A 144,179-nucleotide genomic window follows, 5' to 3' on the forward strand; every position below is an offset into this window, starting at 1 on the left:
AAGGGAGGAAGAAGAGGGCTGTGGAGGTTGGAGATTCTGGAAACACATTTTCTAACAGAGGGTGGGTGGAGAGCAGACGCAGCACAGCAGAATGGAAGTGACATCATAGAATCACATGACAGGCATGTGCTCAGGGGCAGAGCGCTTGCTTAGCATGCAGAAGGCAGTGGGTTCAATTCCTAGCAACATATACCTATGAGAATAACGAAATATAACAAATAGGTATTTTTCCTTAGGTGTTTATTTAAAATAAATTAGTTTCTTTAAGTTGAGCACAGTAGCTACAATTATTGTTGACTCAACATTTTGGTTATTCAAGCAGAAAACAACGCAACTGTGAGGTGACTTCCCTTGTTTTTGCTGAATCTGAAGTGGCTTTTTCACACTTTTACTTCTTCATTTACACATTTCCCCTAAGAAACCATCACAGCCTTCTCCCAGGTCCCAGCTAGACAGAATTCTCTCTCTCTCTCTCTCTCTCTCTCTCTCTCTCTCTCTCTCTCTCTCTCTCTCTCTCTCTCTCTCTCCTCTGCTCTCCTCCCCTCCTCTCCTCTTCTCCCTCCTCTCTCCCCATCTCTCGAAGTCTATTTAGTGGAAGCTAAAGTGTGCTGCTTAAGAAGAATCTCAGTGCCCTGTAAACAAAGGAATTCCAAGTGCAGACGCTTCAGGAAGCAGCACAAAATTATGGAATGCTGAAAGTGAGAGATACCGCAGAGATCCTTTGTAGTGACTGGAGTTAAAAACAGGTCAGACCGGAATAGCCCGAATGAGCTCTTAAGGCTGTTCTTAGCATTTCTTTCCCAACCCAAATCTTTATATAGAGCAGCTGGCAACTTTTCGGCAATCCCTGTGAACCTATCTGACAGAAGCCCATGCAGTCACCGCATACACGTTGGGGTCCTTCAGCTGTGCCTATCCTTCTCTATTCCATGAACAGTTTCTAAGGGTCGGTCAGTTGCTGGGCTCTTAATTCCCGCACTGCTCACAGTACTGGGGAGAGGGAAATCATGACTCCCCCACACACACACACACACACATACATGTGGACCATTTTAGACCTTCCACATGCGAGAAGTGGGATTGCCAAGGGCGACGGTCACTTTGGGCTAACCGATGGCTCCTCTTTCTCCGTGCACTTGGACAAACATTTGCTATGCGCACAGTAGATCCCGGAGGCAAAGGAGATGATCTCATCCTTGCGCTGGCAGGTGTGGACACCGGGGAGGGAGGGAGACGCGGCAGCCAGGCCGGGCCCGACCGCACCTGCGCGCCCGCCCGCCGCGGGAGCCAGGTGCCCGCGCCCTGTCGCCCGGTCGCCCGGTCGCCCGGCAGGAAGTGGCTGCGGCTGCGGGGGAGCGGCGGGGCGGGGAGCGCGGAGCCGGTCCTCATGGCGGCGCGGGTGCCCGCGGGCCCCGCGGACGACGCCGGGGCCGTCCTGGACGAGCTGTCTCGGAACTTCACGTACTGGGCGCCGGGCCCGGGCAACGGCTCGCTGTCGAGCGCCTGGTACCGCAGAAACCAGGTAAGGCCGCCGCCCGCGCGCGCACCAGGGCGCGGCGCCCGCCAGCTCGGCGCAGGCCCCGCGGAGGCGCCAGGCCTGGGCGCCCTCCTGCCAGCTCTCCGCGCGCGCGACCGCGGCCGTGCGAGTGGGCAGAGCCGGTGAGTGAGTGACGCCGCCACACGTTCACCTCCCTCCCCTCCCCACTCCGCGGAGCCCCAGATCCCCAGGCTGCTCCGGGCCTCACTCGTGGGCCTCTGGGCCCCCAGAAACCTCGCCTGCCTCCCCTTCGGCAAGGATCTGAGTGGATTTCTACTTATTTTCACCCCAGGTTCCTTTCACGGTTTTAAAAAAAGTGACACCTTTCTCAGAAGCAGACACTCATTACGGGCCTCCCAATGTCAACTCTGTGCAGAGTTGTGTCTCCAAGGTCTCGGCGTTGCCCTTCGTGCGAAAAACATTGATATTCTCAGGCTGCAGTTCTTCATCGCTTGCCCCTTGGGAAAACAACATCGTCAGCCTAAACAACACGGGTTTACGCTGGAGATTTTATATATAAATACATATTTATATTTATATATGAGCATCAAAGGGGATTCAGGTGCCCATTTATTTTTGGATGGCCCCAAGATCAGGGAGAGGAAAGACGCTGTCCTCAGCCCTGCCCCTAGCAATCTTTATATTCAAGTGGGCCAAGTGAGCTATCAGAGGGTAGGCTTCAGGCTTCCAGTTTTCCTAAGCCTGTTACTCTGTTCTTGTGCATTAGCAAAGCCATGGATCTTTTTCTTTTACAAGAATACATCCATAAAATTTTGTTACTATTTTCCTAAGTGGGAGATTTTAATCACTAATCAAAGGGTTAGTTTCCTTTTATGCTAGAAAAGTATCTTGAATGTTAGTTTCTGATTTGTATAAAAAAATAAGCTTAGTCCACCTTATTAATTTTGCTTTAAGTCTGTTTCATCATAAAAAAGATAATAAAATGGGGAAGGAGGCTTGCTCGGAGACCGATCCCATTTTTCCTTGCTTCCACCCACAGAATTACAAAGAACAGACTTTCTTCTCATGGAGACTCCTCAGTATCTGTTATGCTTGCAATAGACACAGTTCCAATGAAAGTTTAAGGACGAATGATCTGCTCTTGGTAAAATATTAGAGCGTAGATGTAACCAACCATGGCATCTTCAAAACAGGAAAGCCATGTTTTCACAGAGAGAACTTATGCGGTCATTAGTTTTCTTTAACATTTCCTGGAATTCTTGATTGTCTTGGCTCTCCCAGGCACAGATTATCATGTGACATAAATGTTTGCAGGGTATAACTTGCCCTTGATAGTACACAGTTGTACAAGTCAGGAAGGGTGTATCCAGAGTATGCTAATTGAACTGCTAAACTGACGTCTCCACTCTTGTTGGATTGAGAGAAGACTACGCCATCTTTTCCCTTGAGTGTGCAGAGTTGGGCCATCTTACAAGCCATAATATTTTATCTTTTTGCTTGCTGCTGAAAGGATAATTACTTTTGTTTCAAGGAAAGTGAAAATTGAATTTTAAAATTTACTCAACAAACATTTTATCGAGTGCCACTAGTGCTGTCTAGGACAAAGTAAATGGAATCTAGCCTTTCCTTTTTGACACTAACCGAATAAAGAGATGGCTGAATTGGGAGTGAGCTCCAAAAAACACACACACACACACACAGAGAGAGAGAGAGAGAGAGAGAGAGAGAGAGAGAGAGAGAGAGAGAGAGAGAGAGAGAGAGAGAGGTGAGATCTGGCTAGAACTGGCTGCTTGAGGTTTCCCTCGGTTTTGCCACATCTGAAATACTTGCAGTTTCTGTTTGTTGGTTGCCCAGCTAGCCCTCTGGTTACAGTGATTGCCATCAGGTGTTGCCAATTAGCCTTCCTGTACTGAGAAGTACTGATGCCCTGAAGTGCTTTCCTGTGACAGTGCCCACTTAGAAGGGGTGGTGTCTGAGACAGATGTAAGAATGCCTGGAGCAGAAAGTCTGGGAAGTGTCCTGAGACGTCACTGCTGTTAGGAGATTGAGAGCCTGCCCCACTGGAAAAAAAAAAAAAAAGTGCCCTGTTACTGAAGTTCAGAAGTGGTGAGTTGTGTCAGCTGGTCTATGTTGTGTTCACACATTTTCAGCACAAAAGGCTAATGTTCCTGAGATGTTTAGAGGGCTCACTGTGTGTACAAAGCACTGTGGGGATATTCGTTGTGCTCCAAGACCCAAACATTTCTTTCAGGAATGTTATTAGGTGGCTAGGAAGGTGTATGTAACTCCCAAACAGGGATATGTGGTATCGTGTGAGTGCTATAAAAGCCTGTGGAAGTCTAGAGCCAGGTAGCCAGGTCAGGGATGCGGTGGTGGAGAATGATGTCTCAGTTGGACACTTAGAATGGGTGGGACTTTGTGGTAGGAATGTACAGGTGTGGGACATTTCAGAAAGGGAAGCCCTGGGAACAAGGAACAGCTGTGCTTTTTAGAACTTTTGAGGCCTAGAGTCTGGTCCAATGGATGTGGTAGTTGTGGGAAATGGAGACTGTAAGGTGGGAATAGGGTTTAGGACCTTGGATCTGGTCCTGGATTGCCTTAAAGGAGGAGTAAGGAAGTTAAGGTTTTATCTAGCAGAGAGTCAGGAGCCACTGAAGTCTTTTGAGCAAACACTGCAAAAGTCAAAGCAAATTCAAATTTAAAACATCTAAATTAGGCTAACAGGAGGTAGAGGCCTCAGACTGGCCAGATGTGGACTAAATCTGGTGATGTGTCATGTTTGACCTTCAGAGAAGTTTTAAAATGTTTAATACATTGCCAACATTTAAAGATGAGATTAGCTGGGGCTGGAGAGATGGCTCAGCAGTTAAAAGCATTCACTGCTCTTAGAGAGGACATACTGGGTCCAGTTCCCAGCAGCTGCAGAATGGCTCCCAACCTCCTGCCTGTAACTTTAGTTCCAAAGATTGGAGAGTTTAAAAAATGAGACTAAAATGGTTCTTAAGGTTAAAACTATACCTTAGTTTGATGTCTACTATTTAAAAGTCATATTTAAAATACCCATTTTCTCATACATGTAAACATTCTTCCTTTTACTTATACAAATAAAAGCCAAAGGTTTATCAAAGGTCAAAGCTGAGAACCTTTAAGAAGCCCATTTATCAAAATATAAGGATATAATTCAGATTTTTTTTTAAGTTTAAAGGAGAATTCATCTTCCATAATAGAAAGCACCTGGTTTTTTGGTCTTTTTAGTTAAGTTTTTTAATTAATTTACTTTTATGTGCACCAGTGTTTTGCATGGTTGTTGGGCCCCCTGGGATAGCAGCCAGCCTCCCTTTCTGTTACAATTTGAAGATATTAAATTGTCTGGACTATTACATTCCTATGAAGTTATTGATGCATAATAAATTGCATTTAAATGGTGACATGTTGTTATTTAAATTGGGAATTAAGGTTGTGTTTTAAGGAATAAATTTTTAAAATAAAATTGCTATAAAATTTCAAGTTTCCGCCATCTCCTTAAGCATTAGAAGTTTACACTCGGTCCTGAGGACATAGGCATGGGCAAAGCACTGCTCATGCAAACAGAGGAGTTAGGGTCCCAGAACCCATGCCAGTGCTTGGTGGTCCTGATGGTCCTGCAATTCCAGCACTCTGAAGGTTCTGATGGCCTCCTGCAATTCCAGCACTCTGGGTTCTGATGGTCCTGCAATTCCAGCACTCTGGAGGTCCTGATGGTCCTGCAATTCCAGCACTCTGGAGGTCCTGATGGTCCTGTAGTTCCAGCACTCTGGAGGTGCTGATGGTCCTGTAATTTCAGCACTCTGGAGGTGCTCGTGGTCCTGTAATTCCAGCACTCTGGAGGTCCTGATGGTCCTGCAATTCCAGCACTGTGTAGTCTGAGAGTCCTTAGAGCAAGTGAGATGAGACTAGCTAAACCAGCAAGTTCTAAGCTTGAGCAAGACACCCTGAATCCATATATAAGGTGGAAAGTAGTCAAGAAAGGCATGCAGCATCAACTTCTGGCCCCTACACGAACAACACACACACACACACACACACACACACACACACACACACACACACTCACGTTCCCACCCTGGCCGGCTCTTTGCTCTCTGCTTCTTTCAGGGGCTGACAATGTAACCAGTGCTGACATCTGGTTTCCAGCCAGTGTTAAAGCCAGCTGCTTTGATGGTGTTAACCAGTTGATTGCACTTGAGTGAACCTTCATCTCCCAGACCTGTTTCCTTGTTTGGGGTCTTCAGATCCCAGTCCTACTGTGTGTTAAATAAAGAACAGCCTGGGAAGATGGAGTGGACAGGAGAGGAGGAAGGTGGGAAGAGCAGCAAAGGAGGGCGTGGATTTTAGGTCCTCACATTCATAGATTGCTAAAATTCACAAGGACACAGTTAAAAGGGTATACGATGAATAGGATGAAAATTCAGAATTTCTAATGTCCTAAAGTTATTTGAACTTTAGAGTCCCAATGACTTGAATTTTTGAAGTCAACATATTTCAACTTGTCAAGGAAGAGGCAAAGTTGGAGAGACAGGCATTTGTTACGTATATTTATGGTGTGACACTTTATTTACTGTGCGACACTTTGTGGCTGTTACGCCTTTGAGCCCCACAGCAAACCTGTGAGGTGCACGTTATCCTCACTGCTCACGTAAAGTGAACTTGTGTTGAACAACTTGCTCAAAGATTGTACAGTGAGCAGGCAGGCGCAGCAGCGAGCAGGCGGGCTCAGCAGCGAGCAGGCAGGCTCAGCAGCAAAGCTGTTTTCAGCAGGCGCCTAGAGGCCATTGCTAGAGATGAAGCTTGGGAAGACTGTGGTGTGAAGAGTAAACGTGAAGGGAGAGAGAGCATGGCTTGTGGCTGTCCTCAGAAGCCGTGGTGAGCTGAGCATTGCCCTCGCTGGCTCAGCTTCGCTGTCACCATCTCTTTCCTGCCAGTGGCTGCATAACTCTCCCGGGAAAGGAAAGCAGTAAGGTTTCAAACACTCGAAGGCCTGGGCAGAGACAGCTGGTCATTTCCATATCCTTCCTAAGGGAAAATTTTTTTTAATTTTGTTTGGTTTATACTTACTGATTTTTTTAAAACCTTTTTTATATATCTAATATGGCATTTTCCCTTTTTGAAGCTTTTGTTTAGGAAAAAGGAAAAAGAAAAGGAAGGACTTTTTGTTAGTCTTAATGCTCTTGTGAACTTGGCAGACCAGATGTTTGCATTTAAATCCACCTGACACCTCCCATGCCTCAGCTCATACTAATTATAATATTTTCATTGCCCAACTGCCAAATCTAGACTGTGGCAAACTTTGCCAAGTTACAGATTTACATGGCCTCCTTTCTCCAGAAATTACCTTTACAAGAGGAAGAGGGAGGGAGAAAATGTTGATTAAAATAGGATTAAAAGATATAATTCAAATGCTGAAGATACATGCCTACCTTATAGAAAGAGCCAAAAAGTGATTACCACGAAGTCAGACCAGTAGGGTTTTGTTTTGTTTGTTTGTTTGTTTGTTTGTTTGTTTGTTTTTAGCAGAGTTCGGTTACTTCTCATTTCTTTCTGAAACGTTGATGGTTGTTCACACTGGCCTCTGAGTGGGCATCCTTGTAGGGGTGGTGTTCCTAAGCTGTTCTGCCGTGGCTGTATAGGGCAAGGGTTGTTTGTTTTTAGAGCACAGCCTCTTTACTGGATGTGGTGTTGGGCTTCTTCATTTCCCTGTTTCTCGGTGTTCTCTACTGAGATGATGATGATGTGCATACCTTACAGGAGTGTTGTAAGAATAAAATAATGTGTAATTTAAAACATTAGATTTTATGCTTGGGATTTTCAATTTTTTTGTTTGTGTATGTGTTCATGTGTGTGCATATGTGTGTGCATGCATGTAGAGGCCAGAGGTTGATGTTGAGAGTCTTCCCTAGTCGATCTCAGCAGCAGCAGCAGCATTAGAAACAGGCTCTCTCACTGAATCTGGGGCTGGCCAGCGACTTCCAGGGACCCATTTGTCCCAACATTGAGTTACAGACACCTGCCACATGCTTGGCTTTCTGTGTTCCTACCCAGATCCTCCTGTTAACATGGCAAGCACTTTACCTAGGGAGCCACACGCCCTCCATCCCCCAGCTCTAGGGAGCCACACCCCCTCCATCCCCCAGCTCAGTTTTTACCTAGGGAGCCACACCCCCTCCATCCCCCAGCTCTAGGGAGCCACACCCCCTCCATCCCCCAGCTCTAGGGAGCCACACCCCCTCCATCCCCCAGCTCAGTTTTTACCTAGGGAGCCACACCCCCTCCATCCCCCAGCTCTAGGGAGCCACACCCCCTCCATCCCCCAGCTTGGGTTTTGTTAGTTTGTATTTTGTTTTCTCCTAAAGAGTGAATGTCCCTCTATTCCATTTATACCTTTAATTAACTACCTTACTTAGTTCCTTGTTCTAACTGACTTACGTTTTATGCAGAGTCAAGGTTCTTTATTGTCTGTCAGAACCACCAGAGTGTTATAATTGCCCTGGGGAGGAGGCAGGTTACCCTCCATAAGCCTTCCACTTGTTTAGGATGTTCACACCTGTACTCTGGGCCAACCTTGTCACTCTGAGCATGGCCTCCTGTCATCATTGGCACACACACACCAGGAGGTGCTGAACAATGGTCTCTAATGTAAATATATGTGTTGCTAGTCATGTACTTCATTTAGGGTTGTATTTAGTCTTGATTCCTCCAAAGACCCTGAGTGTGCTGAGTTATACCAGGCCTCTGTAAAACGAATGCCCATCAGCCTGCTGAGGCCTTGACTGATTTCCTGATCCTCCAGAACTTATGTTCTTTGCAACTCTCAATCTATTTTCTTATTTTAAGAACCTGGACCACTGGCCTAACTTCTTTAACTTTTAATAAGAGTCAGTCTCTCTTCTGGCTTTAGAACTTGCCTTCTCTACCAAGAATGCTTTGAGAGGTAAAAGGTTCAGGCAGCAAGTCATGCAAATGTAATTGGATTAAATAATAAAAGAAGTGAATCCATTTGGATGAAGTAAAAAGCTAGATAATAATTCTGAATTCCCATATGCTTTGATGCAGGATCTCTAACAATATGGTGAGCATCGAGGTTCTCACTGATTCCCACTTGTGTTCCTTAGCTGTTGGTCCCACTGCAGCAGACTCTCCTCCCTAGGCTAGACTTCTGCACTCCAGGGAAGAAAGAGTTAATGAGACAACCAGGGCTCTCATCTGCCAAGATGAGGTTCCTGCCTTATCCTGTGTCAGTCAGCAAAGCCAGAGGAGCTGGGCCTGATGTTCCTGAAGAACATGGCTCTCCTTGGGAAGGCTAGGTTCTCCATGAAACAAGGGTCCTGTGACTAAGAAAAGATATTGATTGGTTCAAGTAGAAGTTCCCACCAGGTAGGCACAAGGCCCCTGTGAACTGTCTACCTGGGCAGCCCTTGGCCCACACATTTCAGCTCATTCATATCTCCTTTCCTACACCCTAGCTCACCACAAGTTTTCCTTCCCAGGTGGTGTTCTTGTCTGTGTGGCTAGGACCTGAGAAGTAATTTCTGTAAAAAGCTTAGGCCATAAGATTCGTTTTTTTGAATTATTTTTACTAGACTGTCTCTAGGCTGACTTATTTCTAAGTTCTAGACTTATCCCCTGCCTGCCAAATACATCTAGAAAAGCCTTGTATTTTTCCTGTTGATGGAAAAATTAACGTGAGAAGCCATGTAAGCCAATGAACAATGAGGACCCAAATTAAACGATTAGTCTAGGGTGCTGAGAGCCCTCTCAGTAGGATGGCGTAGGACAGGAACAGCAACATCAGAAAACATGCGGTGTGTTCTTAAAATGTAGCTGTACTTTTGTGACATGTTTAAACTTGTATGTGGGAGAGGGAAGGAAGGGAGATAGAATGATAGATAAAATACAAGTGCTTTAGGTATACTTAAAATCACAACAACAACAACAACAACAAAACCTCTAAAAATAGCATTGCCATGTGATCCCAAAATCCCGCTTCTTGGTATTTACTCCAAAGGTTGAAATCAGGACGTTGAAGAGATGGATACCTGCACTGCCCCTCAAGTCCATGGCAACATTATTCACAATAGCCAAGTCAGGGAGCCAATGTAAGTGTCCACTGACAGATGACCAGGTGAAGAAAATGTGGTACTTATACACAGTGGACTAGTATTAAACCTTAAAAGGGAAAGAAATTCTGTCACTTTCAACAACATGGAATTAGAGAACATTATGCTCAGTGGAATAAGACAGCCACAGAAAGACAAATCCCACATGCTCTCACTTATTGTGGAATCTAAAACAATTGAACCCCTAAAGCAGAACGGTGACTGTGAAAGCTGGAGGTGGAAAGCTGGTGTCGGGGTGGCCAAAGAATACAGTCTCAGGAGGAGGAGGATTGTGAGCTCTGCTGCACAGGGGTGAATATTAACAATGTATTGCACACTTAAAATAGCAAAGAGTAAATTTCAAATTTCCTCACTATAAGAATGATTGATAAGCATGTGAAGTGATAGGTGTTAACCTTCCTTATTTAATTATTCCACTTTCCATCCAAAAATCATAACTCACTTTGGACAAATTGTAAATTCATAATAAAAATGTTAAAAGTGCTTGAACAACATTTGAAGGAGTGATCTTTGTTTATATTATCTAACTGACTACCTACAGGAAACTTCCAGAACTAATATGGTACTGTATGTGACTATGAATATGTGAGTGGGAATAGAAAGAAAATATTATTAGACACCTTTGGCTATGGCTGCCTGAGTCATAGCGGTGGGGAAATGAATAGTCCTTTGTGGTTAAGGTTCAAGCAGATACCGTGTTTTGAGCAGCTGCCCCATTCATTAAGAGAATATCTGTGATTTACGTGGAGAGCCGTTTACAAGTCTTTTGAGCCAAGTAGCAGTTACCATTAATAAGCATGGGTGTCCTCTGCATGTTGACTGTGAGGCTTGTTGAAGAATTTTGCTAGAATAGGAGCTGAAGTGGGGAAATTAATCTAGCTTTGAGGACCGGCCTTTTAGAGGCAGCAAAGAGTCTATATCAGAATGTACATGGCCTATAGAAAAGTTAAACTGCCTTAGCTTCAGAAAGATTTGGTCTGATGGATGCAAGGGTCTTAGGAGGCTTTGGCAGAGATTGGACAGTGTGAGGCAACATCATCCCTCCGCCCCCAAATTCAGGCAGAAACTCATCCAGTGGCTAGCATCTGATAGGATCAGTAGAGTTCTGTCTTCAGGGGAAGTGTGGCACTCTACTGCTGGAGTTGAAGGCAGGCATTGTTGAAACCCAGGCAGGTGTACAGGAAGGCTCTGCAGCCCAGAAGGCTCACAGCATCCAGCTTTAGGGTGGTTGTTACATTCCACCCCCTAGGCTGGGCCCGCAAAAGACAGCCTGTAGTCCTGATTCTTTACAAAGAATTACAGGGTTTGAAATCATGATTATGGATCTGGGGTGAACAGTAACAGCCTTTGTATTCAATGTGACTGTCAGGGGTTTCAGAGATCCCCTCCCCAATATCAGACAGGCTAAGTTGTTTTGTAATAGAACCCAGTTTAAGACTCCGTGAACCAGAGTCTCGCCTTTCCTCTCCTCTCTCCCGTTAGAAACATGTCAAAAGCCTCTCACAGCTGAGTACTGAATGTACTCCTTTTCCCATGAGCTGCTGGAACTTCAGTTTCTCAAAAGTGAAAACATGATGGCGTCTTAGTAAAACTAAAGCTAATCCTTAATCAAGTTCACTGTTGTTTCATGAGGAATGTACAATCGTGGAATAAATGTGTTGGCTAGTAAAAGACAAAGTATAATAGTTCTTAATTGTATGGGAAGGCAATATGTTGGGACTGTCTACCGAGGTTTTAAGGTTGATTAGAAATTGGCATGGAACTGTGTGTAGAGTAGTGATGATACACAGTGTTATGTAACCCTGACCTTTTCTGATGGTTTTTATAATCACCAGATGGATCTAACATTGTGAGACTTATTCAGAATAGGAATGTGATAACCCTATAGCATATAGCAAATGGTTATAGCATACCATTGTTAAGATAACAAATCAAAAGTCTCTTCTTCACTGGAGTTTTCTCTTTCTTCTTTTTCACATACGAGGTTATATTTTTATCCCCATTTTGGATCACTAATACTGACAATACTCCATTGTCTACAAGAGTCGAAGAGGTTAATAGTAAGAACAGTCTAACCCATCCCATAATCTAAAATGGATCACAGATTTCAGGTTGTCCTGGTATTTACTGCTGTGGATATTATTTCTGCATGACCCTGTTGCAGTTTATCTCCTTGTCGTTCCTGTTTCTGGCTTAACCCCCTGAACACCATCTCCTAATTAGTCTTCTGTTCCCCGGTCACCTGCTCACTGTCTGCCCTCTAGCTTGTCATAGTTTGAATTTCAAACGTGCCGGAAGGCTCCTGTCTGAAGGTTTGGTCCCTCTCCTGTGGCCCAATGGGGAACTGCTGGAGGAGGGTCCCAGTGCAAAAAAGTTGGGTTGTTGGGGTGTGCCCTTGATTGGGATACTGGGACCCACGCTGCTCTCCTTTCGCTTCAGGGCAGCTAGGAAGTAAACAGGTCTCTTCCAGAACATGCTCCTGGCATGTTTAAACAAGCCCCAAAACAAGGTATCATGTGACCATGGACTGAGACCTCTGAAACTATGAGGAAAATAAACTTTTCCTCCTTTGAAGTCAGTTTTCTGGAAGTTTCCACAGAGATGGAGAGAGGAGTGAGTCCTCCACCTGGCATGTTCCTGTCTGAAGTCCTTCATGTCCTTGCCTAACCTGTAGGTCAGTGGGACAGACTCCTGCCTGCCCCTCCAGTCAGCTGTGCTGGGGTTCTCTGTGGCAAGGCCCTTGGTACAGTTTGTGACACTGTGCCTGCTCTGCTCAGAATAATAACCCCTTAAAAGGAACCCATCCCCTAACCCCTGAGTCAACTGTGAATGCTGCCTCCTTTTATAGCATAAAGACTTTGCAAATGCAAAGGGAAAAAGCCCTCGAAATGGGGAGACTATCCTACATCAGTCAGTTCGTCCCCAAATGTCACTGCTCATGTCTTTAAAACAGGAAGGCACAGGGAGATTGACACAGGAGGAGAAAACAGTGTGAACACAGAGCCAGAGCCTTGGTGAGTAGCCACAGCCTAGGACTCCAGCAGCCTTAACTAGCCAGAAGGGACAATGAATGGATTCTCCTCTAGAGCCTCCAGAGGGAGCAGAACCCTCCCAACTCCTTGGTTTCATCTCAACAAAACTGATTTTGGCTTCTGGACTCTAGAACTGTGAAAGGGTAAATGTGATTGTTTTTAGTCACCCATTGGAGCAGCCTCGACCCTGACTACATGTGCAACTTAGGCGTAACCACACTGTGCTCTCTGTTCCTGTGGGCTGTAAAGAACACACGCTGTACACGCGTCACAGGTGTGCTTGTCTGTAATTGTTGCTTTCTCTGCTTCCTCCGAACATCTTGAGGGACTTTACATCCTTGAGTCCTGACATAGGGCCTAATATTTAGCAGTTGCTGGATAAATCCCAAGTAGATGTATGACTGAATGAGTTACGTCTGATGGGGCTTTCCTGAGCCTTCTGTCTCCCGTGTCTCTGATCTCTGTCGGGTCCTTTCATTTCACATCCTTTCCCTCCACATCATGTGTTTTCCTCAAGCTGTGTCTACATGTGGTTTGAAGTTGGGCAATGGTTTTATTTTTCTCCTTCACATCTTTTCTTGGTTCTACCAGCTCCCTTTTTATTTCTTTTCCTGTTATCTCCCCTTCAAACTCATAGTTTAAGTGAACCCATATTCTTAACTTCATTGAGCCTGCAAAGCAATTTTTTATTTCAGTTTGAAATATTTCAAATGCATAAAACAGTAAAAAGAAATAGTGCAATAAACACTATGTGTCCCCCACCTAGAGATTGTTTCCAGGATGAAGTATCTAATTAGTTCCTCTCTGTGTGCATAGACACAGACAACAATCGGAAACTCAGTGCACGTACAATTGTGAGTCTTTGTCTCTGTCTGCTCACAGGTGTGGGGATCTATCTCTGAGAATCCAGATGCTCTCCTGTCCTTTCCAGTTGTTTTGGAGCTGAGCTAGGTGCCTACCTATTTACCAGGCAAAATCCAAATCCACTCCAGCTCATTTCTAAGTGTTGACTGTGGGCAGGGGAGAGCAGAAAGTCATTTCTCAGACAGACCCCTTACTGCACAGACCTTTACGTCATCCCTGCAGTGATTTGTTGACCTAAATCACTTCATGTGGCTTATCATTGATATCAAAAGTACATCACATGTCCAGGTCAGGCATGTTTTACTGCTTAGAGTGGGAGACAGCATTATTACAATCAGGAGTTGACTATAATTCTTACTGTGTTCAAAATCAGCTCTGGATCTGTGGTCCTTTTCAGTCACACACTGGCTCCATATTGGTCTGATTCTGAGTAGGTTTTGAAGGCAGAGCCAAGAATATTGCTGAGTTCAAAGTCAGGGCTGGGACAGACTTTAATTCTACACATTCCTGTGTTATCACATCCCATCTCCATCTGGACAGACTGGCCCACTTAGGGAGTACAGGTCAGTAACACGAGAATACAGGTCACTGTGAAATATTTAAAGAACATTCTGGCACCAAAAAAAAAAAAAAAAAAAAAAAGAGTAGGTAATAGGATTGTTATTTCAAATAAAATTAAAACATAGTAATAGTTATCAGTGCTGATATTTTGAACTTCATTCTTGATGAATTGTTTGCTATGGCTGCCACCATCTGTTTGCCAAGACATCCTGGAAATGCCAGAAATGAATCCACAATGGCAAAAGAGCAGCACTATTAGCAGTAGGGCCTCCTCCTGTGTGCTGGCCTGACTTACAACTCCATCATTAGTGACCTTTCCTCCTAACGTTGTCTTTGCTTTATTTCCTTTTCCCTGAGATAAAGAAACAAAAATTCTGCTAATTTAAAAGAAAACGTGGAGTGCTGATTTCACTAGCCAAAAGGTTGCCTCTGGCAGTCCACTGGAAGTGACTCAGACTTAACCTGGGCTCCTTAGGCCAGAGGGAATTAGGCTGTGTGACTTTGCATAAACCACTTTTCTTTGCTGATTCTCTGATGTCTTTATAACTAGTTTCAGTAAACCAGTGAGGGCAAAGTGGGGGGGAATGGGGGGAGCCTTGGCCATCACTATTTCTCATATTAGGAAGTAGATGACATCTCAAATAAATAATGATGTAGACATATTAATAACTGGATAAAATTTTATCAGGGCCCATTTACTATAAGAAAATGAAGTTTCTGGATGCAGTTGAGGATTTCATAGTCATTAAATCACATTTCTCAGAATTAAACAGTGTCTACAGGTAGGTATTGTAAGTGACCTCTTGGCCTTGATGCTCACTAAACCAGGTTCTTCTAAATCATTGTAAGTGTGAATCCCCTCTCTCCCAAACAACTAAGCATGAGTGTTGGGGAGCCTTTAATGCTTAACAAAATACCCTAGGTCATCAACTTATGGAAGAAAAAATTGATTCTTGCTCATAGTCCTAAAAGAGCTAGTCTGGGTCGGGCAGGCCCCCTGCCTCTCGGGCGTTGTCAGGGTGATATGACAATGGTCGGTGCACATGGTGCTGCCAGCTGACCACTGCATGACTAGAAAGTAGGAGGGAGGATTGGAGGGACCAGGGCCCTACAGTCTGTTTTCAGAGTGTGCCCTCAATGACCTAAGGCCTTCCCACAAGGCCCCTCCTTCCAAAGGTCCACAGAACCCCCAAAGCTTTAGTGTGTGTCCTTTGGGAGACATTCAGCATCAAACCATGGGAGCCATTAGTGGGAAGTTCTTCTGCACTATGGTTCGAAGGTGAAATTCTCTCCACAGGCTCAGTGTCCCTAGCTAGAGCACTGTTTGGAGAGGTTGTAGGACCTTTGGTTTGCGGAGTCTGGCTGGAAGATAAAGGCCATGGGGGTAATGCTTAGACTGTCCTCTCTGCCTCCACTCCATCTGGGTCTCTGTTTCCTGCTTTGCTTGTGATTCTTGTAAGGGACTTTACCACACACTCTCAGCACAACAGGGTCACTCCCCATGCCTTCCCCCACATGATGAGCTGACTCTCTAACCTGAAGCTGTGAGGCAAAGTAAATCCACCCTCAAGTTGCTCCTGTCAGGTGTTTTGTGTATACACACACACACATACACATACACACACACACACACACACACACACACACACACACATACATACACATATACACACACATACATACATATACACACATACACACATATACACATACATACACATACACACATACATACATACACATACACACACATACACACATATGCACACATACGCACACATAAATACATACACACATACACATACATACATATGCACACATACATATATACACATACACACACATACATACGTACACACACAAAAATAAATACACTCTTACCACACATCTAGCATCACATTGTTTGGTATCTACTCAAAGGAGATGAAAACATATCTGTACAAAAACCTGTACGATGGCATTTATAGCAGCTTTTGTTCATAGCTGCTTAAAACTTGTAAGCAACAAAGATGCCCTTCAGTGGGTGCATGGATAAATAAACTTGGTACATCCAGACAGTGGGAAAGTATTCAGTACTGTAAAGCATGACCTAGTTGAGCACTGAAGGATGTGGAAGAACCGTCATTGCTATTACAGAGAGAAAAAAAGCCAATCTGAGGAGACCCACTCTGTGTCTCCATTTATATGACATTCAGGGAGGTGCAATAAGACAGTAAGAAGATGGATGTTTTCCAAGGGTTGGAATGAAATGAGCAAGCACAGCTCAAAGGAGTTTGGTATTTTGTTTTATTTTTACATTCACAACACCTTTATTACAGTTATATTGATGGTTATCTATTTTATGTTTAACTTTGTTGATCCCTCATTGGGCTTAACTTACCAATTAAACTTTGTTATAATATGTTTTCATAAGAACAGTCAGCCCTTTGAATGAATAGTTTCTGCATCCACAGGTTCAACCAACCATAAGTCAAAAATATTTTTTAAAAACCAAGTCTATACTAAATATGTATGGATTTTTTCCCTGTCATTATTCCTTAAATGTTATTGTACAACGGCTATGTGTATGCCATTTCCATTGTATTAGATATTATTGTGTTAATTTTTCCTGGCGAGAGATAAACAAAGATCCCTTCACCCCAATAGGTACCTACAGAAGATCAAAGTAACAATTCACCAAGTTCAGTTCTTGGGCTTTCTTCCAGGGACATGGATAAGAGGTTACTTATAGCCTGTGGATGATCCAAAAACAACTACATCAGTACAAAGTCCCACCACAGGAGACATCCCGTGGAAGCTGAGTCTTGGAATCCCACTTTTAATTAACACTTTGCTTCATATAGACTCTAGCGTCTATCTCTAAATATGGGGAAAGAAGGCAGAATGGAGCGGGAGCAATGGCTGGACCCAGGGGAGGTCCTGGACGCCCCGGAGTGGTGGTAACTCGATTGCTGCTCACTATTAGCACTAACTATCTCTGTTGCTCGGCTTGCTGTGTTGCCATGACTACTGAGCCACAGTCATTGCTACTCCAAGATGGCATCCTGAAGGAAAAAGCCACACTAGAACAATATCATAAGTAAACTAGACATTGTTTAAAGTTAACAGGAGGATTATGTATTATACATACATTTGGCACCCACAGAGGCCTTGGAACTAATTGCCCACAGATACAGAATTAGTTACTTTTCTTGTCACTGTGACAAAATCCCTGACATGTATCAGAGAAGAGAAAGTTTATTTAGCTTTCAGATCAGGGGATATAGTCCATCCTCCCGGGAGGCGTTACAGTGAGGTCAGCTACTGCCCTTGGTGGCAGGAGGCTGCTTGCTTATAGCTCAGCAGACCAAGAAGTAAAGAAAAGCGAATGCCAGTGCTCAGCTGGCTTGTTCCTGTTTTCCTTTTTATTCAGTTCAGGTCTCCATCCCATGGGATGGTAGCATACATGGTCAACACAGGTCTTTCCCCTCAGTTTTCTCTGGAAATATCCTCACAGACACTCAGATGTATGTCTCACTAATGCCCTAGGACTGCCTGTCTGCTTTCCTTCCTTCTGTCCTTCCTTCCTCTCTCTTAATATGTATGAATGTTTTGCATATCTATATCTATATCTATCTATCTATCTATCTATCTATCTATCTATCTATATCTATATCGATATAGATAGATATATAGATATCCATGCACATTACATGCATGCATGTCTGGTGCCCACAGAGGCCCTCTTGGATCACCTGTAAGTGGAGTTACAGATAGCTATGAGCTGCCATGTTGGTGGTGGAAATCAAACCCAGATCCTCTGGAAGAGTAGCAAGTGTTTTTAACCCCTGAGCCATTTCTTCAATCTCCTTAGGTTTGTCTTAATATAATTCAGTTGTCAATCAAAATTAACCATCACAAACCCATCTCTTGCCAATTTAACACCAATCACATCACTTTAAACTATAATATTTCACTTCTGGTCCCTAAAGTCTTATGTTCATCCCATAATGCAAAAGCATTTAGTTCACTTCTAGAAGTTTCCCAAGTCTTAACAGTTGTAACATTGTTCAAAAGCTCAAATTAAGGTCCGCTCCAAGACTCAAGGCAATCTGTGGACTGTGAGCCCCTGTGAAAGTGAAAATGCAGATTACAGACTTCCAATATACAGTGACACCGGGTAAACATTTCCCTTCCGAGAGAGGAGTGGGGCATAGAAAGGATGGGTCCGACCAGAGCAAGACTGAAGCCCAGCAAGCAGAGAGGGTTTAGATTAGTGAAACTACCCAGTAGATTCTATAATGGTGGACATGTAGTGTTATGTAAAGTGGCGTGGCTGTTGATTCTGAAAGGAGCCAACACATAATTGTCATTCTGGAAGTAGCTTTGTCAGGAGGAAGGGTCCAGACTATGATCAGGCCCAGAGTCAGACGAGCATTACAGAAGGGAAGAGTACGATACATCAGAAACAGCATAATGGATGGACCTTAAGGTGGAGAAGCCCCCTTTAAAAATGAAGGGAGCTTCCCTAAAGGAAAAGCTTAAAGAGTGAGACCCACCAGGGGCAGGATGATGGGGGAGGGCAGAGAAAAGAGCCATTTGGGCCATCTCTTGTGTAAGTTGGTAGAGAGAACTGGCAGGATGCTTTATACCACACAGTTAGGTTTGAGATAACCTATCTGACAAGAAGGATGGAGGAGCTGGGTACTGGTTAAGGTCATAAATTATGAGCATAAAATCTACAGCGCAGAAGAACTCTTAATGTCTCAGAGAGAGAGTTGAGTATGGGAGCCTAATTTCTTCAGGCTGTGATATCTGGCCTCTTAGGGTGACTTTTGCTGAAACCCAAAGAAGGTTAGCAACAACAAAAAACAACCACAACAAAAAAAAACATAAACTGTGACTTTGAATGATAATGTGTTATATTCATGAAATGTAACAGATGTACCATTTGGTTTTGTGGAGAGTGTTGATGATGGGGGAAATATACACGTTACTGAAGTAGGGGGCACATAGGAGAGCTTGGTGGCTTCTGCTCTTTGTGAACCTAAAACTTCTAAAAATAAATTTTATTTAAAAAGTAATTGCAATGACTAATTAAAGGATACACAAGCCAAGCAGAACTAGACAATGTCCTATCATAGTAACCAGCAGCACATAAAATAGCAGAGAACAGATTGCAGTTAAAATAAGTACAAGCTTCAATAATGCTACAGAGGAGAGAATATTGATGAAGTTTAGAATGTGTGTCAAGAGCACATGATGACTTTGTGGAGAAACCGGATTACTCAGACATTGCCACTCTGGAAAGCAGTCTGGCAGTTCCTGGCCAAGCTAAAAATGGACTCACCACACAACCCAGCAATTACATTTTTGGGCATTTATCCCAGAAAAATTAAGACTTATTTTCATGAAGAATTTATACACGAACATTCATAGCAGCTTTATTTATAACAGCTCTAAACTGGAAACTATACAAACGTCATTCAACAAGTGAATGGTTAAACACACTGATGCGCACTCAACAATTAAAAGGAGTGAGCTATTGATACAACGTCCTTGGGCAAAACTTGACATTATGTTCAATGAACAAAAGTCAATTTCAAAAGTAGACATACTTCATGATTCCTCTTGTATAACATTTGTGAAATATGTTAAAATGGGGAATGGATTCGTGGTTGCTGTGGGGGAGGCAGAGGCAGGAGAAAGGCTTGGAACTGATGAGCATTTCCACCATGGTGGTTACAGAACCCACAAGTAAGTGCAAACATAACTGATAAAGGGCCAATTTATTGGTGCTGGATATTTTATTCTAGTTGTGTGAGATGTTACATGGCTGCCTGTAGAATTCTTTGCAACTTACTATATGAATCTACAATTATTTCAAGAAGAATTTTTAGTTTGTTATTATTGCTAAAGGAGTGAAATAAGACTGGGATGTAAGCTTGGTGAGCAGAGCGCCTGCCTGTGTGGTGAGCAGAGTGTCTGCCTGTGTGGTGAGCAGAGTGTCTGCCTGTGTGGTGGTGAGCAGAGTGTCTGCCTGTGTGGTGAGCAGAGTGTCTGCCTGTGTGGTGGTGAGCAGAGTGCCTGCCTGTGTGGTGAGCAGAGTGTCTGCCTGTGTGGTGGTGAGCAGAGTGTCTGCCTGTGTGGTGAGCAGAGTGCCTGCCTGTGTGGTAGTGAGCAGAGCGTCTGCCTGTGTGGTGGTGAGCAGAGTGCCTGCCTGTGTGGTGGTGAGCAGAGTGCCTGCCTGTGTGCACAAAGCCTTGGATCCTGTCCTCACTGTCACACAACTGAGTGTGGTGGTGCACTACTGCACTGCCAGCACCTAGGAGGTGGAGGAAGGTCACCACCAGCTGCATTGTGAGTTCAAGGCCAGCCAGGTTTACATAAGACCTTGTCTCAAAAAGGGAGGTGAGGAAGAGAATTAGGAACTTCCTGATCAGAAGAGTAATGAGAAAAGAGGAAAAACTCAGCCAAGATATAATTTCAGTTACATTAAAGGAATAAGTTTAAGAGATCTGCTCTATAACATGGTGACTATTGCTAGTCATATAGTGTGTTATTGAAAAAAAGAATGGATACAAAGCAAGTTCCAGGGAAGGCGCAAAGCTACACAGAGAAACCCTGTCTTGAAAAGCCAAAAAAAAAAAAAAAAAAAAAAAAGAATGGGTGGAGACTGTCCTCACCACCAAGATGTATGTATGTTTTTCATATGTTAATTAAGTAGATTGGTTGACTTTACAGTTTGCATACATATTCAAAGCATATTTTACACAACAGATACAAATAAGTCTGTCAGCTTATAGTTTTAAAGAATGATACAAAAGTATTGAAAGTGAAGTAATGGTGGAGATGGAAATATCAGAAGAAAGTAGCTGTAGTCTTTTAATGTCAGCTAAAACAGACTGCAAGGAAAAGTTCAGTACACAATAATAGAAAGAATAATTAAGTGGGAAGATGAAACAACCCTGAGCTACACCTAGCAATGGAGCCTTAACATATGTAAAGTAAAACTCAGTAGATTTTAAAGGAAAAGATAAATTCATGCTGGTGGTGGATTTTTAATAATAATCCCTTGGCAACTGATAGTAAGGGCTTGAGCACAAGATTAATGGAAATAGATAGGGTAGACTTTTTTAAGTCTCATAAAGCAAATGCCAGTTCACACCACAGCATATTTCCTGACCACAGCTCTATAAATCAGAAATTAGTAGCTGAAGGGGTTAAACTCTCCCACTTTTTTTTTTTTTTTTTTTGGTTTTTCGAGACAGGGTTTCTCTGTGTAGCTTTGCGCCTTTCCTGGAACTCACTTGGTAGCCCAGGCTGGCCTCGAACTCACAGAGATCCACCTGCCTCTGCCTCCCGAGTGCTGGGATTAAAGGCGTGCGCCACCACCGCCCGGCTAAACTCTCCCACTTTTACAACTGAATTTAGGTTTTGGTTCTCTGAGAGGAGCAAACAGGTGTCTCTCCCAACAAAGGGCCATTTACCAACAAATCACATTCAGGGCCAAGGGAGAGAACACAAACAAGGCCATCAGCCCCACAGAGTCTCAAGGACAAGTCCTAAAACCCGCCTCTGGGTCATGTCAGGACTTGCCCAAGCTTGTACAAATATACCCAAAGATAAAACCTCAGCCAATTAAAAGTATACTAATGTAACTTGCTTAACCAGTGATGTTTAAGATGACCTCACTGTCCCCGAAACTCCCCTCAGCTGTGCTCAAAAGGAGCCTACATGCTTCTCTTAGGGTTGTCACCATTTTGTACAGGTGAATGACCTCACATATGCTGGTGTAGTAAATAAACGCTCTTGATGATTGCATACGTGAATGGTGGTCTTTTGTGGGATGACCAACAGACCCTAATAGTAACAACACGGTAAGTAACAGCCCATTCAGTTAAAAAAATTTAAACATGTTTCTTAAAAATATAAGGCTCAGGTAAACCTCATAATCAGAAAAAAATAGAATGGAATGATGGCAGTGAGTGGACAGAACTATGCAGAAGCTAAAACTGGGAGGGAAGTGTGCTGCTGTGCCTTCATGTCTTCCTAGATGAGGAGGAAGAGGAAAGGCTATTAAAATCCAAATGTAGATGAAAAGGTAAAAACAATAAACAAATATAACTTAAATCTAGGAATGAAATACATTAATTTCACCTTCAGAAAGAAAAGTCTTCTGGTCCAGCCAATAGCTCAGTGGGTAAGAGCACCTGCTGCCAAGCCTGATGACCTGAGCTCATTCCCTGGGTCCCACATGGCGGAGGAAGAGAACTGACCCCACAGGTTGTCTTCTGGCCTCCTCATGCATGTCATGACCTGTATGTATGTGTACATACCAGTAGATAACTGCATAAAAAATAAATATTTAAAATTTTAATAAAAGTCTTCAATGTCTTAGAGGGAGAAAAGACAGAAACATCTGTAATATTTTATGTCTTTGAACAATAATACATAACGTGTACACATAAATTATATCACAATTTTATTGAAATATAATTCACACACCATATAATTTGGCAATATCAAATGGACAATCCATTGATGACTTAGCATATTTGTCAAGTTGTAAAACAATCCTATAGTCATCTTCAGGAAATTCTGTCACCTTACAAAGAATCCCCCCATTGCTGTCAAAGCTCCCTGGTTCCCCTCCTTAAGCCAACCACTGAAACAAATGAAGTCATGGGACACATGATCTTTCAAACTGGATCCTTCCATGTAGCACATACTTTTCCAAATTCATCTGCTCTAAAGTGTGTTTTAGTAGTCTTTATGGCTGTGTAGTGCCTCATTGAATAATCACACCACATTTTGTTCATTGGGTCATTTCCACTTTTGACTATTATGAGTAATGCTACAATGGGGATTTCTACATGTTTTTGAGTAAAAATTTTCTGCATTTCTCTTACTCTAACAAATGGAAATTTCATTTTTTGAAAAGTTAACAAAGTGTGTTCCAAAGTGGTTGTATCATTTTTGCCTTCCTTCCAGTAGTATGTAAAGGTCCTCGTTTATCTCATCCTTGCCAATGCTTGTTATTGTCTCATTTTTGTTTGTGGCCATCTTCCCTGGTGTGCAGTGGTATAGCACTGTGGTTTTGATTTGTAGTCTTCTCTGGAAAAACCCGCTCCACTCTTGTGCATGTATTGCCTTATTGGATTGTAGGGGTTTTTAATGCAGTGTCCTGGATATCAAGCCCCACTAGATAAGGATTCATAAATATTCCTTCTGTTCTGCTGTTTGCCTCTTCAGTATGTTGACAAAGTTATCTGAGGAACAGGAGGTTCTGATGTGAGCTTGGCCTATATCTCTGAAGAAGTGTTTGCCTAGCAGATGACAGAAAAACAGGGATGGCCACCAGCACCACAAAAACCAACAATAAAAGGTTTTTATCTTGATGAAGTCCAACCTGTATATATATATTTTTTATCATATGAGATTTTGGTGTCACATACAAGAAACCCTTGCCAAATCTGGCCACCAATTTTAAAACCACCCAGCCTGGTGTCTTTTGAATGGTTCTTTAAACGATTTAAAGGATTTTAGAGTCAGCAATTTACTTTTATAGCTATGGAAGATTTTCATAATTATCCATTCAATGCTAACTTTCTTTTGATTCTTTGTTTTCCTAATTATTGCCAAATGCATTAAACTGTAAGTAAGAATCATGGAAATAGTGCATTGTACTGTGACACAAGCATTCTCCATGAGCAACAGTGAGCAAAATTACCACCCAGTGCCTTTATTAAGAACAAAACCTTAACTGACTAGACACCATATTATATATCAACTGTAAAATGAGTTTTCAACTTTGCTGCTTCATTTTTTAAATACAAAATTTTACTTTGGCTTGGCTAATAGAACTCTAAAACCTCAAAGACACTTTACTTCTGAAAAGGAGGTCTTGTGGTTGTGCTGTTCACTTGAAATTCACATAGCTCTTTCTTTGGAATTTGAACCTAGCTGGAAGTTACATTCTGTAGACTAAGAGAAGCTCTCTGTACCATTGCTAGTTTATACTTAGGAATTTTACACATTTGTGGCTGGATGAGAGTATCAAGTACATCTGTATGTGTGTGAGTGTGCATGTAGTATATGCACGCTTATGTTTGTGTGCAAATACACATGCATATATGTGCATGTGCACATGGAGACCAGAGGTTGACCTTGGATGTCTTCCTCAAGGGCTGTGTGTGTGTGTGTGTGTGTGTGTGTGTGTGTGTGTGTGTGTGTGTCTGTGTGTGTCTGTGTGTATGTGTGTCTGTGTCTGTGTGTGTGAGTGCGCGCGTGCGCGCATGCGCGCGCAGGAGTGCAGGGGCCACTGTGAATGTATGGAAGACAAAGGACAACTTTGGGGAGTTTGTTCTTGCCTTCTACCTTTCTGAAGCAGGGTCCCTCTTGTTGATTCTGCCTTGTAGCTCGCTCTAGACTAGCTTGCTCTAAATTAGCCGGCCCACGAGCTTCTGGTCAGTTCTCCTGCCCCCACTGCTCACCTCAGGGTGGGAGTGCCGGAAGTACGAACACAAACCACTGCTTCTGCTTTTTATATGGTTCCAGAGATTGAACTCACACCGTCAGGTGTGAATCGTCAGCACTTACATCCACTGAGCTCTCTCCCCGACCCTCCACATTATGGTTTGTGAGAGGATGTCTTACTGAACCTGGGGTTTACCTGATTTGGCTGGACTGGCTGGCCGGTAAGCTCCAGGCCCCACCTGTCTCTACCCCCAGTTCCGGGGTTACGGACATGCACCACTACCCTAACTTTATATGGGTGCTGGAGTCAGAACTCAAGTCCTCATGTTGCACAGAAATTACTTTACCCATGGAGCCATCTCAACAGCCCACAAAGAATCATTTTAAAATTATCAAATAATTCACCATCTATCTATGGTAAACATTTGGGCAGAACTTTTTTAACCTTCATGGTTCTTATTTAAACTGTTACATACTTTTCAAGTATTTACTAATCACCCAACTTTGAGGAGTAGATTATTTAGAATACTCAGTGGAAACATAAGACTTGGTTCTTCTGTCTCAGAGAATTTGCCTTTTCCTTGTAGAGCCTGATGGCACACATGAGGATATTAAAGAAGAAATAGAATTTGCCGTGAAGGGTCTGAGTTAAGGTTCTGAGATGCTCTAGACCGCCACAGGCCAGGAGGGTAAAGTCTAATTGGAGAGAACTGATGGGGAACAGGAGCACTGGATGAATCCAGTGCTCCACCCACCTGAGGGTGCGTGTGCCACTTACCGGAAGTAGAGCAGTGCGTTTGAACAGCTGAATGGCTCAGGTGAGGGCAGTGTGGGGGCTGGCAGAGCTGGCATTGGTGATGTAGTCAACTTCCGAGACCCCAGGAGATGGAGATCAGAGGAGTACTGGGGATGCAGTCTGTCTAGTGGGACACTTTAGAGGTAAAGGCTCTGGAAAACATCTTCCTCCTTTTTCCTGAGGCCAGGAAGGTGAACTAACTTGTCAAGGATCAGAGAACAGCAGATCTATGATTTCCCTTTGAATCCTGTGATCTTTTTCATACCACAGTTCTTCTGGGTATATTAAGAGAAAACAAAATGAACAGAACAGCTAAGTCAGAAGCATCTCCATGGGCAGTAAGACCCTGATGGCTGTTTACTGAATGGGGCAGACAAATGCCTAGGAAATTGAGTAAAGGACTCAGTTATTTCTTTTCCAAGAGAGGATCTCACTATGTAGCTCAGGCTAGCCTTAGGACCCTCTTGCCTGCGCCTCCCACCTCTGCCTCCTTAGTGCTTGGGTTACAGGCATGAGCTACCTGGCTATGACTTAACAATTATTTCTAATTTTATTCGTGGTGTGTGTGTGTGTGTGTGTGTGTGTGTGTGTGTGTGTGTGTGTGTGTACATGAGAGCATGCATGGACAGCATGTGTGTGGAGGTCAAAGGACAACTTTCAGAAGTCAGATCTCTCTTTTCGCTGTGGGTTCTCTGGATCAAAGCCAGATTGTTGAGATGACCAGGACATGCTCTCACCCACTGAGCCACCTCACTGACCCTGACCGAGTCATTTCCAAAATCCAGTATTTGGTTACTTTCTCACTTTATTTAAATGTTATTCCCAGGGTAGGTTTGGAAAATGTAGGTGAAGCAGAGCCGAGCAGATGAGTAAGTCAGTTAATACAGCAGCATACCACCACCACCACCACCACCACCACCACCACCACCACCACCACCACCACCAACACCACCACCACCACCACCACCACCCACCACTGCCAAATATCCTACAAGTACTGTTTCTAAATATTAAGAGAAAACATTTCCTTTTACAGGTTCACCTTTTTGGAGTTTTGCTGGCTATTTTAGGAAACTTGGTGATCAGCATTTCCCTAAATATCCAGGTAAGAAAAACTGTACTTTTCTGACTGCAGTTTTATCGGGAGTGTAGTGTACCTGTCATGGGGAGGGGCTTTGGCTTCTGCAGCTCTTTCATCCACTAAAAAAGAAAGAAGAAAAATAATAAAAAATTATATTTTGTGATGGAACTATGTAGACTAAAGGTCTTGAAAAATGTAGGATATACAGTAAGAACTTCATGTGAATTAGAAACCCCAGAGAACTGCTGTTGCTAAACTAAAAACTGAATGAAATCTGAATTTTAAACCAAACCATGAATTCAATCTAAATTTTAAATCATTTAGTAAGTCATTTTGCAACAGAATCAAACCAAATATAGTTTCTAAAGCTGAGTTAAAATTGGTCTGAATATCAAAATATCTCCTTGAATGTTATATAATTTTATGTAAAACTTTACTAGACCATAGCCTAATATAATTGTTAGTAATTTCTAAGAAACATATTTATTCCTGAAAAATATGGAAATAAATCATGTTTTATTTTACTGAGATCTGTCATTGTGACAAAGCACCCGAGAAAATCTAGTAAAGGAAAGATTTGTTTTGAGTCATGTCCACTTTGTCCTGTCCCACTTGGCCTGTGGCAGTGAGTCCATCATGGCAGAAGAGACCTATTCACCTCCTGTGTCCACGAAGCAGGATGGAGTGGAGGGGACATTAGGAGAGGTTACAGTGCCCCCATCAAGGACATGTCCCCAGTACCTAACTTCTTCAAGTAGATCCTGTCTCTTTAGGAGATGGTGACAGGAAGCTGTCCCACTGTGGGACATTTTAGACCAAACTATAACATTTATAAAGAGAGCTCTAGGGCCAGTAAGATGGCTCATGGGTAAAGGCACTTGCCTCTAGCCCAGGCCCGCATGGTGAGGAAGAACCAGTCTCCTGAGCTGTGCTCGGATCCCACGTGTACTCTGTGTCACGCTAATTCACAACTGAGTTGTTTTCATGTCCCGTGTTTTAAAGATGATCTGGACCAGTCCACTAGTCTTCTAGGGAATATGCTCAGTTTTCCTAAAGTCTAGGGAAAACGTACTTAATGAGTTCCTTGGAATGCATGGGCTTGCTTCATTTTGCAGTGCGGGGATGAAACCCAATGCATCGTACAGGCGCATGACGCATGCTACCACCGAACTGTACCTCTAGCACATTGCACTTATATTTTAATACTTTATCTTTAATGTGCATTGGTGTGAGGGTGTCAGATCTCCTAGAACTGGAGTTACAGACAGTTGTGAGCTGTCATGTGGGTGCTGGGAGTTGAACCTGGATCCTCTGGAAGAGCAGCCAGTGCTCTTAACTGCTGAGCTATCTCTCCAGCCCAGCATTTATATTTTAAATACAAAGAAATATTTAGACCACATATGAATGAGTCTACCCGCCACACTTCCCAGCAACTTGCATTATCTCTGCTATATTAATTGTAGTAGATGCTTCAACCCATACATCTGAATCCCTTCTAAAAACACTCTAATACCTCACTGCCTTCATCTTGTTAATGTTTCTTTTGGGATCTGGATCTATTTTAAATTCTAAAATAACCTGTCTCGTCATAGTGCTCTAAAAACGCTCCTCGCCTCTATAGGATGCTTGCTTTCAGGTAGTGATGAGAGTACACATTACAGAGCTGTGAGAGAAAAATCAGTGTGTTCCATAAAAGACCCTATAGAGCCGGGCGTGGTGGCGCACGCCTTTAATCCCAGCACTCGGGAGGCAGAGGCAGGCGGATCTTTGTGAGTTCGAGGCCAGCCTGGGCTACCAAGTGAGCTCCAGGAAAGGCGCAAAGCTACACAGAGAAACCCTGTCTCGAAAAAACCAAAAAAAAAAAAAAAAAAAAGACCCTATAGAAATGCTTCTGCTTGGGACAGACAGGTAGCCATACTAGTCAGCAAATAAATGAGAAAGCTCTGATGTAAAGTGACATCTAAACTTTCCAAGCAAGTGAGACTTGGTAGTGCATGCCTTTAACGCCAGCACTTAGGAGGCAGAGGCAGAGGGATTGCTGAGAGTTTGAGGCCAGCCTGGTCTACATAGTGAGTGCTGGGCCAACCAAGGATACACAGTGAGAACTTGCCTCAAAAAATAAAGTAAAAATTGACAGCATGTTTTAATTGGGTAGAAATGTTTTCTATTTATGTTCTGATTTGCTTCCAGAAATACTCTCATCTCCATTTGGCCCAGAAAGAGCACCCTAAGCCGTACTTTAAGAGTGTGCTTTGGTGGAGTGGAGGGCTGCTGATGGCCATAGGAGAGGTGGGGAACTGTGCGGCCTACGGAGTCGCCCCCATCACTTTGATCGCGCCACTGGGCTGTCTGTCGGTTACAGGTAGGCCGTTCAGATGTTTATACATTAGGATAATTGATAAGAGATGGAGCACGGAAGAATGTCTTAGTCCCGGATTTCTGAGTAGGTTAACAGAGGGTCACAGTTGTGATCTCTGTTATGCCCTCCCAGGCACCACAATAACCACATAGAAACATGCATGCTATAACTGTTCCATTTACACCTAAAGGCCATATTCTCAACATCTGAGTCCTAAAAGTTAAGTCACTTTAAAAGTTATGCTGTGTTTTTGATCACTAACGGACTATCTAAAAGCATCTCTATGCAGTTATATTTTATTTTTATGTTAAACTGATAATACATGCAGTTGGATCACTGTTGTCTGATCCTGAACCATAGTTTGGCCTCTCTTTGGCATTAAAAATTAAAAATGAATTATTCTGCATTACCATAAGAATGTGCAGTTTTATAGTAATGTCACAATTACCCACTTTCAAAATTTATATGACTAAGTACATTTAAAGATGAATAAAATGAGATTTCTCCTAAAGAGCAAAAATCACTGCTAACAAGGAGGATAAATTCTATAAGCCTTGTTAAAAACTAATAAAAAAAATCTTTGCATTTTATTCTTTATCTGCTGCTATGGAAATAGCATGTTTCTAAATTTCTGTGAATTTAGAATCTTCATTGAAATAGAAACAACTTGATAGTTGTTGTGAATGTCTAGATCAAGCACAGCATACGATTCCACAGCCCAGGTTTCACATTGATAGTTGTTGTGAATGTCAAGATCAAGCACAGCATATGATCCCACAGCCCAGGTTTCACATTTCCCCACAAGGTGATGTGCACTCTCCGCGAAGTGTAACTTAAACTGAAATAATATGTAGACAGACAGAATTCCATTTTATTTGAGAAGCTTCTCCTCTTAACTTTTCAAATTTTGAAGATTATATTATAGTCGATGTTTTACAAGGAATACTTACTTCACTTTCTGGAGATTGTTGAACCCCCACATTGAGTCCAGGGAGATGGCTGCATGGGTTAGAGTGTATGCCAGCCTCATAGACGGGAGAACCCGAGTTTGGATCCCCAGGATCCCTGTAAAAGCCAGGCTGAGCAGCATTTGCTCGTAAGCTCAGAACAGCAGGTGGAACAGAGGTAGATCCCAGGGACTCCCTGGCCAGGCACTCTGGCTGCAACCATAAGCTCCAGGTCCAGTGAGGGACTTTGTGTGCAGAAAGTAAGATGACCAGCAGCAGAGGAGGACGTCTGACACTGTCCTCAGGTCTCCACATATACGCACAGGGTAGCACCCACCACACACGTGTTTACACACGTGCATACAACATAACTACGCACACATACAAAAAATCCACATGCTGGTACTACCCTGAGGAGACAAAATTTAGGCAGTCATTTACCATTTTTAACATCCCAATAAAATAGGTAAGTTGGGCGTGTGTTCTATTGTATTGCATATAATACATCCACAGATATTTTAGATTTGTTTCTTCTTAATATCTGAGAAATAACAGGTAAGAGTTTTTATTGAGTTGTGAACATGGGGCAGGGGGCTTCCTGCTTTTCTGTCTCTTCGGGTTGTGCATTTCGTCATCTCTGCTCTTGTTTCTTTCTGTAATGCTCTTTTGTAGATGAATTTCTAAACAGTCTTGTTAAATAAGAAACACAGAGCCAAATACAGGGGTGAAAGCTGTAGAGATCAGAGAATTAGTGAGAGTCACCAACTAACCTTAGCTCACCATGCCTTAGCTTCCCAAGAGAACCACTTCTTCCTGTCTAACCTGTGCCTTTATTGCCTTGATGTTCTGCCCTCTCATTGGCTCTTAGCCCAGCCACCTCACTTCCTTGTAACTGCCTGTCTGTACAGACCTCCAGGTCTCTATGGTTGGTACTGGGATTAAAGGCGTGGGTTACCACACTTGGCTGTGTCTTTAAACACACCTGCCTGCCATGTGTTTGGATTAAGGGCGTGTACTTCCACCGCCTGACTTTAGTATATGGCTGGCTATCTGTGTCCTTTGATCTCCAGGCAAACTTTATTTATTATAAACATATAAATAAAATATCACCACATTTCAGCACAAATAAAATATTACCACACTCTTTCCATGAAATGTCTGAGGAAAGAGTGTGTGGGCAGCACCAGAGTCTACCTAGAGGAGGGCTGTGTGCACCGCACTGTATTGACTCTGTTTACCTCCTGTTCTCCTAGCTCTTGGGAAAACGTTGTAGTAAGAATAGTTAAGATGAGAATTCCCAAGTTACCAGAAGTGGGCAGTGATACCCCTCAAAGACCGTCAAGGAAGCTGTGGACCTGCTTGGGTCATTGTGCTTGCTCAAAGAGCTCATTGATAACTAGGGAGTTAAGTTGTCCAGCCTGCCACTTAGTGTGTCCCCTTCCTGTGCCCCCGCTCTTCTGTGATCCCTCTGCCTGGACATGTGAGCTTTTCATAATGATATAGGTCATTGTTGCTTGTGTGCTCTTAGCCTCAATTTATGTTCCCCCTGGAGAACATTTTAGCTACCGCCTTTCGGAGCATCTAAAACCATCCAGAGACCCTCGAAGTGCTGCTCAGCCCAGACTTGCTGAAGACACTCACAGGCCCTCCCAGTCCAGCTTGGCTCTGGTGGGTGAAGAACACCCACAGGTCCACAAGGTCCTTGCGGGCATCATTCTGATAGCAAATATTTGGTGAAGGAGAGAGAGAGAGAGAGAGAGAGAGAGAGAGAGAGAGAGAGAGAGAGAGAGAGAGAGAGAGAGAGAGAGAGAATGAGAAGTGGAACAGTTCATGTGCTGTGGAAAGAGGCAGAACTGAAGAAGCGAAGGCAGTGAGGAACTGACTGATGTGGGTGGCCTGCACTGCCACCTGGGGCCATGGTGACCTGACTCAGACTTCTGCCAAGGGCCATGTCCGGGTCTGTGATCTTCCCACAGCCAGGGTCTGTGTTGATATCTGAGACTCCTATTACCACCAAAGGCTGTGTGGATACCCAGGGTCTGGGCCGCCACCTGAGGCCATGTTGGTGTGCTAGGGCCATGCTGCCACTGGGGCCATACTGATCTGAGTGGCCGGCCTGCCGCCCAGGGCCATGGTGATGGCCAGGCCCAGACTGCTGCTGAGAGCCATGGCTGGGTCTGTGTTCCTCCTGCAGCTGAGGTCTGTGTAGCCTATGTTCCCACTGGGGGCCATGCAGAACATGCATGTTGAAGTCAGAGGGCCATGCTGAGCTGGCCCCACTCCTCACTGGCCCTGGGAGAACTGGTCCTGCCCCAAGCAGGAGAGTCGGCCCAGTGGCCTAGACACTGGAGAGCTGGCCCTGCCCTTCATGGGACAGCTGGCCCTGCATTCAGGATGGCTAGCCCCACCCCTCACTGTGGGCTCTCTTGGCTAGGGCACAGGAGACCTGGCTCCTCCCCTCCCTTCACCTGAGGGTTGGTTTCAGAACTCCCTCCCAGGCCCACATCCATGGCTTTGAGTTGGCCCACTCCAACATCAACCCCATCTACAAGCTGCTGGAGCACAAGAAGAGACTGGTGCTGTGGAACCACAGCCAGTCTCCACGACTCAGGGCAACAGCAGGAGTTTCAGTGTGGATCCAGTACTGATGGTGTACCAGACGCCAGAGGCCTTGAACCAGACCAACAACTCATTACAATGAACATTTCCAAGTAAAGCTGTTTGGACAAGGGTGTGACACACAGCAGCTGGCTCCCAAGACCACTGCAACTAATGGACATGTGCTCATGGGCACTCTTACAGCACCACAACATGGACTCTAACGATTTTGGGCGGTGGTGGCTGTCTTTTGCTTTTAAATGTGTGTGTGTGTGTGTGTGTGTGTGTGTGTGTGTGTGTGTATTTGGCATGGTGGTGCATTTGGAACCTGGAAGGTGAAAACTGACTCCTGCAGGCTGGCCTCTGACTGTCTTACTTATACAAATAAATACACGTAGTAGAAAGTTTTATGTGATTCCATAATCGCAGAGGTATCAGAGTTTGGGGGTCAAGAGTTCCATGGGGCGTGAGCTACTGTGTGTCTTCAGAGGAAGGTCAATAAACCCATCTCCAGAACCCGGTGGCCACAGGCACTTCTATGTGGAGCACCTCAGATACAGTAATCTCTGCAGAAAACCCTTTAGGTGAGGCTCACAAACGCCCCAAGCCTTCTAAAGACTTGGCAGAGGAAGAGCCCGCAGCTCTGGTGGGGCTCCGTGCCCAGGCCGAGCTCCAGCAGCGAGTGTGGGAGCCACCTTTGTGTCACTTTCTTTCTCCACAGACAACGGTCCCCAAGCTTATTCTAAGAACGCTGGCGGGGCTGCAGGAGTTCATTCTCAATGTGACTCGGGTGGTCTGTCTCTAGGAAGCTCGCGGCTGCAGTGTCGTCAGCGCCTAGGCTGACTAGTGCTCCGGGGAAGCAGCCTGCAGGACCGTCCCGAGCACAGCTCTGGGGACACACTGCCTGGCTGCATCCCACTGCTGCCCCCTGCATCCTCACGCACGGAGTTTAAACCACTTTATGCCTCAGATCACTAATCTGTAAAGCGGTGGTAAAAATAGTTGCTATTTCAGAGTGACGTGAAGACCCAAGTAACCTCAGCTATGGAAGAAGACAGTTTGACATGCAGCTGTGCATATAATTATTATTATCGTTACACAGAAACAGAGTACGATGTCCTTTATGATGGAGTTTGCTCCTCGTTCTAAAACGGATGAGCCAATTTGGGAATGCTTTGCATTGTTCTTATCCATGCAGTGGTTAATTTGCAGGAAGCAGGAAGTAGAACTGTTCATCCATGAAGCAGCAAGAACACTCCTCCACATTCTCCCTAGGAACATGTTGTAAAATTCCAGAATTTCCAAGTAAGAAACCAAGACAAGCACAGTTTATAGAACAGCACAGGACCGGCACGATAGTGCACACCAGCACCACAGCACTCAGGAGGCTGAGGCAGGAAGACAGCCACTAGCTCATGGCCAGGCTAGCCATGGCTACGCATGAAGACTCTTTCTTAATAAATAAAAGGCACTCCTTCTTAAGGCTCAGGGACCATCTTGGAAGAGGGAATAGGAAGACTTTAACAGCCAACTGTTAGGGAGAGGCAGAGTAAACCTGTGTAAACTGGCATCTTCCAGACATGATAGTATGGTCCCACTCATGAACTCGCAGCATCTACGGCTGCCTACATGAGATCAAGGCAGTCAGCATTCCAGTGTGGCAGGGAGGGCCTTATAGCTCCCGCCCCTAACGGAGGTACCGTTGATAGTTGATGGCAGAAAGAGTCGGTTCTCTTTAGGGTGTGGCCTCTGGAAGGTCCATGATCTTCATTGGGCAGCACAGATTGGAGGTGATAGACTATTAAAAAAACCTACAAAGTTATGAAGGGGTCAGTGAGGGTGTGGGGTGGGTCTGGGAGGAGATGGGGAATAAATATGATCAAAGTAAAGTATATTGTAAGAAATTCTCAAATAATAAAATAAAAATATAGTTTAAAAAGACAAAAAAAGCAAAACAAAAAAATCATGGTGGGAAGAAAAGGGGAGGGTGGACAGGGTGGGAAAGGAAGGAAGTTTATCAGGTGAAGAAAGCGTTGTCCTCTAAGTGTGTGGTCTACCTCTTCCTGCTCTCTTCAGATCAGCTCTGTGTCCTGTATTTATAACTCGGGCTGAAGGGCACACTTATTTTCATCTCCAACTTTTGTGTACTTTTTAGAAGCTATTTATTATTGTACCAGAAATCCATTAAAAAGACATGCTAGATAGATAGTAACTGGTGCAATGACTCAGTCAGGAGATGAGTTCAATCCCCCGAGCCCCACTTGGGAAGGAAGGAAGGAGGGAGGGAGGGAAAAGAGAAGGGAGGGAAGGAGGGAGGGAGGGTGGGTGGGAGAGTGAACAGTGACCGGCAGGCAGGCAGGCAGGTGAGCAGACAAGCTTGCTTAGCAGGGTGGTGTGTTTGTAATGCAGTCAGTCAGTGGAGAGGCAGAAACAGTTGGATCCCTGGGGCCAGCTGACTAGCCTAACCTACTTGGTGAGTTCCAGGCTAGTGAGGAACCCTGTCTCAAAGAAAAGGTGAGTGGAGCCTAAAAAATGACACCTGAGGGAAGGAAGGAAGGGAGGGAGGGAGGGAGGGAAAGAAGGAAGGAAGGAAGGAAGGAAGGAAGGAAGGAAGGAAGGAAGGAAGGAAGGAAGGAAGGAAGGAAGGAAGGAAGGAAGGAAGGAAGGAAATAAATTATATGCTGTGGAGTTTTAATGACTGACCTGCTAATCCTTCTTGTCTGGGTAACCTTCTTCTTTAGGAGGCCTTTCCTGTCTTTTAGACTGAGTTAAACAATCTCATTCTTTGCTCTCTTCACGTTCTACACAGACCCACTTCTCATTTGCATGGTGGAATTTTGTGAATTAGAAAAAGATGGCCCCTTCATATGGTATTTTATTTCTGTCCATCTGCGAATTTTTGTGACCATCCTGAGAAATACATATGGAGTTTTTGTGCACTGAACACCTTATACAGCTGCATAGCTGTGAACAATGCGTGACTTACACCTGCTCTTCAGCAATGTTCCACATGCGCACAATGACCCTCGCATCTGCTTCACCATTCAGTGGAGACCCTGGGGACTGGGGACTGCGTGTCTCATTGCTTATGATCTGAGAGAGACTGACACAGAGACTCATACAACATGGCTGCAGAACTGGTCTGGGCATAAGTGCTTAAAAATTCAGTTCCTGTTTTTAATTTTAAGGTTTAATATATAAGGGGAAGGGGTATGGATATATGCATATGAGTGCAAGTGCCTACAGAGGCCGGAGACATCAGACCCCTTGAAGCTAGAGTTACAGATAGTTGTGAACACACACACACACACACACACACACACACACACACACACACACACGGTCTAACAACAGAACTCAAGTCCTCTGCAAGAACGTTATGTACTCTTAACTGCCATTTCTCCAACCAAAGAGTTCAATTTCTGATGTGGCACAATGATCAATCACTGCAAGACAGTGGAGAATATTCACTCCTGTGAATACTAGGAAGTTCCTAAGCCAGTCCCAGAGGGGATGAATAAGACCATTCATGCATCTACAAAATATGGCCTCACACTTAATTGTTGTCCACTGTATACCTCCATAACTAAGTTCTATGCTATATGTAAGTATTTAGAGATAGCTAAAAACAAGCAAGTTACCTACAATCCAGAATTTGAGGTTATGTGGAATTGGGGAGATTTATAGGGAACCTCACTCAGTATAAAGTCAACTTATTCTAGGGTGGTAAGCTGGAGAGTTTGGAAGGAGACTGATTCCAGAGGGGAGTGGGTAGGAAGCACCAAGCTGCTCTTCAGTTCCATGCTTACGAGCACACTGATTTCAAGCCTAGGAGAGAGATCTTCCCACAATTTAAATATTGATGATGCTTCAGATGATACACGGTTAATGGTAAGAAATGAATACTGAATGAGTATCCACCATGTCAGGTGCTGTGTGAGATATTCAAACTTAGCACCATTCTTAATCATGGCTAAGGTGAATAGAAGTAAAAGGTAGACTGAATTCAGAAGTAATCATGTGATATCAAATACTTGGAATTTTCTATTGAACAAAGCATTTATTAGCAGCAGGCTCTCATTGGCCCAGGAATAATTTCCTCAGAAATAAAAACCAGTCTCCCTGTTGTCCAGTGATTTGGACTAAGGCTGGGAGCTAATACCCGAGAAGAGGACACGAGTCAGGCCTGTGCCTGTTCTCTGTCTGATTCCCCTAATCAGCCAGCTGCTGTGAGTTGTCAAAGCCTTGACCTAGGCGGGATCTCTGCCTTCTCACGTTTCCCTGGTGCTGTTGAGGGCCCCAGCAGAACAGTGTCTGCAGTCCATTGGAAGATGGTCGGAGTGAGGCTCATGAGCCCTGCCAGGGTCTTGAAATTCCAGAGAAGTCAGGTCAAGCAGAAATTTTAGTCTCCAAGGTTTTTTATTAGGAACAAATGAGAGGAAACACAATGAGCAAGTGACACGTAGTGTTATAGACACCTCGATGCCATGGAGTCTCTGTCCTTTGGAGCAACAAACCCGGTGCCCACGTGACCCGCTCACTGCCCACGTGACCCGCTCACTGCAACCCTGAGCCTTCAGGGATGCTGTGACAACGTTTCACGTGGGTATTGGTTTCAGTGCTGGAGATACACAGAAAATACCTCTTTTCCACCTGGCTTGTGTTTTTTCTTCAGTACATTTGTCCAAACCCAGCTTATATAAACGGTGTGGACTAAAGCTTTGACGTTTTAATCTTATGTCTGTTCATACACTCTCAAGCAGAAAGCATTGCTGAATCTAAAGTTTTATTTGAAACATCTTTTCAACCACTTTTTTTTTGAGAGTTCCACAAACTATTTCTAGACAAATAGCTGATGATGAAGTAATAGGCTATTAATTTTATAATACAGAATTAACATTGTCAGTGGTGTTTATTTTTACCTTTTTATTTTTTATTTTTGGAGTCTTTTCATGTCTAATGCATGCCGAGAAAAATGTAGAAAAGGAAGGATTACTGTTCTTAATCCAGGTGAATCTCCTCATCTGGAATTATGCGAATCATCATCTGAGCAACTGTTACATCTTTATTTTCCTCATAAATAAAATAGAACTTGTCTCATCAAAATGAGTGTCTTGACCCTTCACCCCTGCCCACATAGATGGTTTCTCTGCAAAAGAGAACGTTTTTCAAGCTGTCACATCCTGGAAGCTTCATACCCTAACTCCCTGGAATACATTGCAATTGGCATGTTTTTTTTTTTCCCCTAAAAATTCTACAACGAGTGGTGAATGATAATTCAGAGCAGTGCCTCGGTGTGGTTGGAGCTGAGTGCGCCTGAGCATGCTCACTGTCCACAGGACTGAGGCCTGATTGTGGATGATGGGAAGTGTTGGGAGGTTTGCTTCGTAGCAGCAGCGTAGTAAAACCACGATAAAGTGGCCAGAAACCACAAGCCAGACATTTACTCGTTGGGTTCTGTTTGTAGCATTATTATGTAAGTACATTCTTTTCATGCAGACTTTGAGATATTTTTAACAAAGGAATTTTTTTAAATTGTTTTTACCTTCTGCTTCCCATATTATCAACATACCGTGTTCCCTAATATTATAGAAGTTAAAACAATAAGTTGAATATCCTGGAAATGAAAATTGATGAGATCCTCACTTGTAGACTAGGTCAGAGGTTACGCACCAGTATTTCCTACGTTGGTGCTTGTTACTAGAACTGGCCAGTGCTTTGTGCTGTTTGACTCAGTGTTTTTAAGGGACATGGATTGATGTCCCTATGTTCAAAAACTAGACTGCGTCACACAAACAATTCCTTAAAAATCCAATCTGGGCGTGGTGGCACATGCCTTTAATCCCAGCACTTGGGAGGCAGAGGCAGGTGGATCTCTGTGAGTTCGAGGCCGGCCTGCTGTATAAAGCAAGTTCCAGGACAGCCAGATATCTATTACACAGAGAAACCCTGTCTCGGAGGAAAAAAAAAGCCCAATTTGGTACCATTAGACTTGCAGCTCACTAGGTTGAATCGTGGCTGGAATCTTTCACGAATGTTGTGTAGTTTCTCATAGCCACTACTCCTCATCACCACAGCCTGTCTCCTCCTCACCACAGCCCACACCCTCCTCACCACAGCCCACACCCTCCTCACTGCAGCCCAACAGCATTCTTTGCCTTTTCTTTAGACATTACCTAATTGGCTCCTATAGGTGCTAGTATTTATAACCTTTCAACAAAGTGTGTAAGAGTGTTCATGTGTGCAAGTTTGTGAGTGTGTTAACTTTAGGTTAAGTTTATCTTTTAAAAACAGTGGATATAGGCTGTGGCATAGTACTGGTTTTCCTGGCACCACCAAAGTAAAAGTGGAAATTAAGGGTTAAAAATGGAGCAAAATAAGCAAAAGTGACCAAAATCATTTTTTTAAAAATAGCCCTGCCATGCACGTTTGAATAGTTGTTGAAGTTTCTTACTTTTAATTGAAAGGGATTATTTGAGGGAATAGTTTAAGCAGCGAGAACACAAACACCTTAGTGTTACAAATTTAAAATGGAACAATCATTTATCCATTCCTTTTTATTTTTTTAAAGATGTCTTCATTTTTATTCCGTGTATGTGAGTGTTTGCCTGCATATATGTCTGTATACCACAAACAAACCTGGAGGCCGAGAGGTCAGAGTTCATAACAGGAGTTACAGACCATTGTGAGCTACCAAGTGGGTGCTGGGAACTAAACCCAGGTCCTGTACAACAGCAGCAAGTGCTCCTAACCACTGAGCCATCTCTCCAGCCCGTCATTTATCTATAATTATAAAAACACAAAGATCTGACTCCGCCTTTGATGCTAACTGTTAATGAAGGTCTGTGCTTAATTACAGAAATAAACCCAAACCAAACTTTGTACAAGCTGTTGCTCTCATCTCTGCCTCTCCTCTCTTCCTCCCTCCACTCCCCCGCCTGACTTTTTATGAACCTTAGAATACAACTCGACCACATTACACTAAATAACTCTCCCATAACAGCAGCCAGTCTTGCACTGAGCCTTGTATGCTGAGTGATTTCTGAGAAGAGAATACGGGCTAACGTAGAGGTTGATTTCTCCATAAATCAGGAAGAACAGGGAAGCCAGCATCAATGTGCATACCTACTTCTGAGGCTGGCTGAAGACACCAAACACATGCTTGGCCTTTATCTGTTTTTATTAGAACTGTAAATCAGAATACGTGTGTGTGTGTGTGTGTGTGTGTGTGTGTGTGTGTGTGTGTGTGTGTCTCAGTTGTCTCATGTCAACCTTGGGCAGAATGAATCTCCATTCTGATTGCTAACCTGAGTGATTCATAATAAGCAAAAGAAAACCTCTGACTCATGGACACATCTTACCTTGTAATTGTCTCATGACCAATGAGCACTGGAATTTCAAGGCTAAGCAAATAAATACATAAACTACCCTTGGATCAAGGCTTTTGCCCCACCATAGCTCCTATAAAAACAGTTTATATTCTGGTATATTTTCTCTTTTTAAAGTTAGTTTTTAATAATTAAATTACATTTTTAATTAACAAACAATAATTGTATTGTTTATAATCTTTATAAAGTACAAAGTGATGTTTTGTAAAAAGATCAAGACAAATAGTGAACATTCTGTCAGTTCACCAATACATTTTGTTTAGAACATTTAAAATCTATTTAACTATTTAAAAATATGCAGTACATATTATTAATTGTGATCACAATATTATACAAAAGAACGCTGCAATATATTCCTCTTAGTTAGTGGGAATGCTGTCCCTGTGGTGGATTTCCTTTAACAGTTTTTAAACAGACACCATGACTATTGTGATTCTATACCTGTCTCCACAGTCTCTGTGTGACATTGTGTAATGAGCGCACCCTCTTCCGCTCTGTGCTTCTTCATTTATAAAGTACAGTGATGCTTGTCTCCCAGGAGTAGTTATCCCATGTAGAACTCTCCATAGCATAGTTACCACCGGGCTGGGGAAATGGTCAGGTTAAGGCCACATGCTGCTCTTGCAAAGGAACCAAGTTCAATGTCCAATACCCACACCTGGCAAGTCACAACCATTACTGGTAACTCCAACTCCAGGGGGACCCAATACCTCTGGTGTCCAAAGGTACCTGACCCATGCACAGACACATGCATGCACACACACACATGCACATAATTTAAAAATATTAAAAATAAATCTTTACAAAAAAGAATAATCACAATTATTATCTATATATTTTATAGATAATTTTATATTTTTAAAATATATCCTATATTTTAAAAAATATTACAATATGAATTTTTTTTTTTTTTTTTTTGGTTTTTTGAGACAGGGTTTCCCTGTGTAGCTTTGCACCTTTCCTGGAACTCACTCTGTAGACCAGGCTGGCCTCAAACTCACAGAGGTCCACCTGCCTCTGCCTCCCAAGTGCTGGGATTAAAGGCGTATGAATATTTTTATCATTGTAGTTTTCCATCATAATTTTTTATTGACTGTGATATTCTGTCCATTACTACTGAGTCCTGTTCTAGTTTTCTACTATGGAAAAATAATTTTGTAATGATAGGTTTAGACTCTTTCCAGTTTTTTAATTACTACCTTAAGACAGATTCCCAGACACAGATCAAGGATTGTGAACAGTTCAATGTTCATGAGATGATTATGAGATCACTCTTTACATCGGCTCCCAGCAGCAGTCGCTATGTAGAGGGTAACAAACCCACTGCTTCCGGGTCATCAGTCGGCCTCATGGCCTTGCCTTCCGTTATGACTGGTGAGATTGGACTTTTCCTTATGCTTGTCTGCTCTGCTTTGTGAATGTTTGTATTTGTGGCCACTTATTTACTACTAAATAGTAAGTTTGGGTTTCTTTTCCCACTGGGGAGTACTCCTGGACTGTCTGTTGATAAGGAAAGGGTAGTATGGATGTCTGTTCCTGCCGTGCCTTCACCACAGACCCAGTTATCACAGAAAACAGATCGCCTGTCTCTTGGTTTTCCCTCATATTTGTGAAATCACTTTTAAAAAATCACAAAAGGCCTGGCTTCATCTGTGTGCTCTTAAAGCACTGGGTAATTGCATATGCAGAGTGGGTCCCTGGCAACAACAAAGTGCATGTGCTTCATCTCACCAGCTGAGAGACGGAGAGAACACGTTAGCTTGGGTGCTGCTCCACCCTCCTCAGCACAGCGCCCTGCTGTCCTCTGCAGCCCACACCCCAGAGTTCTCCAAGGGGACTTGTAGTTTTCACCCTCAGTGACATTTTGGACAACCAAAGAGCAGGGAAGTCTTCCGGGCTACTTATGATTGTCTTTACAGCATCTTTTTTTTTTTTAATTATTTATTTATCTCTATTTTATTTGTGTTGGTGTTTTCGCCTGCATATATGTCTGTGTGAGGTGTCAGATCTTGGAGTTACAGACAGTTGTTAGCTGCCATGTGGGTGCTGGGAATTGAACCTGTGACCTCTGGAAGAGCAGTCAGTGCTCTTAACCTCTGAGCTGTCTCTCCAGCTCCCCTTTACAGCATCTTAATGAAGCAACCTCACACTTCCTGAGAATTTCCTTAAGGTTAATGAAGTAAGGAACCAAAGGCAGCCCAGCCCAGCTCAGGTCCCTTTTGCAAACTTTATATACAGGCCCCAAGATCAGATGATTCTCTGAGGAACTGCAGTAGCACCATCCACTGTCAGTAGTTGATAAGCTTGCAGGAAAGAGGTGTCAGATTCTGTAAACACTTCCCACTCTCCAAGAATAGCAATTCAGTGACTTCAAACAGTGGGCTCTGCCTGGAAAAGCACCTGTCTGAATGGTGGGGCATTGTTAACTCTCTATAACCACTGAGTGCCTAGAAAGCATACATTCTCCTCCTAGGTTTCTTTATACCCCTCCCCCTTTCCCCTGTAAAGGTACCTAGTAATTAAACAGCAGCCTCTATGAACATTCTCTGTGTCTTGGATGGTCAGGTAGCAAAGAAGTCATGAGCCTCTACTCTAGTGTGCCTACCCCAGAGTATGGATGCTGAAGTAAAGCCTCGGGCTGTGGTTTAATCACGCCTCGTGTAGACCTGCAGGTGTGCTATTTTGAGGCTTTTTAAAATTATTGATGTTTAAATGCTCTTTCAAATTTTGAATGTTAAATGTTACTGTGGGAATAAAAATATGATGATCAGCCCTGCTCTAGTTCATTAAGCAATGGTTACTGGTTGGGCTGGGCAGGTCTCTGGTTGCAGAGATGCATGGGAGTGCTTTGGTCTGTTTTTGCTCATTTAAAGAAATCCACTCCTCTTCCAGGAAGTCATGTCTGAGCTGTTGTTCAGAGACGGTCGGTTTGCTCCGCACAGCTCCTGCTCTACCCATAGTTTGCATATAAATGAGTGACAAGTAAATTTATCATAGTAACATGTTATTTTTATTGCTTTACTAAATAAATATCTTATTCTATGTAAAAACTTGGTAGAGGGCCTGGGGAGATGGATCCCCAGCACCCACTAAAAGCACTGTAATAGGTATAGTGATGCATATCTGAACCCCAGCACTGGGGGTGAGGTGGGTGACAGATCCCACTGACTCACTGATAGCTAGTCTACTTGAAACAATGAGCTCTGGGTTCAGTTAGAGATCCTACCCCAAAAGCTGTGGCAGGGGCTTGAGAAATGGCTCAGCAGTTCAGAGCAGAGACCCTGAGCTAGTTTCCCACACCTACATCGGCAGCTCACAACCACCTGTGACTCCAGCTTCAAGTGACCTGACACCACTGGTCTCTGCAGGCATCTGCCCTCTTGTACACACACCCACACAAAATCATACATACATACATGTAATTTAAAATAAAATGAGTATTTTTAAAATATGGTGGAGAATGGTAGAGGAAAGCACTGAACATCAGCCCCTCTGGTCTCTGTGTGCACAGATAAGAGTAACAGACCAACACACACACACACACACACACACACACACACACACACACACACACACACACACACACACGCACCAAGGACGGATCCTGATCCCACTGCCTGGGGGTGGGTGGGGGCCCAAACCGTTGGAGCTAAACAGCTGTCTCCCGTATCCAGAGGGCCTATTCTAGTCCTATGGGGCTCCACAGCTATTAGTTCATAGTTCATGGGTTTCCACCAGTGTGGCTGGTCATCTCTGCACGTTTTCCCATCATGACCTCTACGTCCCCTGCCCACAGAATCCCTCCTCTCTCTCATCGATTGGACATCCTGGCTCCCGGCTGTGGATCTCTGCATCTGCTTCCATCAGTCACTGGGTGAAGGCTCTATGATGACAGTTAGGGTAGTCACTAGTCTGGTCACCAGAGTAGACCAGTCCAGGCACCCTCTCAAGTCCAAGTGGATCAAAGACCTCAACATAAATCCATTTACACTGAACTTCATGTTCTCTCAAAACAGAAAAAATATCAATGGGTGAATGGATAGGTATAGAAGTGCACTAGAATTCTAAATTCTTTTAGAGTGAAAAAAGAGCACATTTGTTTCATAAAACATAACTGGTTTGTGGCAGTTGATACAGGTCAATGCATTTTGTATATTTTAAGTTTTTATTACAGTCATGTCCTTTTGGCTGGAAGCAATAAAATTATTTCCCACATGACATTTCTCCCCACTTCCCTAGGAAAGCTAGATTATTTATGAAGCTGTGGCTTAGCAACAAAGGAAAGGAAAACTATTCTTTCTGACCTCAAGTGAAGCAGGGTGCATGAAGAAGTCGGTGCCGTGTCTACACCAGCTCATCTGGAACGTCAGTATGTCTCAGAGCATATGCACAACCTCCTTGTAACTTGAGTCTCACATTCACGACATTTAGGGCTAAGTCGCTACCCCTACTATTCTATATTTTCCTCATTCTGTGGAAGCAGAGTTTCCCATCTTACTGTACCCCTTGGCTGTGAAATCGCCAGGGGTGAGTGGGAATGGGAAACACTGGTGTGTTTTAGTGCAGCCAGTTGACTCTTTTTTTTTTTTTTCTTATTGTTTATCTCTTTCCAGATAGAAACATTCTTTGTCCAGTTTTGTAAGAAGCCAGTGAAAGGATGCAGTTTGTAAAGCCATTGATCTTCATGCCTTTCTAAGGCTCCGAACACAGGATGCTGGTGGTTTCCTGGAATTATTTCTATCTTAGAGTAGAAATTTCACATACATTTTCATACCTGTATTAAACTCAATTCATAATTTAATAGGCTTAATTTGATAATTTAATATTCATATTTGTCTATAGAAAATCTTGCTTTAATGTTTCAGAGCCAAACCACTCAATTAAATATATTACTTGGTAAACTTCCATTTGAAAACATAACCTGACCAGGGAGATTATACAAGAGCAAAGGTCAACTCCAGTGAGCATCAGGGTGGGCAGTGTATGAACATCTCAGCTTATTTAAAGTGAAAGCCTTCTTATTTTGTTTTAAACAAGTCTCCAGAACACCAGGCATAGTCATACACAAAATGTGACTGTGACAGCCACATAATGGGTCATTATACAGACATTAAAATTATCTCTATGAAGAACTTTTAACGACATAGCAAATTGCTGCTTCCATAGTAACTGAGAAAATAGTGTTCTATAGTTTGTTCTCAACTGAGAGGGTAAAAACATCAACATATCAACTGCAGTTTTCTCTAGATAATAGTACTTTTTTAAAAACATAAATTTTTATTGATTCTTTGGGAATTTCACATCATGTACTCCAATCCCACCCATCCCCCAGTCCCTCCGTATCCACCCCTCACCACTACAGTGTTCCCTGCAAAGAGAAACCCAAAAAGAAATAAAGTAAAACAAAACAAAGAATACAAAAAAATACAAACAAGAGCCGGGCGGTGGTGGCGCACGCCTTTAATCCCAGCACTCAGGAGGCAGAGCCAGGTGGATCTCTGAGAGTTCGAGGCCAGCCTGGGCTACCAAGTGAGTTCCAGGAAAGGCGCAAAGCTACACAGAGAAACCTTGTCACGAAAAACAAACAAACAAACAAAAATAAGAATATCAACTAAAAACAAATGTAACAAACAATTTAAAAAGTCTTTCCCCTCTTCCGTCCTTCCTGCCTCTCTGTCACCTCTTCGTTCATCTTGATGGCACTGGGAGCTGCTGTGTGTCATGAAGTAGACAGACCGCTTTGTCTAAACAGCTTCATTTGCAAATGCTCATTGTGTAAGGTGTTGTTGGTCAGGTTCACAGCCTCTGGCCAGTACACCGTCAGTTCTACATCTTGCTGTTGCCCTGAGTCATGGAGATCCTGTGGCTGTGATTCCACAGGACTAGTCAGTCATGTGCTCCAGTAACTGGTCATAGCTGAGGTAGATGTTGGGATGGGCCAACTCAAAGCCCTGAATATGGCCTGGGTGGTAGCAGAGTTGGTCAGCCAGGGCCTCTGGGACCACTCCCCTCAGGTGAGGTACAGACCCAGCTCAGCATGGCCCTTATATTTCAACACATGGCTCAACACCTGGTTCACATGGGTCCCTGTGGTAACATAGGCCATGGATATCGATATAGACCCCAGCTGCAGCAGGACCACGGACCCAGACATGGCCAGCAGCAGCAGCTTGGGCCTGGTGACAGCACAGCCCTCTCAGCTCGGCATGGGGCCCAGCAGCAGCATGGTCCCCATGGTTCCAGGACTCCACCATGGCCCCAGGTCACACCCAGGCCCCCAGCAGTCCCATGGCCTTCAATGGTAGCAGGAGCCATGAACATCAACACAGCCCCTGACTGTGGCAGGGCCATGGACCCAGACATGGCTTCCAGCCATAGCTTGGCCAGACATCACCATGCCCCTGGGTAGCAACATAGGCCACCCCAGTCTGTGTGGTCCCAGCAGCAACATGACAGGATAATAGTTTTTTTTATGAAAAATTCTTTCCTCTGTTTTTACTTTTAAAAACTCAGCTAAATTTTTAAATAAAAATTTTAAATCCAGATTACACTGTGCATCTTTTTTATGGTTGCAATTTTGAGTTCTCCAGTGCCTGTACTCATCAAGGAATGAGTCTACAAAAGGAAGACTCAGATGTCAAACTGCCTCCTTCACCGAGGCCACAGCAGCAGGCCCTGGCTCAGCTGTGAGAGTCCAGCAGTATGAGTCATCCTTGGAAGAGTCACAACACAGAATAAAAGGATGAAGACAAGAAAACAGGTCTCAGATCAATGAAAAACTACATACAGACTCTATCCCAAGATAGGAGTAGAGTGTTCAGCTCAGTCTGGATCTAGAAGTGATCTTGAATCTAGAGTTGATCACAGAACGGGCAGTTGTACTCATAGAAGTCAGGAGCATGAAAGCACATGGTGAGTCTGGGAGTTATTTTGATTTATAGGACATGCACAGAACGAAGAGAACTTGAGGGCAGAGTGAGGACCATGGCAGGAGAGCAATCACAGCTGTCATTGAAGGCACAGGCAGCAGCAGCTCAGGGCTGCTGTAAGTAACAAGAAGCCATTAGAGACTTAAAGATGGAGATTTACTACGTGAGTTTTGCATTTTAGAAAGATTCCTCTGGTGTGGAGATGGGAAGAGTGAGATGTCAGGACAGATTTCCGTTGGGTGGTGACCGTGACAACAGGGCAATGGTGACCGGGCGATGGTGACCGGGCGATGGTGAGGACAACTGCAGTGCAGACTCGGGTCCCGCAGCCTGCTGAGTGTGCTGTGTGAAGGAGAGAGAACCAGGAGGAACCCTGGAGGAGGAGGCACTGGAGAGAAGCCAGGGTTGGTGGCTTTAGTAGGGTATACATTTTAAATCCATAAATTGAATCATTCTCAGCTTCCTTTACTTTCTGCCTGTCTTCTATTTCATCCTTTTCTCTTTGCTTCTCTCCTCCTCCCTCCCTCCCCTCCTTCTTCCCTCTCTCCCTTCCTTCCCACACGTTCACTTGTAAACTTACAAAGGAAGCCCTTCCTGTAACCAGGCCCTATCATGCTCTTGCTCAGTTCCTATGTGTCTTCTTCCATCATGGAAGAAAATCACTTTTACAACCACAACTAACAAGTGTCTCTACTCAGGGAACAGCGAGAGCAGCAAAGATATGGAATGCTTAACTTCTTTCCTATTGCACTGAATAATACATGGTTTTCATATTGGAACTACTACTAATGGCCATTTTCTTTGTAGGTAGTGCCATAATTTCTGTAATATTTCTAAAAGAAAATTTGAGAGCCTCGGATTTACTAGGTGAGTGACCATTTAATTCATCTAATTATAGCACCTCTTGATCAATAAATAAATACTACCTATAAAATTACATACTTAAAATCAGAAAATTTAATGAAATGGTTGCAAATCTCATTTAGGGGTGAGCATTCTGTATGGGAGACACTGTCTCTTCTCATGTAAAGCTTCTCATTATGCTACTGCTAGTTATTGGCTATAGCAAATTGGCATTTTGCAGTATTACTGTTGCTTACGTTGTGATGCTTTTATGAGCATAATAAAATTCAGGAAAAACATCTGTGTTACCTATTAGACTCTTCTACTTGAAAGTTCACATCTGCCGTATCATTATATTTACACTGCCTAAAGGGAAAGCCACCAAGTGTGCAGGCATGAGGACCTGAATCAGATCCCAGGGAAGCCCAGCTTTGTGGCCTATGTCCAGAACCTCAGGGCTGAGGAGGCTGAGGAAGCACAGAGGCTCTTGGAGGCTTCCTGGACAGCCAGTCTAGCTGGATGGAAATCTCCAAGTTCAGTGAGATCCTGCCTTGAAAAGTAAAGGATTCCACACCTAGGGCTCAGGGAAGATTGCAGAGAAGGAAGCAGAAAGATTGTAAGAGCCAGAGGATCGGGGAGTTTGCTGTGAGGTTGTGTCTCCTAGTACTGTCAGAAGCAACACACATAAAGTCTCCCCAACATGACCGCCTAAACATGAGCTGAACAAGACCATCAATAGACATGCCAAATGGATGGGAAAAGCCCACAAGGCCTCAACCCTACATAAAGAACTACGGGCAATGAAGGAATGCTGAGAGCAGAACAGACTTCCCTGGGGAGGAGCACACCAACTAGTTATCCTATGCTAACTAGTCAGTCCTGAAAGTATACATGTGAGTGACATTGTACAGACGGAGCAGGCTAGAGTTAGGAATATCTATGTGTATACTTATACATATATGCATGCAATAACAAGTAATAAAAAAGAGACCATGTATTTGAAAGAGAGCAAAGGGGAGTATGGAGGGAAGAAATGGGAGGAAGAAATTATAATCTGAAAAATAAACAATAGAGGAGACGGCCCTAGAGGAAGACAACCAGAGTCGTCGCTTGGTCCTCCACCATGGGCCATCACAGGTATTCACCATGCATAAATAAGCATTTTAAAAATAAAAACAGAGTAGTGTAGCTTGATTTTTCCGCCTCGCCCACAGTCAGGACAAACCTCTGTCACCCGCCAGTCCCACAGCCGCTCAGACCCAACCAAGTAAACACAGACACTTATATTGCTTGCAAACCGCATGGCTGTGGCAGGCTTCCTGCTAACTGTCCTTATCTTGCTAACTGTGCTTTTATCTTAAATTGATCCATTTCCATACATCTATACCTTGCCATGTGGCTGGTGGCTTACTGGCGTCTTCACATGCTGCTGGTCATGGCGGCGGCTGCAGCCTCTCTGGTCATTGCGGCGGCTGCAGCCTCTCTGGTCATTGCGGCGGCTGCAGCAGCTCCTTCTGCCTTTCTGTCCTTTTATCCTGCCTAGCCACGGCCGATCAGGTTTTATTTATTAACCAATCAGAGCAACTTGACATACAGACCATCCCCCAGCACAGCCAAGTGCAGACTATCTCAAACACCTGCACTCAGGCCCATGGTCCTAATCATCCTCTATACGGACCTGCTGGGTAACGCCACAAAGAACCTGAGAATGGGCTCCCACAGGACCTACAGAACATCCCACAGCAGAGTAGGTTTCTTTCTTTGGGAATATGATTATTAATGGAAATTAACAGTGACATTACTGGTTATAATAAAGACTTCTATCATATAGCCACGCGCTCTCATAGGCACTGTATCTTTTCACTTTTGTGGGAAGATGATTCATGAGAATTATAGATGCTCATGTCTTTTTCCTTGACAAAATCCTGCTTTATTTCTTCTGACATATGGTAATGAATACTGATACTTTAGGCACTTTAAACAAAACAATGCCTACCCTCTCCCAGGGAGTTTTGCTTTGTTTTGTTAATGTGAGCTCCAAATTTGACACCAGAGTTGGTATGTTTAACATTTCTCTCCTGGCCCCTGATCCTGTTTCCCTCCAGCATAGCGTCTTGAAAGTGTCTTCACTTTTTCCCTTCCTCTTTGGTTTGCTTCTGCTGGTAGAATTTTTAGTCAGCATTGTCAGATTTTTCATGGTTAAAATGTTTTTCCAAATGCATTCATATGTGATTGTATCATTTCCAACATACTATTTTTATACATCCTTTTTTATATGTTGTGGTTTATGGGATCATTTGGAAAAGTCATATGAAATCAGAAATCAGAACAAGCAATGCCTGGGTTTTAAAAGCAAAGTTGGCCTCATATTATTTTTCGTATTTATCAAATGTCACAAAGAAACTTCAAATCCTTTCATCCAACACCTGCCATCTTTTGTAGTAATGGGTGGTTACTAACTAAATTCACCCAATTTAATAAGGTCATATAGATGGGAATGGAGGATTTCCTGTCTCAACTACTACTGGTAAATCATCTTGACTAATAGAAATAAAAAGATAATTATGACTGAATTCTTGCTCCAGTTTCCTTTCTGTTGCTTGATTAAGATATATATCCCAACAAAGGCAACTTTAAGAGAGAGACAGTTTCCCTGGCTCATGATTCCAGGCCACCATCTGTCACTGCAGGGAGACCATAGTGGAGGAACTTAAAGTAGCCAAGAGCAGAGAGTAACGAGTACATGCCTGAGTACCATCCTGCTCACATTCTCTACTCTCATACAATTCAAGACCTAAACCCAAAGAGCTGTGTTGCCCACTTTTAGGCTGATTCTTTCCAGTAGTTATAATTAAGGAAGTCCTCCACAGACTAACTGGATCTAGACAGTCCCTCATGGAGACTCTCTTCTTGGGTTATGTCAAGGTGACAATTAAAACTAAGCATCACTGTCCTTAACTATGAATAATTTACCTTCCATGACAAAATATATAAATTGCTGTTGGTTGTTTTTACTCTTTACTCTTTGGGGGCCCACCGCCCAGCTCACACAAAAATACACATGGAGACTTATTATTACTTATAAATGTCCAGCCTTAGCTTGGCTTATTTCTAGCCAGCTTTTCTTAAATTATCCCATCTACCTTTTGCCTCTGGACTTTTACCTTTCTCTGTTTCTGTATATTTTTTCTTAATTTCTTATTCCACGTCTGGCTGTGCAGTGGGGGGACTGGGTGACTGGCCCCTTCTTTTCTCATCCCTTGATCTTCTCCTCCCAGATTTCTCCTCCTATTTATTCTCTCTGCCTGCTAGCCCTGCCTATCCTTTCTCCTGCCTTCTATTGACTCTACAGTTCTTTATTAGACCATCAGGTGCTTTAGACAAGCACAGTAACACAGCTTCACAGAGTTAAACTAATGCAACAATAAATAATATGTTTTTAAATTTAAAAAATATGTATCATACTGGTGTGAGCTTTTAGAACAGTGATTCTGAACTCATGCCCTCTGAGTGCGGAGTGGATAAATCTTTGCTTTCAGGTCTACCCTCCTCATATAGGTCTGCAGTCCTTTTGCTTCCTAGGTGCCTCTCAAGTCCTCAGCCACAGTGAGAATAATCAAAGCTGTCTTTGGACACTACCAAACGTTTCCTGCGAGGAAAGCTCACCCTGACCTGAAAACACCCCTGGCTGTGTCTGCGAAGAGTGCTGCCACTTGAGCCTCTGACGGAAGGCAGGGCTGGCGTGGACCAGATGTAGGATATGGAGAAGGGCGTTCAGGAACTAACTAACCAACACACCAAGTGTGAACAAAGAATAGAAAAGGTGAAGCTAGAGAGCTGGCTCCGCAGTTAAGAGCACTTGTTGCTTTTGTGGAGAACTCTGGTTCAAGTCCCAGCACCCGCACGGTAGCTCGCAATCATCCATAGCTCCAGTTGCAGTGGATCTGGTGCCCTTTTGATAAGGGCACCAGGTGAGCGTGTGATGCACAGATATACCTGCAACTAAGACATTTACAAACATAAAAAATAGACATTTTAAAATTCTTTAAAAGAATAGACAAGTAATATTAAGTTTCTCTTTATGACTGTCCTGAAGCTTCTACCTAAAGAACTAGAGAGAAAACAAATGAAAGTCCTAACTATGGGGAAAGATAAAATAGAAATGCCAATCTATTCAGTGATTTAATTGTTTCTTAAAATCTAAGATCTACTAAAAGCAAAAAAATTAATCTTCCTCCTATGGCTTCAACTTTACTATGCACTGTGTGGACAGTGTGGTATTATTCTGAGAAATACAAATAATCTCTCCCTATAATTGATATAATTATTTTGAACACCATCATTCCCAAGAGCTTTCCAGAAGGTAATACTAAAAATGTAACACAAAAGTTGGGAGCATCTCCATGACCACACATCAAGAAAACGAAGAAAATAAAGCAAAACCTCACAGTAATGCCTGGGATCTTACAGCCTCACAGTAATGCTCAGGATCCTTTGATGTATGTAAACAGCAGCCAGCATCTTTTAAACTTCCTTTTCCAAGTACTATGCTGTATTTTACATGGAATAGCTTGCTTAAATACAGGAATAACCCATTTCTAGAAGCAAAATCTGGTTCCCAGAGAGGTTAACCAACTTTCCCAGGGTCACATAACTGGCAGTTGCCAGAGCAGCATTCTAATCATGGCAACCTGATCAAGTAGGGGCTTTGGTCTAGGAGATGTCTCTAAAGCCATGTGACAGGAGGTTATTTAATAAACTCCTTAAGCCTGTTTCCTCATCCTTAAAAGGAAGATTCTATTACCTACCCCACAGAATTAAATGAATGCATGTATTAAAATTCTTAGAAAAGGGCTTGTCACAAAGTAAGTACTCAAAATGTTAGCCATTGCCTTCCTAACTCCTTCAGCCATGGCCACACACTCAAGAGGAAATGTAAAGTCCCCACAACTTAGTCTGTGGTTTTGGTTTGGTTTGGCTGCCTTTCTCTCTTTGAGGGGGGGTGTCACTGTTAAGAAAGTGGTCAGTTCTTGCCTTTAATGTATTGGTATAGAGGGGACTGGGGAGTCATCCATTCACACCCTTTCCTCAGCATGCAGTGCCTCCAGCCTATATTGTCTGGGCTGTAGGAACTCACTCACACTGGGGGTCCAGGGAGGGCCTTCCCGCCCTGCAGTGCTGTGCTAACTGCTCTGCTCTCCTGGGCCTTCGTTGCCTTTGCCTGGAGGAAACTCGGCTCTTCCTGTGAAAAGCTAAGAATGCAGTTTTTTTGTTTTGTTTTGTTTTTCCTTTACAGGGACTAAAACCAAACAGGGGAAAGAGTAGCTAGTGGTGTTTTCTTAAAGATTAACATATGTGCATGCTAAAAATTAACTTGTCAAAATGTGAGAAGGAATATCATTTATTTTCCCTGCTTCAAACAAATGAAAGTTTGTTTGTCCTGATGGAACAAATGGAGATTTGAGGCCATGTGGAAACAAGCTGAACTCCTTTACTGCCAAAGGCTGCTCTCTGGCCATGGAGCTTTTCACCACTAGCCTCAAAAAATGACCTCACAAAAGCCTTGTCTGAAAAGACCCACCGGCCCTTATTGACTCACTGACAGGCTTTGGCCCCTGCTCTGACTCTTAGTGGATTAATAATTTAAAATTATTTTAATGATTATTTTTCCCTTAAAAAAGCACCAGACTCCTCTCTTCCCTTCACCCAGCCAAAAACTGTAGTGCGTTCCTCCTCTCCATCAGTCATCAAAGTACCACAGCTAACAGTCCATGAGAACCACGTTGATTTAGGCCCAGATAATAATATCATCAAAATACAAATTATAGTAAACGCCTCACACTCCCCGGAGATTAGTAACCTGATTACTTCAAGTCACCTACAAATGGTTCCCCCAAATTGATAGTGAGACCAAGGCCGTTTATTTTCCTTCTTCTCACCCCTGATCTAAGATCAGCATGGTTGGGTTCATTTGTCTGGAATAGGATCCAGCCAAGTGCAATGCCGTTCTAGTTGAGAGGTTAAGCGTCCATTTTGATTTCCCAGCAGCCTCAAGACTGGGAGCCTTTCTGATGGCAGGTCCAGGACTACTTACGACTTCCCAGTCTAAGACTCTTTTGACGACATCTGCCATGAGCCTGAGGAATCTGGACGAGATTGCTCCCCTAGTGTTAATGAATCCAGGTCATTGTGTGACTTCTGGATTTCCAAGAGAAAATAATACCTGGACTCTCATCAATCAAGAGATAATGCAGTGCCCAAAAGAATTGTTCAGAGTCAAGTTAGCTGAAGATTTTAAAGCTGAAGGCTTCCAGAAGTCAGGAAATTTAGAAAACTAAAGTTTAGAATTTTAATTGAGAAGAGTCATCCGGTAGAGGAGCATCTGCTGAAGAACTGAACACATCTGTCTTCTTGGCACATTGAGGAGCCAGGGGACAGGAACACCTGGATTCCAGGCTCCGGTCCTTTCACTCTATTCATGCTTCATTCCTTCCGTAGTGTTTCCGGAGACTGGTAGCAGATCAGTAGCCTCCTGAGACGAAGGCTGAGTTCATAGCAAGCCCATTAAATGTCAAGCATTTCACAAGTATTAAATACTCCTCAAAACACCACTTCAGAGCAGAATAAATGGTCAAATGTGTTCAGAGACTAAGATAACTTTGTTGTCTACAGGGTGAGTCAGAAAACATCAACATATTGGTGCACCTGAGAGGTCTTCCAGGAAAAGAACTGCTCAGGTTTCTTTAACCCACCTCTTCCCAAACAGATTTGATGTCTTAGAAGTGTCTGTTGGTGAGGCATAAGTCTCCTTAAACTCGCTGTGGGGAGTGCCCACCTGGAATGCTCTCCTAAAGGAAAGTTAGGGTCAGAATAACCTGAAACTCGTCCAGGCGCCTTGGGGCCTCTGCCAGGAGCCTTCTGTGGAGTCTCCACATGTGCTCTGTGCAGCATGAGGGCTCCACTCCGCAGCGCCCCCTAAGGCAGTCACTGGTCAGTGGGATGTAGCAGTCAAGAAAATAGATTGCCTGGGTTCCAAGCCCAGCTTCCCACTTACAGAGCTGGAAAACACCAGGCAGAATAGTTCTTTCTTTCTGATTCATGGTCTTTATTTGTCAAATGTAGGTAGTAATAAAGATTACACATTATATATTGTATATACTATATACTATAGGATTTATTTATAGTATATTTTGTAATAATATAATTGTATAATAGTAAACAATTTGCCCTTATACATATATTTGCTAACTGTGTGGATCTAGTGACCTATGGTCAACTACAGTCCAAAAATGTTAAATGGGAAATTGCAGAAATAAGCAATTTGTAAGTTTTAAATACCTTGTTAAAGTATGCCGCTTTTGCTGCTCTGTTTTGTTGTTGTTCGTCCTTTACTGTGCCCATTTGTAAATTAAGCTTTATCATAGGTAAATAGATAGTACAATCAGAAGTTTGTACTGTGAGATTGTAGGCACAGGGAGGCTTTGGGATGTGTTCCCACAGAAAGAGGAGATAATTCTAATCATTTCTCACAGATTTGTTATAAACATTAAGTTAATCAAGTGTAAAGCATTTATAATTGTGTGTGGTGTAGGTGGTGGGTGTGGTATACGTGTGTGGTCTGTGCACATGTATGTAAATGCTAGTGCAGAGGCCAGAGGAGGACATCAAGCACCCTGCTCTGTCACTCTGTCTGTCCCCTTGAGACAGCATTTTCCACTGAAGCAGAGCTGCCAACAAGCCCCATAATCCTCCTGTCTCACCCCCCACAGAACAGGGTTAGATGTGTGTGTGTACAGCCACACTCATCTTTTTGTGTGGGGACTGGGAACTTGAATTCAGCTCTCATACTGGAGCAACAAGCACTCTGCCCACTGAACCCTCTTCCTGTCCCCTTTTATTAACGATAATGTTTTTAGGATTACCACATTTTAATATTGATCTCAGTATTACCTTCATGTCAGCCATTCTTGTCTATAACATAACTAGTTTGGAATTTATAAAGAGTACCATCCTCCCTTCCAGGGCAGTTGGTTTCCCTACTGTAAAGAGCACAGATTAGCTTGTGTATGTGCTTTATACATTGTACATGTTTATAGGAAGATATCTCATTATTTGTATGTTATATCAAGCTATGTGGGAAACAGCCCTTTGTGAGCTTTGTAGGAGAACTGATTTTTTTTTTTTTGCCAATGTAGAAAGGCTTTTATTGGATATGAGAAAATGTGTGTGTGTGTGTGTGTGTGTGTGTGTGTGTGTGTGTGTGTGTGTGTGTGTGTAGCACACAGAGAGAAAGGCCCTCAACAAAACAGACAAGGACTTAGGAGCCTAAAAACCTAGTCTCTCTTCAAAGACTGTGTGTGTTGTGGGTTTTTTCAGGGAGGGTTGCTTTGTTTTGCTTTTTAAGTCCTTGGAGGGTCTTCCTCCCCAACTCATACTGTTATAAATGCTCCAGGCAGATCAGTCCATCAGCCCAGTTCCCTACAGGCAGGGGAAAGGCCCATAAGGTCTTTGTTTTAAACCACCAGGCTTTTGTCTCAGATCTGGTAAGTGATCTGCCTATCAAGAGAACTGACTTTCATTTAATGAGAAAGTAGAATTACTGTAGGCTAGGGCACGAGGAAGGAGAATGGGCTCCATCCCCAAACTGGAGTGTCATCCAGCATCCAGACTCTGCTTCCCGCAGCTGCCCAGCGGTTTTGTCACCTCTGACACCCAGATCTTGGTGCTTGTCTGTGGTTCTCAGGGGCTAGACACAGCAACTCTTTTCTGTTTGTCGGTTGTTTCCATCTTTCTGTTTTGTTTTTAAATCAATGGGGAAGGTCTTCCCTAAGCAGTCAAGAGTCCAGCCAGTTCTTTCCTGACCATACCTTCTACTGTCAAGTTGGATCAGAGCCTCCTTTTAGATCGCCCCATTGTCTCTGGGATATCCTAATACAAATACGATTTTAAATGAATTTTTAGGCTGAACTCAGATGACTCATGGTAGGCAGTCAGTATCCTGAAATGCATCTGTCCCAGGTTATCTGAGTTTCTAGCATATTCGGCTGCCTTGACTGGCCTCTTGGAGCACACTTCCCAGGTCTGAAGGGTGTGATGGCTTAATTCACATGTGGAGATGAGGCAGTCTCACCTGGATGAAGAATTTTCCTGAGCTCTTCTGTCGAGGAAGTACCAGTGAAATCTGAGTTTCTCAAGTACATTTTGGAGTTAAACTTGCAGGATCCCAGCCTCGACCAGAGAACAGATAGAAAAGAGTGTAAGTGCAAGTGACACAACGCTTTTAAATCTTGATGAAAGTATGAATGACCCCAAAGGAGCTAGAAGGTCACCTTAAATAATACAAATGAGTCAGTCATGAGACCACAGGTTGTCATCCCAGCGTGAAGAGGCTAAGGCAGACGGTCATATATTCAAGATCAGGCAGGCCTATAGTCTGCCTTCCTGGCAAGACCCTGTCTCAAACACAAACAAGAACAAAGATACAGATGGCATAGAACAAGCAAGCATACACCAATTAGAGGACAAGGCTATCCTATGGGATCCGAATTTAAAATTATTAAAGAGAAAGCACAAACAAACTGCTGTAAGATTATCCTCTTGACTCACAATGATTTGAGGCTCAAATGAAGTAATATGTATGAAAAGAGATTCGGGAGGACTCATTGTAAAATCCTCAGCCATCCTATTTGCATTTTGTTTTGATATGCAACGAAGAGGAAAAATAAATGCCTTGATAAAGACGTGTAGAAGCAGATGTGAAATAGTGTCAGAAATGAAGTCACAGCTACCTTCAAGTGATGGAACGCTGAGCAGGTTTCAAAGAAATCTCCTCCACGGTGTTCTGTAAGTCAGAGGAAAGTTGGCGCAAAGTAGTGTCTATAATATGCTCTTGCTTCTATGAAACCAACAAAGCTCACGCACAGGCATCTCTAAAGAGGAAGCCTAAGGAGTCTTGGCGGCTGACTCTGGGCAGGTCACCTGGTGGGCCATTAGCGAGTGAGAGACACTTGGTTTTAGCTGATCCATCCTACATAACCCTCTGGAATTTTGTTCCACATGCACGTGCCACAAACTCCATATTATATCACAGCACAGGAAGGTTAGTGGGTGCTGGGTCATGTGAGGTGAGGAGAGAAACTCGGGCAAAGGACCTCAAAAGTCGATAGGAATTTGACTCCACAGAAGGGGCACTTGGAAGCCCTGAGACATTTTAGTGTGCCCAGTGGACTTCTGCTCCTTGATCACATCGGGTTCAGAAAACTCATTTTTTAAAAACCCCTTCCTCCTAGGAACCTAGTTTGAAATAATCCTTTGTTTTCTAAGAAAGAACATAACTGGCCAATAGTTTTCCCCAAGTTCATGTATGTGTTTTTATCATTTTGCTTTTACTGAAGTGTTTAATAATGTATATTGTTTTTTCACTTTAAAAGTTCTCATTAGAAATAGCTCTAAAAACTGTGTTTATAAGCTTGTCTTCACAGTATATTGTAGGATGAATGAGAAGAAACTTGTAGGCTCACAAGGCCCTGAATAGGTTGTTGTCAAACTTATGTAACATTAAATACTGTTTGTTCTCATAAACTGAGTTCAAAACCTAGACTATGTGGTTAAGAGGGGTAGGAAATCAGTCCCTCAAACCGTCAGATTTTATGGATAGATGTCAAAGTCCAGCTCTGACCTGTCAACGGGTTCTGGGGGTTGGGGGGAGGAGAGAGGAACGAGAAAATATCAGATAGAAAGAGACATAGTGGGAGAGAAAGAGACACAGGACAGCTTCAGGGGGGCCCTGGGTCAACACCCAGTCACCCCAAGATTTATTCTAATGGGCTTTTTATATACTACCAAGGGGAGAGGCAAAAGACCTCCCCCTTTCAAGATCAAAGCACAATGTACAGCCAAGTGTAGACCCTTCAAAACACGTAGTAACCACGCCCCTGGTGAAATCATCCCATTATGCAGCCCTGCTGGGTAAAGCAAGCTCAGACTTTCTGACCTTGATTAAGGCCTTACTAGGGAGCCTCTGTGGGGCCCCACAAATAGACCAGACTCTTCCTGTAGACGAATTTCTAAACAGTCTTAGTAAATAAGAAACACAGCCAAATACAGAGGAAATAGCCAAAGAGATCAGAGCAATAGCCACGACCTCTGATCTCCAGGCAACTTTATTTATTAACATACAAATAAAATATCACATTTCATCACAAACAAAATATCAACACATCTTCCAGTGGATTCAAGGCTGTTTGAAAGTTATATCCACAACAGAGATGTGCTCAGTGGTGGAAGAAGGTGTTTTCAAGTGCAGTGTCTGATTATATACAAACAGGCAGCTTTGAATACTTTTCAGAAGGGCTTGCCCCCTTACAGCCCTCCTGTGGCACCCTCCCATGCACATCTCTACCCTTCATGGTTCTAAGTAAGCTAATGTGATGAACAGACAGCAGTTAGGCTCATGGTGGGTTCTGTCTTTACTATGCTAACCCTGGGATTTGTAGCACTAATTCTAATTGGTCTTAATAATAAAAACCCAGAATCAGATATCAGGGTGAATGCTGAAAGATCAGAGAAGCAGGGCAGCCAGCCACTGTGAAACCTCTTACCTCTAGGAATCCTCAGACTGAAAGGGCCGAGCTCCTGTCTCCACCCCGCCTTATCACTTCCTCTTTCTGCCCAGCCATATTACTTCCTGTTTCTGCCTCCCAAATGCCATGTGCTTTCCAAGTACTGGGATCAAAGGCATGAGATCCCAAGTGCTGGGGTTAAAGGTGTGTACCACCACTGCATGGCCTCCAGTGGCTAGCTCCACACTCTGATCTCTAGGCAAGCTTTATTTGTTAGAGCACAAACAAAATGTCACCACATTTCCCCCTTTTGTCTAAAATTAAAAAGAATGTTATAACTAATATAAGGAAAACTTAGTGTGTGTGTGTGTGTGTGTGTGTGTGTGTGTGTGTGTGTGTGTGTGTGTGTTATACTATATATAAACCTTATATTTGAACAGGTAGGCAGGAGTATTAGAATTCTACAGAGGGGTCCCATCCACCACAGTTACTTCTGGAAGGACTGCCATCAATGACAGTGATTGAAGTGCCCATTGCCAAGTTTCAAAGTCCAGATCACCCAAGTTCACAGGTTTCAGTCATCATGAGACGGACTGCCCTATCCTCCACTGCGGGCACTTCCATCTAAATTTAGATGATCTAGATCTGTGTAGATCCACTTGTATTCATGGTGTGGAAACAGTCAGATGAGTGTGCCCTCACCTCTCTATCTGTGCATGTTTTGATCTTCTCTGTGTTGGGGGAAAACTCCCTGAGGAGGATAGGATTCACCTGGGACAACAAAGTCTGGAGTTACATCCTGCTGTGTCCACTCCCTGGATTTTATTCTTTAAAGATGTGGTACTCACTGGGTGATGGTAGCACAGGCCTTTAATCCCAGCACTTGGAAGACAGAGGCAGGCAGATCTCTGTGAGTTCGAGGCCAGTCTGGTCTACAAAGAGAGTTCCAGGACAGCCAGAGTAGTTACACAGAGAAACCCTGTCTTGGAAGAAAGAAAGAAAGAAAGAAAGAAAGAGAGAGAGAGAGAGAGAGAGAGAGAGGGAGGGAGGGAGGGAGGGAGGGAGGGAGGGAGGGAGGGAGGGAGGGAGGGAGGAAAGAAAGAAAGAAAGAAAGAAAGAAAGAAAGAAAGAAAGAAAGAAAGAAAGAAAGAAAGAAAGAAAGAAAGAAAGAAAGAAAGAAAGAAAGAAAAGAAAAAAGAAAGAGAGAGAGAGAGAGAGAAAAGAAAGAAAGATATGGTACTCTTTAGGGACAGTTTGGTGACTTGTATTTTAATGGGACAAGTTGAGGTGGGGGTCAGGGATTCCTGAATTTTAACATATAATACTCCCCTCTAGGTAACATTTGTGTCAAGAAAAGTTTTAAAGTAGCCATGCTGATAATGAACACCTGCAATCCCAGTATTTGAGAGACTAAGGCAGGAAGAGTTGTGAGTTCAAGGCCAGCTTATATTACAGAATGAGTTCCAAACCAGCTCAGGCTACATAACAAGACCCCACCCCAACTGGAAAGAACGAAAAAGTAAAACTTTAATCTTTTTTTCAATTTGGCTTATCTTTTCTTTTTTATTCAAAGGTATGACACTGGCATTTGCAGGAACATATTTATTGGTGAATTTTGCTCCAAATATGACCCAGGACATCTCAGCAAGAACAGTACAATATTACTTTGTTGGCTGGCAGTTCCTGGTCTATGTGGTAAGGGTTCTACATATTTTACTGTTTCTGATGTATATTCTCTAGACCACTGGTAGCTACAGTGTTAGAAAACCCATGCAACCCTTTCTTCTTAGCACAGTGACTTACTAAGATGTAAGTGTATGTTATCAATACCGAAGGATTTGAGATACTAAGTCACTATTGAATCATCTTCCAAAAAAGTCCTCATTGTGATCAAAGCAGCAGCGATGATACAATCCCAAGGGATGCAGGGGAGGGGGAGGGAGGGGAGGAGGGAGCTGGTAAATAGGCAGTTGAAGACATTAATTGAGATATTTTATTTGATACAGTAGCTACATCTGGTAAGTATAAAGAAAGAATTGGATCAAAACAGTAGATATATAACTTGCTACACAATACAGTTAAGACTGGAGAGAAAGAAGATTCTAGAAAGGGCAAGGAGTAGAAAAATTGGAATTGTCTAAGTGAGCATTTTCCTAAGAACTAGTTTGGCAAAATACTTGTAAATTTGATAATAAAGAATTGAAGTCTGCAGCTTCACATTTTTAGGATCAGAGGTGACCTCAAAAGGTATCTGATCTAGTTCTCTGATGTAGAAAAGATTGTCTTACTCTATAAACTTAGTGTTAAAAGCACACGGTTAACATTTACAGGTTTTACGGGTGAACTTTGCTCCAGGTATAAATCAGGCTCATGTCATGGCAGTCTATGTGACAAGAGTTCTCTGTCTCACTGTCTCTGACATAACCCTGACCACTGGAACACACATACCTACATCTGTTTCTCCACTGTTTCCTTCTTGATTCCTTTCTCTTTTCCTACAGAAAAATAGTTAATTTCTGTGTTTTTCAGTGTTCATATGCTACATACCATTAATAAACTACCCTGTAGCCTCACAGACGTCACCCGCTTCCTCAGCTCTCACCCATGCCTTTCTCGTTACATCTGGTAGATCTCTCTCTATATATATATATATTGCTGAGATAGAAGGAGGGAGAGAGGGAAGGAGGAAAGAGAAAGGGAGGGAGGGAGGGAGGGAGGGAGGGAGGGAGGGAGGGAGGGAGGGAGGGAGGGAGGGAGGGAGGGAGGGAAAGAATTCTTGAATTTTGTACAGTGTTTACTCCATGCCTGTCATCTCCTTGATTTTCTTGATATATTTTACATTTCTCTCCTTCTGACTACTCCATCTTGGGCTTTTTGTGGGCACCTCTTCATCTGCCAACTGTATATGTCTACTTACAAAATATGTGCTACCTAGGCCTTCTAAAATACTGTTGCAGTTTGTTTTTCTATTACTGTGATAAGCAGCATGACCAGAAGCAAGTGGGGGAGGGAAGGGTGTGCTTGGCTTACGTGCTTGGCTTCCAGTTGCCAGTCATGATTGAGGGCAGCAGGGCAGGGGCTCCAAACAAGCACCTGGAGCTCGGAGGTGAGGAAGGCACGGAGAAGCAGAGGGCTGCCCACTGCCTTGCTAGCCATTGCTCTCTCAATTGACTTCCTTACACAGCCCAGGATCACCTGCCCAGGGGTGGAAGTGTCCACTCTTGGCTGGACCCTCCTATATCAGCCATTTGTCAGGAAAATGCCTCCACAGACATGCCCTTAGGCCGATCTGATGCCTCTTGCAATCCATATCTACTTCTTCTGAGGCCTCTCCTGACGCTTTGCATTCTGCATTCACTCACTGCTCACTCTTTACTTCTTCATGAATGCTCCATGGGTTCCTCAAATGCAAATATCAGTATCTGAACTCAGTATTTTGCCCCCAAACTCTCTTATCTTTTCTGTGTCAGTCTGTCATATTGAAAACCTGAGCTACATATGACTTCTCTCACATCTTGATTCTCACTCTCCATCCTTACATGTTTCGAAGTCTCTTGAACTTGACCCCTCTCTGGTATTCCCACTGTCATTGCCTTAACCCGAGCGTTCATCGTCAGTTCCTCAGGCCATGCCGGCAGTGTCTTGAGAAGCATGCCCTCCTTGCTGATCATCATCAGTACCATAGCTACAGGCATCCCCCTGCCAGCCACATAACTCAGTGCCATTTTGCCTATGGTTCCTCTGCCGGGAAAGTACCCTACTTCCTCTAACCTATAACTCTACCACCTCCCAGCTCCCCGCAAACCCACCCTCATGGATACAACTCTGATGCAGCCTCTTCTGTGGAAATATTACAAAACTAGTTTCTCTATTTGCTATACTTTTTACAAGCCACATTATGACATAATTACCAATTTACCTGTCCTCTATTCCAACAATTCACTGCCACGAGAGAATTCATGGTTAATTGGTCAATCAACCAGCCCATCACTCAGCAGTGTCCTGCCTACAGAAACACTTGTTTGTGATTTGTTGCTAGCCAGGCTCCTATTATCATGGACTTCACTTCTGTGCTGGCCGTCACTTCCCAGCTCTTCCTTAGCTCTTGCCCTTAGTGCTGGGCATTGGGCTTCCCAACTCAAGTTAGCCTTCCTGGGGTCCTTCATACTCTGCCTCCACTCCACCCCACTCACTTTCTTACTTGTCCATCATCAGAGTCTTTTAACTACCACAGCTTTCATCAATCACCTCTAAGCACTAGAAGGAGCTTTAATCTCTGATTTACTTCTGTTCTTTAATCTTTATTAAATATTTCATGGTAGTGCAGGCTTGAAATCTGACCAACACATTACACTCTCTGCCTGCAGGCAAAACAAATGCTTCATCCAGTAACAGAAAGTGACATAGCCTATGGCCAGAAAACGAACAGCCTGAGTTGGTCCTCGGGAGATTAAAGATGCATCAAGCCTCCTTTCCTGGAATAAACTGCATGGTTTAATGATGATGTATCTCGTATTGTTTTTAGTTCCAGAGAATACATCTGAAAAGGACAAAACTGCCTTTTTAAATCTTTACTTTTCTTTTTTTCCTTCATGGTACTGAGGATTGAAACCAGGCTTAGTTAGCACTCCCTAGGCAAGAATTCCACTACTGAGAAGTATCCCAGTCCATGAACTTTTATTAAACCTTACAGATGGACAAAATACTCCAAGTTTAATTACATTCTGCTATTTTTCTAAAGCTAACTGTTTTATATAATATTTTTAATCTCTGAGAATTGCATACATGCATACAATGTATTTTGACCATGTTCCCCAATCCTCCCCAACTCCTCCCAGTTTCACCCCTCATCCCCACACCCTCATACCTAAGTGTTCTCAAAGCTAACTCTTAAATTCATTTATTGACTTACCCATTCAACATAGTATAGTGTAGTATAGTACAGTGTAGTGTAATATAGCGTAGTATAGAGTAGTGTAGTGTAGTGTAGTATAACAGTGTAGTATAATGTAGTATAGTGTAATATAGCATAGTATAGAGTAGTGTGGTGTAGTATAATGTGTAGTATAGCATAGTATAGAGTAGTGTAGTGTAGTATAATATGTAGTATAGAGTAGTGTAGTGTGCTGTAGTATAGTGTATAGTATAGTGCAGTGTGCTGTAGTGTAGTGTAGTGTGCTGTAGTGTGTACTGTAACCTAGGTAATAGAGAGGAAAGTAGTTTATCATCCTAGGAGAGACTTCTACTTCTGAAAACCATATTATAATAATGAAAGCGATTTCAAAATAAATTCCACACAGAAAAGTTTAACTACTTTTAGATATTTATAACATAGCATAAAATAAGTCTTTAGTAAGTTACAGTTGAGGAGCACTGTTGCCATTAGAGGGATGGACCAGTTTTATATTAGTTTGGAATCAAATCCACTTTTAACCGCATTACTAAGACCTCTAGGAGTGATGGGTCCCATGCCAAGATCTTTGAGCTGAAATTTGGGTTAAATCTGTTGAACATGTAGATAATCGAAGTTCAATTTTCAGATGTAGCAGATTTGGTGGTTTTTTTTTTCAGTTATGTTTTTTTGTTTAGTTTTTACAAAGGTCATAATTACATTAAGACTATTCTTTGAGCTGGGTATGGTGGCACATGCCTGTAATCACAGCTCTCGGGAAGGACAGGTAGAAGGACCACACGTTCAGGGCCAGGCTGGGACACATAGAAAGACCCTGTCTCAGCATCACCCCAGAAGACTAGTTTTTGACAAGCCGTTCATCGTTTCTGTATTATATCAAATATAATTACAGCATCTGAATTGCTTTTCAGAACTGATCAGACCAACATATTAAATAAATAAAGATATTCAAAAGTCTTAATCAGTTTTGCATTTTCCACAAGGAATTGTAAAGTTATATGCCAGACCAGCTCATCTCTTACCCTACATGTATGTAATCACATGGGCCATGGATGCCTGTGTTATCTCCAGTTCTCTGTTAAGTGGGAGCCTCACCACAACAAGGCCAGGAGCCTGTCCCCTGCTTGGTGTTCTTGTGCAGAAAGGGATTTGAGAAGTCTGGTGTCTGCTGGCGGCGGCGGCGGCGGGGACCATCAGTCTGCTCACCCACTGGCTCAACCTTTCCAAGACCATCTGCCGCCGAGGAGTAGTTCTCTTCACTGAAAACTGCCAAAAGTCGAGGCTGAATGAGGTCTCAAGGTCAGAGTAGTTTGGAAAGACACTACATAACACAGTCCCTCTGAGGAACCCATCGTCTGTGTCTGTGGGTTCAGATAGTGCCCTTAAGGAAGGGGATGAGTTTAAGTTTCCTTAGTCCCATGTGTCCTGCCTGACCAAGGGCTTTAGAGCCGTCCCTTGGACAGCACACCTGTTAATGTGTTCTTTGCAGCCACACGGGAGGTGCAGTCTAAGCCTCAATTACACCACGCTCCTTGGCAGCCTTGGTGGCGGCTGCTTTGCCCACCCAGACTTTCCAATAAACTACTCAAATTGAAACCTCTGTTCTGAGCATAAAATCCTTCACATGATAATCTACACAGTGCTCATTTTCTTTCCTCAAATCAGCAGTGGCAGGGGCCAAACCTATCATTTGAAGTAATTCTATGCCCCAATGCTGATTATTAAGTCTGCAGTTCTGACAAAGCCGATTCAGCACCCACCATCTGTGCTGTGAACCTGGAGGGGAAAACTGTGTTTTTATTAAACATCTCTTCTGTGAGATCCCTTTGCTTCATTGCCTAGATGAACAGCACCATGTGCCTGCAGCAGGGCATGCAGAGTAGAGGGCTCTTACGGAGCAGGCAAAGCCTGTGCACAGCTGCAGCCTCATTCTGCACGTCACCTATGCAGCAGTCCTGAGGGGGCGCCATTGTCTCCTTCACCTCCCAGAAGAGGAGACCGAGACACAGAGAGAGGTCTAATAACTTGGCCAAAGTCAATAAATACAATTCAGAAAGTCAGAACTTTCTGACTTTCTGAAAGACCAAGGCTGTCTTTCTCTGGAGGGCACCCTCCAACACTTCACTGAACTGCCTATGCAGGATCAGCGCAATTGACGACCAAGGATCAAAATGTCTACAGAGAACCTTGACAGACACTAGTTCTGTGAGACAGAAAAAGTCATTTGAATGACTCAGCTTTCAAGAAAGAAAAAGGGTGGGGCTGGAAAGATGACTCAGTGGTTTTGAGCATGTACTGCTCTTGCAAAGGACTTCAGTTCCTAGCACCCACATCAGCTTACTAAACAACCACCTGTAATTCCAGTTCCAAGGGATCCAGCGCCCTCTTCTGACCTCCATGAACACCCACACTCAAGTGTACATACACACACACACACAGAGCGGGGGGAGAAAGAGATTAAAATGAAAGTAAGTCTTTTTTAAAAAGAGAAATAGGAGATAAACTCAGATTGGTGAAATTCATCTGTTTTGACATGTCATCTCCTAGACTACCATTGACCCCACATTACCAAAACAGGATATCTAGTGCCATTAATTGAATTAGATTCAAGAACAAATTACAAAACCCCAAGTGCCAGACATGGTGGCGCATGCCTTTAATCCCAGCACTTGGAGGCAGAGGCAGGTGGATCTCTGTGAGTTCAAGGCCAGCCTGGTCTACATAATGAGTCCTGGGGTAGCCAGGGTTATGGAGAGGGAGGGAGAAAAGGAGGGAAGGAGGAGAAAAGGAACTCCAAAACCAGCTGTCTTGGTTAGAGTTTCTATTGCTGTGAAGAGACCCCATGGCCTCAGCAACTCTTATAAAGGAAATCATCTAATTGGGGCTGGCTTACAGTTCAGAGGTCCAGTCCATTGTTGTCATGGTAAGAAGCATGACAGCATACAGGCAGACATGGTGCTGGAGAAAGATCTGAGGGTCCTACATCTTAATCCACAGGCAGCAGACAGAGACTATGTGCCACACTGGGCACAGCTCGAGCATAGAAGACCTCAAAACCCACCCCCACAGTAACACACTTCCTCCAACAAGGCCACACCTACTCCAGCAAGGCCACACCTCCTAATAGTGACACTTCCTATGGGTCAAGCATTCCAACACATGAGTCTATTAGGGCCATTCCTATTCAAACCACCCCACCAACTCAGAAAATTTATCTTGAAGACAATTCCTTGGAAAAGACTTCAGGAACCAAAACCTGGATCAGTTTTCTATGAATTCCATAACAAATTGTCACACTCAGCAGCTTTAAACAATGGAAATGAATTGCCGTACTGGACCCTGACAAGAATCAAGGTGCCTCCAGGGAGGAATCTGTCACTTGCCAGCTCCTATGGGTTCTCAGCAGTGCTTGGCTCTGTCTTGCGTGGATTGCCAGTCTCTCTGACTACAGTGGCTTCTGCTTCCAGGAACTCACATGCTTGACTCGTCCAGGACCATCTCCCATTTCAGGTCCATAACCTTGACCACAGCTGCAGAGCTCCAATACACTATGCATAATGTAAACAAATGTCCTGGGACTTTAGGACATGGGCCTCTTTGGGTGGGGTGGTGTCATTCTGCATTCGGGGGCAGTATTCTTTTTTTTTTTTTTTTTTTTTGGTTTTTCGAGACAGGGTTTCTCTGTGTAGCTTTGCGCCTTTCCTGGAACTCACTTGGTAGACCAGGCTGGCCTCGAACTCACAGAGATCCGCCTGGCTCTGCCTCCCGAGTGCTGGGATTAAAGGCGTGCGCCACCACCGCCCGGCGGGGGCAGTATTCTTTAACATGCCCCACATACACAAGTTTCCTCACCCAAAAAATGAAGATAATCATAGTGCCTTATAGCGAGAACTCCACTGGAGTCTGCTTGAAGGGTAAAAGGAATTTATTAGGAAAGAACTCACTAGACAGGAGAGTCAGCACAGGGTCCTGGAAGGCTGGGGTACTGTCCCACAATGTTCTGCCGCCCGAGTCAGTCCACACCACCCACGGGCAAGAAAAGAGAGCAGCATACGTGCATCTCAGGTCTTAAGGGTAGCCCCGAAACCACACCCGGGGCAGGTGCTTCAAGGTTATAGACAGAAGAGTTAGCTGCTACATCTCAGGGGCCTGTACCCCAGGGTCACAGGTAGAACAGACATCCATACAGCACCTGTCTCCTAAGGTGGTTGGAAGGGTTGGTAAGTTGATATAAGAAGAGCCCTGAGAGCGCTGGACACTGGACTCACAAAAGCTAGTCAGCAATGTGGCTTCTCCACGGGGTGTGGGAACCCAGCCACAGCTGTCTGAGTATTTCAGAGAGAAGTGTAGAAGAGAATGGACATCGTTCACACTGCTTGAATATTCTATCCCTGGGAGCTGTGTGACCTCTTGACACAAGGTGGAACCCAGTGCCACTGTAGTCATTCTTTGGATAATAAGAAGTGATGTTTTATTTATCTGAAGCCTCAGAGATGGGATTTGAGCAGGAGAAATTTCTACATGATTTTTAGAACTAACTACAACTATCTATATCCTGCCTCACCAAAATTTGGAGTGGGCATGAAGCAGATGTTCCATGCTGTGCTCATGAGGGAGGGCTCTCCATCCCCTGGTAACGAATCCAGTGCTACAGCTCCATCCGTGAGAACTGGATGTCTACACTGAGGAACACTGGGCCAAGAAGGTCTTCCTGTTAACTGTGGAAGGAGACTGAGGCACCCAGTGTCACAAGGGCAGCTCTAGAGAAGGAGTAGGGACCTCTGGAGGGAAGGCATAGGGAGCACGTGGAGGGAGGGCATAAGGAGCACGTGGAGGGAGGGCATGGGGAGCACTTGGAGGGAAGGCATAGGGAGCACGGGGAGGGAGGGCATAGCGAGCACTTGGAGGGAAGGCATAGGGAGCACGGGGAGGGAGGGCATAGGGAGCACTTGGAGGGAAGGCATAGGGAGCACGGGGAGGGAGGGCATAGGGAGCACGTGGAGGGAAGGCATAGGGAACATATGGAGGGAAGGCATAGGGAGCACGTGGAGGGAAGGCATAGGGAGCACATGGAGGGAAGGCATAGGGAGCACGTGGAGGGAGGGCATAGGGAGCACTTGGAGGGAAGGCATAGGGAGCACTTGGAGGGAAGACATAGGGAGCACTTGGAGGGAAGGCATAGGGAGCACTTGGAGGGAAGACATAGGGAGCACTTGGAGGGAAGGCATAGGGAACACTTGGAGAGAAGGCATAGGGAGCACGTGGAGGGAAGGCATAGGGAGCACTTGGACAGCTTTTGTAGGGCATCATAGTTAACAGCCTTGCAAATATGTCTTATACAGAAAAGTGATAATAACTGGTATTGTTTACCAGGGAAAGGTTGAAAGGATAATTTAATCTTCCATATTACATGGAAAACTTCCTAATTGAGAGAGATCTAGCCAATGGCAGGATCTAGAGCCCAAACAGAAATTTACATTATTTAGAGAAAGCTCTATAAGTAAAACTCAATTCTGGAAATAGTGAAGTCCTTAATTCAGTGATTGTTAAAGAAAAAACAATTATTTGTCTAAAAAGCAAATCTTCATAGTTATGATTTCACTGCAGAGTACCACCTCTTTACCAAAAATAACTGTAGGAGTTTCAGGTTTCTTAGGGGTGGCAAAAATTTAAATGTAAAAAACCCCAAACACTGAGAGTTGAAAATGATACTAAGGCTTTTCTTAAACACAGCAAAATTTTAGACTTTCACTTTATTGGATATTAAGTCTGCTTGGCAGGCAAGCTGTTTGAAATAGATTTGTGAATTCCATAAATACTCATTGAGTGACCAACTGTGTACTGAACACAGAGTGTCAAACAACAGATAAAGTTCCTGTTTTCGTTGAACTGACTTGGTCTCTCCCTAGTTGGGAAGACAGAGAAGAAACAGAGCAAGAAACACGCTGGACGATGATAAACAGGCCACAGCAACCTGAAGCCAGGGTGTGGCAGGGGACGGGGTGGCTCTTAGACATCAAGCCATCGGGAAACCTCGGAGGAGGTGACCTTTCGGCTGAGAGTGAATGAGTGGAAGGAACTGTTGTGAAGATTGGATAATAACGAAGACCTAGAGCAGTGGTTCTCAACCTTCCTGATCTGTGAGCCTATGAAAGTGTTGTCCAGCTGCGCTGGAGTGAGCGGAGGAGGGGGGGAAGGATGAAGAGAGGACAAGGGGGAGTAAGAGAACAGAGGCCATGGCTGGCACAGACTGGACCATCTATGAGGTCTGTGGCAGAAGCTAAACATTGTTACCCAGGAGAAAATTTGTTTAATATACAAGAGATGGAAAGCCATAAGAATTCAAGCAAAAGAATAGCTTGATCTAATTTATATTTTCACTCCCAGTATCAATCTGTGTGAATCTCATGCACAGTTGTTTCTTTTTTTTTTTTCTGAGTTTGATTTACTCATTCCACTTAATGTAATATGAATTCCACCCATTTTCCTGCATGTCCTTTATAGCTAAGTAAAATATGGTTGTGTTAATGTACCACATTTCCTTAATCCAAAACTTTAAATAATTCTGGATTGCCAAATGGTAGAATGTTGAAAGGCCAAGGTAGAGTCAGGCAAAGTGGAAGATGGCTGCAGCTTTGCCAGGAGACAGCCGAGGATAAAGGGGGTGCAGCTGGAGCCCCTGCAGTGGGCATGGCTACAAAGGGGCCTGGCAGGAAGTGAGGACTCAAGTTAAGGGATTGTCCAGTTTAGCACAGCACGTCTGCTCAGCGCACACAGGGATGGAAAACAGTTGGGTAAAGAAGACTGGCAGGGGAGCCGAACCTGGAGAGCTTGGCTTGGCATCACTGGTAGGTAGGTAGTATTCGAGCTCTTTGGGTGACTGAGGGTCTTGGTGCTGCCCTGAATTTACAGTCAGCCCTGGGAACCTCATGAGAACCATGGCAAATCCAAGCAGATGTTTTGGGCATCTTGTGGGATATATAGAGGAACTCACTCTTTTTTTTTTTTTTCTTAATCTGTTTCATTTTTAGATTTTAGAAATCCTAGTTTTCTGCATCCTTCTGTATTTCCATAAAAGAAAAGGAATGAAGCACATTGTGATCCTGCTCACCCTGGTGGCACTCCTTGGTAAGGACCTGCTTCGTGTTCTGAGTCTCTTCACTGTGCGAAGTCAGGAGGCTGAAGGAAAGTACCTGGGCATGTTATCCTTTCTCAGTTTCTGTTTTCTACCTCTGACCCTCAAAAAGAAAGTCCAAATTATACAAACTATAGTTTGCATATCATTTCTCAATCTATACATATTTAATTCTTTTTCAAATACATTTAAATTTTTTATCTGTTGCTAATTTTTTTTCTCTCCCTGAGAATCTGAATGTTTTTTAAGAGAATAATTGGAAATATTGAAAGGAAGAAACTAATGTACTCAATTTGGGTCAACTTGCTTCACAAGATCTATCCTGTTTATATTCTTAACTTAAATGTGGATAACATGAAGCATAAGCATGATTCTTTTTTCTTTCATTCTTTGTTTACTTTTTGTCCCAGTGGCTCCTGGAAAGGTTGAAACCTGAAGCTTAGATAACCAACTGTATTCTATGTACTTTTTCTCAGACCCTTTCATCTCCCATCTCTCCTGATTTTCTCATACACTTATATGCCAACATTAAGATAGCTCACAGCCCATACTGAGTAATTTCTCTTAATACTTTATTTAGAACTCTGCCTTTAACCCCACCCCCTTTGCTGTAAGATGGACCAAACTTAATAGACTGTACTGACGTCACTGGAGTAGGTGCACCCCACCCCATTTAGTGAGATGCTGGGCTCCCATCTTTCTACCTCATCAGTTAGTTGGCTTGCTCCTCTGCACTGGAGCATTTGTGTTTATGACACTTATTTTTGGAAACAAATATCCCCTACATAAAACACCATCTGCTGGAAACAGAGGGGGGACTTTGTATTTATTTCAAAAGCAATCAAGAAAAGAAAAAAATGTGTACCATATAGAAAAATATTGAAAATAAAAAGGAACGTTGAAATAGGAGCATAACAGAATTAAGATCAAGTTGCAAACATAAATGTAAATGAAACCAGTTTTTTAAAAGAAAGATTTTCAAATTGGACTTCAGAGAAACTCACGGTTTAATTTTCAAAATGGTTCTGAATTGGATTCAGTCCATGTGCATGAATACAACTCTGTGTGAGTTGCTTAAATAGCCACACACATACCCACTATCTTCTAGAATGAGTCCTTCCAAAGCCCCCTCCTTCTCAGGTCTCTACACCTGCCATGATCAGCACCCGGTACTAGGGCAAGGGCCTCCTTCAGGACCAGCTCCCTCTCTGATCAGCCTGGCTAGATGTGAAATGTTTTGAACGTATATACATATATACTTTACCTAGAACTGTGTAACTTATGCCTAAAGTAGAAGAAATAGGCATCATGTTTTACTAAGTTAAAAATCAGGCAGAGAACATTAAAGGTGACAAGTAGAGGCATTCTGAGAAGAAGAGTCACATCTATCTGGGCAAGGTGATGCACACCTTTAATCCTAGCACTTGGGAGGCAAGTGGATTTGAGGCCAGCTTGGAGTACATAATGAGTTCTAAAACAGCCAGGACTGCATAGTGAGACCCTGTCTAGAAGAAGGAGGAAGAGGAGGGGTGGGAAGAAGAAGAAGAAAGAGGAGGAAGAAGAGAGTCTAGTCCAATGGTGCCTCATGTTGAATATGCTATGGGAAAATCTCAGAAATCTACACTAATAGAAAGGTAAGAGGTGTAGGAGACTTCTCTCTGCTTATGGAACATAAAAAGAGATATACAAATGCATTGAGATAGAAGCTCTGATTACTTAGCGTTGAACTGGACCCTTGTAGCAGGAATCTTAGAAGTTCTTATTAATAAAATCAAACCTGAGTCAGGTATTGGGGTGAACTGAAAGATCAGAGAACCAGAACAAGTCACAGCTAACCTCACCTGGCCGGATCCTCAGCTGGTCTTGTTTCCTCAGACTGGAAGCTTCTGTGTCCTCATCCCAATGGCTCTCAGCTGAACTGCTGCTCGAAAGCCTGAAGCTTAACCAGCTAAAAACTTAACCAGCCAAATGCTGCTAGTTCCTGGTCCTCACCTCTTATATACCTTTCTGCTTTCTACCATCACTCCCTGGGATTAAAGGCTTGCTTTCTGGGATTAAAGACGTGAGTCACCATGCTTGGCTGTATCCTTGAACACATGGATTTCTGCCTCTGGAATGCTAGGATTAAAGGCTTGTGCTACCACTGCCTAACTTCTATGTTTAATATTGTGGCTGTTCTGTCTCTGACCCCAGATAAGTTTATTAGGGTACACAATATTTTGGGGAACACAATACCACCACAGACCCTCTTATATTGAACTACACAAAGGGCAAACCCAGATTGAATTGCAGCATATATATTCAAGATCATTGTGAAAATACTTAATATTAAAACCTACAATTGCCGGGCGGTGGTGGCACACGCCTTTAATCCCAGCACTCGGGAGGCAGAGCTAGGTGGATTTCTGTGAGTTCGAGGTCAGCCTGGGCTACCAAGTGAGTTCCAGGAAAGGTGCAAAGCTACACAGAGAAACCCTGTCTCGAAATACCAAAAAACAAAAAACCTACAATTGTTGATTAATACTATGATCATAGAAAATTATTGCTAGTCACTAGTGACTTTTACAAGAACAAAAGTAGTTATGAGAATCATGGGAAGAGTTGAAAATGTATAGTGTTGTATGATTTGAAACACACGTGAAGGGCTGGAGAGATGGCTCAGTGGTTAAGAACACTTGCTGCTCTTCCAGAGGACCTGGATTTGATGGACCTCCTCCTTCTTCTAGACAGGATCTCACTATGCAGTCCTGGCTGTTTTAGAACTCATTATGTACTCCAAGCTGACATCAAATCCACTTGCCTCCCAAGTGCTAGGAGTAAAGGTGTGTATCACCTTGCCCAGATAGATGTGACTCTTCTTCTCAGAATGCCTCTACTTGTCACCTTTAATGTTCTCGGCCTGATTTTTAACTTACAGATGGCTCACAGCCATGTAGCTCCATTTTCAGGGAGTCTGATGCCTTCCTTTGCCTTTCCATGCATCGGCACGCAAGTGGGACAAAATACCCATACCTATACAATTAAAATTAAAAAACAAAAAAAAGCACACAGAATCATCTATATACTTGAGCTTGAGGCTAATATGAGCTACATGAGACCCTATCTCAAAAATAAGAAAAAACACAAGAAATGGAAAGGCAGAGCAAAAGGGCTTCCAATCTGGTGACATCATTGCTGTATCTGGTGACATCATTTAAACACACACACACACACACACACACACACACACACACACACACTTTTTTAAATCTTTTTTCCATTTATTGAAAATAGGTTTTATTTTTTCCTCATACAATACATCCTGATTACAGTTTCCCCTCCCTCTGCTCCTCCCAGTTCCTCCCCACCTCCCTTCACATCTGGATTCACTCCCTTTCTGTCTCTCATTAGAAAACCAACAGACTTCTAAGGGATAATAATAAAATAAGATGTAATAAAGTAAAATATAATAAGATAATACAAAACCCAACCCATCAGAATTGGACAAAACCAACAGAAGGAAAAGAGCCCCAGGGAAGGCACGAGAAAGAGAGACTCCGTCACCCACCCATGCAGGAATCCCATGAAAGCACTGAACTGGAAGGCAGACCCATGTCAGCCCTGCGCATGCTTCCTCAGTCGCTATGAGTTCAAATGTGTTCTGATCATGTTGGCTTAGGGGGCCTTGCTTTCTGGGGGTCCTCCATCCCCTCTGACACTCACACTCTTTCTGCCTCTTCTTCCACAGGGTTCTCTGAGCCCTGAGGGGAGGAATTAGATGGAGACCTCCATTTAGGGCTGAATGTTCCAAAGTCTCTCATTCTCTGCATAGTGACTGGCTGTGTGTCTCTGTATTTGTTCCCATCTGCTGCAGGAGGAAGCTTCTCTGAGGAGCAAGGCACTGATCTATGAGTAGAACAGAATGGCATTAGGTGTCATTTTTATTGCTACTTTTATTTTAGACCAGTAGCATTTGGGTTCGCCCTGTGTTCCCAGGCTATCTATTCTCAGGTTCTTAGTCACCCAAGCAGCATTGGGTATCGATGCCATCTCTGGAGTGGGCCTTAAGTCAAATCCGATATTGATCGGTCACTCCCACAAGCTTTGTGTCAGGCAGGACACTATTGTAGATCAGAGGGTTTGTGGCTGACTTGTGTTTACATTTCTTTTGGTAATGTACAGAGTACCTTCCTGTGCCAAAGATCTAGAAGGAAGGAGTGAAGGCTCCATGCAGGCACCAGCTCAGCTTCTCCATGTTCAGTGAGCTGTGGAGGTGTTGTCCTCAGCAATAGGGAGCTGTCACTTGTGGAGAGCAACCTAAGTCTTGGTAACATCCTGGGTTGTTTGGGGGTTCCTATGGAACCCCTTTGGCCAAAAACTCCATTAGGTGTAACCCAATCCCAAGACTGGAAACTTCATTTGATGAGAGGAGACGGACAGTTGGGGCTCTGTCTCCCCCATTACTTGGCGATCACTTTCATATATGTATATGTTTTAGGAAGCTTCTACTGTACTAGGTTTCCAAACTACCCCTCAAATGCCCTCTAATTTTAGAGACTTTAATTATAAATTGACAATGTATAGCTATATAAACTTATGGGGTATAGGGGTGTGTAGCCGGAGAGTTGTCTCTCTGGGTCCCGCCAAGCCCCGGCAGTCCTATAGTCCACTTATAAAATAAACACACAGACACTTATATTACTTATAAACTGTATGGCCATGGCAGGCTTCTTGTTATCTATCTGAAATATATCTATGTATATCTAGAAAACTTAACTAACATGTTACAAGTTTGACTATCATAGAAGACTAATTATTAACCTGTATTTCTTAATTATCCTTTACAATCTAATGAGTTATATAAACATAATATCTCAAGAATAGAAATATATATATACATATATATACAGAATAACAAAATTAAGTTTAAACTTGTATCAATAGACTAAAATCTATACCAATGTAAAACATTTTGAACATAAACTAAAATCTATACCAATGTAAAACATTTTAAACAAGTTGTTGCTCTTTAAAATAGGTTCAGCAATTTATCCTTTTATTCTATCATATCTATATCATATCCCCTTTTCTTCTTTATAAAGAGATTGTATTTATAATCAACCTGTTTTAAATAAAAATATTGGTTTTTCTCTGTCCCACACCAGAGGGCTCTTCTGATTTGGGACACAAACATCTCTTAACCTTTTTTTTTTTTTTTTTAAATTTATTTATTTATTTATTTATTTATTTATTTATTTTAGCACTATGCCTGACTTTAGAGAAGGAATGAGCCAATTCAATCTCCAAAGCCAGCTTGGCATATTTGGGAATTTGGGCATAGCTTCTCTTACTACTTCCTTCTGGAGGGGGTTGCTGTATCTTATGGGGACACAAAGAAAATTTTAGGATCATGGAGTAGTCCATGAGGGTGTATCATCTGAGCCACTTGCCTTGAATTTGATCTGGATGTTGGATCATCTGGGCCATGGTGTCATTGGAGACCTTTCAGGGCGTCTTGGCTGGTCAATCCTGATGTATCTTAATCTGGAACAAATCCATAGCCTCTGGCTTTCTGTAGATACAAAAGCAGCGCCTCCTTTCCAAAGCAACATATCCTTACATCTAAATTTTGAAGTCAAGGTACCTTTAAAATATACATTTTTGCATAACTCAACAGCTTTTACAATCAAATGTTTTTCTTCAGTTACGAATATGAAAGAGAACATAATCCAGATTCTCTGTGTGATAGCCATCTTTATGTGGTTTATTTTTTATATTACCTTTATTGTCTCTTTAAAGACTTTATTTTAAAAACTATCTATTTGTTTATATAACTGTATATATATTCCTTTTTCTCTCTCTTTCAAGCCTACGTACATTTTTACATACATTGTAAACTATTTTATCTGAATCAGTCTTATTGTGAACCTATTGCTTTAAACTGCAGCATTCTAAGACTGAAATGGTGCTGTGGCTATTGGTTCCGCCCACTTTAGCTTCCCAACATGGCGGTGGTATGTTTTCCGCCAGCTCTGGGAGCCATCAACTCTCAGAAATAGTGGGTCTATGTTTCTATCAAAGCAGCGTGTAGCCCAGAAACCTCTTTTTTTGTTTTGTACTAGCAAAGGCTAAATCCACCACACAGCTTAATGTGCCACTTGCTGAGGCCTCATTCCTGCCATACTGCAGGTCAAGCATGCACGCCAGGAACCCGCCATAGTAGCTCAAACACGCAGGCTGCCACTAACTTGTGAGAGACAACTAGGAACTGTTTTTTGCTCTGTTTTAGAATCTTGTTTCTCAGGTTTTAGGTGGAAACTCTTGCCAACCCATTGAACGCCATTTGTAGCTGGAGAGTTTTCTCTCCGAGTCCCGCCAAGCCCCAGCAGTCTGACAACCCATTTATAAAATAAACACACAGACGCTTATATTACTTATAAACTGTATGGCCGTGGCAAGCTTCTTGTTACCTACTTCTTCTATCTTAAATTAATCCATTTCTATTAATCTATAAGTTGCCACGTGGCTCATGGCTTACCAGTACCTTATATCTCGCTTGTCATGGCGGCAGCTGGCAGCATCTCTCTGACCCAGCCTTCCACTTCTCAGAATTCTCCTCTCTCCTTGTCCCACCTGTACTTCCTGCCTGGCTACTGGCCAATCAGCATTTTATTTATCAGATCGATATCCACAGCAGGGGTGTTATGATTTATGAACACTGTTGTAATGATCACACTGATAGTTAATATATCCATCACCTCAAACATTGACCATTTTTTTGTGCATTGAGAGCATTTAAATTGTATTTTCTTAGCAATTTTTGAATGTCAATCTCAGGATAAATCTAGTGAGGTTCTTTTGTTTAGGTTTTGAGTTCTGTTGCACAGTGTAATGAGTATTGTTAATGACAATCTGTGACCTCCTTTCTTAAAAAAAAAATCTGAAGTTTCTATGCACAGTCTTCCCAAGGGTCAGAATGCTGGGGGATCCAGAAACCTCACCCTATTTTTAGCACACTCCGGTTGTCAATGCAAAAACAACTGAAATATTGATGGCTTTGATCAAGAGATGTTAATCTAGTATCTAGTCACCCAGGAATCCTTGGAATGGGATAAAGAACTAAGCGTTAAACTGGAAGAGCCAGAAATCAAATCAGGAATGAGCAGGATGCTGGGAGAATGTGTTGTAGCAGCAAAAGGAGTGTATGTTTGTGGTTGTTGATTAAGAAAATAGAAGAAAACAATAAAAATGTGTGTCATGAAGACTGACACAGTGTGACAGCGTGACTCCAGAAGGCTGTCTGCGAGGCTGTCAACACACTATTCCCCTTCAGGTGATTTCCCACAGAAATAGGCAGAATGATGGACGGATTTATGTTCAGGAAAGTTCACTGCAGCCTCATTTTAATGTAAAAGGAAAAAGGATTCAGTCTAAATCTCCAAAAATAGGAAATTGTCAAAATAAATTATACACCTCATACAAAGGCATTCTTGACAACCAATAAAAGTCTTTAGAATGCTTCATGGCACAGAAAAACTTGATGGTGATGGAAAATAGGTTTCTAAGTGTGTGGACTGTGTGAGTCACATGCTGTGATATATTCTTCCTTGAAAAAAGTAAAATAATGATGTGCCCAGATGTTGACAAATGACTTGAGGATGAGTACTCCGATGACAGTTGAGGGCTGGAAGGGTGGCTCAGTGGTTAAGGGCATGGCTGCCCTTCCAGAGGACCCCGATTCAATTCCCATCACCCAGATGGCAGCTCACACCTGTCTGTAACTCCAGTTCCAGGGCTTCTGACACCCTCACAAAGACATACATGTGGGCAAAACACCAATGAACATAAAATAAAAATAAATTATAAAAAAGATGACAATCCTACACAGAAAAACCCTGTCTCAAAAACCAAAAAAAAAAAAAAAAAAAGATGACGGGGCTGGAGAGATGGCTCAGAGGTTAAGAGCACTGACTACTCTTCCAGAGGTCCTGAGTTCAATTCCCAGCAACCACATGTGGCTTACAACCATCTGTAACGAGATCTGATGCTCTCTTCTGGCCTGCAGTCATACATGCTGTATACATAATAAATAAATAAATTAAAAAAAATGACAATTGATTTTTTTTTTCCAGACAGAGTTTCTCTGTATAGCCTTGGCTGTCCTAGAACTCACTCTGTAGACCAGGCTGGACTCAAACTTATAGAGCTCTGCCTGCTTCTGCCTCCCAAGTACTGGGATTAAAGGTGTGACAATTGATTTTTATTTTCCTTTCCAAGCTTTCTTGCATTTTCTAATTTTTAAATGAACATATATGTTTTTATAGATTTTTTATTAAATTTTTTATTCATTTTATATACCAACCACAGATCCCCCTCTTACCCCTCCTCCCACCCTCCCCCAGCCTTCCATCCTGGCCTACCCCCTATCTCCTCCTCTGAAAAGGTAAGGCCTTCCATGGGGAATCAGCAAACCTGGTACATTGAGCTGAGACAAGTCCAAGCCCCTCCCCCTATATCAAGGCTGTGCAAGGTGTCTTACCATAGGTAATGGGCTCCAAAAAGCTGGCTCAGGTACCAGGGATGGATCCTGATCCTACTGCCAGGGGGCCCCTTAATCAGACCAAGCTACACAACTGTCTAGCTTATGCAGAGGGCCTAGTCCAGTTCCATGCAGGCTCCACAGCTGTTGGTCTAAATTTCATGAGTTCCCATGAGCTTGGTTCAGTTGACTCTGTAGGTTTCCCCATCATGATCTTGATGCCCCTTGCTCATAGAAACCCTCTTCCTCCTCTTTGACTAGATTTCTGGACTTCCTGGTGCTTGGCTGTGAATCTCTTCATCTGCTTCCATTAGTTACTGGAGAATGGCTCTATGATACAGTTAGGGTGTTCATCATTCTGATTACTGGAGTAAGCCAGTTCAGGCACCCTCTCCACTATTGCTAGTAGTCTAAGCTGGGGTCATCCTGTGGATTCCTGGGAACTTCCCTCCCACTAGGTTTCTCCCTGTCTCCATCATGTCTCCCTCTATCAAGATATCTCTTTCATTGCTCTGGATTCCTGGGAACTTCCCTCCCACTAGGTTTCTCCCTGTCTCCATCATGTCTCCCTCTATCAAGATATCTCTTTCATTGCTCTCCCACTCCATCCCTGTTCCAGCTCAACCATCCTGTTCCCTTATGTTCTCATGCCCCATCCCATACCCTCCATTGCCCCCCTTGCCCCCAGATTACTCAGGAGATCTCATCTATTTCCCCTTCCCAGGGTGATCCATGCATCTGTCTTAGGGTCCTCCTTGTTACCTAGCTTCTCTGGAGTTGTGGGTTTTAATCTGGTTATCCTTTGCTTTACATCTAGTATCCACTTACAAGTGAGCACATACCATGTTTGTCTTTCTGAGTCTAGGTTACCTCACTCAGGATGATATTTTCTAGTTCCGTCCATTTGCAAATTTCATGAGGTCATTGTTTTTTACTGCTGAGTAGTACTCCACTGTGTATATATACCACATTTTCTTTATTCTTTCTTTGGTTGAGAGGCATCTAGGTTGTTTCCTGGTTCTGGCTATTACAAATAGTGCTGCTATGAACATAGCTGAGCAAGTGTCCTTGTGGTATGTTTGAACATTCTTTGGGTATATGCCCGAGTGGTATCATTGGGTCTTGAGGTAGAATGATTCCCAATTTTCTGAGAAACCACCATACTTATTTCCAAAGTGGCTGTACAAGTTTGCACTCCCACCAACAGTGGAGGAATATTCCCCTTGCTCTACCTCCTCTCTTTTATAGATATTTTAATTTAATTTTATCATACTCTCAGTATCATAGATCACAATTGATAGTATCTTAATGATATTTCCAGCCATCTTTCCTTGTATGCAGAGGTCTCTAATGTACATCACACTGATACTGTGTCACAATTGTGAATTTCAACCTATGCTCACCAGCCACCCTCCCCTCCCCCCCCCCACTCAAGAATAGTAAAAATAAGTGCTCTGTAGTGCTTGATAACCAGCCTAGAAATAACTTGAAGAATTACAAAAATACCAGTTATTCATACATCCAAAATATGATCAGTTATAGAAGCTGGTGGTTTGTTTAGCAGCTTTCTAAAGAATTCTAGTTTGAGGGGGATTTGCTTGAGTTTAACTTGAAATTATATGACAGTTAAGTTAGCTGGCCTCTAAGGTCCTCTGTAGCCCTGAGGTTCTGAGGCTATTGGAACAATGTGTTCAATTGCTTCTCCATTAATCAGCCCTCTGGGAGACCTGGCTGTCCAGACCACACAGCTGTAGCCACACTGTGCTCCAGTTTCAGGAGGAAGTAGGGGTCCCTGAAGAGTGACCTGCAGACTTAACCACCGAGTGACATACAGATGTACAGAGCTTAAAATCCATAGGTTACCTAAAGCCTGACTGGGTCTCAGTCCGATGTGGCAGATCAGGTCAGAAGACACATTGAGATGGAGTGGACCCAAGTTATAAGATCTCCTGGCTCAGATTGGAGATTCATTTTAGAATTTGTCTCCTAATCTCTGATAATTAAGACTTTTAATTGAAAGAAAATACTTAGCTTGGAAGTGTGCCCTAGTATTCTTCAAATTATAGTGAATCTTCAGATTTTGAAAAATACAATTATGGATGGTCTTTACCTACTTTAAACATATTCTTTATATATTTTATATGTTCTTTTTAAAAGCTAAAAAGGAAAACATTCTGATATATTATGACCTATGTAGACCAACAACAGTAATACAGGAGTTCTTCCCTTTCACATTGTGTTTGGCTTGTAATTACTTGATTTCATGTAAAAAATTATGTGTGAATTTTCTTTTTATGTGCACTGTATCTTGCATGTGTGCCTTGCTCCTCTGGGCATGGGTGACGGCCTGAGGCTGACATTGAGGAGTCTTTCTCAGTCGCTTTTCCATCTTTTTAAGACAGAGTCTCACTGAACAGGAAGCCTGCTGTTTGAGCTAGACTGGCTGACCAGAACACTCCCAGGATCCACTGTCTCAGCCTCTAACCCACCCCCAGCAGTGTGGTTACAGATGCACACGGCCCCAGTATTTACATTTGTTCTGGGGATTCGAACTCAGGTCCTGTATTTACACAGCAAACGCTTTACCCACTGAGCCATCTCCTCAGCCCCTGCTTGAGAATTTTCTATGGTTTCAGCTGAAGTATGAAATGGTTTGCAACATAATTTCAAAGGATCTGAGACAGATAAAAAGCTCTGGATTTTATAGAAATGTGGGAAGAAAATACATGCTGCTTTGGCAGTCCATTTTGTAGCGCTTTTTTCTTCATTGGTTTCTGGACCTATGAAAAGTTGTTCCCACCGGCGTCCCTCCTCAGCACAGACCATCAGAAGAGGCTGCTCATGTAAATGTCAGATTTATGGTTCAGTCTGAGAAATGAATGCCCAGTTCTGGTCCTGGTTTTCTTTATTGTCTTCGTCAGAAAGTACATGACACTCACTAACAAAACCTTCGCACCACCCTCAGTAAACCCGGGCTGCTCTGTGAAGCCGTTTGCTTCCCGTCTTCTGGCCTGTTCAGCTTTGGACTTCCCACTATCATCTGTCATTTTCCCTGGAAGGCCTCGGCGCTCTGGCCTGTTGCTTCCCCGCACTGCCTTTTCCTTTCCCATCCACGAGTGGAAAGTGAGCACCTTGCTGCAGAGTAGAAGCCCCATCCCCCGTCCCCACCCCACCATCCCACGGCAGACACAGTGTGAGCTGCGGAGCCCCGCGTGTGTCCCCCCGGCACACATCTTCCCAAACACGGTCCTGAAAGCACAATTGGCATTAGCCGCTCCAGCAAGTAAACTTCAGATATGTATCTGTACATCAGTCTCAAACATGGATTTTTTTTTTTTTTTTTTTTTTTTTTTTTTTTGGTTTTTCGAGACAGGGTTTCTCTGTGTAGCTTTGCGCCTTTCCTGGAACTCACTTGGTAGACCAGGCTGGCCTCGAACTCACAGAGATCCACTTGGCTCTGCCTCCCGAGTGCTGGGATTAAAGGCGTGCGCCACCACCGCCCAGCTCAAACATGGATTTTATTTGTGTTCTTGTCTTGTCCCGAGTGCTGGGATTAAAGGCGTGCGCCACCACCGCCCGGCTCAAACATGGATTTTATTTGTGTTCTTGTCTTCCAGCCTCATTGACTGTGATTTCAGTGAAAGCTGTCTCAGGCATGATCACCCTCTCTGTGTCGGGTAAAATGCAGCTCACGTACGCCATCTTCTATGTCATGCTTGTCATCATGGTCGCCTCTTGTGTCTTCCAAGTCAAGTAAGTCAAGTCAGTGTCCACAAACTCAGCGGCCTTTCAGGACCCCTGGGCCTCTCTGCCCCGCCTTAGGTGACAGGTGAAACGGTCTCTCACGGCAAAGACCTCCGGCTTCTCCACAGCCAGCATGCCTTGCTTTCCTCTTCCATCCAGTGGTTAGTTCACACTGAGAACTGCCTTCGCGTCCTGCACAGTCTGAAGTGAGGCCGCCATCCAGCTAAGTGTGCTCGTTGCTTCCCGGATGCTCTTCTGCTTGTAATTAATACCGATCGCACACAGGTTGTCATTAGCAATAAATCAAAGGGGCAGGTCCACATCCAGGGCTTCTTGCTAAATATAGGCAATGCATGAACCCTTCACCTCCATCTCTTAGCTCATGCTCATTAATTGCCCAGAGATGGACGAAACCAGACGTTTGGCCGGAGGAAAACCCTTTCTCCAGAACTTTGTATCTTTGGCCAGAATTTCCTTCATACCCATGGGATTTAGGAATAATTGTTTCATGTTTCTCTTGGGTCCTAATACTGGTGACATGGAACGTTTTTAATTCCTGTCCCCCACCTCCATCTGTTTTAATCACTTTTCACATTGTGATTAAACCTCTGCCTGCTGGGCTCTTTTGAGTTAGCCAGAGAGTTCACCCCAAAACACTGTGCAGAAGCATCTCCCAGTGCCCAGAAGGAAACCAGATCTCAAACTGCTGATGAGGGGCGGGGCTTGTTGTACAGATGGCAGCAGTCTGTCCTGTGGGTAAGTAGATCTTGGGCCTGGGGCAGGAGAGTGACAGGAGAAATCCACTGCCTAAGACGGAGTGTGTTTATCATACTTCACCATTCTATTTCGCCACCTTTGTCTTCTGAATTAATCAGTGCTGCTGCAGTGCCTTGGGGGATTTAGTGATTAGTGTCATTACTTTATAGTACACTTCAGGAATGTAAAGGCAGACACAACTAAAGGAAGGCTGTATCCTGTCAACCTTATTTAACTCTCTCACGAAGTAAAAGTGTAGTCCTCCACCTTGATTCCCATTAAAATTACCCAAGGTTTGTTTGTACATGTGTACACACACACACACACACACACACACACACACACGTGTACACACACACACACATGTACACACACACACACACACACACACACACACACACACACACACACACACACTAGCTTTATCCACAAAGCTTTTTTTTCAGTTATTCTTGACATCTGCTGTCCTTGCTGGAGAGTGAGCAGATCACTCGCCCTACCTAGCAGCAGTACTTGTGAGACCCCCCAGGTAACGCCATGCGAGGCAGCCCTGCTTTGTCCCTGCCTGAGCAGCACAGCCAGGGTGGGAACCTGAGTTCCTGGGGGTGGCGGAGCAGCAGCTCGGCTCCCACATGTGCTCTGCAGCTGGAGCACCAAGCATTGCTCTTGAAACATTAAACATTCCTTTGCTTCTCCGTCTGCTTTCTTGGCACGTGGCATGTCAGTGGATAGCTGTATGTTCCCCAGATATGATATTCCACAGGTTCTAAGGTCTATCCTAATGAATCAGCCCCGGTGTGATACTGGTCCAGCAACTGGAATCACTTCCAACTCAAACTTCTGTGGCCTCAGAATATGATTAATTGCTTTTCATTGGTACTGTTGTTGGTTTAAACAGACCATAGAACCTGACATCTGATCTCATACATCAGATGCACCGAAGCGCGGACCGCTGATTGGAAGTGCCCTCCTCTGCACTTCCTCTCCTTTGTAGCTGAGGCTACAGAGCATGCATTTCCTCGAGTTATTGTTAGCGTGCTGCTGAGCCTGCCGACCTGGAGCCTCAGTAATTGCCATCTCCTCTAGGTTCCTGAATCAAGTCACAAAGCTCTACACGATGACCACAGTGGTTCCAGTCAACCATGTTTTCTTCACAACTAGTGCCATCATCGCAGGTGAGTCCTGGCTGTCCACAGGAGGTGACACCACCCCAGCACAAGTACAAGATATTTTCGGACTCAAAGGAGGAACAGGGAAGCTTTGGGCGTCCATGTCCCCAGCCTCCAGCCAGGGTCTGATTTCCTCCGAGGCCCTCCTCTTTGTGTAAACACTCCCTGGGGCTCTCTGCTTCCTGATGCAGCTCAGCCCTGTTCTGATGACTCACTGACTTGAGAGTTCTAGTGACTAGAAAGTGTTTCCTTACTCTGGAGCTCAAATTAGTTTCCTTATGAATTCAAGACACTCACCTTTGCTCCACTTTCTCAGTCTTCTGCCTGCAGCTCCTGCTAATCAAAGTGACAGGAGAATCCTCTCGAGTCTTCCCTGCAGGCCAAACACCCCAGTTCCTCTTGAACTCGCCCTCTGTGCCCACATCACCTTAATGAGAGAACAGGGTTCCTGACCTAATTTACATTGCACAGAAGGCCTGACAGACTCCACGTTTGCTAGTCCTCTCTTAGAGCTCTTGTATTTTAATGAAAACACCTTTACATTTGCAGAGATAATATTGTTTAAAAAGTACAAACTTAAAGCTTGGTCCAAACCAAAATGTACTAGATTCAAGTCCATCACTTATGAATTTGATAACGATAGGCCCTGGCTCAATATTATCGATAATCTCGAGCTACTTGATGTATCTGCCGTTTTCTCGTCAGGCTGCTGCTGTGGAACTTGCTCTGTAGCCCAGGCTGGCCTCTAACTCATGATCCTCCTGCCTCTGCATCCTGAGTGCTGGGATGACAGATGTGTGCCCCCAGGCCAGTGGACAGGTTCTTGAAGTAATTCATGCAGCCTTCTGTTTCCCAAAAAATTGAACCTCAAAGAAATACTGTAAGAAAAGCTTATATCCCAAGGCATCTATCTTTTTTAGTGTCTAGTGCTTTCTAGTGAAAGTGATAAAAGATTGTATGTTGATGTGCCCTAGAATTATCAGAAAACTAAAATAAAGCAAAAAGAATTACAGATATGACATACACCCTAATAATCAATATACAGAAAAATGTAAAAAATAATGTAGTTCCCTGAGCAGAAGGATTTTCAGCTAATAGGGCAGTATATAACGCTCAGGACTTTCTGGAAATGCTAACAGCTCATCTGATGCTGCATGTCGAATGGCTGTGAGGTTTTTCGATGGCCTCTCCTCCCAGCAATGAAAGGTGCAGCTGAAAGGTGGAATGGCTAGTTCCTTCCTGCCGAGTTAATAAACGTTGGTTTTTATTGCAGTAGCCAGCCTAGACAAGTCTGCCCTGTCATAGGCACCTCACAGGGCTGGAGAGCTGGTGCCACTCTCCCAGACTGAGTTTCATGGTATTATCAAGGGCGTTAAAAAAGCTTCTACTCTGATTCTACAAGTCAACACCAAAACCTGAGTGACTTGACTTTAGGTGGGCAAAGGACCTGTCTGCAAAGAAAATATAAAATGGCCAATAAGCAAATGATGACGCTAAACATCAGTAATCAGCAAGGAAAGAAAATGAGATGTCACTTCACGCATCACAGAGGATGACTACTGATTGGTGTGGTGGTGTTTGTTTTGTTGTGGAGATAGTGTCTCTCGATGTAGTCCTGGCTGTCCTAGAAATCACTCTGTAGACCTCAAACTCACAGAGATCTGCCTGCCTCTGCCTCCTGAGTGCTGGGATTAAATGAATGTGCCCAGTCAAAGGCTTATTTGCTTATGTATTTTATGTGTATGGTGTTTTGTCTGTGTGTGCATCTGCACCCCAGAAGAGGGCATCACATCCCATGAGCCACCATGTGGGTGCTGGGCATTGAATTCAGGACCTCTAGAAGAGCAGCTAATGCTCTTAACTGCTGAGTAATCACTCCAACCCTAGGGTGGCCACTACTAAAATTTTTTTAAAAAGTAACAGCAAAGATATGAGACATTGGAATGTTAACTCCTGTACTATTGGTAAATGGAAATATAAAATTATATAGCCATTATGGGAAACAATATGCAGTTACTCAAAATTTTTTAAATTATTCTACCATCCAGCAATTCTACTCCTGTGTATGTACCCCAAAAATGAACACAAATTTGTAGCAGTAACCATAATAGCCAAAAGATGAAAGCAATCCCAGTATCCATTGACAGATGAGTGGACAGAAAAATGTGATGAGTGCACACAGTAGAATACTATTCACATTTAACAGGAAGGCAATTCTGCCACTTACTCCAATGCTGATGAAACACGAGGACATTATTAAGAGAATCAAGTCAATATGAGAAAGAAAAGGAACATAGTGAGCCCATGTACTTGAAAGAAACACATGGTGGTTACCAGAGAAGAGAAGAGGAAATGCTTGATCAGAATACAGTTTCAAGTTTTCAAAATGAAATTGTTGTCAGATTTGAATATGCTGCAATGCCAATATGTTTAACACTACTGAACTTCATACATAAAAATGGTTAAGATGGTAAATGTTACAATTTTAATGTAGTTTTAAAATTTAAAAAAAAGTCTCTGCTCTCTAAAACAGAAATTCCATTTCCAGAAACTCATTCTGATGACACAGAAATCTCAAACACTGGGGGAGGTGTGTACAAACAAGCTCATTACTGCTTGACTGAAGAGTGGGCATGTAGATACAGCTTACATGCCCTTACAGAAGTTATCATTAGGGTGCATTGCCTAGATTAACAAAAACCTTCACATGATTAAAGAGAGGTCCATCACAGTACAGGGAGTGCTCGGGAAGTACGCATCCATGTGGAAACATTCAGCAGAAGTGGATGAGGTTCATTCTGTAAGTGAGGAGGTGAGGTTGAGACTGAGTAAGCCTCTCCTAAGGGCTGGGCTCACCCTGCTCACCATGGTGTTTCCAGTACCTACACAGTACCTTCTAAAAGATACCGGCAAAACTGGCACCCACCACACACACAGCTAGTTTCAAATGGTCCATGACTTAAAGATTTCTTACTTAATAAAAGCTCTGCAAAGTCTTTTGGACCTTAAATGAAGAAATCATTGGGACTAACTGGAAGAGAAGAGAAGTCATTAAACCAGATGATACATGCTTTTTCCCCCATGGCCTACAGGGGAAAACCAGAGGAAGAAAATGGCAGGAAGCTCCAAGGAGAAAAATGGGTCAAGGCAACGCCCAGTTGCCAGAGATTCCTCTAGTGCCCGTATGGGCATCTGGCCAGACTTCCAGAACATAAGACATAGCCAAAGAGATAGCATTGGTGCAGCAGGCAGCCTGGGGCAGACCTGCCATGACAGTGGCCTCCGCCTCCAGCTGGATTCTCACGGTGGGTCCACTGACTCCTGATGAAAACCATAGGTGGAAGACAGTTGCTGGAGTTTGGTTCCCTTGCATGTTCCACAGAGAAACCCTGGACTGAATAGACATTGCTGTTTACAGTGCTGGGAAAACATCTCAGTAGAGGGCTTTCCACACAAGCATGAGGACCTGAGTTCAATCCCCAGAGCAAACCCACATTAAAAAAGGGGGTGGAGCTATGTCTGTGACCCCAGAGGTTGACTGACCAGCTGAGCCACATTGGTAAGTTCCAGGTCAGTGAGAGACCCTGCCTCTAAAAACAAGATGGATGTACAGCTCATGAGAAAAGACACAGGTTGTGCTCTGGCCTCTGGCATATGCACACATATGACTATGCATATGCAAATACATGCACATATAGACAAAAATGAAATTTCTGCTTATGAAACCTATGTTGGTTTTATAACACTGGTAATTATATTAAGCCTACAAGACCATGTAAGTCTTTTGAGTAGCTTGAAATGTAAGAATAGCACACAGAGTCTTTTAAATTAAAATATTGAATATACATTTTAAGGGAAGCCACACATAGAAAAAATATATTTACACGATTTTTTTTTTTGAGATAGGGTTTCTCCATGTAGTTTTGGTGCCTGTCCTGGAATCTCGCTCTGTAGACCAGGCTGGCCTCGAACTCACAGAGATCTGCCTGGCTCTGCCTCCCGAGTGCTGGGATTAAAGGTGCCACCACCACCGCTGCACGGCTATTTACACAATTTTTAAAAAAATAATGTGTTGCTATTATAAATACCCCTGCCCTAAAATTAGCTCTGTCCTCTTCTTATACAGGCATCGTATTTTACCAGGAATTCCTTGGTGCTGCCTTTCTCACTGTATTTATATATCTCTTTGGGTGAGTAAAAGTCTCAGAGGTAAGGTATGTGAAGTTCTATTAATTTTGTATAGGATTTTTGGCACAGTACCTCAAGTACAGAAGATTGGAACATACTACAAGAAGCATAGTTTTCAACTTAATACTCTATGCAGGGCTTTACGCCCTCGGCTTTGTGGCTTGTGTCTCCCTTTGAGAGTTCTGAAACACTGGAGATTTTCAGTTCCAGCCAAAATCATAAATCCACTGGTGTCTGTCTGTAGTTCCTCCATAGCCATTTAGTTGTCTGTCAGGCCACCTCTCCCTTGGAGCTCCTAGGTTGGCTCACCCAAGTGAAAGGCCAAGGCTGGTAGATTCTGGTCTTAGATGAAGTAGCTTCAGGTTGATAGCTGCCCTTTTTGTCATAAAACCCCCAGTTTGGCCCTTTCTGGAGACTTGTTGGATGTCACTGCTGACATTGCTGGCAAACCGAGAGCCGAACCTTGGCGATGTGTTGCCAATGAATAGCTGCTTCCATTGGCTCCGGGCACACCCTGTTAATGCTTAGCTGCCTCTTGATCTGCTCTTCAGCATGACCATTGTTATGCAAACTTGAGCCTAGTCTATTTTCAACATAGGAAACCATCTATCTTGAAAATTTAATTTCATAAGACATTTGGGCGCGGCCAAACTTCTGGGGTCTGGAAACTATGACTACTCTTATGGCCAAGGACAATGAGAATTCTTAGAAAATTAAAGAATAGCTTGTTTTTCACTTGTGTTGCATGCCAGTAATGGGTCTGGGCATGCATGGATAGAAAATGAGATCTAGTGTCTACCCAAAGGGTTTAGAGCCTGAATTAGCCTCCAGATGGTGAAAACCTGGGGCAGAGATTTACTGGAAACTGCCCAAGTCTTGGTTCTGGGTATAACTCTCACTGGCTGTAAGAATTAAGACAAGTTTGAGGCAGTTTACCATGAGAAATGGGACACACAAAACTGATGGACTTCTTGTCATCATGTACAAGTTAGGGTGCGGTTATTAATGCAATGGCTGCTTCAGTTTTCCTGTGTTCTTCATTAGCATGTTTCCTACAGGTGCTTTCTCTCATTCCTTGGAGTATTTTTGGTGACAAGAAATAGAGAAAATGACCATCTACAACAGTCTTTTATTGATTTTGGGAATATTCCTGGTAAGAAAAAAAGATATGTATATTTTTTCTCTAATTTATAATAGCTTGTCCTTGGGCCTGAGATGGTTCAGTGGATAAAAGTGCTTGTTACCAGGCCACATGATACAAGTTTACATGGTTGAAGGGGGGGGGGGCAAAACACTGCGTTGAAAGGTCTGCAGATGAGTGACTAGTTATGTGTCCTGATTGTTCCAGCCTGTCCCCAGGCCCAATGCAGAGCAGGCAGATGTCATGTGGATAAGTGTGTGACCACATGACAAGTACTAGGAGATTTCTGTGGGCCTTCCCTTCCTTGACGTTTTATCTTTTTCATTGAGAGGGTAACCACATAGTATTTTTTAAAGGCATAAAATGTGGCCAGAACTATGGGAAATTATTAGGACATTTTTATCTTTTAAGAGCTCAAAAGGTCTTTTATGATTATTATCTCCACAGGGAAACAAATGTTGGACAAAATACAACCAGATTCAAATGGCTTATCCTATGGAACCTTGCCTGATGGAAGTGACTCAACCCAGAGCCAGAGTGGAGAGAAAAAAGAAGCCTAAAATGCCGAGAGGGATGCCGTTGGCCTGTTATTCAATACCACCTTTTTAAAAAATTGCACATGTTCAATTTGTGTCAGCAGCTATTTCACGCTGCCATGTGTGCACATTCGATTCAGTCCTCTCCCCCACTGTGGACAATCAGGGCCCTCCTAATCTCTAACAGTCTAATGCTTTCATGGAATGTAACTCAAAGTGCTCCCCACACCCTGCATCTCTCCCTAGCGATCATCTAACTGGCTGTATCTTAATGAGAGCCTGGCTGCTTGAGCAGGATGTCACACAAAAATGTGCGCTCAAGATTTGGCCATAGAAGGCATAGGTTGCTCCTCCATGTGGCTCGCAGAATCAGCTTGTTGGCTTCAAAACACTCTCTGCTGCCACAACCTGTCTTTAAAGGAAGGTCTGATGTGCTTCTCTCGGGCATCTTCTACGAGCCTTTCATGAAGACTTACTCCTTTTTCCCTGTCAGGATGGCAAATCTTCTTTTCAGAAAACCAACTCTGTTAAAATCCTCCTTTGAAAATAAAGGGCCTCTTAAAAAAAAAAAACAGAATTTACAAATAGTATTCGGTGATGGTATATACCAAAAACTCAAAGACCTGGCTGCTGGCATTTTTTTTTTTTTGGCTTAAAAAAAGGGGGCATATGGGGATTGGGGATTTAGCTCAGTGGTAGAGCACTTGCCTAGCACACACAAGGCCCTGGATTCGGTCCTCAGCTCTGGGGAAAAAAAGGGAAGGGGGGAACCTATGCTGGGCAGTGGTGGCCCACACCTTTAAACCCAACACTAGGGAGGCAGAGGCAGGTAGATCTCTGAGTTCAGGGCCAGCCTGGTCTACAGAGTGAGCTCCGGGACAGCCAGGGTTACACAGAGAAACCGTGTCTCAAAAACTAAAAAAAAAAAAAAAAATGGGGTGGGGAGCATTTAAGACATATGTGTGGCATATGTACACCTCTGTGGCATATGTACTCAGATTCAAACAGCACATATTTTATCATGGTCTTTGTGTTAAGTATGACACACAAATTTTTAAAGTGCTAAAAATTTTGCAGTAATGTTTGTTTTTTCAATAAAACTTTAGAATGGTAGCATTTTCTCCAGCCTTATGATCCTATTATATTTACATTGAAATTGAAGGAAACCATGTCATATGCCTTAAGTTGTTATAGACCCTATATTTTATTGGGTGGGTTTCTATGTTTTAACTTCCAATACAAGTCTCAAAATGGCATTTAGATTCTTAGAATATTCATACTACACACTGTTTCTCCCCCCGCCCCCAAGTCCTCTGAAGCTTTGCTACTGTGGGATTTCTTTCTGTGTGTTGTGAATATGTGTGGCTCCCATTGGATAATAAATAAAGCAGTTTTGGCCTATGGCAAGAAAGCTTACAGCCAGGCTGGAAATCCAAGCAGATACAGAGAGAAGAAAGGCAGAGTCGGGAGATACACCAGCCGCTGCCAAAGGAGCAACAAGATGCCAGCAGACTGGCAATGACATGGCCATATGGCAACATATAGATTAATAGGAATGGATTAATTTAAGATCCAAGAGTTAGCTAGCAAGAAGCTGAAGCCATAGGCCATACAGTTTGTAATTAGTATAAGCCTCTGAGTGATTATTTTATAAGCAGCTGCAGACCGCGGGGCCAGGCAGGACTGAGAAACTTCCAGCTACACTTTGCCAATTTTTCTAGAGAAGGAAAATTATGATCAGAGAACTGGGTTTCAGCTCCTTGAATCTGGCCATTGACTATAGCCAATAGAAGAACCTGTGCCTCGTATGACTTCTCTGCTACCCCTTAGCACACTCACTAACATACATTTGCAGGCAGAATCTGTAGTAACTTTTATTGTTTATGCTATACCAATATTTAAACAATGAGAAATGAGGACACATTTATTGTAACTAAATAATAAGGTCCATCCTTAATGATACTTTAATCATGCCACCCAGTGTCACTCAAGACTTGTGTTTGTGCATGGTGCTAAACTTGGAGCTAGTGAGATGCTAATCTTAATTGTTTCTAGTCTTTTAATGTTTTATTTATTATAACCTGAACTCCTGACCAAACTGGAATAACCCAAAGCCCATCTCTGACTTCAAATTATTATTAACAGTTCCTACCACTGTTAAAAGTGTCCCATTAATCTGGATGCAACAGTCAGATAATTAATGACATGTTTTACTGAATGGGTACAGCATGTTGGCTCTGGGAGGCTCAGCTAAGTTATGTGTCTGGTGCCTTAAACAACAAATTTCTAGTAAATCTTGACATTAGTTTCAAAGATTGGGAAGCAATTAGAACAACGAGTTTTCCTTGAACTAGGACCACATTCATAGTTACAACACTCAATTTTGAGCACTGTAGAATTTTGCAGACATAAGCTTAACAATAGTATGTTGGTACCCTCCAACATTTGCATTAAAGGTTTTGAGAAATGAAATTCATTATTCGGTACAGAAATGCTTTTGAAATCAAGGTTAGATATATTATATTCAGACCTAATTTTACTAACTGTGGTGCACCAAACCATGGTGGGCAGAAGTCTTGGTTTACTGTCCTGTAGAGTGTTTCTCTTCCTCTTTTTCATGCTCAGTGCCTGACAGCAGCCAAAGCCAACCCACCCCTCCTGGAGTTGTAAGCTGGGAACCTTTGGCCAACATTTGGCTCATCTGACTGTTTGTCTAGACCAAGTAAATATTTGGGGGTTTGTGTTGTCCATATGGTATGTGTTCCTCACTACTCAGCTATTCCATCATAGCACAAATGTAGCTATAGACAATATGTAAACAATATGTATAGAGGATGGATGTACATTTGTAGTTATTAAAAAACAAAAAAAAATTAGTAGCCAGTCCATGTCTGTAGTTTGCCAAGTCCTGGTCCAGACGCTTTTGCCCTTGCTATCCAACTTTTTTTCTTGTTTCTTGAGCACTGGAGAGCTAAAAAAAAGAAAAAAATTGACACTTCATGGTTTGTGACAAATCAGATGCTTGATATTTATATTAGGATCATTTTGCTTATATAAGAAATAAATGGATTTGTTATGAGTTTATTCTCAGAGTCCAACTTTGTCTCTTTGGAAAGCAGTGATTCTTTTATGGACATCACTAAACAGACTGGAAGAATTTACCCAGTCCCCCGTACATCACTAAACAGGCTGGAAGAATTTACCCAGTCCCCGTCCCACTCTAGTAATAGCTTTGGGAATTATCTCTCGTAGTTGATGAGTGCAGAGGTCTCTCCCATCTGACCACTTAGTTTAAATGCTTGTTTACTCTACACTATAACACTCTCATTAGCAAAATCCCTTGAAAACTAATACACCAAAAGATTTTCAAGTAGAGATTCAGAATATATTCGTCTCTCTCTCTCTCTCTCTCTCTCTCACACACACACACACACACACACACACACACACACACACACACTGCCACCCCCACCTCCACATACACATGTTCCATGTACAGCGCTGGGGTTTCTGTTCTATTAATGAAAAAAGAAGGAAAAGAGGAAAATTTCATGGATGTGTGCAACCTCGTGGCTATTGAAGAACAATGTGACAATGGTTTGGCTCCAAAGAAAGCAGGTGTGATGGTGGACATGACTCAGATGAATGGAGATATGAAGCCGAGAACGGTCTGCGTGCCGTGTTTTCCAGGCACACAACACATCCAGGAACAGTGACTGCACATGCTTGGCCCTTTTGAAGCCTCTGCCTCTGGGATGCCAATTTAATAGAAATATGAAGGCTAGGAACACAGCAGTGAGTTTGAACCTTCCCAGCACCCGTCCAGTTTGCTTTATGCAAACCCTGGGGCTTGCTATTAAGGCAATCTTTAAGCGACTGTAAGCCTAATGCACGTGTCTGGAACTTGCCCATCCCTCAACTCGGTCTTTTTTCTGTTGAAGTTTCACCTTTTTAGGATGTCACATAGCTGGGATCATACACCATGCAGCCCTTCGAGCCTGGTTCCTTTCATTTCTTAATACACATTTACCTTGCCTCCATGTCTCTCATGCAGTCCCTCAGGGAGATTGCTAGGTAAACACCACACATTCTGCACTGCTGATAGCTTGGAGTTGAACTGAACATGATTGTATAAGGAAATCTGAGGCTGCTTCTAATCATTAGACTCATCAACAGCCCATCTAGAAGCAAAAATTAAAAAATAAAAAAATAATCCACACATACACGGTTTCAAATATAGACCAGTCTGGGGCTATTGAACACATTGCTTTAAAACAGCAATTGTGGTAAATCCAAGGAAGAGCCTTCCCACCCAGAAATTCCTGTCTGTCCCTTTCTTACCAGCCTGAGAGTACCACACAACACGCTGTCCTGTGCCAGGAGAACAATTGGCTCCAGGAGCTATGGCCAAACTAGGAAAACCCCCTTTCAATGTGGGTCCTTATTGAGACTTACTGAGTCCCAACCACAGCAGACAAGAGGAATATCAACCCCATAGCAAATAAATGGCTTTTCAAGGTACACACAGCTGAGCAAGCCATTGCTAGGAAGTTCACAGAGTCCTAAGATGCAAGATAGTCTCCATGTTCCAGCAAGGAACCTCCTTCCAAGGGTGAGCCGCTGCTGTGCAGGTGTGACCAGTCTCCCAGCACACACACACTTCCAGAACCTTTTCTTTCCTGATTTTAATTTTAAAACAAGTCTCAGACAGTTTCTGAGGTTTGGGCTTTCCTCCCCATGTCCAGAGCGCTTTACCTAAGCCTTCTGAACACAATGCACCTACAAGAAAATGAATCAGCTTAAGAGTGCTTGATCTAGAGACTCAAGCTTAGGATCATTGCCTGATTACTGACTGTTCATCCAATTACCAAATGACTCAAACTCACAAATACTCATGAAGCCACTAGATCAAAATTGGTTGCCTACTATTCCTAGTGCGTGTTTGGTTTGGTGTTATTTTAGAACGCTTTTGATTTTGCTTCTTGAACACTGAGCAGAGGTATAGAGATTTCCCACATAGTTCCAGTCCCCATGCCTGTACAGCCTCCCCTTTATCAACATTCTCCCTCACAGTGGCGTATCTGGTACCATCAGTGAACTTATTCCCACAAATCCTTATCATGCCTCATTCCTCATCTCCATTAGGGTCCCTGTTCTGGGTCAGTTTTGGATTTTTGTTTTTGTCAACTTGCTACAAGCTAGAGTTATCTGTGAGGTAGGTAGGAATCACAGTTGAAAACTGCCTGTAGACAAGCCTGTGGGGCATTTTCTTGATTAGTGATTAATGTGGAAAGGCCCAGCCCATTGTAGGTGATGCCACCATGGGCTGGTGGTGCTGAATCCTATAAGAAAGCAGGCTGATGCCCCTTTCAGAACGGAGCGGGGGGTGGGGGGAGATGAAAACCATTAAATAAATAAATAAATAAATAAATAAATAAATAAATAAATAAATAAATAAATAAATAAATATCACTTTAAAAAAAATAGAAAGAAAGCAGGCTGAGCCAGCCAGGAAGAGCAAGCCAGGAAGCAGCACCCCTCCGTCGCCTCTGCTTCAGTTCCTGCCCTGACTTCCTTCAATAATGGTCTGTGATACAAGAAGGATAAGCAAAGAACTTCCCAAGTTGCTTATAGTCGTGGTATTTCATCAATGCAATAGAAACCATAACTAAGACAGTGTTCTTAGAGGTGTGTATGCTGCAACTTGAGTCAAGTTTGGTGACACCCACCCACCGTCCCAGTGCCGTACCAAAGATGCTCTCAAATCCTGTGCTCCCCCAACCTCCCTCCCCACTTGGCCTCTGTCGTTTTGCTGTCGTGGAAGCTTTGCTGTTTCTGGAACCTCATACAGTTTTTCTCATACCACACACAGCCCTTTGAGCCTGGCTGCCTTCCTTTCTTAGTATTCACTTATCTTTCCTTGTCCTCTCATGGCTTGGTAATCTATTTCTGCTTAGGGCTAAATAAGGTGCCACTGTCTGGATGTACTTCAGTTTACCATTCATCTACCAAAGGACGTCTTGGCTGCTTCCAAATCTTGACAGCTTATAGTCCTTAGGAACATAAAATGAATGAGACGTGAAGACCAGCGTCATGGGAGCTTACCATCTGGTTGTGGAAATAGCAGGTATTATTTACTGAGCCCACAGTGTGCCAGGCAGACACTACGCTTCATCTTCTCTTTGAGTTGCTCATTTTATCCTTACAATTTATCCAGCAGGGAGGCCTTCTCCACACTTCCCATATTAGAAAGCCAGAGCACACAACAGCACAGAGATTAGAGTCAGATGAGTTGAGAGTGATACCTAGAGCATGAAATTTAAGGAAGTCATGAAATCTTCCTTTTAGGGTCGTGAGAAGGCCGCTCCTGTACGTGCAGAACACCAAGAGTAAGTTAGTCCTTAAGTCTAGTCTTGTACACACACTACTGTGTCCCAGCCCTGCACAGGATTGAGTGACTTGACCAGTACACTGGTCATACACCCAAGACATACAATTCTTTTTTTAAATTACTTAGTTTATTTTTCATTTTATGTGCATTGGTGTTTTGCTATGGGTGTCGGGTCCCCTGGAACTGAAGTTACAGACAGTTGTGAGCTGTCATGTGGATGCTGAGAATTGAACCCAGGTCCTCTGGAAGAGCAGCCCGTGCTCTTAACTGATGAGCCATCTCTCCAGCCCCAACATATAACTCTTATCCTCTTCTTACCACTATTGCTTCAATCCCTACACTGCACAATGGCATGTCAGAAATGTCTTTTTTAGGGCGCTTGACAGACAACCTGGGAGCTATAACGAGATAAAGGTCACCTAGGTAAAGTGGTCTTCAGAGGAACAGGGATGGTAGTAGGCTAGTGGCACAAAATGGATGTTCTCTCTGCAACCCAAAAATAAAGCTCTTATTTGGGGAAAGGTTCTTTGCAAAAGTTACTAATCTATCTCTCTCTCTCTCTCTCTCTCTCTCTCTCTCTCTCTCTCTCTCTCTCTCTCTCTCTCTCTCTCTCATGTAATGTAGTGTTTGGTGCATGCATATAGAAGCCCATGGTACCAGGAGTCTTCCTTGATCACCCTCTACCTTATTCATTGAGGCGAAGTCTTATGGTGATATTTTATTTGTACTGAAATGTGATTTTATTTGTATGTTAATAAATAAAGTTGCCTGGGGGTCAGAGCTAATAGTAAGCCATAGCAGAAGCTGGGCGGTGGTGGCGCATGCCCTTAATCCCAGGACTTGGGAGGCAGAGCTAGGCGGATCTCTGTGTGTTCAAGGATATAGCCAGCATGGAGACATACGCCTTTAATCTCAATACCAGACCTGGAGGTCTGTACAGACGGGCAGTGACAAGGAGGTCATGTGGTTGGGTTTACAACCAATGAGAAGGCAGAACAGAAAGTCAAGACACACAGGAAGTAGGTCTCTTTCTGAGGGGAAGGACGACAGCAGCAACGAAGGGTAAGAAAGGCGGTTTTAAGTCTCAGCTACTGCTCTGACCTCTTGAGCTTTTAACTCTGCAATTGGCTCTGTGTTTCTTATTTAATAAGACTGTTCATCTACAAAGTCTCTCAGTTGAACTCAGGACTCGTGGACTGGGCTAGTCTGGCTTTGCACCTTGCTGTGGGGAGTCCCCATTTCTGCCTTCCAAGCACTAGAATTAGAGGTAAGCCACCATGACAACCCAGCATTTACATGGGATCTGGGGATCTGAGCTCTGGTTCCCACATTTGTACAGCAGGAGCTTTAACCACAGAGCAATCTCCCTGGCCCTGATAATTAGGGTCTTTTAGAGGGAGGATTACTTGGGTGGCCCCTAAAGTGGGTATCCTTTAAAAAGATAGAAGAGAGGAAAACTCAGATTTAGTCGCTTAAAAATGAAGGCAGAAATGAGAGTCTTGAAATCACAACAAAAAGTACCTGGAGCCACCAGAACCTAGAAGAAATCAAGAATGACTCTCTTTTAGGGACTTCATAAGGAGCACTGCCCTGCTGACCATCAAGCCACCAAGCATGTGATAATTTGTTGCAGTGACCTAGAAAATGAATATACAGATTAACATAGTCTTTGAAGAACCAGGACATAGGAGAAAGCCCCACCAAAACAAAGAGAGACCGGTAACAGCTCAAAGCAAGCTCCGTATATGCCTGTCACGTGGGGAGGGCAGCTCCAAAGGCCTCCAGTGGCTGGATCCGGTATATACTAGACTTGAGAAGAAAATGGTGGTATTTGCTTCCTATCTAAGAGTGCAACATGACTGTGAATATTGTATTAGGACTTTCCTGGCTGAGAGCTGGCCCAGACAGTCAAATACTTGTCACACAAACTGGAGGAGTTCAATCTACCAGCCAATGAACTCCAGAATCAGTGTGAAATCCCATCTCCCCCAAATTGAAAAGGATACTTAATGTTCACCTCTGGCCTACACAGCATCCACAGATACGAACATTCACACACATAAAAAGTAATAACAAATAACTGAAAAGGACCGCATTAGTCACTTTTCTGGTTGGTATCGTCAAGTCCATGGCAGAAACAATCTAAGGAAAAGTTGGCTTAGTTCACAGTTTCACAAGCTTTGGTCCAGCACATGGGGAAGGCATGGCGGTGGGGGCAGCTTCCCCCCACGGTGGTGGAAATGTGACCGTACTGTTCACATGACTACAGACACGAAGCCGAGGGCGGTCAGAACCAGGAGCAAGGGGAACTTTCAAAGGTCTGTCCCTCGTGACCTGCCCCTATCTGACAGCCAAGCCTCACAGCTCCTGAAAGACCCCACAGCCTTCAAAATAGATGTTCAAAACGTGGGCCTCGGGGGCCATTTCCGACTCAAACCACAAGGACATTGTCAGCATCTTCAGAAACTCCCTAACAAAACTGAGTGAGACTTCCCATCATCCTTCGGTATTCTCTGTGTGAGATTGAGCAATAGGCACCCAAGAGATGAGGGTTTGATTCCACGTGTGCATTTGCAGCCCACCTTTTCTTCCCGGAAACGAGCAGCGGTGGCTGGTCTGCCAGCTGGGTAGTGACTTCCAAGATGGCCCTGGGGAGCACATGGTTCCTGGAGAACACAGGCGAGGAGTCCATGCTGTCACAGCATGAAGGAGGAAGGGTCAGAGGAGGACCTTGGATAAAGTTAGAGTCGGGGGAATGAAACCCAAGAGCTCAGAGGAGGAAAAACACAGCAAGAGAAGCAGAGACTGCAGGCGTTAGGGTTAGGGACAGGGGACGGCGGTGTGTTTCAGGGAGCTACTGGCGATCTAATGAGCTCAGCCCCTCACTTCAGAGGTGCTTACAATACCCACTCAGCCCCCAGCCAGTCAGGGGACAACGGGACCCCCAAAAGGCCTGATGTTAAGTGTGGCTTCTGGCTCCATAAAAGTGGGCATTGTCTCAGACTATAGTGCAAACTGGTCAGTGGGAATCGACACCAGAGGAGGCAGTATTTCAGGCAAGAAAGGAAAGACGAGCCTGTGTGAGCGACAAGAAAGCCTGACTGCCTGGCTTTATCTTAATGAACACTACTTTGTTAGTTTTTAAAGGCTCAGAGTCACTCATGTATTCATCTAATGACGGCTTAGGTATGGCTAAGCGAAAAAGCGGGTACAGAAAGGGGTGCTGAGGAAACGGGGCAGAAGGGGAACCCTCTTCAAAGTGGAAAGATTACAGTCACAAAAGCAAGCGGAACCAGGGTGCAACAGCAAAAGACCTTCCTCAATTCCTTTCCACCGCAGAGTGCCCAGCTGGGTGGGTGCGTCAGCGCAAACCAGAGAGATGAACTGAGAGTGAGAAGAGACCCCTTCAGGTAGTACAGTCATCACCCCAATCCCACCCCCACCCCCACCCCCACTCCACCCCCTGCAAGCCATGCAATCCTGCTCCAAGTTGGGAACTTGAAAACTCTGCCTTCAGACCAGATGACATCACCGTTGTCACCATCGCTCCCTCCCTCCCACCGCTGACCCCCCACCACCTCCAGGGAGCTTAGCATTCCTCGCTGTCTTCCCCCTCCGGTATGGACTGTGCCCAGAGCATGACAGCACACAGGACCTGTAAAGGACAGCACTGTCTCTGGGCGTGGGCACAATGGCCTGGCTGGCCACTCTACAGCCTTGTCTAAAGTGAACCACCTGCTTCCTGCTGGGCTCAGCCCCCGGCCTTCCAAGGTCTCCACGGAGCAGAACTGCATCCAAACCGCGGCTGAGGAATGACGCCTTGGCGCGGCCGCGGGTTGTGTTTGTTCGCTGTTCGCCAGGGAGTTTTGTGGAATCTAGACTCGTTTTCCACTGAGTCGAGGGAAGTAAAGACAGCACCAAACAAAAAATAGCTTCCTGGCACTTCCTGTGTACTCTTTCCAGAGTCTCCTCCACCAGGGGCTAGAAGCCCCTCTTCTGAGAACATGAGAGCCATGCTGGGTTTTCTGGGGGCAGAGGGAGGGGAGGGGTTCTTCCACGTTTCTATCTCCCCACCTTTTGTTACATGCAAGTTTACTTGGGGGTTTGTTAGTTTCATGATTCTTTTTTTTCTAGCACTATTCAGAGAAAGGCGTGCTACTGCTTGTGTGCCCCTGGTGACCCCACTGTCCCATCTATAAAGAGCAGCTAGTTACATCAGGGCTTCTGAATAAGATGAAGGGAGATGATGAAAATGTGAAAGAATCGGGGAGACCAGGGACCTGTGCCTGGCACCAACACCCCCTTTCCCTTCCCAATAATGTGGGCATGTGACATCAGAGGTAATCCCTGGCACACCCTGGCCAGGCAGGAAAAGCTACCCAAAAGGACGGAGCAAAGGTGGCCCGACTCAGATGTAACACACGCGTGCATGTGTCCTTTCTCATAACCACTGGGGTGTCAGGCATGTTTGGACAGAAGACCCGAGTGACGGATGAGCCGTTCCTGGGTGGGCCAAGGCGACAGGTCTTCGCTGTAAGTTGGTACTTGGCCCTTCCCACAGACCACGCGCTGCACGCGTTGTCTCCGTCCAAAAGCAGTGAGAGCGACTTCGCTTTCCTCGCTGGTGTTCGGCACCACAAGTTAGTAATGGAAAAAACATTTACCCTGGGGCCAGGGACGCTCGGAACATTAGTGCTACAACCTATCAACAAAAATGGCTGAGAACAAATCCAAGCCCTGCTAACTGATGGGTTGTTGTTGTTTAATAAATGATTGAAACAGCAAGGCAGACTTATTTAATTTTCATAATTTAAAAATTGACAATTGCATAAATATCTTTCAAAAACCATCAGTATGAAAGCCACCCTGTTCTTGTAAGGAAGAGAAATGAAGCAAAGTCACAAAAAAAAGGCCAACCAGCTTCTACTAAAGGGAACTGCTGTGAACTGAGCTGCATTCCCCGGGAAAGATACACAGAAGTCCTCTCTGCCTCACACTGCCTCAGTACATGATCTTATGGAGCGTCTTTAACTCTGGTATAAGGGGAGCCATTAGGGTACCCGGTGTGCCTGATGCCCTTACTATTAGGAGGAAGAGGTTTGGACACAGACACATACACCAAAGTCATGTGAAGATGCACACAGCACCATCAACAAGCAAAGAAGTGTCTGAGACCAGCAGAGAAGCAGGGAGCAGGCTGCCCCTCCACCCTCAACAGGAGACCCCAGTGTTACCCTGATTTCAAGCTTCTAGGCTCCAAAACATGAGATGATAAATGTCTGTTTTTAAGTGCCCTAATTTGTCACAGTAGGTTTAGCAAATTAATACAAGGGCTTTTGTCTCCTTGAGCATTCGTCGTTATATCCGGTTGTATCCGGGAACGGTGTTTAAGAGTCCACTCTTGAGAGGACACCCTTGCTGAGAGGACAAAAGCCCCACTCCCTCCCACAGTGCAAGCTGAAAACAGACAGTTGACACTACGTTCCCATCACTGAAGTAGGAGTGTGGGGCAGTTTAAATGTCCGCGAGCCACAGCAGTGGTGCCATGGGACACACAGTCACAGTGGTACCTGTGCCATCACAGTGTCGCCAGAAACCGGGCCAGCCAGCCGTTTGGCTTTGCTTGGACTCCACCCACTGATTCTGTGGGCTTCCCAACACTCAGGTCCATGCCAATCAACTGGGAGCCATGCTCATCCTCGGTGCCTCCAACGGTGTGGTCTGTGTATGGTATTATATGTCTGTATATCGTTCATCGTCTGCCTCTCTGCCTACCCCTGCCTGCCAGCTGACCAGCCTCTTAAGATCGGTAATCTTGACTGTTACAATCGCTGATACGCCCTGGTGTCTGGTCACCAGTAGGTGTTCAGACAGGCATACCTCTGACATGTTGCAGGTTCGGGTCCAGACTGTGGCAACGATGCAAATACAGCAGTAAAGTGGATAGTTCACATTTTTTTTTATCTCCCAGTGCATATAAAAATTGTATTCTCACTATACCTTAATTTATTACATCTGCAGTATGATGCCTCTGAAAGACAGTATGCTTTCTAAGTACTTTTTTGCAGAACTAGTGAGATGGCTCAGCAGTTAGGAGCACTTGCTGTTCTTCCAGAGAACAGTGCTCAGCATGTATGTCAGGAAGCTTATAATTGCTTATAACTCCAGCTCCAAGGACTCTGACACTGTCCTCTGGCCTATGGGGGCATCCACACACATATGGAACACACACACACATTGACACAAATAAAAAAATACTAATAATATTTTGTTGCTAAAAAATGCTAACAACATCCTGAGCCTGCACTGAGGTGTAATCTTTTCGATGCTGGAAGGTCTTGCCTCCATGGAAATGCTGCTGGCTAGTTAGGGTGGCGGGTGCTGAAGCCTGGGTGGCTGAGGAAAGGTCTGTAGTGAATGTGCCTTGTCCACACTCCACCTTTCACAGGGGATGTCTCTGCAGCAGGAAATGCCATTTGGTAGCAATTTGTGTACAGCAGGGCTTCTTTCAAACCTGAAGTCCATCTCTGAACCCTTCAGGCTGCTTCTCCAACTAAGATGACGGAACTAGTGTAATGTAAAGTTGTTGCTGTTTCCACAATAATCCCATCCCATCACCAGGAGGATGGCCCATCACCAGGAAACACTTCCTTTGCTTGTCCACGTGAAGCAACTCCTTCTCCATCAGCGTTTTATCAGAAGATGTCTGCAGGTCAGCCGCAGCTTCAGGCTTCACTTCTGATCTCAGCTCTTCTCAGCCACCCGTTCATTTTCAATATATATATATATAAACTTTAAGGTGTTAAACCCAGGCAGGGCCTTGATGCTGGGCAAGCGCTCTGCCGCTTAGCCACCTCTCCAGCTCCAATCCGAGCTCTCTTGCTATCCCTGCTGCATGAACAGCTCTTTCCTCGTTTGATGTTTGGGACCCTTGAAGTCACCCATGAGGGCTGGTATCAACTGCTTCCAAACACCTGTTCATATTGATGTTTTGACCTCTTTCCATGAGTCAAAAAATATTCTTCTTTCTCTCCTATTTTCTTTTACCTGTATGGCGTGTGTATTGCGTGTACATGTGTGTGCTCGCTTGTGGACATATGTGTGGAGGCCACAGGCGGATATCAGGCGCCTTACCCTGTCGGCAGGAGTTCAGACTCAGGCTGTCTGGACAGTGAGCCCCCAGGGTCTGCCTGTCTCCACCCCCACCGTGCTGGGATTATAAATGTGTGTCACCGTGCCCAGCTTTTATGTGGACATGGGGTTCAAACTCAGGTCCTCATGCTTGTGTGGACACCCCCCCCCCCCCCCCCCCCCCGCCACCATGAGCATTCTTGATGGCATCTAGAACGGTGAACCATTTCCTGAACATTTTCCACTTCCTTTGCTCAGGTCCAGCTCCAGACTCATGGAATGTGTTTTTAAATAATAGGACTTGGAAGTTCAAAATTATTACCCAGTCCATAGTCTGCAAATGGATGCCGTGTTAGAGGCATGAAAGCAATGTTAATCTCATACGTCTCCATCAGAGCTCGTGGGTGACCAGGGACTCTGCCAGTGAGTGGTAACATTGTTAAGAGAACCCTTCCTCTGAGCAATAGTTCTCAACAGCGGGCTTAAAACAGCCCGAGCCATGCTGTCAACAGATGTGCTGACATCTACGCTCTGTTGTTCGGTTACAGGGCTCAGGCGAGGGGCTGAGTGCGGCTCTTTAGGGCCCCAGCATTTTTGGAATGGCAAATGAGCATTGGCTTCCACTTAAAGTCACTAGCTGCACCAGCCCCACCAGGAGAGTCAGCCTGTCCTTTGAAGCTTTGAACGCAAGCACTGACTTCTCTTCTCCAACTCTGAAAGCCCCAACGGCATCTTCTTCCAGGAAAAAGCTGTTTACACTATGGCTTAGCATAGCTGTCTTCTGGACTTGGCTCCGGCTTCTCCGTGGACTCATGCTGACTCCCTTCGCACGTTCATGCTGTGGAGACAGCTGCTTTCCTTGGGTCCAGGGAGCCAGCTTCTGCTGGCCTCGGCCTCGGCCTCAGCAGCTTCCGTACTTCTGTCAGCCTCCCCAGCAGCGCAGAAGGAACCAGGACCTTGCTCTTGGCTGAAGGAATGTTGTCATGCACGCATTCACTCTTAGTCTCCTTCAAGAACTTTCACTTTTGCTAGCGACCTGGCTGGCTGACTGGTGTACGAGGCCCAGCCTTGGGTCTGTCTAAGCATTCTCCATGCCTTCCTCCTCATTTCTCTGTGGAACACTTCCAAGATTGCTGTAGAGTAATTAATTGCCCTGGTTTCAATATTGTTGTATCTTGGGGTGGGGGTGGCAATAGAGAGATAAAGATAGAGAAAAGCCAGTCAGTGGGGCAGACAAAGACCACAGCACGTACAGATTAAACCAGATCAATATGGCAACACTGGAGACACCCCAAAGCAGTTACAATAGATCTTGGGTCATCATAATCAATATAGTACTGAAAACATTGCTAAAGTGTGAGCTCCTACAGGGTCACCATATGCATTTGACTTATAAAAATGTAATATCTGTGAAGCATAAGAAAGCATGATGTGCCTGTAAATATTTGTTACATAAGTGCGTCTCTGAAATCTGTATACATGTAGCTACAGCAGTCATTAGGTTCCCCCATCATCAAATCTTGCCTTATTTTTTTTTCCTTAAGCATAATTCCTGGTTGCTTGGTTCCTCTTCCCTCTGCTGCCATGGAAACCAATAGCCCAGAAACAAGTTGCTTCTCATCAAGTCGGGCAACATCTATTGCATCCCACAGAACACAGGGACATGTGCCTACGTCCTCCACAGCCAGAGTCCAGGAAGTGCTAACTTGGCAGCCTAGTATCCTGGATGCAAACAGCTGTATCTGTAGCACCCCACCAGTTCAGGTGGCCCTGAGGTCCCCAGGAGCTCACACAGTGTGCTGAGAGGCTACCCTGGTGAGTCACTCCGTCTATGAATGCCTACAGAGACCACACAGCCTGTTCTCAGGGGACTCTCGAGCCGCAATGTGCCTGGTGCCTCTTATTGCCGTCTTTGCCTCTTCCCAGCGATCGCTGTCACAGATAGAGCTCCCACAATGGACAAGCCACATGGTACTCAGCCCTGCAAGTGCCACAGAACTGCAAAGTCACGCTTCTTAGTTCCCCTTCACGCCAAGGACACTAAGGCCCAATGAGGTAACTGCCTCACCTGAGATCACAGAGCAAACAGTGAGGCAGATAGCCCTGAGCTGTGGAGACCCCGCTACCCTGCTGCTGGAACACACTTCTAGGCTGTTGTCTCAGCCCTGTGCCTGAAAAAGTTGGCAGGGGACATGTTGGGGCAGACATAGGCACCATGGAAACCCTAAAGTGTGGACTTCACACACACACAGACACACACACACACACACACACACACACACACACACACACACACGCACCAGTTATAGCTACAGAAACATTATAACCCTAGATGTAATTTTTGAAGGAGGCTGAACTCTGAGCTCCAGCCCTGTGAAAGTCTTTGAGAAATAACAAATAAAAAAATAATCCCATCTCTCTGGAATGACGTAGGTGTGGCTATGTCTAAAAGCAGAGATTAGCTGACCCCAATGATCCCGCTTAGCTTTATGACCATGATGAACCATCACTGGCCCAGCAGGCTAACTGCTTAGAGCATTATTAAATCTGTTTTTAATAACACCACCATCCCAGGACCAAGCCCTGACCATCACTGCAATAAAGGTTCATCAGCGCTGGAGAGAGCGACCGTCAGAGGCGGAGGTGGGAAACGGGAAGGCCTCTCGTTCTGCAGTGTGGGGCTTCTGAGTCACAGAGTGCCTGGGGAGGGGTGGGGTGCTGGAGGATTTATCTCTGTTGAGTTCTGCAGGGTAAAGAAGAAAATAATGAATTCCGTACTACTGCTTCAGGCTGACAGTCCAGTCTGAAAACGGCTCAGCAGAGGGGCTTGAGTCCCCCACGTCACTGGAGACACTTGCAGGCAGTGTGCAGATCACAAACACAGAGTCAGCATTCTTAACGTGTCTAAGAAATCAGAAGATGGGTGCCTTAGGCTGTTTTCAGAAATAGCACCTACGGGGACAGTGACACTGAATTGAAGATCCAAAAAGGGCTTGGGCATGATCGGCAGAGACTGTGAAACCAGGAAAAGTCTAGGAAACCGGAATCTCAGAGATAGTTGAGGAACAGCAAACCTGTGACAGGGACAGGAAGTGTGGCCAGAGGAGATGAGAGAGGGTGGACCCAAGAAAGCAGCTATACCAGTGTCCAAATGTGAACGTCCAGAAAACTTGGCCAGCTGGCTGGGGCCTCGGTCCTGCTAGTGATGACAGCACCCGCCAGAATCCAGGCCTTTCTGTATCTGATAAGATGGGTGGAGTTCATGTGGAGCCAAAGAACAGTGAGAGCGAGCCTGGAAGGCCCTGGCTTCTGAGGGTGGGCAGATGGATGAGAAGAAGCCAGCTCAGGGTGTGCTCACTGGGGGAGGTGGGTGACCTGGGTCCCATATTGGTCTACCTGGGCACAGAGTTTCTGAAGGTTTCACAGAGCTCCACATCGGTGCTCCCACTGGGGAAGCCAGCAGGTGTAGCTAGAGTTTTCCTGCCTTGCTCACAATCAGGACAAATCTCTATCTCCTGCCAGTCCCACAGCCATTCAGACCCAACCAAGTAAACACAGAGACTTATATTGCTTACAAACTGTATGGCCGGGGCAGGCTTCTTACTAACTGTTCTTATAGCTTAAATTAACCCATTTCCATAAATCTATGTCTTGCCATGTGGCTCGTGGCTTACCGGCATCTTCACATGCTGCTTGTCATGGTGGCAACTGGCAGTGACTCCTTCCACCTTCCTGTTCTTTCTTTTCTCCTCTTTGTTAGTCCCGCCTGTATTTCCTGCCTAACCACTGGCCAATCAGTGTTTTATTTATTGACCAATCAGAGGAACACATTTGCCATACAGACCACCCCACAGCAAGCAGGGCTGCAGTGGGTGGCTCCGAGTGGCCCCGTGGAGAGGGGGGGGGCAGGCAGAACCACGCCCGGTGGTTCGTGTTCCCAGCAACCCCAAGCAGGACTGAACATATAAACACACCTGCAGTGCCCTGGGAAAGGAAGGGCTGAGGCCCGTGTGAGCAGATGTGGCCGGAACGTAGGTTCCTGTCTGCCTGTGCCAGGGAAGCCTGGGAGGAAGGAGACCCGGGCAGAGTGCTTTACAAAAGATCCCCTGGCCCTCAAAACCCTGTCGCAGCTCCGGGTTCACTCCTGCTCGTTGACCATCGACCCACCTGCCTGCCACTCGCGTGCCGCCCCATCCGCGCTGGCCCCCCCCCCCCCCCCCCACGCCTCTTCCACATCCGGGCCCCATGGCGGCTCTGACCGAACACTCTTTCCCCGGCAATCACAGGACTCGCCCTTTACCTCCATCCGGTGTCAATTGGCCAGCAAGTCCTTGACTCCATCCTGAGATGACGCTCACCTTCCTGTGTTCTTCACCGTACCTCGGGATGGAAAATCAGTGTGTCACACTTCTTCTGTTTATTGTCTGTTCTCCCAACCAGAGCGTCAGCCCTGAAAGAGGGGTGGTCACTGATGTGACTCGCAGAGCTTGGCGCCATGTCTCCTCCGTGTCACATGTCTTCTATCACCCTGTTGTTGTTGTTGTTGTTGCTCCTTGCCCTGTTCTCTTAAAATCTGCTTTTTCCCTCTTGTGGTCCACTTTCTAGTTTCACAATCCACCCCCTCCATGTATGTGAATATATAAAATCTGCGTATGAGAGAAGAGAAAGATCCTGTCTCGGAAAACTAGTCCAAGGGCACCCCAGATTGTCCTCTGGCACATGGAATCGAGGCTGAACTGAGGCTGCAGGGTCCCCTCTCTAGGTGGCTCACTTAAATGACTGGCAAGTTGGTACAGTTGCTGGCTGTTGGTCTCTGTCCCTCTCCATGTGGACTTCTCCACAGGAGACGTGTGCTCGTTCATGGCTTCCTGCACCACAGACGCCAAGGGCCAGGGTACTTTTTATTGTTTGGTTTTGTTTGATATGGGTTATTCATTTATTTTTGTCTTACTATGTATCCCAGACTGGCCTTGAACTCCCAACCGTCCATGCCTTCTAGTTCCAGCTCTGAAACTACAGATGTGCACCTTCGAGTCCAGCTGTGGTGCTCTTTGTCCTAGCCTGGTACATCTCCACCATCACTTCCTCTATATTCTGCTCACCACCCAGGCCAGTCTCGGATCAGCATGGAAAAGGGTGTGCATGTACCGAATACCGGGAGGACCACTGGGAACTGGTCTGGTTTTTGCAATGTCACACCATTGCCTGAAGATGGATGCACTGGGTGACCAGCAACTAAATCTTCTTCACCCGCCTCATCTGATCGGATGTGACATGACAAGAGCCTTCCTACTGCGTTCCCCCTCCACCCACCCGGGCACCAGGGCACACGGGCAAGTCCACCAAGACGATGAGCCGTGGGCCGCCCGAGGTGGGGCTGAGAGAAGAAAAAGAGACACTGCACCAGGGTCTGTGCTGCGCCCGGGTCTGTGCTGCCGGGTCCTTGGCTCCTCAGCCCATTCGTGCAGCTGCTGAACTACTTGCACCAACAGTGTGCGAGGGGGCCAGTGGTGACTCAGATCTCCACCTAAACTTTAGACACACACTTTATGTCCTGGGGGTGGGGTATTTCAAGGGCCTGCTGGGAGCTCAGAGGAGAACTGTGTGGAGCTTGTGCTGGGGTAGATCAGGAGGACTTCACAGGGGAGGTCTAACTCCACACCTCAAGGAAGGCAGGACGCTTCCCTGGTCCGTGCAGAGAACCAGACAGAAGGAGGCTCAGAGCTGTGCCACACACTCTCACGTTCATTGAAGTGGGAGGAATTGCTGGTGCAAAATGAAGAGCTCCAAGGTAACCTCGTGAACTCCTGAGCAGAGTCCCAAGGCCCTGGAAGAAGGACACCTTTGTGTCCCAAATACTCACTGAAGCTTCCCAGGAAAGGGGCAGTATCTGAAGGCTCCAAGTCAAGGCGTTTTTTTTTTTCTTATTTTTTCCTTTAAGGCTCATTTATTGTTACAATTGATTCAAGTAGTTTAATTCCCGCAAAGACCTGCCCCTCTAGTCTCCCTGATGTCAGAACACCATCACGTGAGTGCCCCGGAGCCATGTTTAACCTTCCCAGCTGAGCCCTACCTGGAGCCCTGGTGTTGCGCCTCAGTAAATATGCAAGCTCCTCAGAAGAAAGGGACCTAAACCCTGCAGAGATGCGCCGCACTGCTCTCTGTGAACCTCCCGGAACCACCTGTCTCCAGAACTCCCTTGTCCTCAGAAACAGGAGGACATTTCCACCCTCCTTTGTCACCAGTGCCTTGCCTGCTGCCCAGATGTCCTTCCCCGTCCTCAGCACCATACTTGGCTAAGCAGTGGAGAGGAAAGCCCCCAAGCACAGCAGGGCTTTCCATTTTCGAGGACACTCGTTTCGTTGAGTCTCGTTTTAAACACGGCTGTCGTGCAGGGTCTGTGTTTCTGGGTAGGACATTCATGCACTTGTGTTGGAGCATGACTGACTGGTAGGTATGCTCACCCGCACACATGCATGCAGACTGTGAGGTTGTGGTGGAGATTGCTAGGGCCCTCCAGTGCACATGCTTCCTTCCTCAGCCCCCTGACTTTTTGTTGGACCAACATGGCTAGTTTGGGTGTAAAAGAGATTACCTCTGGGTCTGTGCAGCTTGGCTGGAAACACCGTGGAAGGGAAGGCTGTCATTGACTACATTTTTGAGAGATCTCTTGCTCTCTGTCTCTGTCTCTGTCTCTGTCTCTCTCTCTCTCTCTCTCTCTCTCTCTCTCTCTGTCTCTCTCTCTCTCTCTCACACACACACACACACACACACACAATGTGGAAGCACGGAGAAGTGAGGTCTTTGGGTGGCAATCAGGTTCAGGTGAGGTCATGAAGACAGGAAGCATATGGGGGAGAGAAAAGGAGAGAGAGCGCGCGCAGAATGGTCTAGTAGTGCACACCAACTAGTGTACTTTCTCCATTTTCTTCAAAATAGAACAAATATAGCTTACGTTTGGGGGCACATGAAAGGTAGGAAGAGGGCTCTCACCAGGACTAAGTCTGCCAGCACCTTGGTCTTCAACCTCCCAGCCTCTAGAACGATGAGACGTAAATGCCTGTTACGCTGCCTATAGCTGGTAGCTTGTGGGATTTTGTCACAGTGGCCAGAGCCAACCAGAGAGAAGCCTCAGGAAGGTGTGTTCTAGACCGTACAGTACCAAGGCCGGAGAAGGCTGTCCAAGTTCTACAGGTACGTTAAGCCACTGAGACTTTCGGGTCTGTCTGTCGTGCGTCTATGCGTCTATCATCACTTCATCTATAAAATAATGTCTATAATGCCAGGGCACAGGGTGGCTGCTGGGCCTGAATCAGGTAATAACTGCTAAAGACAATGCGTCCATTTTCTCTCCAGTAACTCAGTTAAACTGAACAGGTGCCCTAGGGGTGCCCTGCTTGCCTGACAGGCTGCAGATGCTGAGCACAGGGACTCTGCCCTCGGGGACATTTCCATCCAGTGGGGCACTTGTGTGAACCGACACAATCTATGTAACATGGTCATTGCGTGACGGGAGTGTACCATCAGGACGGCGAGGCCAGCTGGAGGCCAGTCCAGCAGCACTGAGGGAAGAGTTAACTGAGTCAGGGTTGGCCCAGCTGAGAGAGCTTGGCTGTGAATGATGGGATGTGCATAACAATGGATGGCCCTGGTCGTTAGAACATTCCTAAAGGGCGAATTCTCTGGGTCTACTTTGCTTTGGGGACGCTTAACTGAGAGAGCAGCTAGGGAAAGTGTGAGGCTCTAGGGAAACAGAGTCTCCTTAGATCTTCGTAAAGCAAATTCGAATTCTGATTTATTTTTATAACTCTAGCATAATGTCCTATTTTCTTCCTCATGGTTTGGAAGGAGCCCTCCGCTCAGGGACAGAGAGCTTCTGGGGGCAGCGACAAATCGTTCGCCTCCAGGTTCCTGAGTGCAGGCCTAGTCTTCAGCTGGAGCTCCACCAACACCAGGGAACGTCCCTCGGGGCTGCTAACATCCTCTTCGTTTCCAGGGCTGTTGCCCCAGCCTGAACCTCTGGGAATGTTACCGTTGGTCCACACTGCCCCCCTGTGGTCATATTTAGGAAATACATGTTCTCGGGAGACCATTGGACCAAATGGCCATGTTCAGCCCCACCTCCTTGACTGATAACTCAAAATGTCTCAGAAAAACTATCTATTTTAGCCTTTGTGTCCTAAGCCTCTATTTGCCAACAGACTGTTAATAATAGGTCACATCTAAAGGGAAACGGCAGGATGTGACGAACCTCTGCCGAAGAGCATGCTTGCCAGGATGATGGCAGGCCGATGCTGGATGCCACCCTCTTGCTGCGTTGCCCTGTTTCAATGAGCTTTCTCGGTGAAGCATCTTTGGCACCCTTTCTCCAAATAGGAGATTATACAGCTTACAGAATTGCTATGGGTATTAAAATAAATAGTTCATATAAAATAAGCTAAACTCGCTGGCAGGCATATACAAGCACTCAGCAAATATAAACACAAGGCATTTGGGTTTCTGCTATTCTGTCTCAGTCTTGCTGTAAGAGGATGAGGGGACATTAATGCCCCTTCACTGTGCTAACAAGAACAGAGGATCAGAGAGAGTCAGTGACCTCCCCCAAGGTCCTTCAGTCAGGAAATGGCAGGACTTGAAGCCCATCTTTCTGGATCTTGCCAGTATCCCAAGCACGCCTTTGAAAGTCCTGCCCCTGGAGGGCAGACCCGCTGGGAGAAAGTTGGAGAGATCCAAAGAGGAAGACAGAAAAGCACGGACCTAAGTTTAGCACAGTAAACAGCTCACTTCCACTGTGGGTGTGAAATCCTTACTGGGCGGGGCGGGGAGTGTTCTTCCCAACTCCTGGTCCTATGGAGTACCTGGTACAGAGGAGGTCCAGGTTCGGGCCCCAACTCTTATACACAGAGCTATGTCGTGTGGCTGAGTGACTTAGACACATGCTGTCCACTCTCCAGGACACAGCTTCTTCCATGGCCAAGTGAGACAAAGGAGTCAGCAAAACACCTGCCCAGCCCCCCGCCCCCATCTTGCCATTCCACAATCTGTGGATGTCCTCTAGCTGTCTGGGGGAGAAGGGTCAGCATTGGACCAGAAGGGTCAGAACTCTGCCCTGGGGTGTGTGTGCGGGAGAGGGGTAACAGATGGAAAGAATAACTGTGTTCTATCGAATGAGCAGGAGATTACCCCTAATCCCTCTGGAACTGAGTAATAGTGTCCACGAAGGCCTGGGAGCCAGGCCAGTGATTTATAGGCAAGATTAGAAGACTCCAATGAGCTTTGGCCTGGAAGACCCATGCCGGGCAGAGCATGAGCAGAGGGTACGGCTCTGGGGTGCCCGGGGTTCAGAAAGAGAATGCCAAGCAGCTACCTACTTTCCCTCAGGGTAGGGGTTGGCTGTATGTTATTGTCTTGCTTTTGGCTGATGTTTTAGATGTGAGCAGGCCAATCAGGAGACGCAATCACAGGCCTTTCATACACACACTCCTAACAAGGGCAAGATGAATGTTGTGGGTGGTGCTGGTGTCATAAATATCACCGGCATATCTGGGCAAAGTGAAAGCAAAGAAAATAAATCTATCAGGACTCCAGGGCCATCCTTCCAGAAAAACACCGGGATGAACAAGGCCAGATTCCACGGACAGCCCCAGTGCCAAACTCCTTAGCTGCCTCCACAGGTCACCAAAGCTTCAGCTGCTTAGGAGCATGGCCATGTCTGACTCACGTGTGCATCTGAGCCCTGGATACCCGACCCAGACCCGCCGACATGCCTCTGACAGAGAAAGACTGGTGGATGGGGCAAGCTCACAGTGTGCGTGCCTGGGGTCAGCCTGAGTTATCCCCCTGAACAGCGGCCCAGTCAGCGAGCTTCTCCCCCGGCTGGTTTCCTCATCTATGAAAGGAAAATCGGAGTCGTGGTCAGAGTGTACTAAACGGAACACAGCACAGAAAGCCCTAAGGGGGTATCGCATGCCCTGTGTCCCTCTTTTGACAGTATAATGACTGAATGAGGTCACTGGGGGCCTTACAGATCTACTCCACACACCAAGCCGGCAGGACTAGTGTTTTTGTTTCCCCACAGAGAGTGAGAGAAGATGAGGTGCCCCAGGGGGCTACATGAAAAAGGTCTTGTGCTGAGTGCGGGGTCTCTTGCTCAAGGCCATGTTCCAGCCTGTCTCTGTGGTCTCTACAGTTTGGTGGATACTCCCACCTGACTTACAAAAATGTGCCTAAATTCTACCTGGGACCTTGGAGGAGGAGGCTCCGATCACAGCCACCTCCTTCCCAGGCTCTGGGAGAGTGGGGGTGGGGAGCAGAGCCCAGCAGCCGTCTGTGAGTGGAGCTGGCCCTAGAAAAGGAAAACTCCAGACCCCAAGGCTGGTTGGCCCCATGCCCAGAGCCAGCTTCTGGGACTGCTGCACAGCCCCCATGTGGAAGAAAGAGCAGGTGAATGTGTAACCTGTCAGGACCCAAGCTCTTCCCTGGCTGAGAAGTGGCTCCTACCTTCCGCCTTTCAAAGACAGGGCCCACAGACAGACCTGACTGGAGTGGGCTCGGGGAAGCAGGGTAATGAGGTCTGAGGGCTCCATCCCAGCCCTGCCCTCTGAGGCAATCTTTGTTCTGGTTTGGGGCCTCTTGCTGATTCTTAGCTTCCGGCCTGGCCGGGGTGCCCTGAGGGCTGGTCTCCCTCTCTCCCTCAGGTGGTCTACACCCCTAGACAGTTGTTGACTCACCCACTGAGTTTTCCGTCATGAGGGCCCAAACCTTCACAGATGATCAGTCAAGACTCCCAGGGCCGGCGACTGAAGGAAGCTCTTAGTATCCATGCAGACTTCTGGGGACTAACATGACTCTAGCATTTGATAACCAGACACTACAGACAATGACATTTTGCTCAGTAGCAACACCAAAGAGTCTAGACCCTGCCACTGAGACCTGAGTCTCCTAGAACCTAAAGATCTGGCTATCCCAGTCCACCAGAACTTACTCAGTCGGGTCCCAGTGTGGGGATCCATGGGAGCTACATGGCTTAGGAAAGCCTGCAAGGTGCTGGGGAAAGACCAGAATCTTCCTCAGCCAGCAGCTGGAAATCAAGGCTCGCCGTGGAGTGGGGGTGGGTGGGGAAAGGCACACGGTGGTCCTCAGCCCCTGGGTTAAAAAAAAAAATCGTGCTTGATTTCTAACACCCCAAGAAGTGACGAGAATGGCATTTAAAGTAGTCGATGGCCCAGAAGTAGGAACCACTCAGAAGTCTGGCCTGGGGGTCCTGGCACCACCCCACAAAATCACCCTGGGAGCTCACGAAACCACGAACTGCAGGCCACCCACAGGCTTGGCGCAGCTGGACTCTCCGGGGCTGATGCTCAGAAATGTGTGTCTTTGGCAAGTGCCCACAGCTCTGGTGATAGCTGGGCGGTATGACAGCGATGTTTGGACACCTGGGGTTCTGGAAGCCCGGAACATTCCTGCCCATGGGAATGTTCGGTGGTTCTGTTCAGATGCTGAATCTCCCCCAGGTCTCGGACAGTACCTGAGATTCTAAGTTCCTGTAGCTGAGGCTGCTGGTCCCAGGAACACACGCCAATCAAACTGTTCTCTACTGTTCTTACTGAGAAACAGAAAAAAAGCCCAGAGCAGAGAGAGAAGAAAATGAGGTGATGGAAAGCTGCCAACAAGCTGGGTAAGAGTAATGATGGACAGCTAGCCAAGGCCAGCAGGGTAACTCCATTCATCATTTCCTGACCAGGGGACAGTCCGGGGCTTTGCTCCCTAATGACAATGTGAATATACAATGGGAAGTATGGATCTGAATACAGCTCACGCGTCTGGCAAAACGGACATTAGAGTGTACATGCCAGCTGCTGAGGCTTGTTCCAGAGTGCACATCAGGAACGCACGTGCACACACACACACACACACACACACACGCACACGCACACGCACACGCACACGCACACGCACACGCACACTGGAGTAGCTCTGCAAAAGCCGCAACAGGACACAGTCATCCCGACCTGGAGGGCCCTGGCTCATGGTTTCCTGACCCACTTTTGCTCAGCTTTTTCTGGAGCAATGTTTTGGAGCAGGAGAAACTGGCCCTTGGCACTTCCTTTTGGCCTTCATGGAAACTGGATGCTGGGGGCCAAAAAATGAACACTCCCTGGGGCAACCCTAGGCTCTTATGGAAGGGGAGCTGCTCAATGAAGGTTCCTGTTGTGAGCTTCACGTAAACAAGTGGAGGTGCTCGGATCCCTCAGAGGTTGCTGCCCACAAGGGTAGTAAACTCATTATACGTAATTGGGTACACACAGCTTTCAGCTCTTTCCCCAAGGTTCACTCTCCCCTCTCCACACTCCTGTTGCTCTAGTCACTTCCTGAAATAAACTACTTCCATGTAAGCAGCCCCCGGCTTGCTTTTAGTGGAAAAAAATGAGCTCTTTCCCCAAGCAGGGAACACTGAATCATGGAGCACAAGACAGGAAACTGGAGATGCACAGACCCACAGCCCCCAGGCTTCCCCTATGGAGATGCACAGACCCACAGCCCCCAGGCTTCCCCTATGGAGATGCACAGCCCCACAGCCCCCAGGCTTCCCTATGGAGATGCACAGACCCACAACCTCCAGGCTTCCCTATGGAGATGCACAGACCCACAGCCCCCAGGCTTCCCCTATGGAGATGCACAGACCCACAGTACCCAGGCTTCCCTATGGAGATGCACAGACCCACAGCCCCCAGGCTTCCCTATGGAGATGCACAGCCTGCCAGAAGCTGCTCTGAGAACAAGTCACTTCATGTCTAAAAACTGATTTAAGGTTCTTTGTGAGTCCCTGGGAGCGGGGAGTGAAGGAAAGCTAGAGAAATTGGGCTCGTTTACCCTGGAGAAAAGAAAACAGACAAGGTTAATAAGTGACTTCAGTAAAAACAAGCAGTTGTGAGCAAAGTGACCGTCACCTTAATCCTTCCCCTCCTAGTGGACAGGCTGGATATGGTGAGCAACTCTCACACTTGACATAAAACCTTTTGCGACTATTTTTTTTCTAGATGCTTCCTCAGAATTCAGAGTCCATGGGCCAGCAAGAAGGCTCAGTAAAAGCACTTGTCAAACCTTAGAATCCAAGCTCAATCCTTGCATCCCACAGAGAGAACTGACTCCTGAAAACTGTCCTCTGACCTGTACATGTGAGCCATGGCACGCACACGCGTGTGCACACACACACATGCAAACATACACACAGACACACACACATGCACCACACCACACCACAAATACACACCAAATAAACAGCAAAGCCTTGTCAATTAGGATATTGCTCAAATGGATCTACTCCCTAAAATGTGGAGTACTGATTGATCTAAGCCTCATAAATGCTCCTAGTACAGGATATTACACAACGACTTGTATTTTGATTGGATTTTTTTAACTACAACCTATGCTTACTCATGAGGTCTTGTCACCACCTAGTGGCTTATTTGTTCATTACAACTTTTACCTGGTCTCCAAGTTTAAATACTTCAAAAATAAACATTCGGATCAATTAATGTTTCAGTTCAACAAAACTGTATTAGACAGAAGTGAGGAGCCAAGCACTGTGACAGAAGCTGTAACATTAATAAAAGACATGGCCTCATCTTCCCAAGGCTGATATGTAAGAGTCAGACAAGTACACAATGCAATCATTAATTATCACACAGTGTGATATCACCAAGAAATAAAATTACCATGGGCTGGAGAATGATGTAGGCAAAGGAGTCGCTTTGGTTCAGTTCTGTGTTTTGAGACAGGGCCTCATTAAGTATCTCAGTCAAATCTTGACCCCTTCTTCCTCTGGCCTCAACATCCCACGTGCCAGCATTGCAGGAATGCACTACATGTCTGTCTGTCTACAAAAGCAATGTAATTTAAATGGAGTGGCAGATAAGGTCGTGAAAGTCAAGCTCAGAAGGGTGGGAAGGAGTTGGGTGAGAATATCTGTGAAAACAGAGCTGGTCTGTGCAAAGTCACCAAGGGTCAAGGTCTCAAGAGGCTGCGGAAGGAGCAAAAAGTCCAGTTTGTCCAGAACACTGTAAGCAAGGCCCAGGGGACCATGATGAGACTGAGCTGAAACTAGGAGGGTGTCCGTAAACAAAGGCACACAGACGGAAAAGAGAGAGTCCTCTCGGACAGAAGCTGGTTCAATTCAACTTTTTGAGAAGGTGCAGGGAGAGACTGGAAGACTTTGAACTGAGTTCTGCTGCTTGCTTGGCCCCAGCAGGATCTCAGTCAGGGATTCGGATGACAGATCTGTGTGTGGCTGGCTGCCCTTACAGACAGACACATCTCTGGCCAGCCGAAAACTGCAGCAGTGGTTCTTAACCCAGGGTCTCTTATGCATCCCTGAGTCCAGGCCAATGGTTCTCAACCTTTCTAATTAATACAGTTCTTCCTGTTGTGGTGACCCTCAACCACAAAATTATTTTTGTTGTTACCCCATAATCGTGATTTTGCTACTTTTATGAATTGTAATATAAATATCTGATGTGCATGATATCCAATATGTGATCTCAGAGGGGTCTTGACCCACAGGCTGAGAAGTACTGGTCCAGGCTGTAGCCCAGACCAGTTAAATTTGCATCCCTAGAAGTGGACACCATGTTTTCAAAGTTTACCAGTGACTGAGTATGCAGCCAAAGCTGAGAGCATTAAGACAAAGACTTTGGTGCTCTGGAATGCTGGAGTCACACAAGTAATGAGCCAGGCTGGTTTTGTTTTTGTTTTTTAGTTTAGTTGGTTGGTTTTGTTTTTAAGACTAGGTCTTGGCCCAGGTAGAAGCCCCACTCTGGGCCATAGTGCTCTCATTAAGTTCCTACATAGTGTCAACAGCTCGTGAGAGGTGATGTCACAGAAACATACAGCTTCTTAGTGTGGAGGAAGCTGGCTAAGCAGAGTTATGAGGCACTCTCATAACTCATAACGCAGGTCTCTAAAGTCAGAGGGTCCAAAGAGCCGGCCTCTTAGGCCCCAGCTGAGCCTAGAATTATCAGAACCCAGGGAGCTGTTAAATGCTCACATTTCAGCCCAGCAGGAGATGGATTTCTGAGCTGAAGCTGGGGCTCTTCAGTTCTCACGCAGCCACAAGCCACAAATGAAACAACACCCTCTGGTCCTAGGGAGACCTGCTCAGAACTGTGACTAAGTTGCTCTTCTGAAAACTGCAACTGACAGTATACAGTGTGTGTACAAAAATCTATCAGGGAAAATGTAACTGTCAGTTTGGGCCCCAGGAAATCTGTCAGTTTGGGTCCCGAGATATTGGTCAGTTTGAGCCCTTTGAAATCTGTCAAGAAGAATGTAACTGTTAGTTTGGACCCTGAGAAATCAGTCAATTTGGGTCCTGAGATACCTGTCAGTTTGGGCCCCCAGACATCTATCAAGGAGAATGTAGCTGTCAGTTTGGGTCCTGACAAATCTGTCGAAGAGAAGGCAGCTGTCATTAAGTCATGTGCTGCTACCCCTCTGCTCCACCACCACTGCTAGCAGCTACCCCTCCGCCGCAGTATTCTTGGGGCAATCTACCCCAATACCAGCCTGCCTCAGGAGGTGGCTACTCTTCCATGGTGCCAGATGTCTTACAACCCTCACCACCTGCACCACTGTCAGTCCGTAGGTCCATAGAAGCTTCCCAGGCAATGTGGGTCCAAATGCCGATGCCCAGCCCTGGATTCCCACCTCATAGCTGATCTCTCCCTCATCAGGAAAGCAGCCAGTGAGTCAGGCCCAGATTCCCCTACTTTCAGCATGTCCTTGCTCAATGGTCCATGCAGTTACAAACTTATTTCCATTGGTACAATTTGCTTAAAGCTGTGTTGGAGCCTACAGTCTTTCTTAGCTGGAAATCAGCCTATGATGATCAGGCAGAATCCCAGGCCTGGACAAACATCTTGCTTAACATCCCAGTGACCTATGATATGCTCACAGGGCACAGGGAATATGTCCATCCTGTGCACCAGGCACAGACTGGCTTGAATGCCTATTTTCAACAGGTCTCAGACCTGGTCCTCAAGGCCCTACAAGGGGCTCAGCTCAGCCTACAAGCACTAGGTGTCTCTGCCAAGGAACATGCCCTGCCCCTGGTGAGATGGAGAGATCCTATCTCCCTCCAATGGCAGCCGCCAGCCCCCTGCTAACCCATGGGAGAGGTTATGCTTATGTTTTTCCTCAGAGTGCCACTGTGCCAATATGGCCCCAGCAAGAAATTTGTGCTTGGCCACAGATCAGCCTGCTTCCACCAAGGAGAAAATCACCCAGGATAGGTAATGTATATACTCCCCTTTCTTGTTCTCATTGCCCCTCTAAAGACTGAAGACTTGCCGGGCGGTGGTGGCGCACGCCTTTAATCCCAGCACTCGGGAGGCAGAGGCAGGCGGATCTTTGTGAGTTCGAGGCCAGCCTGGGCTACCAAGTGAGTTCCAGGAAAGGCGCAAAGCTACACGGAGAAACCCTGTCTCGAAAAACCAAAAAAAAAAAAAAAAAAAAAAGACTGAAGACTTGTGGAGCCTTGCTTTTCCTCATTCTGTGTGACGCCTTTTGAAATGAGGAACATTAGTTTAGCAGGCCTGGACTAGCTAAATATATTAAGGGCCCATGGTCAGCTAAGTTTCTATATTATCCATTACAGCTAACACATGAAATTTTCCAATTAAATCAGACAAGAGCACAGGTTATGGCCTTTGACTTTTTCTTTTTTTTTTTTTTTTTTTTTTTTAAGGTTTGGCATGATATAAAAAGGCTGTTTGATCCCTCCTGGATTTCACTTATGTTTTGATTGGTGGGGCAGTGTTTTTGATATTTCTCCTTTTTAAATGTCTCCTACAGCTCATCCAACAACAGGCAGCCACTAAGGCAACTCTACATGTGTTAATGGCTCTTAGACATCCAACTCATAGCCCTCCACAGGAGGTTATGCATGCCTGGCTTTCTGAAATTCAAAAGGCTACTACCTAACACTCTCCACCCAGGATGACTCCCCAGGGATAGATGCTCTTTGAGGGCTGGTAGTCAAAAACGGGTAAGAGCTTGTTTGGCAAGCCAACCTAAGACAAGCACAATCCAGTTGCTGAGCCCCCCTGAGGTGGGGTCAATAAGGCTGGAGCAAAGAACTCCAACTCCCACTGAGTGCCCATGTAATAAAATAAAAGGATGTAGTAGGACAGGCCCATAGGGTCAAGGAAATTGGTTCAGACCAGTTGCCAAAGCATCCACATAACATATCCCTTAAGAGCCAAACTGGAGTCTGCCTAAGGGTCTAGCAACAGGAGTTGTCAGAGTTCCTAGTCACTGTCAGAGGTCCTGGTCACTGTCAGAGTTCCTGATTGCGCCCAGCCAATGAAGGATAACCACACAGACTGGGTGCTGGGAGGAGGGTATATAAGGCCTTCCCTGTTATTGAATAAATGAGTTCATTATTTGCCTTCAATGGACTCACAGTGTCTGTGTCATTGATGCTGTGCCTTCTCACCCCTTCCCCCAAGGGAGCCATTAGGACTGAGATAGCTGGATCCAAGTTACATCGTTTGTTTATATGTGTGTGTGCACGTGCACGCACATGCACCCATGCAAGCAAGTGTGGAAGTCAAAAGATGACATTTGAGAGACAATTCTCTCTTTCTACCATGTGGACATAGATTTTTGTCTAACCAATTATCAATCCTTTTTTTTTTTTTTCTTAAAAGATGCCCATTCATCTATATCTTAATGTCTAAATGGATAGCTACAGGAAGCTAACAGTTCTCATCTGGGTGATGAAGTGAGCATGATTTAAATTATGTTGTTGTTAACCAGGTGCAGCAGTACAAGAAATCAAAATACTTAGGAGGCCAGAGTTTGAGGCTAGCCTAGGAAAAGAAAAATTCTGCCAGAGAGTGGTTCATGGCTGTTGGGATCTCCAGCTTGGGCCTCATTCCAAACCCCACCCAGATATTGAGCTGGGAACTGGCCCCCACTCCTCCCATTCCAAACCCTGCCCACCAAGCAGTGGCTCCTCTATCAGAGCTCCTCAAGACCGTGCCTCCAGGGTATTTAAGGTCCAGTCCATAGACCTTTCACATGGTTTCTCCTCTTTCCATCACCCGGGGATGCTTTGTTCATTAAATTTGGACTTTTAATTTAGCTTGAAATGACTTATTGCATTGGTGGAGAAACCCACTACCGGGGATTTTCAAAATACTTATTGTCTGGTGCCAAGCCTGGGTAGAGTCTAGTCTTTCTGTGACCATGTGGCATGGCTATGGGAAATCATTCTCACTCTCCCTTCCCGCCTCTGCCTCTGCCACAACTGACTGACTTTGTTCAGTAAGTCACCCATTCCAAACCAAAAGCCTATAAGAGATCCAGGATCTCTTCCAAATCTCTGACCCTCTGGGCCAAAGACTTCTGGAGTGCCTACGAAGATTGCTAAGCACCAGGTAACTCTGGCCTGTTCCAGAGCAGGGATGGTTCCCGATCCTTGGGATTCTCCTGTCCAAAAGACATTCTGCACAGAGACAATCCCACACACGGGTCCGGGGCACAGGTTTATAGAACCAGACAAGGTTCTTGTTAACCTCTGGCCTTCAAAAAAGGCTTGTGAATGCATGCTTTTGGGTCAAGTCTGATCCCCAATCACTACAAAATTTATTCAAATCAGGTCTAGTTCACACCATACATTGGTTTGAGTCCCCCAACCCCATCCAGATTTAGGAGCTTTGCATTTCTGTCCCTTCCCTATTTGTCTGTGTCTCTGACCCCTTTTCCTGTTCCCTGTTCATCTGCCTGCTTCTCATGTCTTTGCTCTATCACTCTCCCAGTTTCCTGACTGCTCTCCCACTCTAAACTGCATATATCTTGTTCTTCTGTTTGTTAAATGTTTTGTTCTTCTGTTTGTTACAACGTGTAAATGAAAGCCAGAGAGACCACAGCTTCATGCCCAGCACATGGCTGTTTGCTCCCTCCCCCAACAGCCTGGGAGACTCACAGCTTTGGCTCCAGCTGACTGTATTCTCCATTTGGCTCTTGCCCCTCCCCTTCCGCAAACTGTTCCCATTGGTCTGTTCCCATGTGCCCCCCCCCCATTAACATGCTAAAATTCTACTCATCCACTCCACCCATAACAAATCCATTCTCCTTCAATGAACTTGTTACACCTTCCTCTCTCCTAACAATCTCTTTTTCCAAATCCTCCACTTGCTGTTCAGCTCTATCACTCAACCGGGCTTTCTTTCCATCTCGGGCAGCCTGCTGCTACTCTGTTTTTCAGTTTCCCTCTGCAGCACCTGCTCCTCCAGACTTAGCTGCACAAGACACTGCTGCTTGCAAGCCCAGCACCCCACCTGCCTCGAACCCCGCTGCCCGTAAGCTGGACACCATGGGTGGCAGTGCACAGATGCCCACGGCCAGCTGCACCAACCTGATAGGAGCTGAGTTATGGCCAGGAAGCATCTTTTACTCCTGTGCTTTCTTACATGCTGCTATATACTATAAAGTCTTATTTCAGGGTTTTAAGTTGATCATCTGACATGATTTCTCTCAGAAAGTCTTGTTTGTCTTCTTGCTAGAAAAGTCCTATCTACTTTGTGTGTATGGATGGAAATGTGGGCACTGTATGCTTGTTTCTGACTGGTCTTGGGTACCTGAGTTTACTTGTTCCATGTGTCTTGGTAACAGCTCAGCTGTTACTACAATTAGCTGCCTGGGCTCAGAATTTGCCTCTGGGATTTTCTGGTCCTGAATCTGATGTGATAACAGACCAAGTTATTTTATACTCTTCTACCTACTAAAACAAAAAACAGGTAAGAAATTGGGTATGGTTTAAAATCTGTAAAACTTGTAACTCCAGATCAAAACTACTCTGGAAAACATCACATGGTCTGTCAGCACCTTAATTAAATACATGTGGGCAGCCACCATTGTGACTAAGGTTGAAAAAAGGGAGGTCATATGACTTTATCATCATTTTTCGTTGTTTTGTTTTTCAAGACAGGGTTTCCCTGTAACATTCCTGGCTGTCCAGGAACTTGCTCTGTAAACCAGGTTGGCCTTGAACTCACTGAGATCTGCCTGCCTCTGCCACTTGAGTGTATCAACACCACCTGGCAACTTTACCACCATCTTAAATAAAAGTGACCATATGGAGTGGCCCCACCAAGGAGATATTAGGTCTCCAATAAGATAGATTTCTTTATGATAATTCCTGTCTTGTAATAAAAACAAGGTTTATGAAAGGTAGGATTTAAAACAATGCTGGTTTACTGAGGTATTAAAGCTGCACCTCCTTGCATTCATGTATAGGGACGTATCTTGCTGACAGCCAGATTCTGTAACATAAAAGTATTCACCTTATTATTGATTTTAAATTGTTTACTGTGATATTCCTTCTAATCTTCTTGCTTTTACTAACATTGGTAAGCTGTAGCTAATTGGGTAAACTATATGTCCAGATTTGATATATATATAAAAAAGTTAAGCCTAAGCAATATTTGTCCAGTTTAAATATACTTAACAGACAATGATCCTTGATCTTCAAATGCTTCAGAGATCTGAGAATATGGTGTTTTAATAAAAAGCTTCTCGTGATAGAGACATGCCAGCTCTTGGTGGCATCCTGTATCTCCTCCAAGGAAGATGGAAGAACTTCCACCTGCTTTAAATGTAGCAAAGCCAGCCACAGAGTGGATAACTGCTTTGTACCTTAACTGTCCAGACTGTGAACAAGCAGAGCACTGGTGAATTGATTGCCCTGCTTTGCCAAGACAAGGTAGATCACTCTCCCCCAAATTCCTACCCCACAGGAAAGCCTATCAAATCTCTGGGCTTGGCAGCTAAAGACTGGTCCTGCCTATGGGATTTCTGTTCCCAGCAACCACAGACACCCGGGAGAGTGCCTAGGCGGCTGGAAAGCTGTCTCACATCTGCTTACTCAGGTGAAATGTATCCTCCTCGGATCTGGGGGTGTTTGATGACTGGGGTACTGACGGGTTTCCCAGTTTAACAGCTCCCCCCTGAACTTCCCAAGCCTCAACAACCCTGGGTAACTCAAGAGTTCATTAGTTACATTTCCTGTTAAAAATGCAGACAGGTTTGCCTCATCCACAGGCTTCATGGTACAGGATAAACAGGTTTCAGGTGTAACATCAGAGGTCCAGATAGACTGATAGAGCACTGACTACAAACAGTTTTCAGAAGTTCTTAAATTTTTGTGGAATTTACTGTCCCAGCTTTTTGCATAGAGGCTTTTTGCTATGACACCAAGATATAAATCTGTTCTAGCTGTCTTACAGACACCTACATGTTCCTGGGAAAGAGATCTGCCACTGTATCAAGGAATCTGGCCTGGTGGATCAGTCCCTAGATGGATCCACTCCTCCTGCCAGATGTGTGCCAAGGACAACCTGCAGGGGGCCCTCCAGATACATCAGCCTGTGCACCAGCTTTGAGGACACCAACCAGGCGAGTACTGGCAGGTTGGCTTCACCCACATGCCCATTCATAAAAAGCTCTGTTATCTCTTAACTTTTGACACCTTTACAGGATGGATGCACTCCCCACCTCCTGGGGAACAGCAGATGTGATGGCTCAGGTACTCCTGGAACACATCATCCCCCAATTTGGCATACCATTCCCATAAGGGGGACATCAGTGCTGGTACCACCTCTCCAGACTCAAGGGCATATCTGCTCCTGAGTCTGGCTCATTCATCCTTATCTCTTTTGTACAACCAGGACACATCTCCATTCCACTCTTTCTGGCAGTCTTCACTCTTCCCATGTCTTGCCCCCTTCAGAGGGCCAACATTAATAATCTACTTTTTCTTCTAGCAATTTGCCTTCTCTGCTTCCTCAAAAAATCCCTGAGGTTTCCAGGATGGCAGTTAACTGAATGCTTCTTCACTCACACCTTCCACTGAGTATGAGCCCACTGTCCCAACTCCTCCCTCCCCATATCATCCCTTGCCAGCAAGAAGTAGCCAGACTTGAACCAGCACCCATATATATGCAAAAAGATTGGGATGTTGGGAATCTCCAGCTTGGGCCCCATTCCAAACCCTGAACTCAGAAAACCTGCCAAGCGGAAGTTCCTCCCCCAGAGCTCCTCAAGACCACGCCTACAGGGTATTTAAAGTCCGGTCCATCAACCTTTCACGTGGTTTCTCTTCTTCCCCTGAGATCACTCGAGAATGCTTTGCTCATTAAATCTGGACTTGCATTGACTTATTGCATTGGCAGAGTTACCCACTAACCAGGGGATTTTTAAAAATACTTATCAATGGCTGAGACAAGAAAACTGCTGCAAAGCTGGGGCTACATAGTAAGTACCAGATCAGCCAGGGCTACATAGGAAGACCCCCTTCAAACCACCAAGAGCTATTTGTTATTGCTGTTGTCTTCCCTAAGTCAACTGGCATTCAGTCTGCTTCTTTTCCTGTTGCTGCCACTACCCTGACAAAAGCAACCTAAAGGGAAAAAGGTTTATCTGGTTCACAGCTCCAGGGCACTGTCTACTGTGTTGGGGAAGTCAAGGCAACAGGAGCTTGAGGTATCTGATTGCATTTCATTGGCAATCGGGAAGAAGGATGAAGACTGAATGCTGTGCAGTATTTGTTGTCTTCCAAACTGACCAGATCTTGAAATTAACACTAACCATCACATCATGTAATATTTTAAAGAATACTCCCCCCAGAAGCTGGGAATGATGATGCGGGCCTTTAGTCTCAAGACTCAGGAGGCAGAAGCAGTTGGACCTCTGAGTTCAAGACCAGCCTGGCTGATCTACACAGAGTTCTAGGATAGACAGGACTATACAATGACACACACCCTCTCCCAAAAACGGAAAGTAAAATCATCCAGAATTACTTCTGTGTCTTACATGTGTAACTGATCTGTTCGGCTTAGAACTTTTGGGGCACTGCTTGAATTGTGGACCTTGACATCACTGCTCCCTCCACAAGAGAACAGGAGCCTGTCACTTATCGCATCGCTGCATGACTCTAGTAATCAATTCCGTTGCTATAGAGAACAGCCATCCTAATAGTCTTTTTCTTGACAGAGCTGGATCTCCCTGACAGTCCAGAAAACTTGTGTCCTCCGGACAACAGGCATGGGGGAGGTGGGAAGATCCTGAAAGAGAATCCTTCCCTGCAGTCTCCACTATGCCATGAGCAATGGGAAGCTGAACAGAATACAGCTCTTCCCAGATTTACTTGGTAAAGGAACCATTTTCCCAGGACCAGCACCCCAGGAATACATCTGGGAAGTGCTGGTCTGTGCTCTCACCACATGGCTCTTTGACCTATCACCCACAAAGCAGTGACCGCTAATGTGCCCTGTCCCCAGGACAAGGGCAGCAGGCAGAGCGCTGAGCAGAGTGCAGCTGGGTAGCCACACGGCAATCAGACTTGCCATGGAAATCACTAAGCAACAAAGTGGCAGGCAGCCTAGAAAGTGAACGTGCAACGGCCCAATAACTACTACTGAACATCAGGTGATATTTTTCTGTTTACAGACACTACTTATGCTACTTTTTTTCTCAGCTCATTGGAGTTGGGCACTGGAAGAGGCTGGTGAGAGAGAAACACCAGCTATCTCAGTGGTCCAGTTTCGACTGTAAGGCCTGTGGTCTTTTTTCCAACCCATCGTGTCAAAGACCTCTCCTATGAAAGAGCCCTAATGAGCACTTTCTGAGGAGCACCCATAGGGCTCTTCCCTGCCCCCTTTCAAGACCCCAAGCGAATACTTGCGGGAATTTGCTCTTCCAATGGCTTTGCATTGGTATGGATTCTTGTATATTGATACAAATGTAAAATTATTTTTCTACTTCTATTTAAGATAATCTGTATATTGATACAAATATGCAACCATACTTGTCATATTGAACATGTTTCTACTTGTTTAAAATACTTTTGTATATTGATACAAATATAAAATTATATTTGTCATACTGTATGTATGTTCTATTTCTGTTTAGGATATTCTATGTACTGATACATACTAAGGATGTTGTCGTCATATTGAACTATACATTTCTACCTCTGATTAAGATATTTTTGTATATTGCCACAAATTCAAGGTCAGTGAAACTGCTGGTTTCACTCACCCTGGGGCAGAACGGAGGACCACGGCAGCTGTTTACTTTGTTCTGTATTCATGAGTGTATTTTCTCCCCATTTTATATCTTAATAAATCCTTGATACCCTTTTAACAGACTCTCATGGGTTTGCTTACAAACACTTTGACTGCACAGGTGTGGCCTGCTGTTCCCATCACCTTGCCGAGAGAGCTGCTGTGTCCCCGTGTCTTTACTAACTAATCCTACAAAATGTTCTCAAAAAAAAAAGTTTTTGCTTAACCTAAAGTATCTTAAACCAACCTGACCTTGAGTTCTTTTTGGGGGGAAGGGGATAATCATATTTAACAGAACATATTTGAAAAACAAACCTTCATGGCCTTGAGAAACCATCTGCAAAAACAATGTTTGTTTGTTTGTTTATCAGATGAGTTTTGTTGTTTTGTTTTGAAACAGGGTTTCTCTGTATAGTCCAGGCTGGCCTTGAACTCAGAGATCCATCTGCCTCTGCCTCCCAAGTTCTGGGATCAAGGCATTTGCCACAACCACTGGCTAATCAGGTGGGTTTTTTATTGAAGTATTTTCTCTTGTTGCTTCTTAAATAGCTGTGCATTCCACCACCGTTGATGTCATGAGGGCGGCAGCCATCCATAGTGCAGCCCACAAACTGTTCAGTAACCAGGGTCTCCTTAATAGTTCCACAATGTTCTCTGGCTAAAGATTGGTGCCGCATCTGCCGGGCAATGCTGACCATCTCATCAAAAGTGTATTTCCATGGTGTTTAAAATAAAATTAACAACAAAGCAATCAAAGACTCATACCGTAGACTCAACACATTCTGTTACACCCAGTCCCCCTGACAATAGGCACCAACTTGTGAATTCTTTATGGAATAAGATATTCAGTTCACCAGGATATAACTGAACACAGTCCACACAGCCTGGGTCTCATGTGCAGAAGCCAGGAACTTACAGTGTCTGCCTGTCTCCTTGGCTCTCTGATGCTAGACTTAAACCTGGGGCTTCATCCACGCAAAAGCTTGACCACTGAGCTATGCCCCAGTTCCCTACAGTCTTCTCTTTAGTAAGAACTTGTCAACAGTCATAGCTGCATACCATATGACTGCAATTTTTTCAAAGAGACCTCACAGCTTTTTGTTCCTAACAAAAATGGTGCATGTGAGGGTGGGGGCTGGGGTGGGTGGGCACAATACTTCAATACAAAGGGTTCAACTAGCATGTTAAAGGATTAAACATATTCCCAGTACAGGAAAAGATGGAAACACTCAGATTATTAGGATAAGGTAAACAGATCATCATCCACATAATTATATAATTTTAATTCTTGTTTCCAAGCAGTTGCACATTGTATTCTAAAATAGAAGACAAAGACTGCCAGGACTCTGTGGGATTTGACAAAAATAGTTATAATCCATGTCCAACCAGGCTGTGAACCCACATTCACACCTCAATGGCAATTCTTGCAAACCGGTACTGCAGAGAGGTGGGAGGTCGCAGCAGCACCAGGCCCCTTGAGGCTGCCGACTGGCTGGACAACATTTCCAGCAAGCCGGTCACACTAACAAACCCCAAGGCTTCTCCACAGCCAACAGCCATGGAAAAATCTCCCTGTGTGACAAAGCCCAGGAGGACTCTGGAACAGTGTGACGTTAGTCCCGGGAGGGGGCCTGACCACAGCCCCTGTATCAGAGCTTCCTGCCCAGCTGGAGTCGCCCCCGCAGCCAGGCCCTCGGAGACAGTGTGTTCTCGGTTCTGCCTCTTCTCCATTTTCTTCTTTTCTTTCTCTTTTAGAATCAGGCTCTTAAATGGATCGCTGTGTCTGGATTCCCGGGGTCCATGGAAACACTGATCCTGACTGAGCTGGAGCAAGTCCTCCTTGGATGGGACACAGATCATGGTGTGAGGCTCGGGGCTGCCCTTCCTGAGCAGGGACAGGCTGACCCACACCAAGGCTCTGGGGAAATCATCCAGGATGGACAAGCAGGCCTTTCTGGTCAATTCCTGCTGGCTTCCACGGGGAGCCCGCCTGGCCTCAGAACTGGGCCCACACCAAGCAGAGAGTTGCCTTAGTAATTTCCTACTCCTACACGAAGTAAGAGACATACAAAATCATAATTAAAAACCATTTAAAGCACACAATATATTTATAACTAACGTTCTTCTTTTCATGTTCCCGCCATTCTGAAAAACTGTGCCACACTGAAAAAGCAGAGACTTCAGAATTGGGGCAGAAAAAATAAATAAGGTTGACAGAAAAGTAAGATAGACCTTAAGATTATAATCAAAGCAAATTAAAGCCAACCAAAGCAAGAGGACGAGAGTTTGAGGAGAAAGAAGGAGACGAGAATCTTTAGATAAAGGAGGTGAGGCAGGAGCACTATTCAAAATGGGAGCACATACAGAAGCTGAGAAGCGGAGCTGAGCCCACGGCAGCCCCAACGGCATAGGGAAGCTGTGGCATCACCACGCCACACGACTGATCCCCCCCACCACACACACACACACACACACACACACACACACACACACACACACACACACACACACACGCAATTCCCAAGAACAGAGGCTTGTCGCCAATTAGGGTCACTTGGTTCAGGACAGTATTTTCAATCGTCTCGTCAGTGAGTTCCATGTCTCAAATCAAATACTGAACTGTTTTCCTAGGCCCTCTGTCAACCATCAAAGAAGTGGCTCTCCTTTTCAGAAAGTCACCAAGGAGCATCCAGGAACAAGGAGGACTTTCACATCCCCAAGCACGTTCAATACAGGAAACAACTCCATGGATGTGGCAACTGCCGACACTCACCTAAGAACACAGAGCTGGCCACCGGCGGTGGTGGCAGTGGTGGCGGCGGTGGCGGCATGGTTCTCACCAGCACTCTGCTCTAGGACCATCTCAGTCGCGGCCTGTGCTGGACAGCCTGTGACTTCTGGCCTCGTGGGCTGGTTTTCAGATATGCCTGCCTCGTTAGATGGCTGACAGATGACCTCTTCAGCGACACAAGGCACTCCTAGTGGTCTTGGGTGGTCTTGAGCACAAGGCATGGAGGCTATCGTAGCTGACTCTTGGGCCTGAACCCTGGACTCCCAGTCCTGAGTCAGCTGCTCCCAGGGACAGCGGAAAGGTGCCAGCGTGCCCAGCTTAACATAGTTGGGCCTTTTGGCAGGAGGGCGTCTAATTAAAAAGGAAATCAATTTTAAACAACTGAAGAGTAGAGAACTAAAACAGCCATGACCACTACTGATGTTCCACTAAAGCAGTGGTTCTCAGCCTTCCTAATGCTGAGGCCCTTTAATACAGTTCCTCTGCTGTGGTGACATAGCATCGTAAAATTATTTTCATTGCTACTTCATAACTGTAATTTTGCTGTTGTTATGAATCATAATGTAAATATCTGATATGTAGGATATCTGAAAGTCAGCCCTTGACGCACAGGTTGAGAAACACTGTGCTAAATGGACCTGCAGTCAAACTGCTTTCTAAATATTTACGTTTACACTTGTAGACTAGTGCTGCTCTCTGCCGTGGTAAGGGGAGCTTCCTTTTGCAGTGGGTGGCAATTAATGTGCAGTCTTACTTGCCAAAGTACTAAGAATAAGTGACCATTGTGTGCTTGGCCATAAACAGGACATCTGCCTCGTCCCCTCCAAGGTCCAGGGAACAGTGGTGCAGAAAGACACAGAACTGAAGGAGGAGATGGGTACCATGCAATACTGTCTGTCCTCTGGACACGAGCCATGCCAGTCACGGACACACAGAGGCTACCTGCACAAGCCCTGCCAAGATTAAGCTTGTCCAAACTCCAGCAGGGGTAAGGGAGGGCTCTCCCAGGAGCTACTGGCATTTTCTTCAGTGGTGGAGTTATGGGTAAGCTGCCCATGCCCCACAGTAAAGCCCATACCCATACAGACAACCCTAATTAAACTCAGTGAGGACAAAAAAAAAAAACAAAAAAAACCCCCAAAAAACAAGAAAGGACAATAGGAGGAGGACGTGGGAAGAAGGGCATCAGTAGGAATGGGGGTGGGGCAAGAGAGGACAATGGGGTAGCGGATACAAGTATGAAATTATCAAAAAAATTAAAAAGTAAAGAATTAACATTGGTTATTATTATTATTCATATTATTATATATTAATAATAATAATAATAATAATAATAAAGTCTCCATAAAGTCAGGAGACTTAAGTCTACCCTGTGCCTTCGAGAGCTACAGTGTCTCGAGTGGTGGTGGATCCAATGGTGTGCTTGAAACAAATTTGTGATAGATGAGTGAATGATTTAGACAAATATATAGAGATGCATACAGGGAGAAGTGTCCCAAACCACAGGACAAGAAAACAGAGGTGACCTAGAAGGCCACCAATGAAACATGGCACATCCACGCTGCAACCTTACAGAGTCCCTCCAAGATCCACCCAGCCAGAGCTGGCAAACTTCACGAATGGCCCCCATTAGGCCTGTTATCTGTTTTTATATGACCCAGGAGCTAAGAATGATTCTCATAGTCTCAATGATTGAAAAAGTAAAATCATCCCATTATATGACACTGAAAATTCATGAATTCCAAATGTGAGTGACCATAGAGAGCCCTGGCTGGCACCCCACCACACATCTGTTCATGTCATCTGTGGCTGCTTCCTTGTCATGGCAGCAGAGCGGAGACCTTGTTATGGAGACCAAGAGTCTACAAGCCAAAACTGCGTATCATCTGGCCCTTCACAAAAAAAGTTTGCCAACATTTGGTTTATGATCACTATTTATTGATATGGGGAAACCAATACAATATATGATTAAATGAAAAGGCCAGGTCTCAAAATAGTGTGAATAATACCTTTTTTTTTTTTTTTAAAGAAAAATGTGCACTTATGGAGAGTATACATGAACGAGTCTGAATAGTGAAAAATAAATATTCTTAGTTAGAGGCCCCTCAACTACACAGTCTGTGAGGCACATGACTGCTGGGAAGCTGATGCAGGATCAAGTCACATCTTAGCCACAAAGTCATTCATCAGTCTATCATTCAACAAATGGTTAGAGCACCAGCCAGGCCCTGCCTGTCTCCGTGGTTGTGATAATGAGCAGGGATTCCCACCTCAGCCCTCATGGTCCTCCCAGCAAAGCCACTGTAACATTCAGCTACCCACTCATTCACCCAACAACAAACGTTAGTGGGCCTAGTGCACACCACCTATGGCTGGACCCACAGGCACCACACAGGAGACAGAGCTTCAGTGCTTCCAGAAGCCTGCAATTCAGTGGGAATACAGGTTCCTGTGGTTCACCTGGACTTCTCTACATAACAGAAATAAAGGCCCCCATTCACTCATTTCTAATGAAAGACAGGTAAGAAAAAGGCGACAAAGATAAATATTAAAATATTAAAGACAGCACATGTCTGTTTGGATGGCAGAACTGTACCATTTTAAAGTGTTTTACCTACCTCCGTGGTTTCATTAAACTTTAATAAATCAGTACCCTTCTAAAAATCAGTTGTTTAAAGCACAATTTCCACAAGAATGGAGATGGAGTGGTGGTCAGATCTATTAGCAAGGGTCTGAAATGTGTGTCTGCAGCTCAGATGTCCATCCTTCAAATCAGAAAGTGACCAGGAGAAGGGATGTACCAGGGCCTTAAAAGGCCACAGAGGAGTTTCTGGCTACAGCATCTTCTTCCTAGCCGCCTCTTGGTAAGAGAACTCAAGAGGAAGCTCACACCACACACAGGGTAACTGCAGTGATCCCCAAGCCATCAGACCATTCACGCAGGTGCTCCCGTCCCTGGAGACAGACACGAAGAGCAGTTCCTTCCTTACCTTTTATAGTTTTCTAGAAGATCCTTAGCTTGATCTTCAGCAAACAGAGCCCCAGCAGGGCAGTCTGGGAAATCGCCTGGGATGTTAGGTGACCTTCTGTACTGAGAATGCACGGTAGCCTCTTTTAACCCCCCAACTCTTACACCTTGGTAGATCTAAAAGAAACGTCAAGAGGCCCTGTCAGTTTACTAACGTGAAGTGAAATTGTTTAACTGTCTGTATGGGAAGTGAGAAATAAGCAAAAAGCCCACCAAAAGGATAATCCCATAACCAAACACCATAAAGTAGTATAAAATTAATGAATGGGACTTGAATCAACATGAAAAAACCTCAATACCCAGTAAATACAACAGGTTACAGAAGCATATATACAGTAAGGCATATAGATTAAAAAACATGTACTTTACAACTTTACAGAGACACAAGCACTTGATAAAGGTATGAGATATGCATGGAGGTAACAAACACCAAAATCCCAACGGTGTAACCTGAAGGAGACTGGTATGAGGGACATGAAGCATGCCGGTGAGTCTGTATGCCTAATTTCCTAAGTGGATGGCAGGCAAAGGGTGCAGAGACCCTCAGTCCATGAGGTCCTATCCTTTCTATGTGAATGAAATGATGCCTAATCATCTGGGAATGTAGCTAAGTGATACAGTGCTTGTTAGCTTGCCTAAGACCTTCAGTTCAATTCTCAGTACTGAGAAAACAGACAAATAAGCAAACAAACAAACAAAAAAAATCCCTAATAAAAAAATTTAAGTGGAACAACTTAAAAAAAAAAAAAAAACCTTCCTAAATCATTAACGGAATGCTCCTTACAATAGGCATGATTGCCAAAAATTAACTACCTGCATTAACCGAGCAGTCTGACATTGGCATGCTTCTTACCATCTCGAGCAAATTAATACTTAAAAAAACTAATCAGAAAATACACACAACACAGATTTTAATAAAAATGTTGGCGACAGTTAAGAAATAGAAACAGTATATGCTTACAGTTAGCATTTAAAAACCACAACAGTATGCTCTATACTTCTGTAAAAATTGAGCTCACAAATTTATTCAAGTTGAAAATGCAGTATTATTGTTAATATTATTTTTTTTTAATCTGTTTTTAGGACAGTTTCTCTCTGTAACTGCCCTGTCTGTCCTGGAACTCACTCTGAGACCAGGCTGGCCTTGAATTCAAAGATCTGTCTGCTTCTGCTGGGATTAAAGGTGTACACCAACCACCGCCCAGCTATTGTTACTGCTATTTTAAAACACCATTCTACTTCAAAAACTTAATATTGTTCATTACTAGGGTGTGGGAAGGTGCCTGGGGAGAGTGTGTGGGACAAGGGTAGACAGGTGGAGGTCAACACATAAAGCAAGCGCATATGCAAATATCAAGAGTAGCTGTACAGTTAAGGTGTTAATCACTGTGTTTTAAATACTGCAACTATTAGCTGAAATCAAAAGGCAACTTACAAACGGAATCCAGAAAGCCATGCCCCAAGCCTTGGGAAGGAGGACATCCCAGCCACTTCCCCAGCCCAGTCGATCTTTGCCCGTCATTTTTCCTGGCTGTTGGATCAAAAGTATAGGTATCTTGGATTCATGAGGCCCTAAAACAAGCTGTGACCCTGGCACCAGCAATTCACTTCTCATCCGGTTTAAATCCTAAAGGAGAAGAAAAAAGGTCAATACAAACAGCCACTGTCTTCTAGATCTTCCTTCTAGACCTTCTAGATCTTATTAGACCTTTTAGGCCTTACTAGACCTTCTAGACCTTCTAGATCTACCAGGCTTTATTAGATGGTCTAGACCTTACTAGACCTCTAGATCTTCCTAGGCCTTCTAGATCTTCCTAGATCTTCTCGACCTTACTAGACCTTCTAGATTTTACTAGATCTTCTAGATCACTATAGGAACAAACTTAAAAGTTAAATATTCTTTTAAAAGGAAAAGTAAAAGGCTCTGAATAAGGAAACATGAGCCAGTATAAGTAAAAATATCCTTTCTATAAAGATTTTCCTCTACACACAGGCTTTGGTAGGAAAAGGCCAAATTATCTTAAACTTGCTCTCTGGGCTGGAGTACACCAGAAGACTCCAAGCTAACTTACATATGTTCATTCTGCTAATCTCATATCAAAATTAATTCTACACTTTGATCCTCTATCCCTTTTGATTATGATGTGTTATCATTAAGTAAAATAGTACAAAAATGAATGACAACTTCTCAAAGATGAGCAATTGGGAGAAAAGGCTCTGCTTGAGAAGATTTCTTAGCAGGTCTGAATTATTAAAATAATAGAAGGCACTATAAATTGTGTGCACAAATGCAATGTAAGGAGTGAACATTCTTCCAGATTTCATTCGAAGATGTGAAAAGATGCTCGGGAGGGGAAGGCATGTGTGCTGAGTTCAGAGGTGTGCAGCTGGAGTTTTGTTCCTCGGCTGACTGGTATCACCAACACTCTTCAAGCCTTGAGCTTTTACTTTTGCTTCTTCCGTGACCACCTGTACATTTACTGCTCATTCCCCACTATTTTCCCTTTAGCCCCCAGCTTCCCACCAGGAATTTAAGACCTGTCTCTTAAGACATCATTCTCGAGACGTGCACTGCCTCTCAAACGTCTCGCCTTTCCCATGGTCCTCTTCCAAATCCCCATCTAACTGACTGATACCACAAACCCCAGAGCTCATCATCCATACTCAAATATTTACTGGGTGCCTCTTACGTGCTAAGAACCTGGGAACACAACAGTGAACGAGTCAACAGGACTCTGGCTCTCTTCCAGCTGACACCCTAGAGCCAAACTAGACTGTTAGGAGCTAATATACAGATACCCGTTTCCATCTTCCCGGTGACCACCAAGTCTCACCAATTTTACTCCTTGGAAGTGTGTTCTGAACCCTAGCCCCTTTACTCCCGTTTCTGAACAATCCAGACCTCCACCATGCCATGTGGTGCATTTCTTTCTTGCTCCACGTTCAGCTGTTTTACACACATGTTTCTTTTAACGCTATCTGGCCACAGTCCTCTCCCCAGCTTTCCCCATACACAACCTCAGTCTAACCTTCCCTCGGCACACTGCTAGTGAGATCCAGTCTTAAAACCGTCGTGAAACCCACAAGGTCGGTCCAAATCTTCAGAATGCCTTGGGGCCTCTACACTCTGGCCTGTGTGTCCCTTCAGCCTTCTCCCTTGTCCACTGTTGACTCCCAGCTCCTGCCCCAGCTGGCGATTGTGAACAGGTTCAGGCCTGGGTTCATATTGTTCTTACATCTGACTCCCTTCCCCCCTGCCCCAAGAAGTCTAGCTCCCACCTGAGAGCACCTTCAAACATCAGCTCCTTCACACAGGAAGCCAGCCTCAGTGTCCCAGGCATTCCTTAGGCTTCCTAACCCTAGTCATCTTTCAGTATCTAACACAATGCCTGGTTCTGGTGGGAGCTCAATCATTGTGAACTTAAAGACAGACTATTTAAGGGGAATAAGAGCAAAGAAAACATATTTAAGCCACAAGGTTTTTCACCTCAGGAAAAGATCTTTTTCTAGAAATCATTCTTTAAAAAAAATTTCAAAGTATCACAGTAAAGAATATATAAATAACAACCGGGCAGTGATGGTGCACACCTTTAATCCCAGCACTTGGGAGGCAGAGGCAGGTGGATCTCTGTGAATTTGAGGCCAGCCTGGGCTACAAAGTGAGTTTCAGGTCAGCCAGGACTGTTACACAGAGAAACCCTGTCCGGGGGGGTGGCATTTAAATAAGTAGATGGGACTCTGTGAAACATAAAATCACTTTGCAGGCTCTATAAAGCAGTGACTCTCCCCTTCATGCATGAGCTTACCAGTAATCCTGGCACATTAGTTACCTGGTCCGAGATTTTATTCTCTGTGACACTCCTACAGATATCCCGGTTCCAGATAAAGCTGTGCGCACACTCCACGGGCACACCCTCCAGCAGCAGCTGTCTAACTTGCTCATTATCTAAGAGGGAGAAGGAACAGCCTTCAAACCACACTGCCATTCCATCACACTCTAACGCTGCAGACGGTGGTAACAGGAAAGCATTTCACAGGCATTTACTGAACTAGAGACAAAAAACCAAGTCATTCTTATAATTGGTTTCCTAGTCCATGACATAACAAAGCTAAAAGCACTTTTCTTTGATATTTACTTTTGTGCAGACACACAGTTATATTACAATTATAATACAATAAAATTATAATACAATATATAATTATATGTAGTATAATTATATTTATATAATCTGATTTATATTATATATTTTTATAATTTATAATACAATTATAATACAATTGCAAGCTGCCCCTTGAATTTAAGATGATGATACCTTCTGTTACCCTTTCCCTCGGCTCTCTGATAACTAACATACTGAGCTATTCGCTCCTGTCTATAAAACACTCCTCTCCACTCCTTTAAGGTGAGTGATGTTTGTGAACTCTACCACGCTGCGTTAGCACTTACACTGACACAAGACATTTCCACACACAGCCACTTAAACATGACAGAAAAAAGTCCTTCAACTCTAATTTTGTTAGACTGAAGAATTAAAAAACAATGGGGGGGGGGGCTATTGTTCCAAAATACCGACACAGAAACTCACTCAAAAGCACATACCTGTGTGGGTCTGCTGGCTGGGAAAATAAGCTGGAAGTGACTAGGTAATGGCGTGACAGATTTCAGGGGAGAACAGAGTTGGAGAGAATTAAACTGATGAACAGGCCTGAGAAGAAAGCTGCAGAGAACTGCACCAGTGTCTATAAACTGCTCTTCCTCGTGGAGACTGAGCAGTGAGGTCTAAGGTGCAGCGCTGAGTGACAGGGAAGGTCACGCTGCCAGTGTAGGACCGGCGGCCCCATTCCAAACAGTCCTGGCTGACCCAGAATGCCGCCCTGGGGAGCTCACTACAGATCTGACAGTGTTCAGACTGAGTTGTAGACAAGAGGGAGAATTCTCAGGAACAAAAGCACAGGAAAGCACCAGCTCATCTTCAAATATTCTACACGATGGACTAACAGGAATGCGCTACAAAGACACAAGAAGGAGGAGGACTCAGTGCGCTTCACCAAGGGAAAGAGCCAATCTGAAAAGGCTACCCCCTGGATGAGTCCAATCACATGACATCTGGAATAGGCAAAACCACAGACAGTGAAAAATGAGGGTTAGCAGGGGAGGAAGAAGCTGCAGCCTTCAACTCACCGTACTGGGGACAGGCCAGCTTCCAGCTGAAATGTCTAGTGTTTTCTTCCAACATAGTTGTGTAAAATGACCCTAACCTGAGCTTGAGGAGCTGGCTGCCCTGAGCTGTAGGAGTGTTCACAAGCACTGGAAGTCACAGCTGCCCTGTGCTGTAGGAGTGTTCACAAGCACTGGAAGTCACAGCTGCCCTGTGCTGTAAGAGTGTTCACAAGCACTGGAAGTCACAGCTGCCCTGTGCTGTAGGAGTGTTCACAAGCACTGGAAGTCACAGCTGCCCTGTGCTGTAGGAGTGTTCACAAGCACTGGAAGTCACAGCTAGAACATATCACGAGCACTGGAAAAGGAAATGATGACTGCCCACCTGCCAGTCTTAAGGCAACTAGACTCCTTCACGGCTTTGGTGGTATGGCAAGAACATACAGCCACAGAGTATTTCAAGAGACATTTTTAAAATGAGCCTACACATACAGTGTTTTCTTTCTTCCCTTTTGCTTTGTTTGCTGCTAGCCAGTGAGTGCAGGGAAGCCAGAGTGCAGGCTTACAACGCATACACTTGGCATATTCACTGCCACTGAGCCACACTTCCTGCTTCCAAGGCCGAGGTTAGAGCAAGCTCTTCTCTGGTAGGGACAAGTTTAAATAATCTATCAAAGCACATCACCAACTGCTACAGACAGTAAATAAAGTAGAACATACACCACAAATGTGCTTTGAGGGTTTCTTTTCATTTTTCCAGTGCTGGGATTGAACCCAGGGCTGTGTGCTATTAGGCAAAAACTCTTATCGCTGAGCTACACCTCCAGCCTCAGATTGGTATTTTAAAATCTCACCTCAAAGATCAGTAAATTACACAATAAACTGCTCTGTTAATGAAGTTGAAAAGTGTTATAAAAACACGTTAATAATTAACTCTTAAGAGGCAAATGCACTGGCAAACCTCTTCAAAGCATGAGAATAGTTAGGCTCCTAGGAACCTTTTCCTTTAAAAGCTGCCCAAGATCCACTTTATACAAGAAAATAAGGAGCTTGTTACCCAAAACAGGCAAACTCTTCTTTTCAGGCAGCAACATTTGAATTGATTTTGCTATTGTTGTTGTTAAGTCAAAACAGGCAGAGAACAACTTCTGATCTTGTCAGCCTGCACTAGGTCAAGGAATTAGGTGTAAGCTGTCCTGATGAGATCCTTCTAAGGATTGATCTTTTAATTGACCCAGTCCACCAAAGTACACCTCTGTGCTTCGCTTTGACTTACCTTCCTAGACAAGATATTAAAAATACTGACAGAATACTAATTCAACTAATTCATGTGAAAAGTGTACTCCTTGCCAGGCATTTTGACTCTTGCCTGCAATCGAAGCATTCAGCATGCTGAGGCAGGAATATTGACATGGTTCAAGGCCAGCATGGGTTATATAACAAGTTCCAGGCCAGTCATAGCTACATAGCAAGTCCTTATCTCAAAACAACTAGGGACTGAATGAACTAGGGCCACTCACATACTAGGCAAGCATTCTACTGAGCTACATCCCCAGCCCAAAAGTATACTTCTTTATGTAGCTCAACATCAAATAAAAAATATCTCCAAAGGAATTACAGTACTTAAAACAGATCCTAATGAAATAAGCACTCAGAGGCAGAGGCAGACAGAGTTCCATGAGTTCAAGGCCAGTCTGCTCTACAGAGGGAATTCCAGGCCAGCCAGAGGTAACTAGTGAGACCCTGTCTCAAAAAACAATAGCAAAAAAAACAAAAACAAAAAAACAGGCTGTAATGAAATCCACAACAAAGTCTAACACAATGATGAATTTTACAGTGGAAACTGAATCATATTTTTATGACAGACTTTAATCTTCCTTTACCCGACGACTCATGTTCAACCTGTTAGAAGAGATGTTAGAACTGCCCGTCCAAAAATGCACAGGGGTAGCCAGAGGGATGCGGAGTTCACCCGTGGCTTTGAGGTGATTACAGCTCCATTCATAATTCCAGGAGACACTCCAGCTTCCACGTTTCACTAGACCACACGCATTAAACAAGACAGCAGCAGCAACCAAGTCTTAGGCTCCAGTCACTAACTTACCTGTGTGTCTTCAAATCCTCTCAGGCACCTTTTATGTGGAGCTCTGACAGGGCCTTTATTGGTCCCTAGTAAGCTATCTAACTACACGTAGAGAGGTTAAAAACAAAATTGTGAAGTTGTTATGACATATAGGTAAGCGTTTTTTCCCACAGTGCACAAGCTAGTTTACTCTCTTAGTTAATGGTGTTCAAATGACAGTGAATCCAATGTGACGTCATCACAACTTCAGCAAATCCCAGATCAGTTTAAAACTTTGACCAGCCCCAACCCACCTTCCAGCCAAGTAGCTCTCTTGGGCCCCTCTACTCTGTCAAAACCATGTGGTCTGATACTTCAGCACCTGGGATGGCCTTGCCAGGATTCGAACCTGGATCATCTGTATGGTCAGACAGAGGCTTCCAAAGAGCACAAGGCCAGCTGCCGGTGCACAGCCCTCCCTCACAATTAAAGTTTGAAGCGCCAGGAGAATTTGGGAGAATAAAGAGATACACTTTAGATACTGAAAACAGAGTACTTGGGAAAAAATAAACATCAAACTTCAGCAGCCAGCTGTGTGGCTTACACTTCCCTACAGAGCCATGTGCTCTGGCATGCACCTCATGGGACCTGTCAGCTCAACAGGGAACACGGCAAGCACTTTACCTTGGTATCTGTCCGGATGAGGCAAAGCTCTGGAGCGCTGTGGGGGCAAATTGATTCTCGGATCCCTAACTGTCAATCCCAGAATAGACCCTGCAGGAATTTCCGCTGGTGACGATATCCCTTCAACGAAGCGGAAACAGAAGGGACACATAAAGAGCAAGCCCACAGAAGGCTCACACAGGGCAGGCGATATGTACGGACGGCTCAGGGAATAAAGGCACTCGATGCCAAGTCTGACGGCCCGAGACTAATCCCTGTGAGTACAAGAACTGAGTTCCACACACTGTCCTCTGGCCTCTACACACGAGTACACACACACAAATAAATAAACAGACAAATGAATAAATAAATGTAATAAAAATGTTTCTAAGTAAAAGTCACAATACATATTAATACAATCTTGTTTATATTTTGAAATCTTTCAGATTTTTCTAATCAAGCTATTTTCTTGGGGTAATTATTTTAAAATATATATCACCTTTTCCTCACTAATATGCTTGGAAAATAAATTAACACTTGAAAAATAAAGTTTCTTGTAAAATAAAATTGAAAGGACATAAGTTATCTTACAACAAGAACGCATGTCTCTCCATCAGCTATAAGCCTATGAGGGGCAGTAAGTACAGACGTTAGGTTAGTCCCTGCTTGGTCACTTATTATAACTTCAGAATGCTAGTTATTTAGAATACGAACAACCTTATTTCATGAACGTGAGCGCAATGCTTTAATCTTGGACTCTGGGCTTCTTACGTGCTTCTCTGGCTGTATCACAACAAATAAAGGTGCGATAAAACGCAAGACTATTCATGAGGGAGGGGCCAACTGCAAACTGCTCTCCTGACCCACCTCCCAGTCCGGTCCCGTCCCCCCCCCTTCCTCCCCAGCACAAGCAGATACTCCCTCTTTCTACCTCCCAGCAACTGAAACACCGCTTCTTGTCTCTGATGAAGGAGAACGCTGTCAGAGCTCTTGCAAGTATCACTCCACCAGTGATGGGGTGTCTCCTCTGCATCCTCTTCCCCCTGGGAAACAAGAACTCCTCAGCAGGGAATGACGAGCCAGGCCTAGTAACCGCTGTCAGTCCTAATAATCGCTACATTGTAACACGGTTGTAAGCATTTCTGGGCCCGAGAATGACTATTTCACAAGGGTAAAGACGCAACTGTAAAGACAGCAATTCCTACCAGACTAAACACTCTCATTAGAGATTTCACATATCTGGAAATACCGCCACACTTTCCAAAGACACTAATTAAGCACTGTCGCACTCTTTCTTGTGCACACTTCCAACAAAGGCGCTGGCCCTCTGGCTCTCACTACTACCTTCATCTCTAATTTAAGCAATAAAATGCTCCTTTCTCAGCAAACCAGAGAAACCTCAAGCAAACCACTGCACTACTCTTAGCAACACTGGCTCAGATGCATAAACACAGGGAGCAGAGTATTTCAAGTTTTCCAGAGTATTTCAAGTACTAGATGCATGACAGGACAGACGTGACGACCAAGGGCCATGACTTGTGCTCAAAGACCCCTGGATCCTAAAGTGGTAACCTGTACGGCACGTGCCACTGCCTCACAGAACACAGGGAGCAGAACTAAGTGGTTTAGAGTACAGGCTCTAGAACCAAGCCCGAATTCA

At 44.5% G+C, this 144,179-nt stretch overlaps 2 protein-coding genes across 5 annotated transcripts in view; one reads left to right on the plus strand and one right to left on the minus strand.

Moving 5' to 3' along the window:
* The first annotated feature begins 1,077 nt into the window (after positions 1-1,077).
* Nipal2 (NIPA like domain containing 2) lies at positions 1,078-91,744 on the plus strand. 3 transcript variants are annotated; one of them, XM_042264842.2, is made up of 11 exons: positions 1,078-1,208; positions 26,399-26,467; positions 28,634-28,805; positions 47,472-47,531; positions 60,642-60,763; positions 71,012-71,108; positions 83,251-83,386; positions 85,220-85,308; positions 89,429-89,492; positions 90,549-90,643; positions 91,079-91,341. In XM_042264842.2, the coding sequence occupies exons 1-11, from the start codon at positions 1,185-1,187 to the stop codon at positions 91,189-91,191; spliced, it is 1,041 nt and encodes a 346-aa protein (XP_042120776.2). In that variant the 5' UTR covers positions 1,078-1,184; the 3' UTR covers positions 91,192-91,341. The 3 variants fall into 3 exon arrangements, with proteins under 3 accessions (XP_042120776.2, XP_076412040.1, XP_076412038.1); XM_076555925.1 differs by lacking the exon at positions 1,078-1,208 and adding an exon at positions 1,309-1,522 and having other exon boundaries at positions 91,079-91,744; XM_076555923.1 differs by lacking the exons at positions 1,078-1,208; positions 47,472-47,531 and adding an exon at positions 1,314-1,522.
* Positions 91,745-130,081: 38,337 nt separating this feature from the next.
* Positions 130,082-144,179, minus strand: part of Pop1 (POP1 ribonuclease P/MRP subunit) — a 30,290-nt gene continuing 16,192 nt past the window's right edge. For both annotated transcript variants that reach the window (XM_006977612.4, XM_076555929.1), the window contains exons 10-16: positions 143,451-143,562; positions 142,541-142,660; positions 138,467-138,582; positions 136,072-136,263; positions 134,599-134,753; positions 131,591-131,959; positions 130,082-130,864 (exon numbers count right to left, since the gene is read on the minus strand). In XM_006977612.4, the coding sequence (XP_006977674.3) occupies positions 130,222-130,864; positions 131,591-131,959; positions 134,599-134,753; positions 136,072-136,263; positions 138,467-138,582; positions 142,541-142,660; positions 143,451-143,562 (1,707 nt within the window). In that variant the 3' untranslated portion in view covers positions 130,082-130,221. The remainder of the gene's footprint in view (positions 130,865-131,590; positions 131,960-134,598; positions 134,754-136,071; positions 136,264-138,466; positions 138,583-142,540; positions 142,661-143,450; positions 143,563-144,179) is intronic.

This window comes from Peromyscus maniculatus, chromosome 20 (genome assembly GCF_049852395.1).
Source record: "Peromyscus maniculatus bairdii isolate BWxNUB_F1_BW_parent chromosome 20, HU_Pman_BW_mat_3.1, whole genome shotgun sequence".
Taxonomy (NCBI): Eukaryota; Metazoa; Chordata; class Mammalia; order Rodentia; family Cricetidae; genus Peromyscus; species Peromyscus maniculatus.

Bases quoted from the DNA above. Each gene is read 5' to 3' on its own strand.
- Nipal2 (XM_076555925.1), top strand. From the start codon at position 1,388: ATGGCGGCGCGGGTGCCCGCGGGCCCCGCGGACGACGCCGGGGCCGTC. The intron at 1,523-26,398 runs GTAAGGCCGCCG...TTCCTTTTACAG, and splicing joins CCTGGTACCGCAGAAACCAG to GTTCACCTTTTTGGAGTTTT. The intron at 47,532-60,641 runs GTGAGTGACCAT...TTTTATTCAAAG, and splicing joins GAGAGCCTCGGATTTACTAG to GTATGACACTGGCATTTGCA.